Below are 119,374 nucleotides of genomic sequence, written 5' to 3'. Positions count from 1 at the left end.
TCTTGCTCCCTCCCTCTATATTACTTTTCTCTTTCTTGGTCCCTCCCTTAATGCTTCACGGGAGGAATGGCCCCATGTGGCAGCTGGCAGAGAGAGAGAGAGCGAGAGGTGTGTGTGTAGGTGTGTGAGTATGTATACCAGTGTGTTGCTCTGTATATCATTTTTGGCAATGATTTTATATTTCTTCAAAGTTCAAGTGTTGAAGAGTTGCTGTGCACCGCATAAACAGAACAAATATTGTTAGACTATGCAGTGGTTGCACACCTTGCAGTATTTTTTCATAACTGGCAGTTGAGTGACCTACATGAGTAAAACTCAAATACTCTCACATATCAATTCCAGCAACTTAATTATATACATAGATTATAACACTTGAACCCTTTGTCATAAATGGTGTTATTCCAATCTATATATGTACAGTAGATATCTTAACACCAATAAAATAACTAAAAGGATAACTGACTTCTTGTTTTTAAGAATTTCATTTTTTTCTGCCAAACGAAATGCCTCAGTAACATATACACTATATATACAAAAGTGTGTGGACACCCCTTCAAATTAGTGGATTCGGCTATTTCAGCCACACCCGTTGCTGACAGTTGTATAAAATCGAGCACACAGCCATGCAATCTCCATAGACAAATATTGGCAGTAGAATGGCCTTACTGAAGAGCTCAGTGACATTCAACGTGGCACCGTCATAGAATGCCACCTTTCCAACAAGTCAGTTCGTCAAATTTCTGCCCTGCTAGAGCTGCCCCAGTCAACTGTAAGTGCTGTTATTGTGAAGTGGAAAGGTCTAGGAGCAACAACGGCCGCGAAGTGGTAGGCCACACAAGCTCACAGAACGGGACCGCCGAGTGCTGAAGCGTGTAGCGCTTAAAAATCGTCTGTCCTCAGTTGCAACACTCACTATCGAGTTCCAAGCTGTCTCTGGAAGCAACGTCAGCACAAGAACTGTTCGACGGGAGCTTCATGAAATGGGTTTCCATGGCCGAGCAGCCGCACACAAGCCTAAGATCACCATGCGCAATGCCAAGCGTTGGCTGGAGTGGTGTAAAGCTTGTCGCCATTGGCCTCTGGAGCAGTGGAAACGCGTTCTCTGGAGTGATGAATCACGCTTCACCATATGGCAGTCCGACGGACAAATCTGGGTTTGGCGGATACAAGGAGAATGCTACCTGCCCCTATGCATAATGCCAACTGTAAAGTTTGGTGGAGGAGGAGTAATGGTCTGTGGCTGTTTTTCATGGTTCGGGCTAGGCCCCTTAGTTCCAGTGAAGGGAAATCTTAACGCTACAGCATACAATGACATTCTAGACAATTATGTACTTCGAACTTTGTGGCAACAGTTTGGGGAAGGACCTTTTCCGTTTCAGCATGACAATGCCCCCGTGCACAAAGCGAGGTCCATACAGAAAAGGTTTGTCGAGATCAGTGTGGAAGAACTTGATTGGCCTGCACAGATACCTGACCTCAACCTCATCGAACACCTTTGGGATGAATTGGAACGCCGACTGCGAGCCAGGCCTAATCGCCCAACATCAGTGCCCAACCTCACTAATGCTCTTGTGGCTGAATGGAAGCCAGTCCCTGCAGCAGTGTTCCAACATCTAATGGAAAGCCTTCCAAGAAGAGTGAAGGCTGTTATAGCAGCAATGGGGGGACCAACTCCATATTAATGCCCATGATTTTGTAATGATATGTTCGACAATCAGGTGTCCACATAGAGTGCATTCGGAAAGTATTCAGACCCCTTGACTTTTTCCACATTTTGTAACGTTATTTGAAAATTGATTAAATTAATTTGTTACCTCATCAATCTACACACAATACCCCATAATGACAAAGCGAAAACAGGTTTTCAGACATTTTCGTACATTCATTAAAATAAAAAATAGAAATACCTTATTTACATAAGTATTCAGACCCTTTGCTATAAGACCTGAAATTGAGCTCAGGTGCATCCTGTTTCCTGGCTATAAGGTCCCACAGTTGACAGTGCATGTCAGAGCAAAAACCAGGCTATGAGGTCGAAGTAATTGTTCGTAGAGCTCAGAGACAGGATTGTGTCGAGGCACAGATCTGGGGAAGGGTACCAAAAAATGTCTGCAGCATTGAAAGTCCCCAAGAATACAGTGGCCTCCATCATTCTTAAATGGAAGAAGTTTGGAACCACCAAGACCCTACCTAGAACTGGCCGCCCGGCCAAACTGAGCAATCGGGGGAGAAGGGCCTTGGTCAGGGAGGTGACCAAGAATCCAGACGGAAGCCACTTCTCAGGAAAAGGCACATGACAGCCCGCTTGGAGTTTGCTAAAATGGACCTAAAGGACTCTTAGACCATGAGAAACAAGATTATCCGGTCTGATGAAACCAAGATTGAACAGAATGCAAAGCGTCACGTCTGGAGGAAACCTGGCACCATCCCTGCGGTGAAGCATGGTGGTGGCAGCATTATGCTGTGGGGGTGTTTTTCAGCGGCAGGGTCTGGGAGACTAGTCAGGATCGAGGGAAAGATGAACGGAGCAAAGTACAGAGAAATCCATGATGAAAACCTGCTCCAGAGCGCTCAGGACCTCAGACTGGGGAGAAGGTTCACCTTCCAACAGGAAAATGAAGCACACAGCCAAGACAAAGCAGGAGTAGCTTCGGGACAAGTCTCTGAATGTCCTTGAGTGGCCCAGCCAGAGCCCAGACTTGAATCTGATCTAACAGCTCTGGAGAGACCTGAAAATAGCTGTGCAGCGACGCTCCCCATCCAACCTGACAGAGATTGAGAGGATCTGCAGGGAAGAATGGGAGAAACTCCCCAAATACAGGTGTGCCAAGCTTGTAGCGTCATACCCAAGAAGACAGAAAACTCTGCTACTCCTACTGCTCATTCCTCGTCTAACCATGTGTTCTCGCATACCCCAAGAGCATCTGGTCAGCGCGGCGGTGGCACAGGAATCCTCATCTCTCCCAAGTGGACATTCTCTATTTTTCCCCTGACCCATCTGTCTATCTCCTCATTTGAATTCCATGCTGTCACAGTCACTAGCCCATTCAAGCTTAACATCCTTGTCATTTATCGCCCTCCAGGTTCCCTTGGAGAGTTCATCAATGAGCTTGACGCCTTGATAAGTTCCTTTCCTGAGGATGGCTCACCCCTTACAGTTCTGGGTGACTTTAACCTCCCTACGTCTGCCTTTGACTCATTTATCTCTGCCTCCGACTCATTTCTCTCTGCCTCCTTCTTTCCACTCCTTTCCTCTTTTGACCTCACCCTCTCACCGTCCCCCCCTACTCACAAGGCAGGCAATATGCTTGACCTCATCTTTACTAGATGCTGTTCTTCTACTAATCTCACTGCAACTCCCCTCCAAGTCTCCGACTACTACTTTGTATCCTTTTCTCTCTCGCTCTCCAACACTACTCACTCTGCCCCTACTCAGATGGTAATGTGCCGTCGCAACCTTCGCTCTCTCTCTCCCGCTACTCTCTCCTCTTCCATCCTATCATCTCTTCCCTCTGCTAAATCCTTCTCCCTCCGATCTCCTGATTCTTCCTCCTCAACCCTCCTCTCCTCCCTTTCTGCATCTTTTGACTCTCTATGTACCCTATCCTCCCGGCCGGCTCGGTCCTCCCCTCCTGCTCCGTGGCTTGACGACTCATTGCAAGCTCACAGAAGAGGGCTCCGGGCAGCCGAGCGGAAATGGAGGAAAACTAGACTCCCTGCGGACCTGTCATCTTTTCACTCCCTCCTCTCTACATTCTATTCCTCTGTTTCCGCTGCCAAAGCCACTTTCTACCACTCTAAATTTCAAGCCTCTGCCTCTAACCCTAGGAAGCTCTTTGCCACCTTCTCCTCCCTGCTGAATCCTCCTCCTCCTCCCTCTCTGTGGATGACTTCATCAACCATTTTGAAAAGAAGGTTGACGACATCCAATCCTCATTTATTAAGTCAAATGACACCGCTGGTCCTGCTCACACTGCCCTACCCTATGCTTTGACTTATTTCTCCCCTCTCTCTCCAGATGAAATTTTGCGACTTGTGATGGCCGGCCGCCCAACAACCTGCCCGCTTGACCCTATCCCCTCCTCTCTTCTCCAGACCATTTCCGGAGACCTTCTCCCTTACCTCACCTCGCTCATCAACTCATCCTTGACCGCTGGCCATGTACCTTCCGTCTTCAAGAGAGCGAGAATTGCACCCCTCCTCAAAAAACCTACACTCTATCCCTCCGATGTCAACAACTACAGACCAGTATCCCTTCTTTATTTTCTCTCCAAAACTCTTGAGCGTGCCGTCTCTAGCCAACTCTCCTGCTATCTCTCTCAGAATTACCTTCTTGATCCAAACCAGTCAGGTTTCAAGACTGGTCATTCAACTGAGACTGCTCTTCTCTGTGTCACGGAGGGTCTCCACACTGCTAAAGCTAACTCTCTCTCCTCTGCTCTCGTCCTTCTAGACCTATCCGCTGCCTTTGATACTGTGAACCATCAGATCCTCCTCTCCACCCTCTCCGAGTTGGGCATCTCCAGCGCTGCTCACTCTTGGATTGCGTCCTACCTGACAGGTCGCTCCTACCAGGTGGCGTGGTGAGAATCTGTCTCCGCACCACGTGCTCTCACCACTGGTGTCCCCCAGGGCTCAGTTCTAGGCCCTCTCCTATTCTCTCTATACACCAAGTCACTTGGCTCTGTCATATCCTCACATGGTCTCTCCTATCATTGCTACGCAGATGACACACAATTAATTTTCTCTTTTCCCCCTTCTGATAACCAGGTGGCGAATCGCATCTCTGCATGTCTGGCAGAGATATCAGTGTGGATGTCGGATCACCACCTCAAGCTGAATCTCGGCAAGACAGAGCTGCTCTTCCTCCCGGGGAAGGACTGCCCGCTCCATGATCGCGCCATCACGGTTGACAACTCCATTGTGTCCTCCTCCCAGAGTGCAAAGAACCTTGGCGTGACCCTGGACAACACCCTGTCGTTCTCCGCTAACATCAAAGCGGTGACCCGATCCTGCAGGTTCATGCTCTACAACATTCGCAGAGTACGACCCTACCTTACACAGAAAGTGGCACAGGTCCTAATCCAGGCACTTGTCATCTCCCGTCTGGATTACTGCAACTTGCTGTTGGCTGGGCTCCCTACCTGTGCCATTAAACCCCTACAACTTATCCAGAACGCTGCAGCCCGTCTGGTGTTCGATCTTCCCAAGTTCTCTCATGTCACCCCGCTCTTCCGCACACTCCACTGGCTTCCAGTTGAGGCTCGCATCTACTACAAGACCATTGTGCTTGCCTACAGAGCTGTGAGGGGAACGGCACCTCCTTACCTTCAGGCTCTGATCCTACACCCAAACGAGGGCACAGCGTTCATCCACCTTTGGCCTGCTAGCTCCCTTACAGTGAGGGAAAAAAAGTATTTGATCCCCTGCTGATTTTGTACGTTTGCCCACTGACAAAGAAATGACCAGGACCTTAATGTGCTTCTTCTTGAGCCACTCCTTTGTTGCCTTGGCCGTGTGTTTTGGGTTATTGTCATGCCAGAATACCCATCCACGACCCATTTTCAATGCCCTGACTGAGGGAAAGAGGTTCTCACCCAAGATTTAACGGTACATGGCCCCGTCCATCGTCCCTTTGATGCGGTGAAGTTGTCCTGTCCCCTTAGCAGAAAAACACCCCCAAAGCATAATGTTTCAACCTCCATGTTTGACTGTGGGGATGGTGTTCTTGGGGTCATAGGCAGCATTCCTCCTCCTCCAAACACGGCGAGTTGAGTTGATGCCAAAGAACTCAATTTTGGTCTCATCTGACCACAACACTTTCACCCAGTTCTCCTTTGAATCATTCAGATGTTCATTGGCAAACTTCAGACGGGCCTGTATATGTGCTTTCTTGAGCAGGGGGAGCTTGCGGGCACTGCAGGATTTCAGTCCTTCACGGCGTAGTGTGTTACCAATTGTTTTCTTGGTGACTATGGTCCCAGCTGCCTTGAGATCATTGACAAGATCCTCCCATGTAGTTCTGGGCTGATTCCTCACCGTTCTCATGATCATTGCAACTCCACGAGGTGAGATCTTGCATGGAGCCCCAGGCCGAGGGAGATTGACAGTTATTTTGTGTTTCTTCCATTTGCGAATAATCGCACCAACTGTTGTCACCTTCTCACCAAGCTGCTTGGCGATGGTCTTGTAGCCCATTCCAGCCTTGTGTAGGTCTACAATCTTGTCCCTGACATCCTTGGAGAGCTCTTTGGTCTTGGCCATGGTGGAGAGTTTGGAATCTGATTGATTGATTGCTTCTGTGGACAGGTGTCTTTTATACAGGTAACAAACTGAGATTAGGAGCACTCCCTTTAAGAGTGTGCTCCTAATCTCAGCTCGTTAACTGTATAAAAGACACCTGGGAGCCAGAAATCTTTCTGATTGAGAGGGGGTCAAATACTTATTTCCCTCATTAAAATGCAAATCAATTTATAACATTTTTGACATGCGTTTTTCTGGATTTTTTTGTTGTTATTCTGTCTTTCACTGTTCAAATAAACCTACCATTAAAATTATAGACTGATCATTTCTTTGTCAGTGGGCAAACGTACAAAATCAGCAGGGGATCAAATACTTTTTTCCCTCACTGTACCTCTACGGAAGCACAGTTCCCGCTCAGCCCAGTCAAAGCTATTTGCTGCTCTGGCACCCCAATGGTGGAACAAGCTCCCCCATGACGCCAGGACAGCGGAGTCACTGACCACCTTCCGGAGACACTTGAAACCCTACCTCTTTAAGAAATACCTGGAATAGTATAAAGTAATCCTTCTACCCCCCCCCCCCCTCCTCCCCCCCACCCATAAAAAAAATAGCCAGTGGTTGTCCCACTGGCTATCATAAGTTGAATGCACCAATTTGTAAGTTGCTCTGGATAAGAGCGTCTGCTAAATGATGTCAATGTAAATGTCAATGTAAGACTCAAGGCTGTAATCGCTGCCAAAGGTGCTTCAACAAAGTACTAAGTAAAGTGCCTGAATACTTCTGTAAATGTGATATTTCCGTTTTTATTTTTAATACATATGCAAAGAAATCGAAATACCTGTTTTTCTCCAGTGAGACTAGCAGTGGGCCAGGACAAGCTAAGGTCCATGGGATATCCCCCCTGCTAGGATTCAGAGATCCTCTGTTAGGCCACCAGGGGAGATGGAGTATTGATGGAAGGTCTTTGGTCTGTGAACACTTATCTTTGTTTACCATTGACAGATTTCCATTGATCAAGCATGAGATAGCAGTATATCACAACACAGCAAACAATGATTCCAAAAAGCTTTCAAATGCAAATGCTGTGGTTTCAAAGTGCTTACTATCTGATCTGTGTTTAATAATATTTAATAAACGAAGCCCCTGGGCTTACATAATTTTGTCCGTAGAGCTCAGAGACAGGATTGTGTCGAGGCACAGGGTACCGAAACATTTCTGCAGCATTGAAGGTCGCCAAGAACACAGTGGCCTCCATCATTCTTAAATGGAAGAAGTTTGGAACCACCAAGACTCTTCCTAGAGCTGGCCACCCGGCCAAACTGAGCAATCGGGGGAGAAGGGCCTTGGTCAAAGAGGTGACCAAGAACCCGATGGTCACTCTGACAGAGCTCCACAGTTCCTCTCTGGAGATGGGAGAACCTTCCAGAAGGACAACTATCTCTGCAGCACTCTACCAATCAGGCCTTTATGGTAGAGTGGCCAGACGGAAGCCACTCCTCAGTAAAAGTCACATGACAGCCGCTTGGAGTTTGCCGAAAGGCATCTAAAGACTCTCAGACCATGAGAAACAAGATTGTCTGGTCTGATGAAACCAAGATTGAACTCTTTGGCCTGAATGCCAAGTGTCACGTCTGGAGGAAACCAGGCACCGTTCATCACCTGGACAATACCATGCCTACGGTGAAGCATGGTGGTGGCAGCATCATGCTGTGGGGCTGTTTTTCAGCGGCAGGGGCTGGGAGACTAGTCAGGATCGAGGGAAAGATGAATGGTGCAAAGTACAGAGAGATCCTTGATGAAAACCTGCTCCAGAGTGCTCAGGACCTCAGACTGGGGCATAGGTTCAACTTCCAACAGGAAAACGACCCAAAGCACACAGCCAAGACAACGCAGGAGTGGCTTCAGGACAAGTCTCTGAATGTCCTTGAGTGGCCCAGCCAGAGCCCGGACTTGAACCCGATCGAACATCTCTAAAGAGACCTGAAAATAGCTGTGCAGTCACACTCCTCATCCAACCTGATAGAGTTTGAGAGAATCTGCAGAGAAGAATGGGAGAAACTTCTCAAATACAGGTGTACCAAGCTTGTAGCGTCATACCCAAGAAGACTCAAGGCTGTAATCGCTGCCAAAGGTGCTTCAACAAAGCACTGAGTAAAGGGTCTGAATACTTATGTAAATGTGATTTTAAATTTTTTATGAATTTGCAAACATTTCTAAAAACCTGTTTTTACTTTGTCATTATGGGGTATTGTGTGTACATTGATGAGGGGGAAAAACTATTCTAATGCATTTTAAAATAACACTGTAACGTAACAAAATGTGGAAAAAGTGTAGGTGTCTGAATACCTTCCTAATATTGAGTTGCACCCCTTTTGCCCTCAGTACAACCTCAATGCATTGTGGCATGGACTCTACAAGGTGTCGAAAGTGTTCCACGGGGATCCTGGCCCATGTTGACTCCAATGCTTCCCACAGTTGTGTCAAGTTGGCTGGATGTCCTTTGAGTAGTGGACCATTCTTGATACACACGGGAAACTATTGAGCGTGAAAAACCCAGCAGCGCTGCAGTTCTTGACACACTCAAAGAGGTGCGCCTGGCACCTACTACCATACCCCATTCAAAAGTACTTAAATATTTTGTCTTGCACATTCAGAGAGAGAGAGAGAGAGAGAGAGAGAGAGAGATCACTAGAAATAGACAGTGATTTTGGACATTTGAAAAGGTCCTGAGAACGTCGCTATATGCCTTCCTCAATGCTCACAGAAAAACAATTGCCCAACGCTGTGCGCAAACTCATGATGCTCGGAGTTGGAGCGCACTGCTTAGATCATTGCGCTACGGCAATTCACAATGCTCTAGCAAACCACGCGAATACTGATGATACCTGATGGTAATAGAGCGTTGTTTAAAAATATTTTGTGTGTGCGTGCGAATTAAATGCACTAATATTGTTTGACAACTTCACACGTGGAACCAAAAGCAGTGAATGTAACCTTTGCGGTAGTTTAGAATTGGCATATCAGTAGTTAACCTTTCAGTCAATCAAAACATCTAATCAATGTGGTAGACAGATGGAGTCATGCCATGTCAGTGTGATGTACAGTGCCTTCAGAAATTATTCACACCATTTTACTTTTTCCACATTTTGTTGTGTTACAAAGTGGGATTAAAATATATTTAATTGTAATTTTTTTGTCAACGATCTACACAAAATACTCAGTAATGTCAAAGTGGAAGAAAAATTCTAACATTTGTAAAAAATAAAAATACAACTTTTTAAAAAACATGACAAATAAACACTCATATATCTTCATTAGATAAGTATTCAACCCCCTGAGTCAATACATGTTAGGATGCCGTTACACAATGTAACTTGCACACAATTTTATTTGCTAGAAACTGAGTTGCTTCAATATTGCTTTGTGAAACCCCCCCATTGCAAATATTAAGCAACTCATCTGCAACCTTTTTTAAGGGTAGATCAGCTTTAATATTGCAGATAGATTGTAACTTCCATCAACGTAATTGTCTGCATCACTTCCAATCCCCCATATGTTTTTTTTCTTCTCGCAAATATATATATATATATATACACATATACAGTGGGGAGAACAAGTATTTGATACACTGCCGATTTTGTAGGTTTTCCTACTTACAAAGCATGTAGAGGTCTGTAATTTTTATAATAGGTACACTTCAACTGTGAGAGACGGAATCTAAAACAAAAATCCAGAAAATCACGTTGAATGATTTTTAAGTAATTAATTTGCATTTTATTGCATGACATAAGTATTTGATCACCTACCAACCAGTAAGAATTCCGGCTCTCACAGACCTGTTAGTTTTTCTTTAAGAAGCCCTCCTGTTCTCCACTCATTACCTGTATTAACTGCACCTGTTTGAACTCGTTACCTGTATAAAAGACACCTGTCCACACACTCAATCAAACAGACTCCAACCTCTCCACAATGGCCAAGACCAGAGAGCTGTGTAAGGACATCAGGGATAAAATTGTAGACCTGCACAAGGCTGGGATGGGCTACAGGACAATAGGCAAGCAGCTTGGTGAGAAGGCAACAACTGTTGGCGCAATTATTAGAAAATGGAAGAAGTTCAAGATGACGGTCAATCACCCTCGGTCTGGGGCTCCATGCAAGATCTCACCTCGTGGGGCATCAATGATCATGAGGAAGGTGAGGGATCAGCCCAGAACTACACAGCAGGACCTGGTCAATGACCTGAAGAGAGCTGGGACCACAGTCTCATAGAAAACCATTAATAACACACTACGCCGTCATGGATTAAAATCCTGCAGCGCACGCAAGGTCCCCCTGCTCAAGCCAGCACATGTCCGGGCCCGTCTGAAGTTTGCCAATGACCATCTGGATGATCCAGAGGAGGAATGGGAGAAGGTCATGTGGTCTGATGAGACAAAAATAGTGCTTTTTGGTCTAAACTCCACTCGCCGTGTTTGGAGGAAGAAGAAGGATGAGTACAACCCCAAGAACACCATCCCAACCGTGAAGCATGGAGGTGGAAACATCATTCTTTGGGGATGCTTTTCTGCAAAGGGGACAGGACGACTGCACCTTATTGAGGGGAGGATGGATGGGGCCATGTATCGCGAGATCTTGGCCAACAACCTCCTTCCCTCAGTAAGAGCATTGAAGATGGGTCGTGGCTGGGTCTTCCAGCATGACAACGACCCGAAACACACAGCCAGGGCAACTAAGGAGTGGCTCCGTAAATAGCATCTCAAGGTCCTGGAGTGGCCTAGCCAGTCTCCAGACCCGAACCCAATAGAACATCTTTGGAGGGAGCTGAAAGTCCGTATTGCCCAGCGACAGCCCCGAAACCTGAAGGATCTGGAGAAGGTCTGTATGGAGGAGTGGGCCAAAATCCCTGCTGCAGTGTGTGCAAACCTGGTCAAGACCTACAGGAAACGTATGATCTCTGTAATTGCAAACAAAGGTTTCTGTACCAAATATTAAGTTCTGCTTTTCTGATGTATCAAATACTTATGTCATGCAATAAAATGCAAATTAATTACTTAAAAATCATACAATGTGATTTTCTGGATTTTTGTTTTAGATTCCGTCTCACACAGTTGAAGTGTACCTATGATAAAAAATTACATACAGTGGGGAAAAAGTGTTTAGTCAGCCACCAATTGTGCAAGTTCTCCCACTTAAAAAGATGTGAGAGGCCTGTAATTTGCATCATAGGTACACATCAACTATGACAGACAAAATGAGGGAAAAAGACTGGCTAGGCCACTCCAGGACCTTGAAATGCTTCTTACGAAGCCACTCCTTCGTTGTCCGGGCGGTGTGTTTGTGATCATTGTCATGCTGAAAGACCCAGCCACGTTTCATCTTCAATGCCCTTGCTGATGGAAGGAGGTTTCACTCAAAATCTCACGATACATGGCCCCATTCATTCTTTCAGATTCAGTCTTCCCAGCCTGGTGCAGGTCTACAATTTTGTTTCTGGTGTCCTTTGACAGCTCTTTGGTCTTGGCCATAGTGGAGTTTGGAGTGTGACTGTTTGAGGTTGTGGACAGGTGTCTTTTATACTGATAACAAGTTCAAACAGGTGCCATTAATACAGGTAACGAGTGGAGGACAGAGGAGCCTCTTAAATAAGAAGTTACAGGTCTGTGAAAGCCAGAAATCTTGCTTGTTTGTAGGTGACCAAATACTTATTTTCCACCATAATTTGCAAATAAATTCATAAAAAATCCTACAATGTGATTTTCTGGAGAAAAAAAATCTAAATTTGTCTGTCATAGTTGACGTGTACCTATGATGCAAATTACAGGCCTCTCTCATCTTTTTAAGTGGGAGAACTTGCACAATTGGTGGCTGACTAAATACTTTTTTTCCCCACTGTATATACACATACACTACCATTCAAAAGAAATTGCTTTTCTTTCGAAAAAAATGACATTTCTAAGTGACCCCAAACTTTTGAACGGTAGTGTACATACATACATATAAATACATATATATATACATATCCTTTAAAAATATATATTTCCCTTTATTACTTTCCAACCCCACCACCCCTTCCCTAATTGGGGTAAACTAGTGAAGAACAATGCTTAGGCCTCTACTTCCAGCTTATACATACTATATACATTTTATGGACACAGTCAATTTTACAATAATTCTATTTTGTTTGTTTTTACTCCTGAACTTCCTATACCCTCAACCTCTCCAATCATTTTCATGATGTCCATCCGGTTTGCTTCTATATGCCATATCTTTCTAACTATGCTCTTTCACAAAAGCACTCAACCTATATCCTATGTACTTATTATGGACACAGTATGCTTTACATTAGTTATCTTGTTGTTATCAGTTGTTGTTAGTTGTTATTAGTCCCATCCTTCAGCTCCATTCAACACCTCCCATCTATCTCTTAACACCATCCATATTGGATTTCTATTTGGCATATGTTTTTCAACTGTACTGTGATGTTTCACAAAAGTTCTGAACCCTTCTATTCTCATTGTTTCTACAGATTGTAAATTGAAAAATATTTTTTTTTGCTAAAAGTATTATTATATTATTGATCGATTGACTATGACTTTTCAGTGCTATCTGCAGGGTTAGCTCCAGGTAAATATTGCAATCCTTCAGCCATTCCTGGACCTGTGACCAGAAACAAGCTACAAATGGACAGTACCAAAACAAATGATCTAATGATTCTGTCGCAGAAAAATCTGCAGAGCTGCGACGATTGTATCCCCCATATAAATAACATTCTATTGGTAGCAAGAATTTTGTATAATAATTAAAATTTAAAAATTCTAAGTTTTGAATCCGGCGTCGTTTTGCGTATCAGTTCATAAACACTGAGCCATTGAATCGGTACGTCAAAAAACTATTTTGCAATCTATATGGGAAGGCTGTCAATCCTATGGTCCTTAAATGAAACTGGTATACTTTTTTATTTATCATAATTTTCTTTAACCAATTATGTTCTTTAATGCAGGGCCGACAGACAAGTTCCTTACTTTTTCCCCCTTCCACTTTCCTCTTCCATTTTTGCGGTAATGCTGCAATTATTTGGTTGTAATTTTGGGTAGAGGAGACATTTCCTTATGTTTTTGTTAGCTGCATGTGCGACATAACTCCACCAGTCCTACCTATGATATCATTTACGAAGATTATACCTTTTTAAAACATTTTTTCAAAACATAATGTTTTTTATTTAATCAATTAGTATATTTGAGTTTAACCAAAATATTTGTTGCATTATTTATTCTGTTGTTTCTGGAGCATTAAATTGAAATTGCAACCAACATTCTATGGCTTGTTTTGAAATAGTGATATTTGGGAGATTATTTCCTTTTCAAATAACTGAAAGTGTGAGGTTGTAATCTGAATAAAGGGGAAAAGGCCATTCTTGAACATGGGGTGAGACAATCTGACTAATTTGCTAGAGAACCAGTTCGGATTTAAGTATAACTTTTGTATGACTGAAGCTTTTAGTGATAGGTCTAATGCTTTAATATTTAATAATTTCTGTCCTCCGAATTCATATTCATTATATAAATGGGCCCATTAAATTTTGTCTGGCTTGCCGTTCCAAATGAAATTGAATATTTATTTCTCATATAATTTAAAAACTGTTCGCAAGGCGTAGGCAAGACCATAAGCAAATAGGTAAACTGGGATAATACTAAAGAGTTAATCAGGGTGATTTTTCCCCAAATAGACAGGTATTTACCTTTCCATGGTAGCAAGATCTTATCTATTTTTGCTAACTTTCTATTAAAATGTATTGGAGTGAGATCATTTATTTCATTTGGGATATGTATTCCGAGTATATCCACATCACCATCAGACCATTGTATTGGTAAACTAAATGGTAATGTAAAAATTGTATTTTTTAGTGATCCAATACGGAATATAGCACATTTATCATAATTTGGTTGTAATCCAGAGAGGTTAGAAAATGTATCTAGATCCTCTATGAAGCTGTGGAGGGATTGAAGTTGTGGATTTAAAAGAAACATATCTTAATACATATCTTAATTTCCATCATTATCAATTAATATGTGTAATAATGTCGGCAGTTCATGCGAAGGATTGTTACCTATAACCCGGATTGCCATTGTATTACATTACATTTTTGTCAAGCAATTATTATTTTAGCAAACAATTATTGTGGTTCATCCTATATTCTCCCTAACATCCTTACCCCCTTGCAACAGATGTGGGATACACACACACACACACACACACACACACACACACACGCACATACTCTAACACACTCAACCCCTTTCCTCCACAATCAACCATAAGCTCAGATGCTCAACGGTTGTTACATCCCAGAGCCCAACTCAAGAAAGGACCTAATTTACGAATGCATATACAGTTACAGCTGTTTGAGAAAGCATGCAAGATTGAGCAAAAATTGACAAAAAATGTAGATTTGATTAACCCATGTCAAGTCCCTCTTCCCCTGAGACACAAACACTCTGTGGAGTAACTACAATATTGTTGATCCATCCTCAGTTTTGTCCTATCACAGCCATTAAACTCTGTAACTGTTTTAAAGTCACCATTGGCCTCAAGCTGAAATCCCTGAGCGGCTTCCTTCCTCTCAGGCAACTGAGATAGGAATGACGCCTGTATCTTTGTAGTGTCTGGATGTATTGATACACCATGCAAAGTGTAATTAAATGATTATCACCCAGTAGCACTCACATCTGTAGCCATGAAATGCTTTGAAAGGCTGTTCATGGCTCACATCAACACCATCATCCCAGACACCCTGGACCCACTCCAATTCGCATACTGCCCCAACAGATCCACAGATGATGCGATCTCTATTGCACTCCACACTGCCCTTTCCCACCTGGACAAAAGAACACCTACGTGAGAATGTGGTTCATTGACTACAGCTCAGCGTTCAACACCATAGTGCCCTCCAAGCTCATCACTAAAAGAAGGACTGTGGGATTAAACACCTCCCTCTGCAATTGGATACTGGACTTTCTGACGGGCCGCCCCCAGGTGGTGACGATAGATAACAACACATCCTCCACGCTGACCCTCAATACGGGGGCCCCTCAGGGTTGCGTGCTTAACCCACCCCCTACCTACATGTACATAGTACTTCAATCAATCATCTAACCAAAGTTACATGTACAGTGCATCCGGAAAGTATTCAGACCCCTTTACTTTTTCCACATTTTGTTACATCACAGACTTAGTTCTAAAATTGATTAAATTGTTTTTTCCCCTAATCAATCTACACACAATACCCCATAATGACAAAGCAAAAACAGGTTTTAAGACATTTTTGCAAATGTATTACAAATAAAAAACTTTTACATAAGTATTCAGACACTTTACTCAGTACTTTGTTGAAGCACCTTTGGCAGCGATTACAGGTTCCAGTCTTCTTGGGTATGACGCTACAAGCTTGGCACACCTGTATTTGGGGAGTTTCTCCCATTTGTCTCTGCAGATCCTCTCAAGCTCTGTCAGGTTGGATGGGGATCGTCGCTGCACAGCTATTTTTAGGACTTTCCAGAGATGTTCGATTGGGTTCAAGTCTGGGCTCTGGCTGGGCCACTCAAGGACATTCAGAGACTAGTCCTGAAGCTACTCCTGCGTTGTCTTGGCTGTGTGCTTAGGGTTGTTGTCCAGTTGGAAGGTGAACGTTCACCTCAGTCTGAGGTCCTGAGCGCTCTGGAGCAGGTTTTCATCAAGGATCTCTCTGTACTTTGCTCCTTTAATCTTTCCCTCGATCATGACTAGTCTCCCAGTCCCTGCCACTGAAAAACATCCCCACAGCATGATGCTGCCACCACCATGTTTCACCATAGGGATGGTGCCAGGTTTCCTCCAAATGTGACGCTTAGCATTCAGGCCAAAGAGTTCAATCTTGGTTTCATCAGACCAGAGAATCTGGTTTCTGATGGTCAGTGTCCTTTAGGTACCTTTTGGCAAACTCCATGCGAGCTGTCGTGCCTTTTAATGAGTAGTAGATCCGTCTGGCCTGATTGGTGGAGTGCTGCAGAGATGGTTGTCCTTCTGGAAGGGTCTCCCATCTCCACAGAGGAACTGTGGAGCTCTTGGTCACCTCTTGGTGGTTCCAAACTTCTTCCATTTAAGAATGATGGAGGCCACTGTGTTCTTGGGGAACTTCATTGCTGCAGACATTTTTTGGTACCCTTCCCCAGATCTGTGCCTCAACACAATCCTGTCTCGGAGCTCTTCTGACAATTCCTTCGACCTCTTTGCTTGGTTTTTGCTCTGACATGCACTGTCAACTGTGGGGCCTTATATAGACAGGTGTGTGCCTTTCCAAATCATGTACAATCAATTGAATTTACCACAGGTGGACTCCAATTAAGTGGTAGAAACATCTCAAGGATGATCAATGGAAACAGGATGCACCTGAGCTCAATTTCGAGTCTCATAGCAAAGGGTATGAATACTTATGTAAATAAGTTATTTCTGTATTTTTTATTTTATAAATTAGCTAAATGTTCTACAAATCTGTTTTCACTTTGTCATTATGGGGTATTGTGTGTAGATTGATGAGAATTTTTATTTAATTAATCATTTTTAGAATAAGGCTGTAACGTAACAAAATGTGGAAAAAGTCAAGGGGTCTGAATACTTTCCGAATGCACTATCACCTCAATCAATCACCCCAATTACCTCGTACCCCTGTATACTTACTTGGTACCGGTCCTCCTTCTATATAGCCTGTATGTAGCCTCTTTATTGTTATTTTATTGTGTTATTTTATTGTGTTATTTTATTGTGTTATTTTATTGTGTTACTATTTTCTTTTTATCTATTTGTTAATTTTCTTACTTTTTAACTGCATTGTTGGGAAAGGGCTCGTAACTAAGTAATTTCATGGTACAGTCTACACTTGTTGTATTCGGCGCATGTGACAAAGAAAATGTGATTTGATTTGAATTAATAACTTCACCATGCTCAAAGGGATTTTTTTTTTTACTAATCTAGCAATAGGTGTCCTTCTTTGCGAGGCATTGGACAACCTCCCTGGTCTTTGTGGTTGAATCTGTGTTTGAAATTCACTGCTCGACTGAGGGACCTTACAGATAATTGTATGTGTGGGGTACAGAAATGAGGTAGTCACTCAAAACTCATGTTAGGCATTATTATTGCACACAGAGTGAGTCCATGCACCTTATTGTGTGGCTTGTTAAGCACATTTTTACTCCTGACTTATTTAGGCTTGCAATAACAAAGGGGTTCAATACTTATTGACCCAAGATATTTCAGCTTTAAATGTTTTATGAATTTGTAAAAATTTCGAAAAACATAATTCCACTTTGACATTATGAGGTATTGTGTTTAGGCCAGTGACACAACATCTCAATGTAGTCAATTTTTTATTCAGGCTGTACACAACAAAATGTGGAAAAAGTCAAGGGGCAAAATTTGGAAAAAGTCAAGGGGTGTGAATACTTTCTGAAGGCACAGTACAGCCATTTTTGTTTACGGAAATGGGAACAGGGGTTAGCAAAGTATGTTGTGACAGGGAATGTGTAGAGGCATTTATTAGTGAGCTTAAATCAGAGTCAGACAGACACCAACAGACGCACTGAGGAGGAGGCGGTAGTATATGGAGCTTGCATGACAGAAAATCAGAGAGAACAGTTATATAAACATCAATGTCATGATTTAGTGATTAGAAGTTGGGTATTTGAGACTATAGTGATTGTTATTTTTGGCCTATAAGACAAAATGTATCGTTTTATTCACATATCAATTCAGTGGCGCTTAGATGTCGTTGTGTCCTTGGTAAATACACTGAACAGAAATATAAATGCAACATGTAAAGTGGTGGTCCCATGTTTCATGAGCTGAAATAAAAGATCCCAGAAATGTTCCATATGCACAAAAAGCTTACTTCTCAGATTTTGTGCACAAATGTGTTAGTGAGCATTTCTCCATTGCCAAGATAATCCATCCACCTGACAAGTGTGGCATATCAAGAAGCTGATTAAACAGCATGATCATTACATAGGTGCACCTTGTGCTGGGGACAATAAAAGGCCACTCTAAAATGTGCAGTTTTGCCACACAACACAATGCCACAGATGTCTTAAGTTTTAAGGGAGTGTGCAATTGGCATGCTGACTGCAGGAATGTCTACCAGAGCTGTTGCCAGACAATTGAATGTTCATTTCTAATGGTAATAAGCCACCTCCAACTTAGTTTTAGAGAATTTGGCAGTACAGTAATCCCTCGTTTATCGCGGGGGTTACGTTCCGAAAATGACCCGCGATAAGTGAAATCCGCGAAATAGAAAACTTTTTTTTTTTTACAATTAGCAACTATTACATGTATACAAATACAGTGACTCACGTGTAGGCCGTTTCGTCGACATTATGGGTTTAGAAGATGTTCGAAATTACAAGATAATTTGGCCAACTTAATGTAAATTTGCCAAGCTGTTTTATGTACGTACACATAACTGCACGAGACGACAAAATGATAGCACAATTCGTAGCATGTTTTGATACAAGAAGCGGGAGTGAGTTTTTAGCGAATCAGAATGCAGAGCACAATGCACCAAAAAAAAAAAAAAAATGCATTATGAAAATCCGCGAAATAGCGAATCCGCGATAAGTGAACCGCGAAGTGGCGAGGGATCACTGTACTTCCAACCGGCCTCACAACCGCATACCACGTGTATGGCGTCAGGTGGGCGATCGACGTATACAACAGCGTGTTCCAGTTCCCGCCAATATCCAGGAACTTCGCACAGCCATTGAAGAGGAATGGGACAACATTCCACAGGCCACAATCAACAGCCTGATCAACTCTGTGCAAAGGAGATATGTCACGCGTCATGAGGCAAATGGTGGTCCCACCAGATACTGACTGGTTTTCTTTTCCACGCCCCTACCTTTTTTGGGGGTATCTCTGACCAACAGATGCATATCTGTATTCCCAGTCATGTGAAATCCATAGATTAGGGCCTAATGAATGTATTTCAATTGACTGATTTCCTTATATGAACTGTAATTCAATAAAATATTTGAAATTGTTGCACGTTGCGTTTATATTTATGTTCACTATATATTTCATTAGCCTCGCAACCCGCCTGATCTTGCGAGCTTATATGAATGTTAATCAGTCTGGTAATTACGAGGCTAATATTTTATGTACCTCAGATAAAAAACGAAATTCCATTCTTTCCCCTGCAGGTCCAGAAGACAAGCCAATGCATAACATTTTTAAGTTGCATTGAGGATTAAAATGACCCATTAGGCTATCTGTGCGTAAAAGGTATGTGCACCGGTATAATAATTACAGGCATCCCCCTGTACAAAAATCAAAGAAATAGAAACAACACATTACGCTCAAGTGTGAGCACTGTATTTCATAATGACTTTCCTCAGCGGAATGGGAATGGGGTGGTTAAGCTCCACATTAGTATGCCTATGTCTCCAGATTTGGATACTCATAAGGCCCATTTCAATGTTTCACATTCAAACGCTTTATTCGTTGCTAATTGAATAAATACAATTACAATTCTCCTCGAAAAACTAAATTCAGAGGACAAACGTCCTCCATTCTTGTTGTTTTGCTGTAGACTGACTAGACCCACATATACATGGTAAAATCGCAAGAGTTAATTCAACTCCTATGGAGTGAAATGTAACACTATTTTGGGGTTTATATGGTCCCACCCCCATTTTGTGATAAAACTACTCTGGTCATGGTGTTGATATTTGGGGATTTAAAACAGCACTAAATGGAGTAAATGTCCAACTCTCAGAGAGTTGCTTAAATGTAACACCAATTGCCCTTTTACTATTTTCAGTGTCGTTTTGAATTAACAATCAACTCCAGCAGAGTACATTTCTCTTTCGGTTTACTTCCTTTGCATTATAAGGGTGTAAAAACGTATTTGAATATTTCTTAGTGTTTCACATTATGGTGGTTTGTAATGTGATATGCATTCTCAATTGGAATCCAACTTGCATGAAGATATCCAGCACTTTTACATCACCCACAATTTGCTTGTAGAATACCTGTCATAGTAGGGAAGAAAATACAATACATGGAGACTACCTACTACACCGTGTAAACTGGAATAACTATCTCACTAACGGTTACTATAAATCCAACCACTTACCAGTTGGATTAGTTCAGATACATGTATGTTTCTTATCTTTGTGTAGCATAAGATCAAAAACAACCAATGTGCATGCAAAAACACAGATATTGAAACAAACTATTTTAAAAATCAACCTTTAACAGAGCAAGCTGGGAAATATGCCAATGAGGCCCCTCTCACATCCGTAGATAACTCCATATATTTAACTCCCTGTCTCTGGTTACTCTTAAGGGAGTTAAAAGTACTCTGTCCCAATCAACTCCAGTTATCAACACTAACTCCAGGGAGCATATCACTCTCTTGAGGATTAAGATAACTCCCAGTAGAGTCAATTTAATCCGAATTCTTTTTACACTGTGATTTCAACTATCCTTGATTTACTGTGTAGAGGCGAAGAAACTACAGGAGGAAATTGAATTGAAACACATCACTATACAATAGGCCTATGTCTATGCCAAGTTAAAATGATTCTGTTTCCGAGCAATACTTTTTCGATTTCAAAGTCCTGGTCGATTCCTCAATAAGTGGTATACAATTATCACTACGCGAGGTGCGCATAGAGCTCTCCAACGCACCCAATGCGCCAGACTTGCGAGTGGCCTTCACCAGTGAGTCCTCGCTAGACTGCAACTCCATGAGCTCCATCTCGTGCTTGGCCGCGGTCTCGAGCAATCTCTGCTTGTTGTAAAAAATAACGAAGTTGTTGATAATAGGGTGAATGGGCAACGCGATGGCTATCACCCCACACAGGAAGCTGATGGCTGCGTTGCACTTGCCGAGCGTGGTTTTGGGGTAAATGTCTCCATAGCCTACGGTCGTCATGGTGATAATAGCCCACCAGAAGGACTGTGGGATGCTACTGAAGAGGGTCTCCGGGTGGCTTTGCTCCAGGGTGTAGCCCAGTGCTGAGAACACGAATATCCCTATGCCCATGTACATAAGGAGCAGCCCCAGCTCTTTGAAACTCCTCTTCAGCGCATAGGTGAGAGTCTGTAGCCCGGAGGAGTGGCGCGCCAGTTTGAAGATGCGGGCGATACGCATGATGCGAAGCGCCTGGACCGCTTGCTGGACCTTGGCCAGATCCATCATGGCCGTACCTAGGTAAGTAAGGGTCAGCACCACGTAAAAGGGAATGATAGCCATGAAGTCTATTATGTTCATAAAGGATAGGGAAAAGTGCAGTTTATTTGGGGAGGACATAAAACGCAGCAGATATTCTACGGTGAACCAGCCTATGCAGGCTGTCTCGATGGCCTCCAGCGTTGGGTGTTCCACAAGGTCCCCCTCTTCGTCCTCCATTTGGACTTCTGGAATGGTCCCCACGCACATCACCAAGGATGACACAAGGACGAAGAGGAAAGATGCGATGGCGATAACGCGCGCAGGCAATGAGGACTCCGGTTTCTCCATGAGTTTCCAAAGGAACTTTTGGCACCGCGCTGAGCGGTTAACAGAAGGGACCCCATCTAGATCATCCAAGATAAGCTTCACTTTGTTGGCAATCTCAGCCAGCTCTTCCTCTTTTTCAGTCAGGTCACTTTTACAGCACTCGTCCAAATAGCTTTGGTCAATTTTCCAGAATTCCATCTCTTTAATGAAACAAATGGGACAGATACCTCGTTTGATGTGAATCTCACCGAAGTAATACACGTCAATTATACATCTGAAAGCGTCAGGATCCCGGTCAAAATAAAACTCCCTTTTACCCGGGTCGTAGTCATCACAAAGTGAGTAGATAATGTCGTAATTCAGAGTTGAGCAGTTGATAAGTTCTGCAAGTCGACTCTCCGGGTAGCGGTTAAGCACATCCCCGTATAAAACTAGCCTCACCCCGCCAATGTTCACGGCTATCTCGGCTTCATCCCTCGTGTCCAAGCTGTTGCAGTTCTTATATCGGGGTTTGGGTATAGTCCACATCTTTCCTGCTGTCGTATGCTATTTTCGGCGTCGAAAATGTCGAAATGCAATAAACAGACTTATGTTTCATGTGCATGAACAGTTTAAAGTGCAGGTAGCCAATAAAGTAGACTAATTTTAAAAAGGAGGAAAGCCATTGCGCAAAACCCCGCTCTGCGCTCTCCCAAGTCCAAAGCGGCAATTAAGTAATCTCTCTCTCTCTCTCTCTCTCTCTCTCTCTCTCTCTCTCTCTCTCACACACACACACACTCACACTCACACTCACACTCACACTCACACACACACTGCTGCTGCGGCTCTGAGCTCTGTGGGCGGATATTCTCTGTGGGCGGATATCACTCTGCTTGAAGTTTTGAATTTACCAAACCGGCTTGGGCAATTAACACAATTATTGCATATGGTTGAAGTGAGGTGATATGATGTGAGTGCAGTGGCGACCCGTCATTCAAACCTGTTAAGGTTTTTTTGTGTGCCTGTTTTGCATGCTATTTTGGCATTAATAGGTGTCACATTTCAGTTTACAAACAATGTAAAAAATAAATAATAATTGAGTTACTAAAGCCGCATAGAAACATGGTCTCTTTTTTGCTTTCTTGAGTAAGGCAGCTCCAAAATGCAGGTGTTTCAGCCTAGCTCAGTGCTTTCTGTGGTGGTGTGGCAGCCAGTGTAAAATACGGAGTGTAGGGGTTGATCGTTTTCTCTAGTTGCGCTGTGATTGGCTCAGTGTTCTGTCACTCATGGGGACACTATGTCACCGCAAAATCTACAGGGAGAGCTCGAAAATTCAAGCCATAGAGTTACATTAGAAGTGTCCATCCAAGAAGGCTCAAGGTCATTGGCCACAGATAAAATCATTTCAAATCACGTTATATCTACCATAGCTTTGTTTGGACTGATCATGTCAATATCATACTTTCAACATCTTAGCTAGCAAGCTAGAAGTCATCATCATGATTCAAGTCGACAATCTACTGGCAAATCATTTTCAATCCTTGTCATATGAAGAGAAATTATGAAGAGAAATTATAGATAAAACGTATCGGTGCTCATCGGCCATTGGACATAAACATTACACAACAAGTTGGAAAACGCAAATTCAACAATGAGTGGTTTGGAAGGAATAGGTGGCTAACTGCAAGCATTGCAAAGCAATCACTGGCCTGCTATTCAGTGGGGTGGGGGTGTGGTCCAAGTCTGGGTTTAAGGGTCTATTTTCCAAGCTTAAAATGATAAACATTCAACTTTGGCCATGCTGTCAATCCAGCATGACTTCTGCCGCGTTCAAAATAACTGGAAACTCGGAACTGGGAAATCTCAGACTTCAGTGAGTTCAAGACAACTGGGAACTCAGAAAAAAATTAGCTCCGACTGGGAAAATAGGTTTTCAACAGCAATCCAACTCAGAATTCCAAGTCAGGAACTTGGGCCTCTTTTTAGAGCTCCGACATGAAGATCACTGACGTCATGATTCAACCTTGTTTTTTTCAGAGTTCCCAGTTGTCTTGAAAGCACCATAAATCCAGATAATGCCAGACTTTGATGACAAAGTTTGATGACAAAATGTCCCCACAAAGGACCGCCGCGCCACCTTCCTGTTCAAGTGAGCACAGCACAACAAGGTGAGTCAAAAAAATTATTGTATGCTGCTGCATAAATTATGTAATATGCCAGGGAGATATGTATACTGTAGCTAAGAAAGTAATACTAAGTGTATGTTGTGTAGTAAGCTGTTAGTAGCCAATGTGACTCACCCTAATAATTTGGTCCCTTTTCCCCTCATAACTTAGCCTACTGTTCTGACTTGGTGGTGCACATATAGCACATAGCCTGTTTTAGAGAAATGTCATTATTGTATATTTTAAGAGCATTCATTGTCTGCTTATATGCCCCCTTTATTTATCTTACAGTTCTGACTTGGTGTACAGAGAATACTGTAAGAACGGCCCATGTTCTGAATTCTGTCATTTCAAAAGTGCTGAACAAATAGTTATATTGACTACGTCCATCCTAGCTTGCTCATTTATGTCTTAATTGAAATTACGGATTGCCTCTTATCTGCTGGTCGTCCCCTTATGCCATCTCAATTGTCAATAGAAACCAAATTTGTTAAAGCAAGTCAGCCATATCAGCTATGTTTTTATAAAAGTCAGTAAATGAGGCTGAATGAACTGTTTTGCTGCCAGACAAGGCTCCGCTGATAGCCAGGTGTAGCAGTGGTAAGGTGTTGGGACTGCTGTTGGGACTCTGCTGTTGAGACAGCTTTATGTAGGCCCTAACAGTTTGTGGGCACTGTTTGTCACCGTTATAGTGCAATTAATGTATTGTTTTGTGTTGTGTTGTGTAGTGGCTTTGCTGGCATGCATAAAAATGTTTTGGGGGGTTTGCCCTACCAATATTTACATGCTAAAATCGCTACTGTGTGAGTGGGAATTGATGCAGAACTTGTTGGTGAGCGTATGGCACACTACAATACATATCTGTCTTGACAACACATAGAAGAAAAAAGACATCTGGGAAATTAATACGAAGTTATTGTCAGGGGTAATGTCAAAGCGTTACCATTAAATGACATCAATATCTGCTGTTGCCCTTTTGATAACTTTGGACAGCCGCGCAATTACGCACGTCTCCAGAAAATGGAGATATGACACTCTCTGCTGACAACAAATACAATTGCACAATTCGAGATGCTCGGACATACTGTAAGATTCCAGTCCAGAGGGTCAGATTAAATGTATGGTGATAGGTTCAGGACCTGAGCACGAGATATCTCCTCTTTCCACAACTGACAAAGGGCATTTTCCTATATAGCTACAATGATCACGTGTTCACTGGTGTCCAAATACACCCCCCCCCCCCCACACACACACACACACACACACACACACGCACACACGCACGCACATACACACACACACACACACACACACACACACACACACACACACACACACACACACACACACACACACACACACACACACACACACACACACACACACACACGTGTGCTACACTTCAGGTAACTGCCCAAATAAAGGAAACACCAACATAAAGTGTCTAAATAGGGCATTGGGCCACCATGAGCCAGAACAGTTTCAATGCACCTTGGCATAGATTCTACAAGTGTCTGGCACTCTATTGGAGGGATGTGACAACATTCTTCCACGAATGGTGTGTTGGTGATGGCAATGCTCCAGAATCTCCCATAAGTTTTCAATTGGGTCGAGATCTGGTGACTGAGACGGCCATGGCATCATGCTCATCAAACCATTCAGTGACCATTTGTGCCCTGTGGATGGGGGCATTGTTATCCTATGGGGGCATAGCCATGGTAGCCAAAATAATGGCAAAGAATTATGGCCTGCCCAGCATTTTTATTTATGACCCTAAGCATGATGGGATTTTAGCTGCTTAATTAACTGGAACCACAGCTGTGTGCAAGCACCAGCTTTCAATATACTCTGTGTCCCTCATTTAAGCCTACTCATGTTTCCATTATTTTGTTAGTTACCTGTACATGTTCAGCATGAACAATTATAGATGACACAAGGACATCACAGCTACCATACAAAAACTTTTATTGCAGTCACAAAGGGTAGAAATGTGACATTACTGTGATAGTTTCTGTGAGGGAAAAAGATCAGTATCACAACATCACTGATCCACAGTCATGTATCAGCAATAAGTAATAATCACATCCTTAATTGATATACACACAAGATAATTGGTGTCATGAGGATTTAGCTTCATACCAATCCTCTCAGATCGAGTCCAGAAGTTGGTGGATTTCGGATTGGACGCAAGAAATAGAACTGTTGCTGTTGACTTGGTAGCTTAGTCCACACTTTTAGGGTGAACATGGATGTATTTTCTGTTGTATATCATTGGTCCCGACCTTCAATATATTGTGTATACATTCATATGGTCACATAATACCATGTAGGCCAAGTGGGGCCAAATCAAGGATCAGCAATACATAGATTTTCTTTGGTCTGTAGATCATGTCTAGAAATGCATTCTCAACATCTGAAAAAGGTTGCTTGCTTGTAGTCATTGAAGATCATCAAAGCTGAAGAAGTGTATCTGAAATTTTAATTCCTGGCTACCTTGATATTATTCATATCTATGTCTTTAAAAAATCTTTGCTAGAATCAACCACTTATTTAATGGGTTTTGGTATTTTTACAGGCTTTATTCTAGTCCACGGGGAGTTCAGGATGCGTTGACAACCCAAACCCAAACCAATCCCTCCTTCCTAACCCTAGAGCCTTTTGACTTCCCTTCATCCAACTGAAAGGACTAGATATGTATTAGCAATATGATAATCTCTCAATCCTAACCCTCTGGTGGCAGGGTAGAGGCTCACCATATTGTTAATACTTATTTAGGCTTTGAAGTCAACAGGGACCTAGGGAAATTGTTAATTTGGGATTGGGGCCCACTCCTCATTGGCTACTAGCTAGGATCCAGAAGCGTGACACTGATCTGGACACAGATGTAGGAGTAGTAGTCCTGCGGAGACACAGCGCTCAATCCTGGCACGTCAAGGGCCACCTGGCAGACAGAGGGAGACAGAGAGCAGAATATCTCAACAGTTACCCGCAGTGATTGGAGGGACAATCCACTTCATTGATAAAAATTATAAACGCAACATGTAAAGTGTTGGTCCCATGTTTCATGAGCTGAAATAAAAGACCCCCGAAATTTTCCACATGCACCTTGTGCTGGGGATAATAAAAGGTTGAGTTTTCTCACACAACACAATGCCACAGATGTCTCAAGTTTTGAGGAAGCGTGCAATTAGCATGCTGACTGCAGGAATGTCCACCAGAGCTTTTGCCAGAGAATTGAATGTTAATTTCTCTACCAAAAGCCGCCTCCAACGTTGTTTTAGAGAATTTGGCAGTACGTCCAACCGGCCTCACAACCGCAGACCACGTGTAACCACGCCAGCCCAGAGTGCCCCATGGTGGCAGTGGGGTTATGGTATGGGCAGGCATAAGTTACGGACAACAAACACAATTGCATTTTATCGATGGCAATTTGAATGCACAGAGATACCGTGACGAGATCCTGAGGCCCATTGTCGTGCCATTCATCCGCCGCCATCACCTCATGTTTCTGCATGATAATGCACGGCCCCATGTCGCAAGGATCTGTACACAATTCCTGGAAGCTGAAAATGTCCCAGTTCTTCCATGGCCTTCATACCTACTAGACATGTCACCCATTGAGCATGTTTGGGATGCTCTGGATAGACGTGTACGACACCGTGTTCCAGTTCCTGCCAATATCCAGCAACTTCACACAGCCATTGAAGAGGAGTGGGAGAACATTCCACAGGCCACAATCAACAGCCCGATCAACTCTATGCAAAGGAGGAGATGTCACACCAGATACTGACTGGTTTTCTCATCCACACCCCTACCTTTTTTGTTAAGGTATCTGTGACCAACAGATGCATATCTTTATTCCCAGTCGTGTGAAATCCATAAATTAGGGCCTAATTAATGTATTTCAATTGACTGATTTCCTTATATGAACTGTAACTCAGTAAAATCATTGAAATTGTTGCTTGTTGCGTTTATATTTTTGTTCAGTGTATATATCTATGGGAGAGACAATCCCATAAAACACCTAAAGTTGAACAAAGGAAATTACTCTCACTTCAGGCTTGCTGGAGATCATGGCAGAAGCTGTAGGGTCCAAGTGTCCAAACAGAGAACTCAGCTGCTCCCTCAATTTCTTTGTACGCTTCTTATCTGGCTGCAGCAGCAATGCCTGAAAACTCACCGGCAGCCCATACCTGACCAAGTACAGACTAACTAGTAACTGTATGGTTATCATATGACATCAATTGAATTTGACAATAAATGTATTTGACTGACCTGAGAACAGATTCCACAAACACCTCCAGGACTTTCAGGTGGATCCAGGCCACAAACACTTCACTGAAGTTCACCTTGAGCCAACGCACAAAGGTTCCCTTCGGAGAAGACACACACATACGTATACACACAAACTCATACTCTACATATGCATCCACAAGTTACTTATAATCCACCTACATACACTCAAAATGCTTCACTTACATACTGCTCCTTCTTGTCCACAAGAAGACGGCTCATCTCCCGCTTCTGAAGCTCCACCTGATCGAAGCAAAATTCTCGTATCGTGAACCTGTTGCCATGACCACATTAGATCAAATTAGTTATTTACTTCTTGTTGTTCAGAAAAGTATCAAGTGATGTCCTAAGTTGCTGCTGAATTACCTGTCCTTCTTGAAAAGGGTAACAGTGAAAATGGCTTCCTCGCCCTCCTCATAGACCTTCCTGTAGACACACATCGCTAAGTTATGTCAACATCACAACAACATTGCATCAGGTAAGAGATTTGGGCACATATTGAGTTTTACTTTGATAAAACCCACTTTATATAGTCATCACACTACATACCAAATTTATTGTAACAACATCTTATTTTGTTTATTATTAAACCAGATGGTATGATGTGATCATACAATTAGAAATTATAGGATCTCTATGGATTTGATTGCCTTTTTAATAAAAAGGCCATTGTACACCACTGCATGATCCTTACATTAAGACTTGAGGTCAGTGTCTGTCTGGCTCACAAATGAAAGGGATTAACAGACACAATTAGAGCCAATGAGAGCAGTACTGGCAATAGAGTTGAGCTGTGGTCAGACTCACTCTTCTTTTCTGCTGGTAACATTATACCTGCGGTTAGTCTGACCTTCAGACACAGAGAGAGAGAGAGACTCTGTGCTACTTGTTTGCCCAGCTCTGCCTGAACTCAAACACATGTACCAGATGGGGTATCTTGCCTTACATTGCTTCTAACCTGAATGTACTAGAAAAAATAGATCTATTATCAGGAATATATTTTGAGTACATTTACATTTTTACATTTTAGTCATTTAGCAGACGCTCTTATCCAGAGCGACTTACAGTTAGTGAATACATTTTTTATTTTATTTTTTTATACTGGCCCCCTGTGGGAAACGAACCCACAACCCTGGCGTTGCAAACGCCATGCTCTATCAACTGAGCTACATGGCTGTAGTACTAGTACCACAGCCAGTTCACGCACGAATGCACGCTCACACACACACACACACACACACACACACACACACACACACACACACACACACACACACACACACACACACACACACACACACAGTCATTTGAATGTAAGAATGAATTAATACATAATGTATACAGTATGTATAAAACAAGTAGAGGGATACCTTGGCTATGATGTCTGCCAGGCTCTTAAAAGGCAGTGCAGTGGAGTACTTGGCTCTGTCCCACTGGAACTTTGTCACATAACTGACCAGATCCACTGTTGAGATGCACAGACAACATGTCACAGGCAATCAATTTCACAGTGACACAAAACAAAAGGGCTCCATACAAAACAGAGCTCAGCAAACAGGGACATGCTGAGACACACACACACAGAATCACAGATGGACGTATACACACACACAAAGACAAACACAGATGTATACACAACACAACTACACTGAACAAAAATATAAACACAACAAGTAAAATGTTGGCCCCATGTTTCATGAGCTGAAATAAAAGATCCCCATAAGTTTCCATATGCACAAAAAGCTTATTTCTCTAAAATGTTGGGCACAAATTTGTTTACATCCCTGTTAGTGAGCATTTCTCCTTTGCCAAGATAATCCATCCATCTGACAGGTGTGGCATATCAAGAAGCTGATTAAACAGCATGATCATTACACAGGTGCACCTTGTGCTGGGGACAATAAAAGGCCACTCTAAAATGTGTAGTTTTGTCACACAACACAATGCCACAGATGTCTCCAGTTTTGAGGGATCGTGCAATTGGCATGCTGACTCCAGGAATGTCCACCAGAGCTGTTGCCAGAGAATTTAATGTTCATTTCTCGACCAAAAGCCGCCTCCAACGTCATTTTAGAAGATCTGGCAGTACGTCCAACTGACCTCACAACCGCAGACCACGTGTATGGCGCTCTATGGGCGAACGGTTTTCTGATGTCAACGTTGTGAATTGAGAGCCCCATGGTGGTGGTGGGGTTATGGTATGGGCAGGCATAAGCTATGGACAACGAACACAATTGCATTTTATTGATGGCAATTTGAATGCACAGAAATACCGTTACGAGATCCTGAGGCCCATTGTGAGGCTCATTTCTTTTAAGGTATCTGTGACCAAAAGATGCATATCTGTATTCCCTGTCATGTGGAATCCATACATTAGGGCCGAATGAATTTATTTCAATTGACTGATTTCTTCATAAGAACTGTAACTCTTTGAAATTGTTGCATGTTGCGTTTATATTTTTGTTCAGTATACATGTGCATGAGAGTAAAGACTAAATTAAGAAAACTATCCAAAACACACCAATCAAACCAACCAAACTCTGCATCAGCATTACAATCCTACAATCCTGCAAGCAAAGCAGATAAAATCCCAAACACAAGCCAAAATACCCAGCAAGGTCTTGAAGTAGGCTTTCGAGGGTGACTGGGAGACTTTATGATGAGTCTTGGGGTCTGATGAGGGGAGACGTGGTGGGGAGATGAGGGCAGAACGATGAGCATACTACTACTAGTCTCTTAGCTGTAGAACGTCAGCTGTCAGAACTTTCTTAGATCAGAAACCTTTAGGTAATGGTCATGGTAATAACTAATGGTAATAACTGCATAATAACTAGTAGCACCAACATAGAAGCAAACAAAGGGAACAAAAAAAAACATAACAACTAATTCTACAGAGTACAAAAAAGTACCAAGAGACAATGTTGTATTAACAATGACCTAGTGAGGTGGAAACATAGTTTGCTACTGTAACAAACATGGGTGTGTTCATTTGCAAATTGCTCCTTATTGCAAACACAACATAAATGTACCCAGATCTGAAGTGAACAAGCAGGTTGGAGCAGGGTGGTGTGTGTGTGTACATTTTTTAAATGTTAGTCATTTAGCAGACGCTCTTATCCAGAGCGACTTATTTATTAGGGTTAAGTGCCTTGCTCAAGGGCACATCGACAGATTTTTCACCTAGTCGGCTCGGTGGATTGACCCAGCAACCTTTTGGTTACTGGCCTAATGCTCTTAACCACTAGGCTACCTGCCGGCTACATGTGTGTGTGCATGTGTGTGTGTATGTGCGTGTGCGTGTGTGTGTGTAAAAGTGTATGTGTGTGTGCGTGCGTGCACGAGCACGTGTGTATGTGTAGTGTGTATGCGCATGTACGTGCACACGCACTTCTGTGCTGTTTGATCAGCGTCTTGCTACAGGTGCTTACTATACTATACTGTTTGACTCCGGTCCCCCAGGCCCTCATGCCCTATACCCAGGGTAGGGTAACTGTCACTGGGACTCACCGCCGTTAGCCAGGGCATTCTCCACCACTTTATCACTGGCCTGCTCCATCACCTCCGCCATGCACTGAGCTGTCCTCTGCATTACTCTGGAGAACATGGAGGTGACAAGCCACTTATCATGACAGGAAATAAACATCACCAGAGCCTTATGACTTAACAAATTGTTATATTTGTATATCACAAGGAAGATGAAGAGCTCTACAAACAAAACTTTATACAAGTACCAATTTCCCAAGAGCACTTTATAGGTAGGGGATGTGCTTAGCACTTGTAATAAGAGACTACAGTTTCCTAAAAGTAAACTCAGACTTCCGGGGCTCATAAGAGCAAAGCCCTTCCCAATATCCTTATAATCAGTACCAATGCATGACTTGGACTGAAATAGGTTCCGGTTCTCATTTTGGGTGCCGGTACTGTTTGTATTTAGGTGCAGGAGCTCTACAATACTTTTGAGCAAATATTCTATAAGAGGAACAGGAGCTCAAGCAGCAGAAAAGTTGAGGTGCCGGTACACAGCTTCGGTGAGCTCCTGCCGAAGTCAAGCACTGATCAGTACACTAAACTATTAAGGAACTTCTAACTAACAACTTCAGCCTGCCCAGCTCATATTCAAGCCAATGGAAAAGCAGGAAACAAAATGTCAGCATCATCCAAGCATAAATTAATAATGAAAGAAGAACTTAAAGAGGTATACAGTTAGTAGAGTAAATTACTACTAGCCTATAACATAGTGAGGAAGCACACAGGCACAAAACACACCAACATGACCCTGAAAGTGTCTTGTACCTCTCAGCTTGAGTGTCCAGTTTGGAGAGGTCATCTGACACACCCAGGAGGATGTCCAATGTTCCAACCTAGGAGATTAGAAGTGGAAATGTTACAATCATAATACTTGAAGTGTAAACGTATAACAGGTGACTGGCAGGCTGCAATTACATTGTAACATCTCACTTAGCCTCAAAACAAGGAGCAGGTTTCAGTTAGCTTTTTTCCCCAATTGAAACTTAGGACAGGCTAGTAGACCTTATCGATCAAGTTGAGTGAAAGAGGTCAAATGGAAAACATTCTGAAAGACTCCAAACCATCACTTGAAGAGTGAAATATGAGCCCACCACTTCACCAGGGAAGGCAACTGAACACCTTTGTCCTGTAAATATACAATACTCTGAATCTGACCAGTGCTGACCTGAACAGTTATCACAGATGTATTGCGTAGTATAGTGACTGTGAGGTGGAAATACTTGTCCAACTTGTCCAACTGTGGTCTCATTCAACTTTAATTTCTAGTGGATGGCAGTGTTGTCATTCATTACCATAGAGCTGCTGTGTTGTCAGATGTGAATTGCTACTGTACAAAGAAATGCGGAAGTTATGTCATGCTTGGAAGGTCGATGAAGGCGGTACGCTCCAAGTCAAGTGGCCTTGTTCATCTATTTGAGCCTCTTGGTAGCTATGCGGCACAAATCCTAACCTTCAATTCTGGGATGGAAAACTTGAAGCTGGAGGCAAGTTTGGTTTTGGCTACAGAATGCTTGAGTTTCTCCAGAGACTGTGAGCTGGTCCTGTCCAGAGGAACAGATATCAACCAGAAGTCTGTCATGACTTGTGCACCCTGGTGCCACCTCTCTCTGCCTTACATGTGGGGTCCCCTAATCTCCAAAAACCTAGAAAATAAAACAGTAATTTATTATGTGGACCCCACTCCATATAATATAGGCTATATAGGACAATGCAGCTTTATAACACACCATAGAATAGTGCAATTTATTAAATAATTTTGAACATGTAGCTACTGCACATGGTTTTGTCATCATGGCCATTAATAAAATAATGAGGAACCATACATTTTAGCCTAACAGGCCAGCTCAAGTGGATTTTCCGTGGAACATTCTTTAATTCTGCCACTTAGCCCCTACTTCAGTCTCTGTTTTCTTCCCTATATTGTTATCATTGAGTCCATCGCCATAATGATAGTTTGACAAAAGCTAATAATTGACATGTCAATAGGTGTTCTACATCAAAAAATAAACACATTTGACAGCTAAGGCTACTGTAAAAATACAAATCCGTTTACCGTTAGTTTTGAGCGCCCATCCCCTATTCCAAGCTACGCTCACAGCGTTCAGACGTTGGTGGCTTGGGGAGAGGGAATTTTACAGCTTCCCGCGCCGAACCTCTGGGCGAAGACAGGACAGCCATTCGCTAAGATGAGCATTGTTACATCACTGAGAACGAATAGGTAAATGCGCAAACATTTACATAAGGCCAGTGACTCATTGCTCATTCAGAGGCATCCTCTCAAGTTTCCCATATCCATGCAATGACTTCATTTAACAACCTGGTCTCAGAGCATTTCGTATTGTTCTGTATGCATGGGTGTGTATTCATGTCTGCCAAGGGAATCCAGGCTTCCCCCCAAAAATGACACAAAAAAAAGAAAAAAGCATACAAAATTATTTATCTTTCATCTCTCTGTGTTTCATAAATGTCCTTCAATTCGCAAGAGGCTGAATGTATCTCACAGCGCCCCTCTGTCTTAGTATGTGTAGCATATCTATCTGATGCTATCTGGTCAGAAAGAGTATGACATTGTTGCCTCCCTTAATAAAACATTTATAAAATAATAGACAATCAGCGTTGAGCTAAACTGAGTGAGCTCAGCTGTGAATGGTCCTGGCGCACCAAAACAAAGTGTAAAGGGAAGCCAGTTTGGATTTGGCTTCAGACCAATCACATCACAAGCTAAACGTCATTATTGACAGAAAAAAACTTGAATTGTTGCATCTCGTGTTGTTGTCCTCCGGTGGCTAGCTAGCTAAAATCGTCCCTATCCTAAATTAGCCATCGATGGAGATAGGGATTTGGACTTGTGGTTTACTTAATTCTCTGTACATTATACCCCTGGCCTGAGAGGATGGAAGTTCAACATGTAGCTAGATGTAGCTAAAATGCTAATGTTATCTAGCTGGCATATGAAAGGAAGTTAGGCTAGCGAGCAAGTATTTTAACCAGGTAATCTAAGACAACAAAAGCTAAAAGCGTGTACTGTATGACAGAGTCATAGACTGTTTAGGCAACATGAAGAGGAGGATGGCGTTTCTAAGTAGGGTGAGTCAACATGTTTTTTCTACTTGCACACACACACCACACACACACAGTCTTGTACAACTAACAATTCAGTCCCATTCGAAATCCTATTTTCCCTAACCCTAAATCTAACCCGTACCCGTACCCTTACCCTAACCCTAACCCTAACCGTAACCCCAAAAACCTAACCCTAGCTCCTAACCCTAAAACTAACCCTAGCTCCTAACCCTAACCCTAAACCTAATTCTAACCCTAACACTAATTCTAACCTTAACCCTAAACCCCCTAGAAATAGCATTTGACCTTGTAGGGACCAACAAAATGTCCCCATTTGGTCAAGTTTTTGTTTGTTTACTATTCTCGTGGGGACTTCTGGTCCCCACAAGTATAGTTAAACATGTCCACACACACACACACACACACAGAGAGAAATCAGTGCCATGGACAGCCACATCATATTTAGCTTACGTTGATTGGACTAAATCGTTTTTGGTATCTTTTAGTTGTCACTGTATTAGACTAAGCATAGGTGATTAGATGATGTTGAAATGTTGAAGTTGAAATGGTGCTGAAATAGTGGGTCAGCTCCTGTTTTCTTTGCGACTTGCGGTAACTCTCCGTTGTTCTAAATCAGTAGTAGTCTGAAAATGTCGGAAACGTTACCTAGCTTGACCATGCTTTAGGTCATGTAACTGTTTGTTACATGCAATATGTGTCACGCCTGCTCCCGCTCCCCCTCCCTGGCACTCAAGGGCACCAGGCTACCCATCATTACGCACACGTCACCATCATTACGCGCATCAGCGTTTCATTGGACTCACCAGGAATTCATCACTGTTTAATTACCTCCTCTATATCTGTCTGTTCCTTAGTTTGATCCCCGTGTTGCATTGATGTTGTTTTGTTTCTCTCGTCCAGACGCTGTTCTTGCTTTGTTTCATGTCTATTTATTATTAAATCATCACCCTGTACTTGCTTCCTGTCTCCCAGTGTCTGTCGTTACAATATGTTTTGTGGACTTCACCGGACAGATGTTGCTCTCCGGTTTTATAATGAAACAAATGTGTGGTTGAATTTATTCTGCTACTGTGTCTTTTTATTGTCTCGGCCTTAGGCCTATATACAGTATGTTACGAATTACAATCAGTATTACAGTGGCTTGCGAAAGTATTCACCCCCCTTGGCATTCTTCCTATTTTGTTGCCTTACAACCTGGAATTAAAATTGATTATTATTTTTTTTTTGGGGGGGGGGGGGAATACATGCCTAACACTTTGAAGATGCAAAATATGTTTTCTTGTGAAATAAACAAGAAATAAGAAGAAAAAAAACAGAAAACTTGAGCGTGCATTACTATGAGGTTTCCCTCAAGAATTTCCCTGTATTTAGCGCCATCCATCATTCCTTCAATTCTGAAAATCCACCTTTCCAGAAATAAGTCTCTCACTGTTGCTGCTTGCTACAGACCCCCCTCAGCCCCGAGCTGTGCCCTGGACACCATATGTGAACTGATTGCCCCCCATCTATCCTCAGAGTTCGTACTGCTTGGTGACCTAAACTGGGATATGCTTAACACCCCGGCCAACCTACAATCTAAACTAGATGCCCTCAATCTCACACAAATGATCAACGAACCTACCAGGTACAACCCTAAATCTGTAAACATGGGCACCCTCATAGATATCATCCTGACAAATTTACCCTCTAAATACACCTCCGCTGTCTTCAACCAGGATCTCAGCGATCACTGCCTTATTGCCTGCGTCCGTAATGGGTCCGCGATCAAACGACCACCCCTCATCACTGTCAAACGCTCCCTAAAACACTTTAGCGAGCAGGCCTTTCTAATTGACCTGGCCCGGGTATCCTGGATGGATATTGACCTCATTCCGTCAGTAGAGGATGCCTGGTTGTTCTTTAAAAGTGCTTTCCTCTCAATCTTAAATAAGCATGCCCCATTCAAAAAATTCAGAACTAAGAACAGATATAGCCCCTGGTTCTCCTCAGACTTGACTGCCCTTGACCAGCACAAAAACATCCTGTGGCGTACTGCATTAGCATCGAACAGCCCCCGCGATATGCAACTTTTTAGGGAAGTCAGGAACCAATATACACAATCAGTTAGGAAAGCAAAGGCTAGCTTTTTCAAACAGAAATGTGCATCCTGTAGCACTAACTCCAAAAAGTTTTGGGACACTGTAAAGTCCATGGAAAATAAGAGCACCTCCTCCCAACTGCCCACTGCACTGAGGCTAGGAAACACTGTCACCACCGATAAATCTACAATAATCGAGAATTTCAACAAGCATTTTGCTACGGCTGGCCATGCTTTCCACCTGGCTACCACTACCCCGGCCACCAGCTCTGCACCCTCCGCTGCAACTTGCTCATGCCCCCCCCCCCCTGCTTCTCCTTCATACAAATTCAGACAGCTGATGTTCTGAAAGAGCTAAAAAATCTGGACCCCTACAAATCAGCTGGGCTAGATAATCTGGACCCTTCTTTCTAAAATTAGCCGCCGAAATTGTCGCAACCCCTATTACTAGCCTGTTCAACCTCTCTTTCGTAATGTCTGAGATCCCCAGAGATTGGAAAGCTGCCGCGGTCATCCCCCTCTTCAAAGGGGGTGACACTCTAGATCCTAACTGTTATAGACCTATATTCATCCTGCCCTGCCTTTCTAAAGTTTTTGAAAGCCAAGTTAACAAACAGATCACCGACCATTTCGAATCCCACCGTACCTTCTCCGCTATGCAATCCGGTTTCCGAACTGGTCATGGGTGCACCTCAGCCACGCTCAAGGTCCTAAACGATATTATAAACGCGATCGATAAAAGACAGTACTGCGCAGCCGTCTTCATCGACCTGGCCATGGCTTTCGACTCTGTCAACCACCGCATTCTTATTGGCAGACTAAATAGCCTTGGTTTCTCTAATGACTGCCTCGCCTGGTTCACCAACTACTTCTCAGATAGAGTTCAATGTCTCAAATCGGAGGGCCTGTTGTCTGGACCTCTGGCCGTCTCTATGGGCGTGCCACAGGGTTCAATTCTCGGGCCGACTCTATTCTCTGTGTATATCAATGATGTCGCTCTTGCTGCTGGTGATGCTCGGATCCACCTCTATGCGGACGACACCATTTTGTATACATCTGGCCCTTCATTGGTCACTATGTTAACAAACCTCCAAACGAGCTTCAATGCCATACAACACTCCTTCCGTAGCCTCCAACTGCTCTTAAACAATAGTACAACTAAATGCATGCTCTTCAACCGAATGCTGCTTGCACCTGCCCACCCGACTAGAATCACTACTCTCGGCGGGTCTGACCTAGAGTATGTGGGCAACTACAAATACCTAGGTGTCTGGTTAGACTGTAAACTCTCCTTCCAGACTCACATTAAGCATCTCCAATCAAAAGTTAGATCTAGAATCGTCTTACTATTTCTCAACAAAGCCTCCTTCACTCATGCTGCCAAACATGCCCTCGTAAAACTGACTATCCTACCGATCCTTGACTTCGGCGATGTCATTTACAAAATAGCCTCCAACACCCTACTCAGCAAATTGGATGTAGTCTATCACAGTGCCATCCGTTTTGTCACCAAAGCCCCATATACTACCCACCATTGTGACCTGTACGCTCTTGTTGGCTGGCCCTCACTACATATTCGTCGCTAAACCCACTGGCTCCAGGTCATCTATAAATCACTGCTAGGCAAATCCCCGTCTTATCTTAGCTCACTGGTCACCATAGCAACACCCACCCTTAGTCTGCGCTCCAGCAGGTATATCTCACTGGTCATCCCCAATGCCAACACCTCCTTTGGCCGCCATTCCTTCCAGTTCTCTGCTGCCAATGACTGGAACGAACTGCAAAAATCTCGGAAGCTGGAGACTCTTATCTCCCTCACTAACTTTAAGCGTCAGTTGTCAGAGCAGCTTACCGATCACTGCACCTGTACACAGCCTTTCTGAAATTAGCCCACCCAACTACCTCATCCCCATATTGTTATTTATTTTGCTAATTTGCACCCCAGTATCTCTATTTGCACATCATCTTTTGCACATCTATCTTTCCAGTATTATACGAAATTGTAACTATTTTGCAATATGGCCTATTTATTGCCTTACCTCCATAACTTACTACATTCGCACACACTGTATATATATTTTCTGTTGTATTTTTGACTTTATGTTTTGTTTACCCCATATGTAACTCTGTGTTGTTGTTTTTATCGCACTGCTTTGCTTTATCTTGGCCAGGTCGCAGTTGTAAATGAGAACATACCTGGTTAAATAAAGGTTAAAAAAATAAAAATAAAATAAAAAATATTTCTTCATGTTTCTTTGATATCAGTATCGGTGTTCAACTTTCGTTATATTTCCCTCCAGCTGTTGTCTTTTGTGTGCTTGTCCGAATACAACCGCATCAAAGGGTTGTTCTCGTATGTCTCACCAGTTTGCATAGAGGCTCCTCAAAACTGGACAGAGACATAGACATCATTGCGCGCAGCAAATAAAAAATAAAAAAAGCGCAATAAAGGAAGCTTGCAAGTAGTAGAAGCGAAGTAGCAGAAAGTCCATCTCTTCCGTGTTTATACCATTTACATTTTACATTTACATTTTAGTAATTTAGCAGGCGCTCTTATCCAGAGCGAACTACAGTAGTGAGTGCCTACATTACTACCACAATGGATACTGGAAAATATGTGATTTAGATACAGGGGTGGGACTTCCCTTGCAATACTCACTCAATACTGCCCCTCAGTCTTCGCAAGGAATGATACGTCGGGTCTCAATTTCCAGGTAGAAAAAAACTGTGTTGAATGACGGACTGTCTTACAAGGAGCCGCCCCTTTTGTGATGAAAAACGACATTGCAGCACTGCGCTACGCTCCGTTGGCCCTATTTGCGTATTCTGTGTAGACCACTTTAGGGTTAAGGGTTAAGTTTAGGAGTTAGGTTAAAGGGTTAAGGTTAGGGTTAGGGTTAGCAAAAAGGGCTAAGGTTAGGGTTAGGGTTAGCTAACATGCTAAGTAGTTGCAAAGTAGCTAAAAAGTAGTTGAAAAGTTGCTAATTAGCTAAAATGATAAATTAGCAATCTTTGGGTTGCTAGACATTCATGTTATACACCCACCTATCCACCATACTTTCGTTTTTGCCTTAAGTAACCATCTGTCTTATGTAACCATACCAAACATAACATATCATACAAATTTAAGTGTCTCGGATTTACATTTACTATGTTATGTCTAGTCTATGAGACCAGGATGCTTTTAGTGAATGCGTGAGTGACCATTACAGTACAGTATGGTACAGTGGAGTTTAATTATTTCGCCGGTTCGAATCCCCGAGCCGACTAGATGAAAAATCTGTCGATGTGCCCTTGAGCAAGGAACTTTACCCTAATTGTTCCTGTAAGTCCGTCTGCTAAATGACTAGAATGTTAAAATGTGATCAGGAGGATTGTAATTATTACCATGCTTTAGTGTGTCCGTTTGCGCTATTTTATAGTATTATAATTAGTACATCAATATTCTTAAATTGATATAACATCCAAAAACAAAACCTACAGACTTTCTACACAGAAATCAATGGGAACCCCATCTACTGTTTTGTGGCGTCCACGTTTCCACACGGACCTAAAAGTACAGACCAACGTTGTTTGTAGCAACGTGGGGCATGAATATTTACTAATACTCAGAACTTACAATTATTGTACATTAGTGTTATGAGTGGAAAGTATCTTTGACATCCTCGACAATGCAGATATCCAGTGTGAATGATGTGAAGATTTATAACTTAAGCCACGGAAAGTCTCTTCCAGAGGTAAGTTTGCATTAGCTAACGTTGGCTAGCTAGCTTTCTTAATAGTTTAGCAAGCTAATTTACAATAAAAAATAAGCCAGTTAACTTAGCTACTGCTAATAGTATTTGATCACAGATTGATAACCTATTAAATTGCGTAGTTAAGTCCTTAGCTATTGTTCTATTGAAACAAAGGCATGCTAGGCAACTAGCCAGTCAGCTGGCTAACGCTGCAGCCATGGCATCAAGCATGGAGGTTTATATATTGCTGTGATATTGTGTATGAGGTCACAAATTAAGCAGTAGCTTCACATAACAATCAGAGTATGTGATAACACACGTCTCAATATTTGTTTCCCAGTGGCTCTCAGATCGGAAGAAAAGGGCATTGCAAAAGAAAGATGTTGGTGAGTATTCCTTTACTAACTAATGGCTTACAGGTGTTTGTGTGCTGGCCAAGTGGTCAGACTATTATTTAATGCCTCACCTATCTAACTGCTTTTTCTCAGACATCCAACGCAGGATCGAGCTCATCCAAGACTTTGAGATGCCCACAGTGTGCACCTCCATCAAAGTGTCAAGGGATGGGCAGTTCATTCTAGCAGCAGGTGAGCATTTGGCTTGCTGTCACTTTCAGATTAAATTTGGCACATATCACTAGAGTAGACAGTATTCTAAGTAATTACTGTTATGTATGGATTTGTCAGCTTCTTTTAACATCCTTTCAGGCACATACAAACCCAGGATCCGATGCTATGACACGTATCAGTTGTCCTTGAAGTTTGAGCGGTGTCTGGATTCAGACGGTAAGTGATAGACCCACTAGTTGTATATGTAAAAATATTTTGCGTCTATGGTCCTCTAGAACTCCGGTGTGCTATGGGAATCCCTGCAAGTATCCGTCCCTCCTTTTGTTGTGAAGTGAGTGGCTGGTCCATAGGAAGAGGATCCAGCTGTCTCAGTGATGGTCTCAGTCAGTCCTGACTCCACTAATGAACACTCACACTTAATACTTAACTAGGGTGCAGTCAGGCACACGTTCTCAGTAAACACACACCCAACATACACAATTGCCATGCTGTGATGGTCACCAATAAATACAGCTTTTGCATTCTGCGAAAGTCTTTGCCGGTAGATATTATTTTTTCTTGTAGCTAGTTCTGAAAGTGTTTTTTTCCTTCACAGTTGTGGCCTTTGACATTCTGTCCGATGACTATTCGAAGGTAAGACAGACTTCCTTGGTTGTTTCCTGCAGTGGGGGTTACCTAAACTTTTATTTTTTCAAGAAATAAATGTAACCTGATATTGTTGTGTGTGTGTGTATAGCTGGTGTTTCTGCATTGTAACCGGTACGTGGAGTTCCACTCGCAGCATGGACACTACTACAAGACGCGTATTCCCAAGTTTGGTAGGGACTTTGCCTACCACTACCCCTCCTGCGACCTCTACTTTGTTGGGGCAAGGTAAGGGTTAAAAGCCAAAAGAAGGTGGAGCATTCACTGTCTTGATTTCCTATGTATCATTAGACTTGGCTTCAACTTGACAAGTTGGAGTTTTGTTACTGTTGACTCTACAGTAAGACAGACCTTTTTCCTCTCTCTTAGCTCAGAGATATTCAGGCTCAATCTGGAGCAAGGCAGGTTCCTCAACTCCCTTCAGACAGATGCTGTGTAAGTATACATGTACAATACTTTACTTTATTTGTGAAGGCAGCTGTACATTAAAATACAATACAGTAAACACAGTCATTACAAGACTCGGCATTATGCATGGGATGCTAGACTGTGATCATGTCTCTTTTTGCCCTTTCTATGACTGACAGGGAGCACAATGTGTGTGACATCAACCCTGTCCATCAACTGTTGGCCTCAGGAACAGCGGAGGTGGGTGGAGCCTATGTGCCGCAAAGAGGATTGGACATTTTGTGTGTGTGCCTGTGTGTGTCTAACCGTGTTCCCTGTGTTGTTGGTGGCTAGGGAAAAGTGGAGTGCTGGGACCCTCGTGTACGAAGTCGGGTGGGGATGCTAGACTGTGCCCTGAGCAGCGTCACAGAAGGAGCAGAGTAAGTACACCACTAGAACATGAACAGTTAGATGTATCTAGAAAAACACCATTGTTCTAATCCATGATCTGAATGTGTTTGTCTTTAGAGTGGAGGGCTTACCGTCGGTCAGCGCACTCAAGTTTAACGGCTCTCTCACCATGGCTGTGGGAACCAGCACTGGGCAGGTATGAACTTTTACAATGAAGGTGTCTTTTGTGTCCTAATAGCTGGGATATTGCACAAAACTCTGGAATAGATGTTGAATTTGACTTATTGCCTAAATGTAGCCCTCCCCACAACTTTCCCTATTGACAATCGGTTTGCATGGTACTGTAGGTCCTCCTCTACGACCTGCGCTCCAGTCACCCCCTGCTGGTAAAAGACCATTACTACGGCCTTCCTATCAAGTCTGTCAACTTCCAGGACCACCTAGACCTGGTTCTGACTGCAGACTCCAAGATCATCAAGATCTGGAACAAAGACACAGTAAATGTTTATGAATGTTGAAAAAATTTGATTTAATGTTTTTTAAAACCAGACATTTGGTACCATTTTGACAGATTGGACATTTGAAAACCTTAATGTTTTTTGCTTGGATGTTGCAAAAACAGCGAAGATGATTTATGCTGGTTTAGAATATTGCCAACTGCACTATTCCAAACTCACTTTGAATATGCAAAAATTGCTCCGGCGTTTCCTGGTTGCTAAAATTCTAATAGTTTGCCTAATTTCAGTTTCTGTGACAAAACAAGCAATGTAGGGAATCATTGTACCATCTAAACCGCTGTGAAATATGTTTTCCATAACCAAAAATATTGTATTTTCAGATGTTTGAAACTGGTGTACAAAACCGAAAATAAAAGACACAAAAAAACGAAACTTAAGAATGGGAAGTGTAGAAACAGTGCACATAGAACGGATCTACCGCTTCTTAGACTTGCTTTTCATGAATGACATATCTATAACTCATATTTCTATGTGAACTTGGTAAGGTTGCCCAAAAAGGAATATATTCCAGCTTTAAGTATTTACAATTTAAATGTTGTGGTAATTTTGGGGAAATGCCTTTGCATTTTTTATAGTAAAAATGTCTTTGTCATTGGACAGTTGGTTGATGAAGGACAGACCACGAATTAACTATCACAGTGCTAGAACTGATATTCTAACCATACCTCTGGTCTGTTTCACCCTAGGGGAAAGTGTTCTCCTCCATTGAGCCCCAGACTAACATCAACGACGTGTGCATCTACCCTGGTTCTGGTGAGATCACCTCAGACACACTGTTATATTCTATTAACAATGAGCCAGATACACTAAACATTTCTTCTGTACCACGTTTATCTCTGAGGGTTGGCCAACAGGCACTCTGTTATTTTCTTTGTAGTCATTTACCAGAATGCTCAACTACCACTAGATGGTGCCCAGTGACCTCAACAAGTCCTTACCTCTTCTGCTCCAGAGATATGCTACAGCAGGGGTCGGCAACAGAACCGGCCCGCAAGTGATTTAGTTTTAGGTTACAAAAAACAGTAAAATCACCAGGAATTCATCAAAAAACTATAATAATTTAGGAAATCTGTTCCCAGGTATTCCTACAAAAAAAAGAAAAAAAAGATGTGATTGTGTCTCAATGTGATTAAGGTTAGAAATTATTGTATTTGAAAATAACAACCTATTTCTGGGCTTAGTTGTGGTCAATTTGCAGTGTACTAATTATTATTATTATTTTCCGGATCCCCGACCATTCGCTCCAACAAAAATCGGCCCGCGTCTGAATCTAGTTGCTTACCCCCGTGCTACTGTATGAGGGCATGGACTGTGCTTTCTATCCACTGACAGCTTCTCTACCAGCAATGATGTCTTATTACAGCAATCTTTAGTGAGCACTTGAGTTAAGGTGTTTAAGATTCTCGTTCAAGTTTTTATCACATGCACAAGTACACTGAAATGATTAACTTGCATGCTCTACCAAACAGTGCCGTAATCAATATCAAGATAGTTTAACTAATAAAAGATAAATATATAATAAAGAAAACACGAGAAATACAGTGCTTTGCAAAGGTATCCATCCCCCTTGGCGTTTTTCCTATTTTGTTGCATTACAAATTGTAACTTAAATGGATATATATTTGGATTTCATGTAATGGACATACACAAAATAGTCAAAATTGGTGAAGTGGAATGAAAAAAATAAATAACGGAAAAGTGGTGCGTGCATATGTATTCACCCCCTTTGCTATGAAGCCCCTAAATAAGATCTGGTGCAACCAATTACCTTCAGAAGTCACATAATTAGTTAAATAAAGTCCACCTGTGTGCAATCTAAGTGTCACATGATCTCAGTATATATACACCTGTTCTGAAAGGCCCCAGAGTCTGCAACACCACTAAGCAAGGGGCACCACCAAGCAAGCGGCACCATGAAGACCAAGTAGCTCTCCAAACAGGTCAGGGACAAAGTTGTGGAGAAGTACAGATCAGGGTTGGTTTATAAAAAAATATCTGAAACTTTGAACATCCCACGGAGCACCATTAAATCCATTATTAAAAAATTGAAAGAATATGGCACCACAACAAACCTGCCAATAGAGGGCCACCCACCAAAACTCACAGACCAGGCAAGGAAGGCATTAATCAAAGAGGCAACAAAGAAACCAATGATAACCCTGAAGGAGCTGCAAAGCTCCACAGCGGAGATTGGAGTATCTGTCCATAGGACCACTTTAAGCCGTACACTCCACAGAGCTGGGCTTTACGGAAGAGGGGCCAGAAAAAAGCCATTGCTTAAAGAAAAAAATAAGCAAACTTGTTTGGTGTTCGCCAAAAGGCATGTGGGAGACTCCCCAAACATATGGAAGAAGGTACTGATGAGACTAAAATTGAGCTTTTTGGCCATCAAGGAAAACTCTATGTCTGGCGCAAACCCAACACCTCTCATCACCCCGAGAACACCATCCCCACAGTGAAGCGTGGTGGCAGCATCATGCTGTGGGGATGTTTTTCATCGACTGGGAAACTGGTCAGAATTGAAGGAATGATGGATGGTGCTAAATACAGGGAAATTCTTGAGGGAAACTCAACTCAAGTCAAACTCAAGACTGTTTCAGTCTTCCAGTGATTTGAGGCTGGGACGGAGGTTCACCTTCCAGCAGGACAATGACCCTAAGCATACTGCTAAAGCAACACTCAAGTGGTTTAAGGGGAAACATTTAAATGTCTTGGAATGGCCTAGTCAAAGCCCAGACCTCTTGAGAATCTGTGGTATGACTTAAAGATTGCTGTACACCAGCAGAACCCATCCAACTTGAAGAAGCTGGAGCAGTTTTGCCTTGAAGAATGGGCAGAAATTCCAGTGGCTAGATGTGGCAAGCTTATAGAGACATACCCCAACAGACTTGCAGCTGTAATTGCTGCAAAAGGTGGCTCTACAAAGTATTGACTTTGGTGGGGGTGAATAGTTATGCATGCTCAAGTTTTCAGTTTTTTTGTCTTATTTCTTGTTTGTTTCACAAGAAAAAATATTTTGCATCTTCAATGTGGTAGGCATGTTGTGTAAATCAAATGATACAAACCCCCATAAAATCCATTTTAATTCCAGGTTGTAAAGCAACAAAATAGGAAAAATGCCAAGGGGGGGTGTATACTTTCGCAAGCCACTGTAAGATGGGAAGCTATTTACAGGGTCAGTGCCAATAACAAATTTACAATGTGCAAGGATACTGGAGTATTTGAGGTAGATATGTACATATAGCCGGGTATTAGGAGAAAGTGACTGGTAGCAGGATAAATAGTCAACAGTATGGCAGCAGCATAAGTGGTGGGTGTGTGTGTGTGTGTGCAAGAGTGTCAGTGTAGGCGTGATAGGCGGATATACATGTAAACAGGACTGGAAAGTGAATCGTAGCAGTAATATATCAATATTTATGGTAATATACTAGTGGTAATATACACTGAGTGTACGAAACATTAGGAACATCTGCTCTTTCCATGACATAGACTGACAAGGTGAATCCAGGCGAATTTATTACGATCCTGCTTCAGTTCTTTTTTGGCATGTACATTCTCTCCTTGCGTGACTTCATCCCAGAGATCCCACAATCACCTCATTTCTTTGGTATTTCCTTCGCAGACACACATGCCATTAAGTTTTGTCTACGCCTGGGCCCCTATTTCCAATCCCTCCCATGATGAGCATGCATTGTCTCCGATTCAGGTGCTGCTGGCATGAGATGTCAGCATGGAATTACCAAATATTAATTTTGTTAACCCCACCCTCTTGCTCTAAGAAATCTCTGTGAAGTTCCAGTGTGTAGGGGGGTGTGGAAGTGTATCAGTGGGAGCGGCAGGTAGCTTAGTGGTTAAGAGCGTTGTGCCAGTAACCGAAAGGTCGCTGGTTCTAATCCCCGAGCCGACTAGGTGAAAAATCTGTCTGTGCCCTTGAGCAAGGCACTTAACCCTAATTGCTCCTGTAAGTCGCTCTGGATAAGAGCGTCTGCTAAATGACTAAAAGAAAGTGACTGAAAGTGACTGACTTGGAAAAGGGAACGAATAGGAATGGAGGATGTTCCACTAATTAGCCTCCCAGTCACACAAAATGTGAGATGTTGTTGTGGGGTGGCGTGGCTGCCAAAAGTAAACTTGAGGCATTCGTAGTGCTCCGTCAGCTACTACTCAACTGACCTACACTGAGTGTACAAAACATTAAGAACACCTGCTCTTTCCGTGACAGACTAACCAGGTGAAAGCTATGATCCCTTATTGATGTCACTTGTTATATCTACTTCAATCAGTGTAGATGAAGGGGAGGAGACCGGTTAAAGTATGTGTGCCATTGAGGGTGAATGAACAAGACAAAAGATTGAAGTGCCTTTGAACAGGGTGTGGTAGTAGGTGTCAGGCGCACCAGTTTGTCAAGAACTGCAACGCTGCTGGGTTTTTCAAGAATGGTCCACCACCCAAAGGACATCCAGCCAACTTGACACAACTGTGGGAAGCATTGGAGTCAACATGGGCCAGCATCCCTGTGGAACACTTTCGACACCTGGTAGAGTCCATGCCCCGAAAAACTGAGGCTGTTTTGATGGCAAAGGGTGTGCAACTCAATATTAGTACGGTGTTCCTAATGTTTTGTACACTCAGTGTACATGTTAACAGGAGTAATAGTGACCAGTAGCAGGATAAATAGATAGATACTAATGGTAATAAAATCAATGAACAGCAGGTAGTAATAAATATGATCAGTAATCATTTTAGCAGCAGCGTTGGTGTGAGGGGGAGCAATAGTTGTTAGCCATTTAACAGTCTAATGGCCAGGGGATAGAAGCTGTTTAGGAGTCTGTTGGTCTGAGCCTTGATGCACCGATACTGTCTGCCGGACTGGAGCATGGAGAACCGTCCATGTCTCAGGTGGCTGGAGTCTTTGGTAATTTTAAAGGCCTTTCTCAGACATCGCCTGGCATGTATGTCCTGGATGGCTGGCCTTCTGGTCGGGGGCGATGCAGTTGCCATACCAGACGGTGATTCAACCAATCAGGATGCTCTCGATGGAGCAGCTGTAAAAGTTCCTAAGGATCTGAGGGGCCATGCCAAATCGTTTCAGCCTCCTGAAGGAGAAGAGGCACTGCCGTGCCTTCTACACGACTGTGCTGGTGTGAGGGTCAGCGTGGCGGAGGTGTTGTCGCCTACCCTTACCACCTGGAATCGGCTCGTCAGGAAGTCCAGGATCCAGTTGCAGAGTGGGGTGTTCAGTCCCAGGGTCCCGAGCTTGGTGACGAGCTTTAAGGGCACTATGGTATTGAACACTGAGCTGTAGTCGATGAACAGAATCCTCACATAGGTATTCCTCATTTCTAGGTGGGAGAGGGCAGAGTGAAATGCAATTGAGATTGCGTCGTCTGTGGATCTGTTGGGGCGGTATGCAAATTGGAGTGGGTCCGGGGTGTCTGGGATTGATGGAGTTGATGTGTGCCATGACCAGCCTTTCAAAGCACTTCATGATTACAGATGTGAGTGCTACAGGGTGGTAGGCATTGTGGCAGAATGCCTTAGAGTTATTAGGGACAAGAATGATGGTAGTCAGCTTGAAACATGTTGGGATTACAGACTGGGACAAGGAGAGGTTGAAAATGTCTGTGAAGACACCTGCCAGATGGTCTGCACATGCCCTGAGTACACGCCCTGGAATACCGTCTGGCCCTGCGGCCTTACAAGTGTTGACCCGTTTAAAAACTTTACTCATGTCAGCCTCGGAGAGATCACCCAGTCCTCCGGATTGACGGAGGCCCTCATGCAGGGCTCTGTTTTTGTCAAACCGTACATACATTCTTTTTCACATACTTAAGTTAGCAAAGTAATAAACTAAGTGGAACTGTACAAAAAGGCCCATTGTCTGTTGGATTCAGCTGGATTCATTCAGGATGTAATCGCTGTAATTTCACATATTTCGCAAATCCACAGAACCATTTATATTAATGATTTGTTGTCAGATGAAGATGTGAGCAAGCCACACTTTTGTCAATAATGGTAGCACACATTTTAAAACCCAGCAAGACTTTTTGGTTATTTTGCTGCTTTCTACTTTTCTACTGCATGCACATGAAGTTAGGCTTTTTAACTAGAGTCAAACAAAACCAGCAGACAATGAGCCTTTTTGTACAGTTCCACTTTTTTAGTTTATTACTTTGCTAACTTTAGTATCTGAAAAAGATCTGTCTGTTTCGTTAGCTCATCTCACTCATTCCCACTTTTTTTATTCTCTCCTAACTTCACAGGTATGCTCTTCACTGCCAATGAAGACCCCAAGATGAATACGTTCTACATCCCTGTGAGTTCTACAATCCTCACGCTCCCTCAGGCTAGTTTTGCATACCTCAGTGTACCGCAGGTTTGGTTTGAAAGGTAAATCTTCCCATGAGATAGATTTACTCCAGGGTGTGAATTGAAACCAAACAGACCAAGGCAGTATAGAGAAGGCACGAAAGGACGATCTCTGTTTGAGGGCTTTAGTGTTTGAGACTTTCATTTGTCCAGTTTGGTTTGGCTGGTGTTCTATGGTCTGCAAAAAAACACCAAGGGCACTATTCATAGAAAACCGCCCACCTGCTTTCACCTAGAAAGTGCCCTTGTTGGGTTGTGAATGTTCTTCAGCAACAGGTTGTCTTGTGTCTACCCCTATACCAGCTTTTCAGTTATTCTAGGAAAAGCATGTGTACACTGTAAAGTAGTCTCTGTTTAGGAAGATGATGTGTGTGTACTGTAAAGTAGTCTCTGTTTAGAAAGATGATGTGGTGACCCTGACACACGATTTGTTTCTAAGTACTGTCCCATTCATCAACCACTGATTAGATCACTGTGGTGTTGAGCTACGGAACAACAAGCTCTTAACTAGCGTGTGTTTGGGCCTACAGAGAGCTAATACTGAACTTAGGAAATATTGTTTTTATCTGTTAACAGCAAACACATTATATTTTTGGTTATTCGAGTTTTTGAATACTTCAGCGGCCCATATCAAACATTCACATAGCAGTGCTCAAACTGCCCTGAATAAATAGCTACATTTTTCACTCCGGTATGCTATGGAATCAACGGTAACCTCAAATATAACACAAAGTTGTGTGCAATGAACATCAATGGTAACCTCAGCTATAACACAAAGTTGTCAACTAGTTTGGTTTACTAATCTAATCTATCATTCATGGATAGATTAGATGAGCATGATTCCAGTTCCTGAGAGCTCGTTTCTCCCTAGGTTTTTAACTCGGGTGGTGTGCAAAGGCCTCCAATGCATGCCTCCTTCGCTGCCTATAGAACATTAGGGAAAGGTTTGGAAGTTAACATTAGCCATTGGCTCGTCAATGATTACACTGAGGAAGGGGGCATTCCGTAGACTTTGAACTCTGATTTGATAGACAAACAGAAGTCAGTTTGGATTGAACCCAGTGTCATTAAATTATCTTAAGGAAAGGGGTGATTCCAATCTGATAACGCAGGCAATCCTTGTCGATTCATCCTCAGAGCCCTTAAAGGATTGGATAGGTACAATAAACTACACCTAGGAACTGGAATGTTGCCAACACCTACTTCCCTTACCAGCCCTCAAGAGCAGTAGAAAGGGAGAAATGTATTGAATTAGAATTCTTCAAATGTTCCTTCCTTGTCCCTCCTTCACTTCATCCCTTGTTCTTGTCTCTCCTTCCTCCCCTACATGTTGTCCCTGTGTAGGCACTGGGGCCTGCTCCTCGCTGGTGCTCCTTCCTGGACAACCTGACAGAGGAGCTGGAGGAGAGCCCTGAGAGTACAGTCTACGATGATTACAAGTTTGTCACCCGCAAGGACCTAGAGAATCTGGGTGAGAGGGGGGTGGAAGTACGCTATTGGCATATTACCTATCAGATATTACATATTTGTTCCTATCAAATGTACAGAAATACAAGTGCCTATTACGTAGAGGGTAGGGCCTTGAATTGGAATGGGCCATTCAAGTTATTTTTGGCCTAAAGTTCTTGAGGAACCTTCCAGGGCTGTGTACACTACACTTTTCATTCAGTGGAGGCCATTTTGTATTTAGGCAGGTTGGGGCAACACCGCTAGGCCAGGGGTGTACTCATTTTTGCAACTAAAACAAGAGTTTCTATTGGAAAAATTTAGGTAGGTCTCTCCCCCCGTTTCCTTTCGTTTAAGAAACGTTTTGCAACAGAATCGGCGTAATGAATACACCCCAGACTTACCCATCCCGCCTAAAAGGGAAACACTGGCAGAATGGAGAGAGAAATTAAGAGATGGAAGGAGGGATAGGGAAAGATGAAGGGGTGGTGAACAGAGGGGGTTGAAAGAACAGAGGAATGCTTGGGTCAGCACTAAAGAGATCAAATGACATGGAGGAGAAATGCAGTTATTGGGGAGGGATAAAAGGAGGGAGGGAAGGAGAGAGAGGGTTGGAGTAGATGAGGGGGGGAAGAGGGACTAGGGCGGAGGGGAGTTCAGTTCACTGCAGCTGTGAAATGTGTCCTTGTTATGTAACAGACCGGCAGCGGGGCGGATAGAGTAAGATTTCTGACGAAGGCGGGTTTCTATCTGGTTACCACACACAAACACACACAGTCCTTGTGTGCCACAACTCCCACACATTCCTGAACTAAAGTGATCTTACAGTGAACTAAGCAGAGACCAAAAAGCCTCATGGTAGTCACTAACTCAAGTTCATTCAGTGCTGAAAGAATGGTGTCTGGCGGCTGATGTTACACTACTTTATCTAAACTCTCTCAAAAGTCTTCTTACCAAATAGCTGAAATGGCTATGTTAGCAGAAAGGCCTATTTTGGCAGAAAAATGTAACAAGCTATCGCTACAATCCTGTTGAAAGACATGAGCTTTGACAAAACAGTTGTTGCATAATTGATAAATGAAAATCTGTTATATGAAGTAAAAGCTTAAGATTTTAATCGCCACTTATAGGCCTACCCTCTATTTCCTACTGTCCTGATTGTGTCAGTTTAAATGGGAGCAAACAGCCTTGATTTGCCTCAGGGCAAATAACTGTAGAAACCAGTTGTCTACAGTCATGTCATTTTCTTCCAGCACATTCCAACAGGCTGCTTCTCAAAGTTAATTACTAAGCCTAACTGTCCTTGTCATGTCAGCCAATTTAAAAGAGTACAAATATTTTAATGAGTTTCACTTGAAATGTAGCCTGCCCAAGGGAGGTTGAATATAGAGATATACAGTGCATTCAGAAAGTATTCAGACCCCCATTTCCACATTTTGTTACGTTACAGCCTTATTCTAAAATTGATTAAATAATTGTTTTTCCTCATCAATCTACACACAATACCCCTTAATGACAGTGAAAACAGGTTTTTAGAAATGTTTGCTAATTTATATATATATATATATATATATATATATATATATTAAAAAAACGTATTTACATAAGTATTTAGACCCTTTGCTATAAGACTCGAAATTGAACTCAGGTGCATCCTGTTTCCATTGATCATCCTTGAGATATTTCTACAACTTGATTGGAGTCCACCTGTGCTAAATTCAATTGATTGGACATGATTTGGAAAGGCACACACCTGTTTATATAAGGTCCCACAGTTGACAGTGTATGTCAGAGCAAAAACCAAGCCATGAGGTCAAAGGAATTATCCGTAGAGCTCCGAGACAGGATATTGTCTCGGCACAGATCTGGGGAAGGGTACCAAAAAATGTCTGCAGCAATGAAGTTCCCCAAGAACACAGTGACCTCCATCATTCTTAAATGGAAGAAGTTTGGAACCACCAAGATTCTTCCTAGAGCTGGCCGCCCGGCCAAACTGAGCAATCGGTGGAGAAGGGCCTTGTTCAGGGAGGTGATCAAGAACCTGATGGTCACTCTGACAGAGCTCCAGAGTTCCTCTGTGGAGATGGGAGAACGTTCCAGAAGGACAACCATCTCTGCAGCACTCCACCAATCAGGCCTTTATGGTAGAGTGGCCAGACGGAAGCCACTCCTCAGTAAAAGGCACATGACAGCCAACTTGGAGTTTGCCAAAAGGTACCTAAAGGACTCTCAGACCATGAGAAACAAGATTCTCTGGCCTGATGAAACCAAGATTGAACTCTTTGGCCTGAATGCCAAGCGTCACATCTGGAGGAAACCTGGCACCATCCTTATGGTGAAGCATGGTGGTGGCAGCATCATGCTGTGGGGATGTTTTTCAGCAGCAGGGACTGGGAGACTAGTCAGGATCGAGGGAAAGATGAACAGAGAAAAGTACAGAGAGATCCTTGATGAAAACCTGCTCCAGAGCCCTCAGGACCTCAGACTGGGGCGAAGGTTCACCTTCCAAAAGTACAACGATCCTAAGCACACAGCCAAGACAACGCAGGAGTGGCTTCGGGACAAGTCTCTGAATGTCCTTGAGTGGCCCGGCCAGGGCCCGGACTTGAACCTGAGCGAACATCTCTGGAGAGACTTTAAAATAGCTGTGCAACGACGCTCCCCATCCAACCTGACAGATCTTGAGAGGATCTGCAGAGAGAAATGGGAGAAACTCCCCAAAGACGGGTATTGCAAAGCTTGTAGCGTCATACCCAAGAAGACTCGAGGCTGTAATCACTGCCAAAGGTGCTTCAACAAATTACTGAGTAAAGGGCCTGAATACTTATGTAATTGTGATATTTCTTCTTTTTTTATATACATTTGCAAAAATAATAAAAAATGTGTTTTTGCTTTGTCATTATGGGGTATTGTGTGTAGATTGAGGCACATAAAAAAAATGCACTGTATAAAATGAATAAATCATCAATCATTGTACAAATGTATAATGTAGCTGTTCACTCATGTTCAGGAAATATGTTTAATGTACATGCAATCTATAATGTTACCTGGCCTGTGTTCAACTATAGGTCTGTCTCACCTGGTGGGATCTTCTTTACTGCGGGCCTACATGCATGGCTTCTTCATGGACATCAGACTGTACCATAAGGTAGGTTGTGTGTGTGTGTATAACTGCATATTCTTAGTTGATTGTCGATGTTATTGAGTTGTGTGTCTAAATACATTTTGTGTGACTTGTCCAGGTGAAGACCATGGCCAATCCATTTGCCTACGATGAGTACCGCAAGGACAAGATTCGCCAAAAGATAGAAGAGTCCAGGGCCCAGAGAGTACAAATCAAGGTGGGATATTATACTCTGTGTGATTGTTAAAAACATAATACATTCAGACAGACAAGGATGTAAAAATAACTTTATAAAATAGCAACTGCTAATGTAAAAAGGGCTTTATAAAATACACTACATCACCAAAAGTATGCGGACACCCCTTCAAATTAGTTTGGCTATTTCAGCCACATCCGTTTCTGACAGTTTTATAAAATCGAGCACACAGCCATGTAATCTCCATAGACAAACATTGGCAATAGAATGGCCCTTACTGAAGAGCGCAGTGACTTTCAACGTGGCACCGTCATAGGATGCCACTGTTCCAACAAGTCAGTTCGTCACATGCCCTGCTAGAGCTGCCCCGGTTAACTGTAAGTGCTGTTATTGTGATTGGCCCAGCGTCGTCCGGGTTTGGCCAGTGTAGGCCGTCATTATAAATAAGAATTTGTTCTTAACTGTCTTGCCTAGTTAAATAAAGGTTAAATAATAAATATTGTGAAGTGGAAACGTCTAGGAACAACAACGGCTCAGCCGCGAAGTCGTAGGCCGCACAAGCTCACAGAACGGGACCGCCAAGTGCTGAAGCGCGTAAAAATCATCTGTCCTCTGTTGCAACACCCACTACCGAGTTCCAAACTGCCTCTTGAAGCAACGTCAGCACAAGAACTGTTCGTTGGGAGCTTCATGAAATGGGTTTCCATGGCCAAGCAGCCGCACACAAGCCTAAAATCACCATGCACAATGCCAAGCGTCGGCTGGAGTGGTGTAAAGCTTGCCGCCATTGGACTCTGGAGCAGTGGAAACGCGTTCTCTGGAGTGATGAATCACGCTTCACCATCAGGCAGTCCGACAGAATCGGGGTTTGGAGGATGCCAGGAGAACGCTACTTGCCTCAATGCACAGTGCCAACTGTGAAGTTTGGTGGAGGAGGAATAATGGTCTGGGGCTGTTTTTCATGTGAAGGGAAATCTTAACGCTGCAGCATACAATGACATTCTAGACGATTCTGTGCTTCTAATTTTGTGGCAACAGTTTGGGGAAGGCCCTTTCCTGTTTCAGCATGACAATGCCCCCGTGCACAAAGCGAGGTCAATAAAGAAATGATTTGTCGATTGGTGTGGAAGAACTTGACTGGCCTGCACAGAGCCCTGACCTCAACCCCATCAAACACATTTGAGATTAATTGGAACGCCGACTGCGAGCCAGGCCTAATCGCCCAACATCAGTGCCCGACCTCACTAATGCTCTTGTGGCTGAATGGAAGCAAGTCCCCGCAGCAATGTTCCAACATCTAGTGGAAAGCCTTTCCAGAAGAGTGGAGGCTGTTACAGTGCATTCGGAAAGTATTCAGACGCTAGAAGCTTGGCACACCTGTATTTGGGGCGTTTCTCCCATTCTTCTCTGCAGATCTTCTCAAGCTCTGTCAGGTTGGATGGGGAGCGTTGCTGCACAGCTATTTTCAGGTCTCTCCAGAGATGTTCGATCGGGTTCAAGTCCGGGCTCTAGCTGGGACACTCAAGGACATTCAGAGACTTGTCCCGAAGCCACTGCTGCGTTTTCTTGGCTGTGTGTTTAGGGTCGTTGTCCTGTTGGAAGTTTAACCTTCGCCCCGTCTGAGGTCCTGAACACTCTGGTGCAGGTTTTCATCAAGGATCTCTCTGTACTTTACTCCGTTCATCTTTCTCTCGATCTCCCAGTCCCTGCCGCTGAAAACATCCCCACAGCATGATGCTGCCACCACCACGCATCACCGTAGGGATGGTGCCATGTTTCCTCCAGATGTGACGCTTGGCATTCAGGCCAAAGAGTTCGATCTTGGTTTCATCAGGCCAGAGAATCTTGTTTCTCATGGTCTGAGAGTCCTTTAGGTGCCTTTTGGCAAACTCCAAGCGGGCTGTCATGTGCCTTTTACTGAGGAGTGACTTCCGTCTGGCCACTCTACCATAAAGGCCTGATTGGTGGAGTGCTGCAGAGATGGTTGTCCTTCTGGAAGGTTCTCCCATCTCCACAGAGGAACTCTGGAGCTCTGTCAGAGTGACCAATGGGTTCTTGGTCACCTCCCTGACCAAGGCCCTTCTCCCCCGATTGCTCAGTTTGGCCGGGCGGCCAGCTCTAGGAAGAGTCTTGGTGGTTCCAAACTTCTTCCATTTAATAATGATGGAGGCCACTGTGTTCTTGGGTAACTTCAATGCTGCAGACATTTTTTGGTACCCTTCCCCAGATCTGTGCCTAGACAATATCCTGTCTCGGAGCTCTACGGATAATTCCTTTGACCTCATGGCTTGGTTTTTGCTCTGACATGCACTGTCAACTGTGGGACCTTATATAAACAGGTGTGTGCCTTTCCAAATCATGTCCAATCAATTGAATTTAGCACAGGTGGACTCCAAGTCATAGAAACATCTCAAGGATGATCAATGGAAACAGGATGCACCTGAGCTCAATTTCAAGTCTCATAGCAAAGTGTCTGAATACTTATGTAAATAAGGTATTTCTGTTTTTATTTTGAATACATTTGCAAAAAATTATAAAAACCTGTTTTCGCTTTGTTATTATGGGGTATTGTGTGTAGATTGAGGGGGAAAAACAATTTAATCCATTTTTGAATAAGGCTGTAATGTAACAAAATGTGGGAAAAGTCAAGGCGTCTGAATAATTTTCGAATGCACTGTATAGCAGCAAAGGGGGGACCAACTCCATATTAATATCCATGATTTTGGAATGAGATGTTCGATGAGCAGGTGTCCACATACTTTTGGTAATGTAGTGTACATTTGATTGATTAATTGAAGGACATGGTGATACAGACGTTGTTATCTAAGAAATGTATATAGCTAATATATTGTGTGTTGTGTTGTATAAATGTTCTGTGTTGCTGAGACAGAAGCTGCCCAAGGTGAACAAGGGGCTGGCTCTCAAACTGATGGAGGAGGGAGACGACGAGGGGGAACTGTCTGCCAGGAAGAAGAAGGGCAAGGTAGGAGCAAATACACCTGCGCACATACTCAGATTTCACATACTAGTCTAGGGCTGACCCCATTTTGTCGACTGGTCGATTGTTTGGTCGATAGGCTGTTGGTCGAGAAAGATTTCTGGCTCCCAGGTGTCCTTTATACAGGTAACGAGCTGAGATTAGGAGCACACTCTTAAAGGGAGTGCTCCTAATCTCAGCTTGTTACCTGTATAAAAGACACCTGTCCACCGAAGCAAGCAATCAATCAATCAGATTCCAAACTCTCCACCATGGCCAAGACCAAAGAGCTCTCCAAGGATGTCAGGGACAAGATTGTAGACCTACACAAGGCTGGAATGGGCTACAAGACCATCGCCATGCAGCTTGGTGAGAAGGTGACAACAGTTGGTGCGATTATTCTCAAATGGAAGAAACACAAAATAACTGTCAATCTCCCTCGGCCTGGGGCTCCATGCAAGATCTCACCTCGTGGAGTTGCAATGATCATGAGAACGGTGAGGAATCAGCCCAGAACTACACGGTAGGATCTTGTCAATGATCTCAAGGCAGCTGGGACCATAGTCACCAAGAAAACAATTGGTAACACACTACGCTGTGAAGGACTGAAATCCTGCAGCACCCGCAAGGTCCCCCTGCTCAAGAAAGCACATATACAGGGGCGTCTGAAGTTTGCCAATGAACATCTGAATGATTCAGAGGAGAACTGGGTGAAAGTGTTGTGGTCAGATGAGACCAAAATCGAGCTCTTTGGCATCAACTCAACTCGCCGTGTTTGGAGGAGGAGGAATGCTGACTATGACCCCAAGAACACCATCCCCACCGTCAAACATGGAGGTGGAAACATTATGCTTTGGGGGTGTTTTTCTGCTAAGGGGACAGGACAACTTCACCACATCAAAGGGACGATGGACGGGGCCATGTACCGTCAAATCTTGGGTGAGAATCTCCTTCCCTCTGCCAGGGCATTGAAAATGGGTTGTGGATGTGTATTCCAGCATGACAATGACCCAAAACACACGGCCAAGGCAACAAAGGAGTGGCTCAAGAAGAAGCACATTAAGGTCCTGGAGTGGCCTAGCCAGTCTCCAGAACTTAATCCCATAGAAAATATGTGGAGGGAGCTGAAGGTTCGAGTTGCCAAACGTCAGCCTCGAAACCTTAATGACTTGGAGAAGATCTGCAAAGAGGAGTGGAACAAAATCCCTCCTGAGATCTGTGCAAACCTGGTGGCCAACTACAAGAAACGTCTGACCTCTGTGATTGCCAACAAGGGTTTTGCCACCAAGTACTAAATCATGTTTTGCAGAGGGGTCAAATACTTATTTCCCTCATGAAAATGCAAATCAATTTATAACATTTTTGACATGCGTTTTTCTGGATTTTTTTGTTGTTATTCTGTCTCTCGCTGTTCAAATAAACCTACCATTAAAATTATAGACTGATCATGTCTTTGTCAGTGGGCAAACGTACAAAATCAGCAGGGGATCAAATACTTTTTTCCCTCACTGTATTTCTATCTATTTTTTTTATGGCACACAAGACACCTGTCTGATTCACGCATGTCTCAGTGGACTAATTAATTGCGGAGGCTGCAGGGATGGCTCACCAGTAGTGTCACCATTTACTGTTAATTCCCATCATTTCTCATCTAAAATGTTTGCTTGGTTATGGTCATTTCTGTTAATGCATTCAATATATTATTATTACAGTCTTTTACCGTTCTTATTGTCGGAGTGGACACGTTGTTTGCGGACTGCACAACCTAGGCTACACTTGTGAGGAACAAGTTTTGTTTTATTTAATTCCATTTAGTTGTCCATTTATTCATTATCTTTTTTTTTTATAGATCTCCTGTCAATGTTGAGTAAGGACACGCACCTGATTATGCATAGAAGTAGGCCTAGGCTACCTGGCCTGCGTGCAAATGTAGGCTTTTAAATATGCCCATTTGGGGATTTCATAACTCACCACCACTGTTGCGCTTCTCAAAGTAATTTTTTCTTCATCTCAAACAGCAAGTAAACGAAGTCCATTGAGAATGACAATAGTTCTTCAACGTAGCCTATTTGAAAAATCTTTCCAGCTCTCTTTCATAAACCTCTTGGCGTGAAAGGGGAAAAAAATGTCATGCTCTGATCCGGTGGAAACATCATAAAATAGGCTTACCTGATTACTTCTTATCCCTTGCGGAATAGCCTAAAGCTGTGTCTGTCCGGAGCTCACTGGTGCAGAAAACTGAGGACCCAGAATATTTTATACAATGTTGCAAGTTTGCTAGCAAGAGCTTCAGGCCGAACCAAGTTGATAGTTGATACAATGTTTCAAGTTCCTTGCAGACAGGCCATGCGTAGCCAATGTGATTTACAGGATATTTACAGCCTGCAATGTTTTTATTTATTGGCTTTATGTAGGCTATTTTTACATAGTCGGCAATGGCAATAGCAAAGCAACCGACGTGTTCGTGAGAGTCTCACCTTTCCATGGAGGGGTCATATTAGTGTGTAGCCCAAACTGTTTGGACGCTACAGGCGATTTTCGGGATGTCTCATACTCCGCCAAACACAGCTCTAGCTCTGTCACATTTCACCGCAGATTTGGAAGTGTTACATAGGCGGATGCGGTGGATTGAGACACAGCCAATGCAAAAGAACAGATATCTCTAGCTTAAATTGACAGATTTGTATGGGGATTTTTTTATTATGGGCGGACATACACTCTAGGGGGTTTAAAACACATGGGGTGTGTCTATATAGGGAAAACACTCATCGAAACATTTGGACCAATCGATTGGTCGAAAGAACAGACGACTCTCGGTCGACCATAACATTATTAATTTTTTGTCGGGGACAGCCCTATACTGGTATTTTCAGAGCTGTAGGCTGGGTTTATATATTTTTGGTTCTAAGGTAATCTAGAGGAAACTGGCATGTACAGGTAACTGCCAAAATAAAGGAAACACCAACATAAAGTATCTTAAAAGGGCGTTGGGCCACCACGAGCCGCCAGAACAGCTTCAATGCACCTTAGCATAGATTCTACAAGTGTCTGGAACTCTATTGGAGGGATGCGACACCATTCTTTCATAAGAAATTCCATCATTTGGTGTTTTGTTAATGGTGGTGGAAAATGCTGTCTCAAGCGCCACTTCAGAATCTCCCATAAGTGTTCAATTGTGTTGAGATCTGGTGACTGACAGCCATGGCAGATGGTTTACATCATTTTCATGCTCATCAAACCATTCAGTGACCACTCGTGCCCTGTGGATGGGAGCATTGCCATCTTATGGGGGCATAGCCATGGTAGCCAACATAATGGCCTGCCCAGCATTTATATACGTGACCCTAAACATGATGGAATGTTAATTGCTTAATAATCTCAGGAACCACACCTGTGGCAGGTAGTTTAGTGGTTAAGAGCGTTGTGCCAGTAACCGAAAGGTCGCTGGTTCTAATCCCTAAGCCGACTAGGTGAAAAATCTGTCGATGTGCCCTTGAGCAAGGCACTTAACCTTAATTGCTCCTGTAAGTCACTCTGGATAAGAGTGTCTGCTAAATGACTAAAATCTAATCTAAATCTGTGTGGAAGCACCTGCTTTCAATATACTTTGTATCCCTCATTTACTTGTTTCCATTATTTTGTCAGTTACATATTATCTCAAATATGCTCATCTAGCGAATGTGTCAGCTGCCTAAACTGTTAATCAAATCCTCTCTCACTCTTTCTGCCCCCTCTGCCAGGCTCTACCCAGCATCCTTAGCGACGAGCGTTTCCAGGTGATGTTTGAGAACCCAGACTACCAGGTGGAGGAGCAGAGTGAGGAGTTCCGCCTGCTCAACCCCATCGTGTCCAAAGTGGGCCAGAAGAGGAGGAAGAAGCTGCGGCTGCTAGCCAAACAAGCCATTGACTCTGAAAAGGTAACAAGGCTAGCTAGCTAGCTTTCTACCCATACCGAAGTTTGATAGATAAGCTTCTGAATCGTAGCCTACACCGAAAATGGATTGTGGCTTTCAAGGTGAACAAACTTTCTACCCATTCTAATTCTACAATGTCACCACCTCCCTCTTCTTCCTCTCTGAAGACTGAACCAGACCAGGAAGAGGAGGAGCCAGAGGGGCGTGGCAGCTCAGACGAGAGTTCTGATGACGATAAGAGCTGGGTGGACGAGGTCAGGGAGCAGCGGCGCCTCATATATGAGGAGGGACGGGACCGCAGGCGGCAGGAGAGGAAGCAGCAGGACCGCAACACCACCCTGCTGGACCAGGACTCCACCCAGAACCAGGCTCAGGGCAGGAAACCGGGTCAGCAGCCCCGCTTCTTCCAGATCAAGGCTGGTGAGGAGTTCCGCAGCTTCGGGGACGTGGCACGCAAGCAGAAGTTGCAGAAGTGAGTAAGATTTCTTTTTTTTGTGAGCTTCTTGTGACGCTCTCTAGTCTCTAGGAACAACCTCTGAACCATAACATTTTGAATAGATGCCACAGAACGTCACAGCACACAATCCAAAGCAAGCATGGAGTAGTACTACAGTGATTGCATCAAATGTTACTCATTTTCACATTGTTACTGTCAGTCAGCACAAATAATAAACCCTCACATGGACATGGTAAATAGAGTAGTCAGTTATTTTTTGCCAGTACAATGATTAGCAGGGAAACGTGACTGTGTTAAGGTGCCTGACTGTGCTGTGTTCTCTGCAGCAGACAGAAATGTGTGGCCTGCCTTGGTCACGGCCTGAGAGCGGCTGTCACATCCATCACTGTATTGACAGGTGGACACATGCAGCAAGCAGCAGGAAAAATTAGGACAAGGGTCAAATATAGGAAGGGAAGGGTATCCCAAGGGTTACCTCCCATTATGTAAAACACCCTCTACATGGATCTCGTGCTTCAAACTCATTAAAAAGCAAATATTTTAGTAAATATTTTAGTTTAGCGTGAAATAAGACTAAATGGTAAATAGTAGTAAATGTCGTCCTATAATAATAGTAATGTCGTCCTCTGTAGCTCAATTGGTAGAACATGGCGCTTGTAACGCCAGGGTAGTGGGTTCGATCCCCGGGACCACCCATACGTAAAAATTTATGCACACATGACTGTAAGTCGCTTTGGATAAAAGCGTCTGCTAAATGGCATTTTAAAAAAATGTAAATGGAACAATTTCAACGATTTTACTGAGTTGTAGTTCATATAAGGAAATCAGTCAATTGAAAGAAATTCATTAGGCCCTAATCTATGGATTTCACATGACTGGGCATGGGCGCAGCCATGGGTGGGCCTGGGAGGGCATAGACCCACCCACTGGGGAGCCAGGCCCACCCACTGGGGAGCCAGGACCAGCCAATCAGAATTAGTTTTACCCCACAAAAGGGCTTTATTACAGACAGAAATACTCCTCCGTTTGATCAGCTGTCCAGGTGGCTGGTCTCAGACGATCCCGCAGGTGAAGAAGCCGGATGTGGAGGTCCTGGGGTGGCGTGGTTACACGTGGTCTGCGGTTGTGAGGCCAGTTGGACGTACTGCCAAATTCTCAAAAACTAAGTTGGAGGCGGCTTATGGTCGAGAAATTAACATTACATTCTCTGCCAACAGCTCTGGTGGACATTCCTGCTGTCAGCATACCAATTGCATGCTCCCTCTAAACTTGAGACATCTGTGGCATTGTGTTGTGTGACAAAACTGCACATTTTAGAGTGGCCTTTTATTGTCCCCAGTACAAGGTGCACCTGTGTAATGATCATGCTGTTTTATTAACTTCTTTATGCCACACCTGTCAGGTGGATGGATTATCTTGGCAAAGGAGAAATGCTCACTAACAGGGATGTAAACAAATTTCTGCACAATATTTGAGCTAAATAATATTTTTGTGCATATGGAAAAAATATATTTTATTTCAGCTCATGAAACATGAGACCAACACATTACATGTTGCGTTTATATTTTTGTTCAGTATAGATTTAGTGACTGCCAAAAGATGACCGCTGTCTAGTAAAAGTGCCTCAGAGGGCATTTACTTTCTAGTATACCTTTAATTTCATTAAATTTTTTCGTCAACTTGTATTAATTGTTACTATAAAATATAGGCCCTATGTGTGTTGACTGTGATTAGGGCAGGGGAATGTAGGCTAAGTGTGTCTGGTCTGTTTAATGAACAAAATAAGAACTATTGATTTCATTTGCATGGTGCAGCCCATGGCTACAGACCAGTAACATAATTAATTAAACTCAAAATATGCTATTATATTATTTAAAAAATATGTTTCTTAGGACCTGCATTAACTAATTAATAATGGATTTCTTTGTCTGGCCACCTCATATAATTAGCCTACCAGAACATATCTGACAACGTTTTGAGTATCCAACTTTTTTATTCACCATAACAAGAAAATACAACGTAATTATTGAACAATTATTTCCAAGTAGGCAACTGCTAATTTATGGCCTAAATTCACCAAAGGCGAGGCGTGTGTGTGATTTATTTTAGAATGCATTGTTTTGAATTATAATGACCCAACCGAAGCCGGGCGGGCGTTTGTCCTCTTTGACGCTTTTTGGCTCTTTTGAATTGGAAGAGGTAGCTAAGGGTTGAGGCTTTACCATACATGCTAAATTAGACCAATTCATCCACTTATGGAAACACATCGCTATCAGCAAAGATGATTGGAGATATGGACTGTCATGCTAGCATACAGTCACTGCTCTGCCTGTCCCGTCCTTTCCACCCACCTTTCTCTGCTTGCTCTGGCCGTCTGCTTCTGGTGAGTTTTTCGCTTTACTGTTGTGAGTGTGAAGAAATTAAAGCAGTGGAGGGTCTGAATTTAAACGGACTAATTTAGAACGTGCAGCTGTCAGGTTACCATGACAACGGTCGCAACAACCGGGTCAAAATGGAACGTCTCTTGCTCCTTCCCGGCAAAAGCAATGGCTATATAAAAGGTGAATGCCGACAAGAAAGACTTAAAAATAGGGCTGTTTGAAAGAAATATTGCACAATTGTTTTTACAGGCAAAATACCAGGAATCCTATGAGAAAGCAGTATAGGAAACAGGCTTTCTAGGTACTGCATTTAATCACCATTATATTGTGTGTGCATGTATCTGTTCATGCTCGTGATAGACCTGCCTATGTGTCCCATGTTGACATATGTGTCTACTGTCTTAACAGAGCGTCACTGGAGGAACGTCTGAAGCTGGAGGAACGTTCTGGAACAGTAAACGTGGCTGACACTGCTGTCGGCAGCAAACAGCTCACCTTCACCCTCAAGAAGGTAAGTCATGACAGTGACACCATTACATAATAAGCCACCGAAAGGGACAGTGTGATTTGCGTGTAACATATGCTACCTCCACAGTCCTGTCTTTTCAAATAGAGCAGTCTCTTTTATCCAGAGTCCTTTTCATATTTGTTCTCACTTGTAGTCCATTCAGTCAGAATGATTAATGAGGAATGTGATCTTGAAGTGTGTGGGTGACTGTGGGTTGGTGAGGTCAACTTTCCATTTGACTACTGACTACTAATCAGGATTTCTGCTGATCCTGGGTTCAGTAACAGTAACAAAGAGAGCTTGTCATTGACATTTTACCTCCATCAGTCTGTTTTCCCCAAACATACATATTTACACAAAATATGAAAGTACAGGTTAAGGTTGACACTGCAGAGTAGCCACTGTGTATAATCTGTAATGGTGCACGCAGAAGAGGACCAATGGCACAGAAAATTCTTTGATCATTATCATTTTTGACTGCTGTTTTGACTTTGTGTTGTTATAACCCCAGATAAAGGTCGATCCCCCAAATCAGGTCAGGCGACTGACTCTTGTGTCTTGTATTTGTATCTTGTGTCAGCACCCTTCGAAAAATGCTTCAATTATCAATGAGTTGCGTGGACATTGCAGTTAAAAAAAATAATAACATTGGTTTTGCACGGGACACAGATGGTGCAAGGCCAAGCTAGGTTTGGCTAAGGCTCCTTCACGTGCAGAGAGACTTGAGTCTGTCTGCTGGGTAAATGCCCTGTACTACAGTGTGAGCTGGAGGAAGCAGAGTGCCAAGGTCAATGTTGATTACAGGTCTGATAATAGAAAAGCGATTTATTTTTTTGCATAAGGTCACTTAAGCATACTCCAATTAAAAGTATCTCTCTCTGCCTCCCTCTCCTCCTTTCTCTTCCTCTCCATTCTCAATGATCTCCTTCAGTCGGAGCAGCAACAGCGGCAGCAGCAGGCGGAGCGTGATCACCACGAGGAGAGGAAGAAGCTGAGGAGGTCCGCGGGACACCTATCGAGTGAGAGAGGCAGGGGTAGAGGTAGAGGGGGATTTAGAGGCAGAGGTGGGAGTAGAGGCGGATTTAGAGGTAGGGGTGTGAGTAGAGGGAGTAGAGGCAGGGGGCACTACTGAGGTAGAGGCAGAGGTAGCAGAACTACTCTGTGACACTACTGAGATTTAGAATCCCAAAGTCAAATGATTCAAAGTCTATTTGAATCATGGTAGAATGACACTTTGTTACCGTCTGGGAGTCGAGAGGTTGTGATGCAAAAGTGAGCTGACCAATTGTGACCTGCCCTGTAACACAGTTATGAAGATATGTTGGTGGAGCTGCTATGAAAGGATACAATGTGTATTATCTATTGATTGCAAAATTGCTAGACAACCGTTTTCAGGTCTTGCCAGATTTTCAAGTAGATTTAAGTCAAAACTGTAATTCGGCAACTCAGGAACATTCACTGTGTTCTTGGTAAGCAACTCCAGTGTAGATTTGGCCTTATGTTTTAGGTTATTGTCCTGCTGAAATGTGAATTAATCTCCCAGTGTCTGGTGGAAAGAAGATTGAACCAGGTTTTCCTCTATGATTTTGCCTGTGCATAGTTCCATTCCATTTATTTGTTATCCTGAAAAACTCCCCAGTCCTTAATGATTACAAGCATACACATAACATGATGCAGCCACCACTATGCTTGAAAATATGGAGAGTGGTACTCAGTAATGTCTTGTATTGGATTTGCCCCAAACATAAGTTTGTATTCAGAACAAAAAGTTAATTGCTTTGCCAAATTTTTTTGCATTATTACTTTAGTGCCTTGTTGAAAGCAGGATGCATGTTTTGGAATATTTGTATTCTGTATAGGCTTCCTTCTTTTCACTCTGTCAATTAGGTTAGTATTGTGCAGTAACTACAATGTGGTTGATCCATCCTTAGTTTTCTCCTATCACAGCCATTAAACTCTGTGACTGTTTTAGTCACCATTGGCCTCATGGTGAAATCCCTAAACGGTTTCCTTCCTCTCCAACAACTGAGTTAGGAAGGACACCTGTATCTTTGTAGTGACAGGGTGTATTGATACACCATCCAAAGTATAATTAATAACTCCTGAACTTATTTAGGCTTGCCATAACAAAGGTGTTGAGTACTTATTGACTCAAGACATTTCAGCTTTTTGTTTTAAAAATGTCTAAAAACATAATTCCACTTTGACATTATGGGATATTGTGTGTAGGCCTGTAACAAACAAATCTCAATTTAATCCATTCTACATTCAGGCTGTAACACAACAACATTTGGGAAAAAGTCAAGGGGTATGAATACTTTCTGACGGCACTGTACGTATGTGTCCATGTGTGTCTGTGAGAAGCTCCTGACCTTCACCGTGTTCTTTTTCACTTCACAATCCTACATTTCCTGTAGTGCAAACTGAACATGTCTGTATTATGCTCCGTGCCTGACCCATAAACGATTTTTACTAAACTTATACCTCCCTGGTCTGTGTTATGTTCTTATAGTGGCCTTATGGTCTCTGGGGATAATTGCACTGACATGCAGTTCTATGTTGGAAAAAGCTATCCAAAAATAAGTCCAACAGTTGGACACAAGGCCTCAGTTGAATGGGGAGAGTTTTATTTTATTAACTGACATACCATTTATAACGATTAGCACCCAATAATACATGTCCATCCACTGGCATGTCCAACAACTCTAAAGGGCTTCACAAATATATTTGACTTCCTTGGTATGACATAACACTTTCTGTGGATATTAAACGGCCACTATTTCACTCCAGTCCAGACAGATGGAAAAAGAAAGGAGGGAAGCGAAAAAAGGAGGTGAAGAAAAGTCCTGGGAACATGGAGCCCCAATTCTTGGAAGCAGCTTTCTCCATTTGACCTCTCATCCCCCCAGTTCACACATGGCTGGCCCTCCTGTCTCCTGCCCTGGCCCTTTTGAAATGGGAGGAGGTGCTGTGCAATTCACCCCAACCCCCTCCCTAAAACACTGCTGCCTGGGGCCTCAAACCATGAGGCTTTAGGCACTGTCTGCCTCCCTTGCTCTTCCTTCCCGACTGTTTGGTGCTTGACCCTCTACCCTGGCTAGTCCCACTTAGAATTGTTATACTCATTTTACTTTGCCCAGCTCATCGCGAGTGGAGTATGACATACAAATGTAATCCAAAGATTAGATGTCTAAAGAAAGTTTAAGCTGTGCATTCTAGTTTCCATTGTTGGTTGCTGCAGAGTGAGATGTATAACAGGCGAAACAAAGAAAGGAAAACCGTTCCACTCATGTAATGCAAAATACAATGAATTATCTACTATGACATATCAACTTCCTAACTCTTAAATGTCTGCAAATCTCCTATTAACGTCAATGCATTTACTCAAACGTCCAAGTTATGCAAGCATATCTCAAGATTCAATGGTATCATTCAAAAGGAAGGCCTTGACCATATAGTAATGTGTGTAGTAAAGCTGAGAGAAATAGAGGGCAGTCAGAGACTATACGGAACTAGTGAGGGATCTTCACTGTCTTTGAGGAGTTAAGGCTTGTGGTCTTCATACAATAATGACATGCATTTCAGTTGGTCAGGAACAGGGGACTCTTTCTTCATGGCACAGTTGTGTGTGGGGTGATGGGTAGTGGTGCATGGGCAGTGGGTAGATGATTTAGATCTGAACAATGGAGATGCAGTAGCTTCCCTAGCCTTTTGTATCTCAACCACTGCTGTGTGCTGTCAGCGGGTCACATAGCTGATCGCCCCGGCCTACTTTTTCTCATTGTTTGGGAAGAAAAGAGGGAAAGAAAGTGAGAGGGTGACTGCGTGTCACCACAATCATACTTACGTAAGAGGCTCATTCAAGCCGTCAACTGAGATGTTAAAAAGTGAACTTTGGAGAAATTGATTTCTTTCAGGCCTGAGGTTGTGTTTGTCATTTGATAGCTTATCCTCAGACAGCAAACCAACCGACTGATGTAGGAATGGTTAGTCTATCTTTCTCAGGTCTGGACAGCTGGTCACGCTTGTTGATTTTTTTGGCAGGGTCCTCTTTTTTTGCTCAACAAAACCATCAACATGGATACGCCAGATCTAGGCCACAGGAAGTGGGTCAGGCTAAGTTGGCATTTCCTGTAGCACATCACTCTTTTTCCAAGAAATTACAAAGAAAGGAGAACACTGAAATAACCAATAGGATGCATTTCTGTTTAGGCTGTCTAAAATCAGCTCAGATCAGTGTATTGATATGTTACCTCTGACCTTTTTTGGCGGTTGTAGGCCTACTGCTTATTTGAATTTGATTTGGTGTTATCTTGAATACCCCATGTGCCAATTAACTGACCTGCTTACTAACTCAAATGCTTTATTATTTAACCTAAGATGACAGTTTGAAAACTTGGGATGTAACTCCTTTGAATAAACATTCAAAAGAGCTTCCAAAAAACGTGTGAAAGATTGTTTCACTACAATCCCGTCATTCATTTATTGGAAAAGTATTTGATCGAGTCACCAAATCATTATATTTATTTATCTTGAACTACTGACTCATTCACAGCACAGCAAGACGAACAGTAACTTCCTTAGACCAGTCATTAAGAGCTCTCCCATTTTGCATTGAGGCAACCAAAATGGGCATTTTTACCAGCGTGCACTGCTTCAGCCAAAGCAGCCCAGAGAAGAAAACAAACGAGGAGGGGCTGCTTTCACAGAGTAATCCCCTCTACTGTGTGCTTGAATGGGCCTCCCTGAGAAGCGACCACACACACGTCACCGTCTGAGCTCTGACGTTGGGTTAGGGAGCTCTTACATAGTGTGTAAAGCGAAGAGCAGGGGCCAGGGGAGAGAGGGGGATTTTTAGGAAAGATATAACATTTTTACTTCTGACTGCTTTTTGACCCTGGGAAGTTTTTGCATCATCACTTGGAACATTCTTTGTCAGCGCTTTCAAAGGTTTTCTGGGGCATATGGAGACTATTGGTTTAATGAGCAAACCAGGGTTCAAATGACAGGGGTGCTCTGGTGTTCCTTTCTTGTCACTACGTAAACTTCAGCCTTTGCCCTAGTAATTAGCAGTGACATTGTGTGGGAATGTTGTGATGCTGAAGATTTTAACTGTGTAGCCTACTAATGCTCATAGGTGTGTGGACAAATCCCCATGGGGCCGATTCTGACATAGGACATTTCACGCCTTTCCTAGGGCATGGTTCCCTTGCGCGCACTGAATACATTTGAAATAACCCCAGAAAACACACCAACTGGGTGGCCTACCAATTTGATCAGGAAGTTTTTATTAAATTCGTTTTTTTCTGTTCTTTTCTCTAAAGCAATCCCTTTAAATATGATGTACCTTTCATTTGAATTTGACACAAGACTTGAATGTAGACTAGAGAATGCGTTCAGAATATAGAAAGATAGCCGTGACAAACATATTCATATTTGTCTCCATTTCAGAACTCATGGGTAGATTTAAAAACAGTCAGATTTTACACATCATTTATGTTTAGGGAATAATCATGAGTCCTACTTAATGGAAAAATAGAGCCTTTACGCACAAACGAAAGAAAGGTGGTTTGATTCATTTTGAAAATTGCCACATTCATTTTGTTGGAAGTACTGTAGCCTACAATATCATTTTAATATGGAGAAGAGTATACAATAGTATGACATAAATATACCTTAATTACCCGCACTGATGTGCCAAGTCTTGCACTGTGGGCCAAGTTTAAAGTAATGGTTTGAGCTCCATAATGATTTAATAAGCCTGCATTTTTACTTCAATTTGCATTAAACAGTATCCACTATTACTTGACCCTGAGCCACAACCACAAGGACATGACAGCGTTTACAGAGAAAATCTAAGTTAGGCTAAATAAAACATTGGAATGGAATTATACGAATGTAGGGAAGGGAACAAAAACTAAATTGGCAGTTAAATATTTGTGGTTATTACTTACGGTCGCTACCGATAGTGGCAAATTATATTTAACATAGGCTATAACCTAGACATTTAAGGAAACAGGAAAAGTCGGGGCATATGATTAAAACATTCTAGAGAGCACAAAGGTTACATTTGGCACGACTCTTTGCCTTGTCATCCAATTTGGCTAGTGATCTAAAATGTATCGCTGCAAGTTATAAAGCCATACAATTAAAATGCTCCATAATGGCACAGCATTTCATTCTTCACTGTGGGAAAGGGGCATAAATAGACCTACTTGTCATGTTGATTAGCTTTTCAGTTTTCTGCCATATGACTGGTTTCTCATTCATCTCCAGCAATCATAAGGTGAAGTAGATCTAAAACAATTGTCATTTAGCCTATATTTACAATCCCCTTGTCCAAACCGGTTTCTCATTTACCTAGCTCTTATCATATCAATTTATACATTACAGTGCATGGAGAATGCTGTTATTGCTATCGGAAAAAATAAAGTAGATGCTTTTTCCACTTGGAAACGGCAGGTTCGCTCAACCTTATTCATGGTTTCCTCACGCATAAAGGTGGTGGAATTATTAGGGAATTTCCCCCATGCTTAAGTTTAAGGTCAGAATACACATAGAGAGAGAAGTGTATGAAAAGTAATGTAGTAATTCATAAAGAGAGGGAGAAGACTTTTTTGGAGGGAAACACTTTCCTCTCTTCATCTCTCTCACCTCTTTCTCTCTCTCTCTCTCTTATCCCTCTTTTGTCTCAACTCCTCCTCTTCCAGAAGGATGGGTGGAGCGAAATGTGCTGATGTGGGGCATTTTTCCCTACTTTCCCACATGGCGTTTGGCTAGAGAGAATGATCTCACCGCCGTCTGGGCATCTCTCCTACCTCCGCTGCTGCCCTCCTCCATCGCAGCTAGAGAACCCAAACAGCTCGACCCCTATGCACCGTTAAATAGTCATAAAATATATCCCATGAAAAAAGTAGCTTTTCCGCTCTGTCTCTGCCCTACCACAAATCTAACTCTGGATGACCCAGACTTGAAAGGCCCAGGGAGGGACGGCTCAGAGATGAAAGCATTGTGACCGTCAACCAGGGCAGGGAGACATGCTGAGTTGGCAGAAAAGGCCTGGACAAGGCTTCCTTATGCAACTAATGGCCCACTACAGTGGACTGAGTGGCATGGACTGGTAGTAAAGGTTGAATATGTCCAGTCAAGTGTCACAAAATCCAACCTGACTGTTTCGCTATGACCTGGTTTTATCTGTGTGCTACCATTGACTGAATAGCCTCCTTGCAGCGAAAACAAATTCATGAATTACCGTCAAAATATAACTTACTTTAAACAAGGAAGAACCACAAATGTGTCAAGAAGTGAAATTAGATTTCACAAGTGTGTGAGCTCCCCTCCACTCTTTTAAACAGTAAAATGTTATATATGCAAGTGTGCATTGCAGATGCTATGAAGGTGTGTGTGTTCTACCAACGACTGAGTTACTGGTGCAGCGCTGTACATTTGAGTATGCATGCATGCTATTGAGCATTGAGCTAATGTGCATTACTGCACTTTCAAAATAAATGTATGGTGTGTGAGGCTGATTTCTAGGAATACATTTTTACAGAGAGTTGTTGGTTGGTGAGTAAAGTCTTTATCGATCCCCGAAGGTGAAATCTATCACTTGGTATTTGTGACAGTCTGTCTAGATACATATACTTTAGCTGGCATCCTTGGTAGGGCAGATGGCATTCTGAACTATACTCAGTGCACTGTCGTGAGCTGCTTTGACAGTCACCCCATTGGTTCTCATGTCCTGGCATGACCCCAATGGGACTTGGCACAAGAGTTCAGGCAATGATCATAGAGATAAACATTCCGCTTTACACACACAGATGGACCTGAGAAACATTAAGGTTTCTCAGCCCAACACACCCTTAGTTAGTGTGTATAGACACTGAGTGTACAAAACATTAGGAACACCTTCCTAATATTGAGTTGCACCCCCCTTTGCCCTCAGAACATTCTCAATTCGTCGTGGCATGGACTCTATAAGGTGTCGAAAGCGCTGCAGTTCTTGATACACTCAAACCGGTGTACCTGGCACCTACTACCATACTCAGTTTAAAGTCACTTCAAACTTTTGTCTTGCCCATTCACCCTCTGAATGGCACATATACACTGAGTATACCAAACATTAGGAACACCTTCCTAATATTGAGTTGCACCATGCCTTTTTGCCCTTAGAACTCCCTCAATTTGTTGGGGCATGGACTCCACAAGGTGTCGAAAGTGTTCCACAGGGATGCTGGCCCATGTTGACTCCAATGCTTCCCACAGTTATGTCAAGTTGGGTGGATGTCCTTTGGGTGGTGGACCGTTCTTGATACACACGGGAAACAGTTGAGCGTGAAAAGCCCAGCAGCGTTGCAGTTCTTGACACAAACCGGTGTGGCTGGTACCTTCTACCATACCCTGTTCAGTTAAATATTTTGTGTTGCCTATTAACCCTCTGAATGTCACACATACACAATCCGTGTCTCAATTGTCTCAAGGCTTAAAACTCCTTCTTCAACCTATCTCCTCCCCTTCATCGACACTGATTGAAGTGGATTTAACAAGTGACATCAATAAGGGATCATAGCTTTCACCTGGATTCACCTGGTCAGTCTATGTCATGAAAAGAGCAGGCGTTCCTAATGTTTTGTACACTCAGTGTAGGTCACACATGGAATAGTGAATCAAACAGATGTCTACATCTGAGCACTATGCGTCTGTACATGTGCATAGCCTTGGGGAGGGAAGGTTACAGGAAGAGAAGGAGGGAGGTAGTACGGTATAGTGGGAGGAGATGGCCTAGATGCCAATAGCCTAAAATTGCCTCCTTTCCTCTCCTTCATGGCCAGTTATGAGTGAGAGAACACATGGGACGCGCTAGGTGCTTCAAGTTGAGTAGTAGCTGGTGGAGCACTCAGGACGCCTCAAGTTTACTTTTGGCAGCCACGCCACCCCCCAACAACACGTCTCACGTTTTGTGTGACTGGGGGGCTAATTAGTGGAACATCCTCCATTCCTATTCATTCCCTTTCCCAATTAATGAATAGTTGTAACATCCCACTGACACACTCCTCCCCAAATGAATAACACTGTAACTTCACAGAGATTGTTTAGCGCAAGAGGGTGGGGTTAACAAAATAAATGTTTTGTAATTTCACACTGACATCTCATGCCAGGAGCAACTGAATCGGAGACGAAGCATGCTCATCATGGGAGGGATTGGAAATAGGAGCCCAGGCGTAGACAAAACTTAATGGCATGTGTGTCTGCGAAGGAAATACCAAAGAGATGAGGTGATTGTGGGATCTCTGGGATGAAGTCACGCAAGGAGAGAATGTACATGCCAAAAAAGAACTGAAGCAGGATTGTAATAAATTGAATTGGGGATGAATTCCTACAGCAGATGTGTTTGTCCAGAGGCATACTCATTGTTGAGTGGAAATAAAGGGTTGTGTTGTCTTTATGGGGGATCACATTCTAAACCCTACAGTACTAATAAAATGTTTATTAGGTTTATTAAGTACACCACCCCGTTCACGAAAATGTTTCACTCCTTCAGACAGTGAGTCACGTGGCCATGGCTTGCTGTATAAAGCAAGCAGACAGGCATTAAGGAATTCAATTACTGTTTGATTGAACATTAGAATGGGCAAAACAATTGACCTAAGTGACTTTGAGCGTGGTATGATCGTCGGTGCCAGGCTCTAGTATCTCAAAAGAGTCTGGCCTTCTGGTCTTTTTTCCTGGTGTCAAGGGTTTACCGAGAATGTTGCGACAAACAAAAAACATCCAGTCAGTGGCAGTCCTGTGGGTGAAAACAGCTCGTTGATGAGAGGTCAAAGGAGAATGGCAAGAATCGTGCAAGCTAAGAGGCGGGCCACAAACAGGCAAATAACGGCACAGTACAACAGTGGTGTGCAGAACGGCATCTCAGAACGCACAACTCGTCGGTCCTTGTTACGGATGGGCTATTGCAGCAGACGACAGCACTGGGTTCCACTCTTATCAGCTAAAGTCAAGATATAAGCAGCATGAGTCCATGGCCCCACCCTGCCTGGTGTCAACGTTACAGGCTAGTGGCGGTGGTGTAATGGTGTGGGGAATGTTTTCCTGGCACACGTTAGGTCCCTTGATACCAATTGAGCCACGTGTCCATTCCCCAAAGAATTCAGGCTAAGGGGGCTCCGACCTGGTACTATACTGAACAAAAATATAAACGCAACATGCAACAATTTCAAAGATTTTACTGAGTTACAGTTCATAAAAGGAAATCAGTCAATTGAAATAAATAAATTAGGGCCTAATCTATGGATTTCACATGACTAGGCAGGGGCGCAGCCATGGATGGGGAGGGCATGGGCCCACCCACTTGGGAGCCAGGCCCACCCACCGGGGAGTCAGGACCAGCCAATCAGAATTAGTCTTTCCACACAAAAGGGCTTTATTACAGACAGAAATACTCCTCAGTTTCATCAGCTGTCCAGGTGGCTGGTCTCAGACAATCCCGCAGGTGAAGAAGCCGGATGTGGAGGTCCTGGGCTGGCGTGGTTACATGCTGCTGTTGTGAGGCTGGTTGGACGTACTGCCAAATTCTCTTAAACGACGTTGGAGGCAGCTTATGGTAGAGAAATGAACATTCAATTCTCTGGCAACAGCTCTGGTGGACATTCCTGCAGTCAGCATGCCTCAAAACTTGAGACATCTGTGGCATTGTGTTGTGTGACAAATTGTTCATTTTAGAGTGGCCTTTTATTGTCCCCGAACCCCAACACAAGGTACACTTGTGTAATGATCATGCTGTTTAATCAGTTTCTTGATATGCCGCACCTGTCAGGTGGATGGATTATCTTGGCAAAGGAGAAATGTTCACTAACAGGGATGTAAACAAATTTGTCCACAACATTTGAGAGAGATAAGCTTTTTGTGCGTATGCAAACTTTCTGGGATCTTTTATTTCAGCTCATGAAACATGAGACCAACACGTTTATATTTTTGTTCGGTATAGATGGGTGTACCTAATAAACTGGCCACTGAGTGTAGGTTTATACATTCTTTGTACAAATGCTGTAATGTGTGTGAGGTCTGGGTCAGTGTACCCTTGTGGATGTTTATGAGTGCGTCTGTGGGTGTGCCTGTGTTTATGCGTAGATGTGTTTGAGTGTGTGTTTTGTGCAATCATTTCATGTTTGGGTAAGTTGAATGAGAGTTCCAAAACAGTACAGTGCTGAAGAAGAACAGGAAAGAAGGAAGCTTGATTCAATTTTAATTCAACTTTATTCTTCACCAATAAACATTGCAGACAACAACAAACAACATGATAAATGCACTTTCACCGGGTGAAATCCTGGTGACAAGGCAGAAAAAGTGACTCACCACCACTATTGGATAAGTATCACCGCACTGCGTCACCCATTGACTCATGCGGTGTGTGTGATTGTGTGTAAACACAATGATTCCTGCTTGGGTTTCGTAAGCAATCGCAACTTGGAGCAGAGGAAAATTGCCGGGTGGAAAATGTGGGTAGACAAAGCCATACCTAACAGTTTTAGGTCAAAGCTTCTGTGTTGCGTGAAATCAGTGGAGACCCATAAACCAAACCCACAACTGTCTCTCTCTGTTTAAATGTGTTGTGTATCTTTTCATGCCTTATTTTATTTTATAGTCACCAGAGCCATGGAAACGACCTACATCAGCAACCCACCCACCCACCCACACACACACAGAGAGAGAGAGAGAGAGAGAGAGAGAGAGAGAGAGAGAGAGAGAGAGAGAGAGAGAGAGAGAGAGAGAGAGAGAGAGAGAGAAGCAAGTAGCAAAGGGGAAAGGTTAAGTGATTGTCCAACACATTGTACAACTAATGGAGGGCTGATAATAGTTGGTCATTCAAACAACTAATTCTACTTTGGCACAAGATAATCACGTTGGGTAGCGGTTTCTGCCAAATTATCATATTCTAAGATGTTTATTACAAGGGGCTTTTAACTAGTGATGCAGTGGCATAGCTAATATGTTACTAGAGCATGATGTGCACACATGAGGCTGAGAGTTATTGAGTGCAAAGATAGGAACACTGGTGTATCAGTGCACACTCAGTAATAGTCAAACACATCACTGCCAAATAGGTCAGACTGCATTAATTGGCTCACCTCATAAGATCTCATCTTACCTGCCTGAGTTAACACTTAATTATTTGATCAAACCAGGCAAATGCTTCGTAAATGTATAGTCATTTCATAATGTAGCCTAACAATTGCTATATCCATGTTGCCTTGATCTGGCTCTAATGTTAAGACCTCTTTTCCAGTGCAGTCAATGTGTGGATGCTATTATTGTTGTTGTGACAGCAGTCCCAGCTCAGACTAATCTTGTTTGGTTCAATAGAGCTCTACTACTTAGTGGGAAGAGAGAGGGATAGATAAAGAGAGAAGAAATAAGGAAATGTGGATTAACTTTAGAGCTTTGTGACCTCATGTCAGTACGTGTGACACGTAGGCAAACTGTTTACACCACAGACTCACAGGAGATATACACTTTATTAGGTACACCCATCTAGTACCGGGTTGGACTCCCTTTGCCTCCAGAACAGCCTGAAGTCTTCAGGGCATGGAAATGTTGCTCAATTTCTTTGTGCACGGGGGCAATGTCATGCTGATACAGGAAAGGGCCTTCCCCAAACTGTTGCCACAAAGTTGGAAGCACAGAATCGTCTAGATTTAAAAAATTGTCAAAGACTCCAGCCACCCTAGTCATAGACTGTTCTCTCTGCTACCGCACGGCAAGCGGTACTGGAGCACCAAGTCTAGTTCCAAAAGGCTCCTTAACAGCTTCTACCCCCAAGCCATTAGACTTCTAAACAGTTAATGAAATGGTTACCGGGACTATTTGCATTGACCTCCTTTTTTACACTGCTGCTACTCGCTGTTTATTATCTATGCATAGTCACTTTACCCCTACCTGTACATATTACCTCAATTTACATCAACTAACCTGTACCCTCACACATTGACTCAGTACCGGTATCCCCTGTATATAGCCTCGTTATTGTTATTTTATAATGTTACTTTTTTTCTTACTGTTGTTTATTATTATTATTATTACTATATTGTGCAAATATTTTCTTACTTAAAAAAAAATTCTGCATCGTTGGTTAAAGGCTTGTAAGTAAGCATTTCACGGTAAGGTCTACACCTGTTGTATTCAGCGCATGTGACAAATAACATTTGATTTGATTTGATGACAAGGGGCTGGAGTCATGATATGATGGGACAAGCCTTAATATGTCACCGTAAACCCATCATCATTGTGTAATAAGCATGACATATTAAGGCTCGTCCCATCTTACCATGGCAATTCATGAAAATGAAATTCCATCATGAGTCAATAATCGGAAAATACTTGGTGTAACAGTGTGTGTCTGTGTCCTGGGTACAGCTGTAAACAAAGTTACTATTTGGTGTCCTGGTCAAGGCGTACAGAATCGTACACACACCAATACATAACACACACACACAGCCCTTGTGCTAAAACAATCATCACCTTTGTGTGAGGCCTCGCTATAGGGTTGGGCCATGGCAAACCACTGAAGTGATAACAGAGACTCCATACACACCAGGAAGACAGATAGATGGAAAATAGGCTACATGAGGTAGGGGAGGAGAGAATGAGAGAGAACCAGAAAACAGAGAAAAATAAATAGAGTGAGAGATGGGGTGAGGTAGAGGAGAAGAGGGGGGCATTATTTTTGCCTCAACTCAGGGTCACTACAGCTACACACTCCATATCCCATGACCCTGCCATTCTAAACAAGCAGATAAATGTCTGTGGTAAATAAATTAGCCTCCAATCTGAGGCCTACTTCCTTCTCAGGAATGTGTGCTTCTCAGGGTAGGTGGGTGTCCATCTGCCAGAACAAGATAAGAAGCAAGGGTAGGGGCGGCGGCGGAGCTTCCCGCCAAGGAAGGATTTTTTTAAAAGCAACAACTGGAGCATAGCAGATTGTGTTGTCTGGCTTGCCCTCCATTACCCCATCCCTTCTTCGTCTTTTCAACTTGTGTATTTCATTAACAAAAACAGTGTGGTTCTTGGGGTTTTGAGGCATAGTTTAAAGAATGACTTCATATGCTAGCAGGCGGTAAATGTGGAAGTCTGAATGGAAACTAACTTATGGTCATGAAAGAGACGATGCCAATTGTGGTCCTCTGTAGCTCAATTGGTAGAGCATGGCGCTTGTAACGCCAGGGTAGTGGGTTCGATCCCCGGGACCACCCATACGTAAAAATGTATGCGCACATGACTGTAAGTCGCTTTGGATAAAAGTGTCTGCTAAATGGCATATTATTATATTATTACTTTGATTGTGACCCATTTTTATCTGGAGAATACATTTCACAAAACCGCAGATACTCTATGTAGTCTTCATGATGCATTACATTTCCTATGAGAGGCTTTGAACTGAAACCCATATGACCAGCCTCTTAAAAGTGTAATGCCAATGTATCCATATGTGCTATTGGATAACTAATGACCAAATTCTTAGTTTTCCCAAGAGTGTTAACATCTAGCCTACTCCCAACCCCAAAGTCTCAGAAAGCAAGCATTGGACCGATGGCGGCATGGAAAAGTGGTCCATCTGTTATTTCCAGGAATCTCTAGGAAGAAACTTTGAAGACGGATCGGGGTCAAACAATCAGTCTTTCACTAAAGTGAACAGTGTTACTCATGTCCCCCTGTCCTGATAGTAGACCTGGTCAGGAATATGAGGTGAGTGGGGTTTACTAGGGTTTGTCACGGATCCCCCCGGTACTGCTGCTCATTCCGTTCACCATCTCCGGAGGTCTACGCCACCGGCTTTCTAGGCGTCACTGACCTGGTTCATTACCACCAACCCCGGACTGTCTTGTCTCATTACGCACACCTGGTTCCCATTCCCCCTGATGGGTCTCGTCCCATGTATTGTGTAGAGGCTACACCTCACTCTTTTGTTTGGGTTACATCCATTTGTTATATATATACATGTTTGTTTTGGGCTTCGACCCCGTCGTTTTCCTGCAGGAGGAGATACAGATGGAGTTAGCCTGCCGTGATGACAACCTGTCACTCGACCAGCTCATCAGCATGGTGATCCTGTTGGACAACCTCCTGCGGTCCCGACAAAGACCTGCACGGAATCCGGAGCCCATGTGTCACGATCGTCTGGGTAAGGAGTAGACCAATACGCAGCGTGTTGAGCGAACATGATTGACTTTATTATAATAACGCACAAAAACCAAAACAATAGACGACTCGTGAAGTCCACAGTAACAATGACCGTAAAGGAACAAAAACCCACAAACCCAAAGTGAAACACAGACAGTTAAATATGGCTCCCAATCAGAGACAACCAGCAAACAGCTGACACTCGTTGCCTCTGATTGGGAGTCACTCAGTCACACATAGAAATGACCACCCTAGAACACCCAAACAAAGAAACAGAACACAATGAATGAACACACCCTGGCTCAACATATAGAGTCCCAGAGCCAGGGTGTGACAGTACCCCCCCCTAAAGGCGCGGACTGCGACCGCGCCTAAATACGAGCAAAACAGGGGAGGGCTGGGTGGGCATACCTCCTCGGCGGCGGTTCTGGCTCCGGCCTTGCCCACCACCCTCCAATCAACCCCCCATAGCGCCCCTGGTCCGGTCTGACCCCGCTGGCTGGATCTGGACTGGACATTGACGGAGCGGATTGCTTACGCTCCGTTGTGGAGCAGCTGACCGGTCTTACCAGGCTGACGACTCGTACCCCGGGCTTGGTGCGAGTAGCAGGAACGGGCTGAACCAGGCTGACGACTCGCACCCCTGGCTTGGTGCGAGTGGCAGGAACGGGCCGGGCTGGGCTGTCGACGCACACCGTAGGCTTGGTGCGTGGAGCAGGAACAGGCCGGGCTGGGCTGTCGACGCACACCGTAGGCTTGGTGCGTGGAGCCGGGACAGGCCGGACAGGGCTGGCGACGCACACCGTAGGCTTGGTGCGTGGAGCCGGGACAGGCCGGACAGGGCTGGCGACGCACACCGTAGGCTTGGTGCGTGGAGCAGGGACAGGCCGGGCAGGGCTGGCGACGCACACCGTAGGCTTGGTGCGTGGAGCAGGAACAGGCCGGGCTGGGCTGGCGACGCACACCGTAGGTTTGGTGCGTGGAGCAGGAACAGGCCGGGCAGGGCTGGCGACGCACACCGTAGGCTTGGTGCGTGGAGCCGGGACAGGCCGGACAGGGCTGGCAACGCACACCGTAGGCTTGGTGCGTGGAGCCGGGACAGGCCGGACAGGGCTGGTGACGCACACCGTAGGCTTGGTGCGTGGAGCAGGGACAGGCCGGGCAGGGCTGGCGACGCACACCGTAGGCTTGGTGCGTGGAGCAGGAACAGGCCGGGCTGGGCTGGCGACGCACACCGTAGGTTTGGTGCGTGGAGCAGGAACAGGCCGGGCTGGGCTGGCGACGCACACCGTAGGTTTGGTGCGTGGAGCAGGAACAGGCCGGGCAGGGCTGGCGACGCACACCGTAGGCTTGGTGCGTGGAGCAGGGACAGGCCGGACTGGGCTATGGAGACGGATAGGAGACCTGGAGTGAAGAGCTGCCACAACCCGTCCTGGCTGAATGCCTACCTTCACACACTCTGTGTGAGGCATCAGCACAGGACGTACAGGGCTGTGTACCCGTACTGGCATAACAGCACGTGATACTGGCGCAGGATATCCGGGACCGAGGAGAGGCACTGGAGGCCCCGAGCGCTGAGCCGGCACACTCCGTCCTGGCTGCATGCCCACCTTCGCACAACACGTGCGGGGTGCTCGCACAGGACGTACCGGACTATGCCGGACCACTCGTGGCACAGTGCGCAGCTCCGCATACCGCGGAACCTGCCCAGTCTCATGCTGCCATGCCTGAGTACGGGGAGTTGGCTCTGCTCTCCATCCAGGCTCCGCCAACCTGCCTTCTGGCCCCCAAAACCCGGTGGCCTTCTCTCTTCGTCTCCTATTTCGCCCTGTGGCAGCCTCCTGCTGCCCAGTCGCCCATGCCGTGTGCCCCCCCCTAAAAAATTATTGGGGGTGCCTCTCGTCCGTCCGACGATGGCACTGCTGACGCCGCTGCTCCTCTCCTGCCTGGGTCTCCCCCTTCATAGCCCTCCGGTACCGGACGGCCTCCTCCTCGGTAATCTGCCCCCAACCGAGGAGGACATCCACCAGAGTCACCTCCTGCGTGTGTTCCTGGACACGCTGCTTGGTCGTTGTATGGTGGGTTTTTCTGTCACGATCGTCTGGGTAAGGAGTAGACCAATACGCAGCGTGTTGAGCGAACATTATTGACTTTATTATAATAACGCACAAAAACCAAAACAATAGACGACTCGTGAAGTCCACAGTAACAATGACCGTAAAGGAACAAAAACCCACAAACCCAAAGTGAAACACAGACAGTTAAATATGGCTCCCAATCAGAGACAACCAGCAAACAGCTGACACTCGTTGCCTCTGATTGGGAGTCACTCAGTCACACATAGAAATGACCACCCTAGAACACCCAAACAAAGAAACAGAACACAATGAATGAACACACCCTGGCTCAACATATAGAGTCCCAGAGCCAGGGTGTGACACCATGGCTACACCTGCTCCGTGGCCAGAGCCGATGGAGGTGGGCTCTGCACGTTTTCCCGAGGCAGAGCGTAGGAGAAGGAGGAATCTGGGCCTCTGCTCCTATGGTGGAGAAAGGGGTCATTTCTCCCCGACCTGCCCTCTATCCACTAATAGGCCAGGCTCGTGGAACGTGAAGGTGGACGCCCTGTCTCGCCTTTATGGTGCAGAGGAGAGGCAAGGAGAGTAGATCCTCATCATCCCTCCGTTCCGTATCTTCGCGCCAGTGGTGTGGGACGTGGACGCCGACATACGGCAGGCCCTGCGTACAGAACTCGCACCTGCACAATGCCCAGAGAACCGCGCCTACATGCCCACGGGTGTGCGGGACTGCCTCCTTTCCTGGACGCACACAGCGCCTGTGTCGGGTCATCCTGGGATAGGCTGTATCATCGCCTGCCTGACTGAGAAGTACTGGTGGCCCACCTTGGCTAGGGACGTATGGGTTTACATCTCTTCCTGCTCCATCTGTGCCCAGTCTAAGACACCCAGACACCTCCCTTATGAAAAGCTCCTTCCCCTGCCGGTTCCACAACAACCCTGGTCTCACCTCTCAGTGGACTTTGTCACTGACCTTCCCCCCTCCCAGGGGAACACCACCGTTCTCGTCATTGTGGACCGGTTTTCCAAAGCTTGTCACCTCCTTCCTCTGCCTGGGCTCCCGTCGGCCATGCAAACCGCGGAGGCTCTTTTTACGCATGTCTTCCGTCACTACGGGATCCCGGAGGACATTGTGTCAGACCGTGGTCCTCAGTTCACCTCACGCGTATGGAAAGCTTTCATGGAACGCCTGGGGGTCACGGTCAGTCTCACCTCAGGGTACCGTCCTCAAGCTAATGGGCAGGTGGAGAGGGTCAATCAGGAGGTGGGCAGGTCCCTGAGGTGTTACTGTCAGGACTGATTGGGGGAGTGGGTGGATTTTCTACCTTGTGCTGAGTTCGCGCAGAATTCCCTCCTCCACTCCTCCACTAACCTTTGTGGGGCCGTTTGAAAGTCCCGAGGAGGGTTAATGAGGTAACGTACCGTTTGCAACTCCTTGCTGATTACCTCATTAACCCGACTTTTCATGTGTCTCTTCTCAGGCCAGTGGTGCCTGGTCCCCTTGCTGAGGCTGGACCCAGTGACGCCCCGCCTCCTCCTCTGGACATCGAGGGAGGTCTGGCGTACTCAGTCTGTGAAGTCCTGGATTCGAGGCGTCGGGCGGGGCGTCTCCAGTACCTCATCGACTGGGAGGGGTACGGCCCAGAGGAGTGGTGCTGGGTTCCTGCGGTGGACATCCTGGACGCTTCACTGACCAGGGATTTTCACCGTCGCCGCCCTGATCGACCCGCACCGCGTTCCTGTGGTTGTCCCCGAGGCCGGTGTCGTCCCGCCGCTGGTGCAGGGGGGGGTACTGTCACGGATCCCCCCGGTACTGCTGCTCATTCCGTTCACCAGCTCTGGAGGTCTACGTCACCGGCTTTCTAGGCGTCACTGATCTGGTTCATTACCACCAATCCCGGACTGTCTTGTCTCATTATGCACACCTGGTTCCCATTCCCCCTGATTAGTATGTGTATAGATATGCCCTCTGTTCCCCATTGTCCTTGTAAATTATTGTCTCGTGAGTACCGTGTATTGTGCTCTTGTTATGACGGATCTCGTCCCGTGTATTGTGTAGAGGTTACACCTCGCTCTTTTGTTTGGGTTACATCCCTTTGTTATATATATACGTGTTTGTTTTGGGCTTCATCCCCGTCGTTTTCCATGACGTACCTTGCGGTTGGGTGGAGTAAATAAAACCCCTAATACGTATTCCTGCGCCTGTCTTCTAATCATTATACAACGTGACATGGTTTAACCGCGGTTTGATTAGCTTAATATCCTGCTGCTCCTACCCTTATGGAAAAAACACATGAATTTCATATGTGAACACTCAAAGTGTTCCAAAAACACATGTTTTCATGTGATCACATGTGATCTTATGTGAAGGAAATTTGATAACGTGTGATTACATGTAAAGCAACGTGATAACATTAAACTACACGTGAAAACATTCCAAAAACAAGTTTCCACATGAAATCCTGTGTTCTTTTCTGTAAGGATAGTTTTCAGTGGGACCTTTTGTCACTGCAGGCATCAGACGGTCACAGATCACCAACGGGGCCAGACAACTAAGCATCAAGGGCACTGTCTACACGTGACCCCACCAACATGTGTAGCCTACTGTATCAGCATGTCTGTGGGATTTATTGGGAGAGGCTATCTGTACTCTACAATTACAGTACCTCCTAACAAAATAGATTTGTAGAGTAATGGACCTATTTTGGGTGTCCATTTCGCCTCTCCTTATTGCTCAATAACAGTGCCTGGGTTAGCCTATGCTGGTCTCAGTGACCTCTAGAGATAAATCCAGAGAGGCCTATCAGACACAGATAAGGTTCTACAGCAGACAGCTGATGCATTTATCTGTAGCCTGGGCTGCTATTACATGTCATGTACATCTGTGATAACAGTACCAAGTCAGTCACTGAATTATTGGATTGTTCAAGACCGGGGCATTCAGGACTGAGCCGGTATAAGATGCTGGTACTCTGGGCACCCTCACCATCTTCTATATACAGTAGGCTATGCTTCAGTGAATTCACTTTGGAAATATTATTTTCTTTGAAAAAATCATGAATTGTTCTTATAGTAAGTCAACCAGTATCAGTAACCAGCCCATGTCTTGACAAACTTTGTCATGTCACTTTGACACGGAATGCTGTCCAGATATGCCAAATGTGACCCACTTTCAAATGAAAGAGCAAAATGACCATCAGAGGTGTGACGACAAATAAAGGTGGTCAGAAAAATAAAACTTCATGAGAAAATACACTGAGTGTACAAAACATTAAGAACACTTGCTCTTTCCATGACACAGACTGACCAGGTGAATCCAGGTGAAAGCTATGATCCCTTATTGATGTCACTTGTTAAATCCACTTCAATCAGTGTAGCTGAAGGGGAGGAGACAGGTTAAAGACAATTGAGACATGGATTGTGTATGTGTGCCATTCAGAGGGTGAATGGGCAAGACAAAATATTTATGTGCCTTTGAACAGGGCATGGTAGTAGATGACAAGCACACCGGTTTATGTCAAGAACTGCAACGCTGCTGGGGTTTTCACGCTGTGTATAAAGGCCAGCATCCCTTTTGACACCTCTTAGAGTCCATGGGGGGGGGGGCAACTCAATATTAGGAAGGTGTTCTTAATGTTCTTTAAACTCAGTGGATGTCATCCTTGAAGAAAGGAGGTTGGCCAATTTGGCCAATGCACTGCCCTAAAGGCAAGTTTCTAAACAAAAAACATTATTTTTTACACAACATCTTCAGAACCAACACAGGTAAGTTAAGTTGTGGAACTGATCATGGCAAGCATTCTTGTCTGTTGTGGCTCTCTAGCTCAAGGCACAATAGCAAGACAATTATTATTTTATATTCAGAATTATTTTAAAGTTGTAAAACTGAAATGTTAAACATTTCACATTTTGTGTTTTAATTATGTTGGTCTGCACTGCAAAGTAGCCTATCATTTGGTTTGCATTATGAAAGACATTTACAAGGCATGAGCCGGGTAATGAAGAGATGGGGTGACGAAGATGGATGACGAGGAAGAGATCTGGCTGACGACTGTGGCACATTTTGGGACCATGGAGAGGCCAGAGATAGCTAGACTACTAAATTGGGCTAAGGAACAGAAGGTGGGTATTGGAGAAAGGTTATCAGTGCGTGTTCTGCAAGCAGTACAGTGGATGAAGGCGCGGCATGAGTGTGGTGAATGGATAGATGGACAGTAGGAAGAAGGAGAAGAGCCGAATGCAGTGGGAAGATGTGTGTTGAGGAAGAATAGCGCCAAGTACAAACCGTATTCTGCTGACTCTGATAGCTCAGAAATTGAATCTGACGAGAGTGAGGATGAATTACTTGTGGTGGCAGGTGTGGTGAAGACCTCTGAGTCCGAGCCTCACCCTGATGGTCATGCAAAGGATGATTTAGGCCCAGTGGGAGTGACATTTTTGGAGAAAGTGGATCCCTGCCTTTTGGCTGATCCATATGTATTCTCAGCCTGGGTTGAAAATAAGTAGGGTATTGTGAAATCGGTGAAGGTAGCTCGAAGTGTACTTGTGATGATTTTCTGTGTTTCTTCTGTCCAGAGGGAGCGGGCGCTTCATGTCACGTGACTAGGGACAAGGCTGTGACTTGCTTTGCTCTCCGGAGCAGGGCACCTTTGAAAATAGTGATTACTGTTGTGGCGTTAAGTGTTGAGGTGGAGCAACTGAAATTGAAGATTCCCTGTGTCTGTGATGCCCGCCGTTCGGTACAATGTACACTACCGGTCAAAAGTTTTAGAACACCTACTCAAAACAATGAAATAACACATACGGAATCATGTAGTAACCAAAAAAGTGTTTAACAAATCAAAAGATATGTTATATTTGAGATTCTTCCAAGTAGCCACCCTTTGCCTTGATGACAGCTTTGCACACTCTTGGCATTCTCTCAACCAGCTTCATGAGGTAGTCACCTGGAATGAATTTCAATTAACAGGTGTGCCTTCTTAAAAGTTAATTTCTGGAATTTCTTTCCTTCTTATTGCATTTGAGCCAATCAGTTGTGTTGTGACAAGGTAGGGGGGTATACAGAAGATAGCCCTATTTGGTAAAAGACCAAGTCCATATTATGGCAAGAACAGCTCAAATAAGCAAAGAGAAACGACAGTCCATCATTACTTTAAGACATGAAGGTCAGTCAATACGGAACATTTGAAGAACTTTTAAAGTTTTTTCAAGTGTAGTCGCAAAAACCATCAAGCGCTATGATGAATCTGGCTATCATGAGGACCACCACAGGAGTGGAAGACCCAGAGTTACCTCTGCTGCAGAGGATAAGTGTAACCAGCCTCAGAAATTGCAGCCCAAATAAATGCTTCACAGAGTTCAAGTCACAGACACATCTCAACATCAACTGTTCAGAGGGGACTGTGTGAATCAGGCCTTCATGGTCGAATTGCTGCTAAGAAACCACTACTAAAGGACACCAATAATAAGAAGAGACCTGCTTGGGCCAAGAAACACGAGCAATGGACATTAGACCGGTGGAAATGTGTCCTTTGGTCTGGAGTCCAAATTGGAGATTTTGGGTTCCAACTGCCGTGTCTTTGTGAGACGCGGTGTGGGTGAACAGATGATCTATGCATGTGTAGTTCCCACCGTAAAGCATGAAGGAGGAGGTGTGGAGGTGCTTTGCTGGTGACACTGTCTATGATTTATTTAGAATTCAAGCATGACTACCACAGCATTCTGCAGCGATATGCCATCCCATCTGGTTTGGGCTTAATGGGACTATAATTTGTTTTTCAACAGGACAACGACCCAACACACCTCCAGGCTGTGTAAGAGCTATTTTACCAAGAAGGAGAGTGATGGAGTGCTGCATCAGATGACCTGGCCTCCACAATCCCCCGACCTCAACCCAATTGAGATGGTTTGGGATGAGTCGGACGGCAGAGTGAAGGAAAAGCAGCCAACAAGTGCTTAGCACATGAGGGAACTCCTTCAAGACTGTTGGAAAAGCATTCCAGGTGAAGCTGATTGAGAGAATGCCAAGAGTGTGCAAAGCTGTCATCAAGGCAAAGGGTGGCTATTTGAAGAATCTCAAATATAAAATATATTTTGATTTGTTTAACACTTTTTTGGTTACTACATGATTCCATATGTGTTATTTCATAGTTTTGATGTCTTCACTATAATTCTACAATGTAGAAAATAGTAAAAATAAAGAAAAACCCTTGAATGAGTAGGTGTTCTAAAACTTTTGACCGGTAGTGTAGACCCGGTGGCGAGCGTGGTGAAACTGAGAAGACACTTTCTGTCCTTTTGAGTTTTAAAGCAGAGTCTTTACCTGATAAAGTCATGTTATGATATGTTAGTTTCCAGTGAGAGTTTTTGTGCCAAACCCACTAAGGTGTTTCAGATGCCAAGCTTATGGTCATGTTGCAGCAGTGTGTAGCAGGGAGGTTCCAAGATGTGAGAAGTGTGCAGGAGGGCATGAGACAAAGAAATGTGTAGTATCGGTGGAAGAAAATGTGTGTGTCAATTGTGGGGGTGGCCATGTTGCTGGTGATCAGAAGTGCCTGGTGCAAGAGAGACAGGTTGAGGTTGCCAGGGTCAGAGTAGAACAGAAGATATAATATGCTGAGGCAGTGAAGAGAGAAGAGGATGATGGGACAAGAGTGATATGAATTTGTGCTTCAGTAAGGTTGACTTCTTAGCATTCATTGCCATGGTTATCAACTGTACTGCAGAAATTGAACATAAATCACAGAAAATAGATGTTGTGGCGGCAGCTGCAGAGAAGTACTTGTGTGTACAAGGTTTTCCCTTAAGAAAAAAGATTGCAGTCAAAGTGCAGTACACTTAGAGTGCAGTATAACTGCAGTTTGCTGCAAATACTGCCTCCAAAATAACACTGTTTTTTTTTACTGCAGTAATGTTGCAGTGTAACTGCAGACTCTGCAGTACAGTGCATTTATTCTGCAATTACTGCATCCAAAATATCACAGTCGACTGCAGTTACTGCACTTTTACTGCAGTTTCAAAACTGCAATGTTTTTTTGTAAGGGTTACTGCAGAAGAGATACAAGGTGTGTTGAATGAAAGAGTCCTGTCCTCCAAGGCTGTCGGCCTGGTGTAGGTTCAGTTAGGGTCAAAGTAGTGGAATGGGGTGGTGGTTTTTATTTTTGTGAAATAGTGGTATATAGGTGTAGGGTTAGTTGGTTGTGCAATTTTGTTCCTTTTCCCCCTTACAAAAATAAAAAATAAAGTATCACAAATGTAACGTGATTGACCACACACTACCACACAGTAGGTGGCGGCATGTACAAACAAAATGTGCGAATGCCATGATACCAAAGAAGAAGAAGGAGAACTAAGAGACGGATTTCTAGCTACCCCAACCTACTTCCTCCAAGAGCACATGGAGCCGGTGACAAGACTAAACCGGTTCCTACGTAGACTGAAGGCCGGTTTCATCTGGCGTGTTGCCTTGGAGACAGCACCTCTATAAATACGGTAGTATCGAAACGCTTGGCTCAACTTTCCAGTTCTAGTTCAGCTAGAGAACGTTACACAGTTTCGTGACAGACTCGGCTGACAAGGGAAAAACGAGTCATATTTTCCAGGATTCTGGTCTAATGGACACACTCTTTGTAAATGCTTTTTAAGGTAAGCCTTCTTCAATAATTTATTCTACATATTCACAGTAACTTAATGTATTTTAAACAGGCTAGCTAGGTAGGCTATCGCATTCATTTAATCATTGCGATATCCACGTTGGCTTAGTCAAATGGTGTCAAATTGTGTTTAGCTAAAGTAATATTAAGGTAATGACATATTTAGCCTATTCGCTCATGGAGACCTGTAACATTACATTGATCTGTGTAACAGTACAGGTCTCCCGGGGCGAAGGGGCAATGTCACATCGTAAAACGAGTGGCTAGTTTTACTTAACTATCTTCTAATAATAGGTTTTTCGGTTTGATTGAAGTGATGGGTTTGGAGCAGCCCCAAGGGACGACGTGTATACTTTGGCGAACCTGGGGTTGGGTTTGGAGTATGGTTTGGACCTCGGAAATGAGATTGGCCAAAACTCGGTGAACGTTTTTGTTACATAAGTGAACAACTCCCAATCCCCAAACAATGTCTTTAGCTAGCTTGCTAAAATGTTTTTCATGATGAAATGCATACCGGTAACATTAGTAGGCTAATTTGACGAAGCTCGTGTGGCCATGCTGGCATGGTGTGAATGAATTAAGAATTTTGGGCGGTGTTCGAGAGCATCAAAACCGTGAGGTATCATGGGTAAATTGTGACAGACTAACGAATCTATAAGTAATATTGAGTAGTTATTATTTATGAGGCAGGGTGATTTGGAGGTCAGTCTCGACTCTCCTTTAAAGTCGGCTGCAATTTCGAATGCGCCCAATACAATGGCGCGCCAAGCAGATAAAATACTAATTGGTTCAGTCAGAAGCGGAATTTCTGCGTCAGTCTTTACTGATAGTTTTTTTTTTTTTCATGCCGCTTAACGATTTAGCCACGGTCTCCCTGCTCATTGGATAATTTAGCCGCGTCCTTGTCATAGAGGCGGTTCTTCACTTGCGGGTTAGTAGAGACCTGAAGAAAAGATCGCGCTGTAGTAGGCCTACTCGAGGGTGTGGTTGTTCAACAAACAAATCCTTCAGATTGTCCGATAATGTATAAAAGCAAGTATATTGGCCATTAATACTCTCTGATAACACTGTTGCTGATGATGCTAACAGTACGTTAACTGCTCCTCAGTCATACTAGGCTATATGATTATCTAACCCGCTGTAGCTCAATTGGTAGAGCATGGCGCTTGTAACGCCAGGGTAGTGAGTTCGATCCCCGGGACCACCCATACGTAAAAATGTATGCGCACATGACTGTAAATCGCTTTGGATAAAAGCGTCTGCTAAATGGCATATTATTAACGGGCCTGGTTGAATGAATAATGGAAATGGCCATTAAACGCTAACACAGCATATGACACTGTCCTGTTTTACTGTATTTTCATATATTTGATCTTTCTGTTTGCAGAATAATCGCTTTAGGAAAGCGCACACTGGCTACTCTGCAGGCCCCGGCCTAGAGTCATATCTGAAAGGTTTCAACTTCACTGGTGAACCTCCTTGGCTGCTCTGCACCTGATTAAACTACTTTGCCAAATTCCATCTCTTTCTTGTCCAAGTAAGTGTTGCTTTCCAATCCACTGTCATTTCCAACATGCATGTCACAATATATTCTAGAATAGATATTACAGTACAGGCCTATGAGATTGGTTGTAATTGGTGTACTGTAGCTCTGGGAGTAATTATGCTAGTAATTTAGGCACGTTCCAGATGACAATGTGCAGTCTTGTACAAGCATTTTACTATCAGGGAATTGCCCTTGAAAAGTGTGCAAGTCACTGAGCCAACATTGATATTCCTTGAACAACTAGCCCACTGATAAACTGGCTAACAACGAGACAGTTTTTTCGGGTCTGTGCTACGATTTAAACTCGGATTTCCTTTCTCCACAGTTTTAATTTTCTTCCACCATGAACACTTTTGCTCCTGATGATTTTGCCTTCCTGGAGGAGGGTTTCTGTGCCCGTGACATTGTTGAGCAAAAGATCAACGAGACGTCCATGTCGGTAAGAACAACTTCCTGTTGTCCGTGATTTTGCTGCATTTGGTGTGAGATGTGTGATTTGATGCCGAGGCATTTGTCAGTGTAAGATGTATGTATTTCTTAATCCCTTGCATCCATGTCTTTGCCCCTCAAGGATGATAAAGATGCCTTCTACGTGTGCGACTTGGGTGACGTGCTGAAGAAGCACATGCGATGGGCGCGTGCCATGCCTCGCGTCACGCCCTTCTATGCTGTCAAATGCAACGACAGCCGGGCTGTTGTCACGACCCTGGCCTCCTTGGGCGCCGGCTTTGACTGTGCAAGCAAGGTTTGTCTCTTTCTAAACAGCTCCTGACTTGAAATGGTCTTGACCCCCTTCAAACCCTACTGCCCCGTGAATGTGTTTCTTGTACTGACCCAGTCTTTGTCCCATCAGACTGAGATCCAGATTGTTCAGTCTCTGGGTGTGGATGCTAGCAGGATCATCTACGCCAACCCCTGCAAGCAGGTGTCCCAGATCAAGTATGCCTCTGCTCACGGAGTGCAGATGATGACCTTCGACAGTGATGTGGAGCTCATGAAGGTGGCTCGGTGCCACGACGATGCCAAGTAAGAGATACCTCCACCACCATTCTTTAGCCACACTGAAAACACTTGGATTTGTAAGTAACTTATTTGGCTACTCTAGGAAAGTACACCTCTTACTTCTCTCTCCTTGTCTAGACTGGTACTGCGCATTGCAACAGATGATTCCAAGGCAGTGTGCCGGCTGAGTGTGAAGTTTGGTGCCACCCTGAAGGCCTGCCGGGGTCTCCTGGAGCGGGCTAAGGAGCTGGGCCTGGACGTTATCGGGGTCAGTTTCCACGTGGGCAGTGGCTGCACCGACCCAGACACCTACAGCCAGGCCATCTCTGACGCCCGCTGTGTCTTCGACTTGGGGGTGAGTTTCCTTCTCTGCTGTAACTTATCACCAGAATTGATCAATTTTATAAATGGACCCTTAACCTGGTAAGTTGGGTTCGCTTCCAGAGAAGGGACGCAGTTGGCCCTCAGCGGTAGGCCTAACTCATCTTTTGTTTGTTCTGTTTTCTTCAGGCTGAGGTGGGTTTCAACATGACCCTCCTGGACATTGGTGGCGGTTTCCCTGGGTCTGAGGAGACCAAGCTCAAGTTTGAGGAGATCACAGCAGTTATCAACCCAGCGCTGGACAAGTATTTTCCTGCCGACTCTGGGATTCGAATTATTGCAGAGCCAGGCCGCTACTACGTGGCCTCTGCCTACACCCTAGCTGTTAACATCATCGCCAAGAAGGTTATCATGAACGAGCAGTCTGCCTCTGACGGTAACAGCAAACTCGACTCAATCTGCAAACTTGTGGCTACTGCCTGATGTGCCAAATAAAATTGCATCACGCAACCCAAAGTAATAGCTAGCAAAGTTTCATTCAACTCTCTGCCCCTACAGAGGATGACGATTGGACCAGTGACCGGACTCTGATGTACTATGTGAACGATGGGGTCTACGGCTCCTTCAACTGTATTCTGTATGACCATGCTCACCCCCTGCCTACCCTGCACAAGGTAAGATGATTTAACACTCATAAACGCTTCATTTCAACCAAACTCACACAAAAAGCAAATGTATAAAACCAATTAAATAAGTTTGATTGTTTGTTAATCCCTGCTCCCTTCATCCTCCTACAGAAGCCAAAGCCAGATGAGCGTATGTACCCCTGCAGTATCTGGGGACCAACCTGTGATGGCCTGGACCGCATCGCTGAGGTGTGCAGTCTGCCTGACATGCAGGTGGGAGAGTGGTTGCTGTTTGAGAACATGGGGGCCTACACAGTGGCTGCCTCCTCTACCTTCAACGGCTTCCAGAAGCCAGACATTTACTACATCATGTCCCGCACAGCTTGGTAAGTTATTGGAAATGTAGTAGAATTATACGTAGAGACAAATGGAATGGGATTGTGGCAGCATGTCTCCATACAGTGATGTATCATCAATCCTCAACCTTCCTTCTGCTTCTAAATCGATTTTCTCTTGTCCTGTGTAGGCAGTGCATGCAGCAGATCTGTGCCCAGGGGATGCCCATTCCTGTGGAGGAGGTGTCCTGTGTGACTTCCAGCTGTGGCCATGAGAGCAGCCTGGAGCTGCCCACCAAGCCTTGCCAGACCTGTGTGCTCTAAACACAACACCAACATAATTCCATACATACCCATCGCCACTCTACGGGCCCAGTATCCTGTGTTTTTATTCATTTCCTATTCTGTTTTACTCATACTGTTGAAAGGCCAGTTACTTGACTGGAGGATGAGAGGGGCATGTTGGTGCACATTTCTCACTTTTATGTATGAAAGACAGATCTAATCCTGAGCTGAGGCTGAATCTCTCTTACGTTTTAGTCATTTAGCAGACGCTCTTATCCAAAGCGACTTATAGTTAGTGAGTGCATAAATTTTTTTCATACTGGCCCCCTGTGGGAATTGAACGCCGACTCCTAGAAGGCTCCCAGTTTCAGTTGACTCCACTACTACATCTCATGACTCTAAAAGGGCTGATTGAGGGTGGATTACTTCGCCAGGTACAAAATTTTCTCTGAATCCTCTTTCACACCGAACCCTTTATTCAATGTAGGGACTCAACATGCAGACTGTCCCTCTCCTCTTCTACTTTTCTGTATTTAATGTTTTTTTTTTGGTTTGTTGCTAGGTAGTACATCAGTTAATGATAATTATTAGTATTGAAGATGCATTTGAAAATGGATACGAAAGAGATGGGATTGCACATTTGTATTGCTTTCCTATGGAAACTTTTGTAAATTTTTTATTTTTTTTATGAATAAAATGTAGGTGCAGCGCTGAATAACGTTGTGGTCCTTTCTGGAGAAAAGGCAGTGTCCTTTGGGTAGAGGTGATTGGACACTGGATAACACACACCTTGAGGATATTACCACAGTAGTGATTCACTAACTATACTGAACAACAATATAAATGCAACGATTTTCCTGAGTGTCAGTTCCTATAAGGAAATCAGCCAATTGAAATACATTCATTAAACCCTAATCTATAGATTTCACATGACTGGGAATACAGATATGCATCCATTGGTCACATACCTTAATAAATAAAAGTAGGGATGTGGATTAGAAAACCAGTCAGTATCTGGTGTTACCACCATTTGCCTCCTGCAGCACGACCAATCTCCTTCGCATGGAGTTGATCAGGCTGTTGATTGTGGAACGTAAACTTTAAATAATCCCTTCAGGGAAACTGTAATGAAAACTACAGAGTGGAAACAAACTTGTTTGCAAAGAAATCAAGTAAAAACAGGTGAAGTACCATTTAAAATTAAATAAGAAATATAAGTATTGTACAATCTAAATGTCAACTGTTAGTGCACATGCTGACAGTACGAAGGCGTTTTGTGACACAAAAGGTGAACCATTACCTTTCACAACCTCGAGACAGAGTGGTGGAGCGGAAGTGACAGAGATGAAGGGAGAGCTGAAAGAAGGCAAAACACTAGATGTCCTCCATCGCGATTGATCCACAGTAAATGGAGAGCAAGAAGTTGCTGGATATTGGCGGGAACTGCAACACGCCGTCGATCCAGAGCATCACAAACCTGCTCAATGGGTGATATGTCTGAGTATGCAGGCCATGGAAGAACAGACCTTTTCAGCTTCCAAGAATTGTGTACAGATCCTTGCGACATGGGGCCGTGTATTATCATGAGGTAATGGCGGCGGATTAATGACAACGATGGGCCTCAGGGTCATGGTATCTGTGTGCATTCAAATTGTCATCGATAAAATGCAATTGTGCTCGTTGTCCGTAGCTTATGCCTGCCCATACCATAACCCCACTGCCACCATGGGGCACTAATCACAATGTTGACTTCAGCAAACTGCTTCCCCACACGACGTCATACATGGGGTCTGCCGTTGTGAGGCCGGTTGGATGTACTGCCAAATTCTCTAACGACAAAGGTGGCTTATGATAGAGACATTAACAATAAATTCTCTAGCGATAACTGGTGGACATTCCTGCAGTCAGCATGCCAATTGCACGCTCCCTCAAAACTTGAGACATCTGTAGCATTGTGTTGTGGGGCAAAACTGCACATTTTAGAGTGGCCTTTTATTGTCCCCAGCACCAGGTGCACCTGTGTAATGGTCATGCTGTTGAATCAGCTTCTTGATATGCCACACCTGTCAAGTGGGTGGATTATCTTGGCAAAGGAGAAATGCTCACTAACGGGGATGTAAACAAATGTGTGCACAAACTGAGACAAATACGCTTTTTGTGCGTATGGAACATTTCTGGGATCTTTTATTTTAGCACATGGGACCAACACTTTACACGTTACATTTTTGTTCAGTGTATATTTAACATTCTGAACTCATGAGGGACCGCAGTGGCTCGCAGGTGTAGGTCCCACACATGCAGTCAGTCAACTGATTTGTGCAATCAATCCATTTGTGGAGTTAAACTACTTAACTCTTAATGCACTGTGCAGAAATCGCTCCACGGTTGCAAAAATTCTAATAGTTGCCTAATTTCAGTTTGTGACAAAACAAGCAGTCATTGTGTAGATAATCATTGTACCGCTGTGAAATATATTTTCCATATTGTATTTTCAGCTGGTGTACAAAACCGAAAGTAGAAGGTGCAAAAATGTTATTTAAGAATGGGAAGCATAGAAATAGCACGCACATAGAATAGATGTAATATGTCTTAGACTTGCTTTCGATGAGAATGAAATATCTATAACTCATTTATATGTGAATTTGGTTGGGTGACACAAAAAGTTACATTTTAAATGCATTATTACTAGTAGGCCGGCCCTTGCCTTTTAGGGGCCCTAAGGGAGATTTGGTTGGGGGGGGGGGGGCACCTCGCCGGCAAAACATTTGACTGGTCCCCATCTTGACAGCAGAGAGATGTTTTTAAGTACATTTCCTGCAATTCTACACATTTTGCCACGGGGCGGAGAGAACATTTCACAATTCTATAACACATTTCATGCAATTCTACTCATTTTGCCATGGGGCAGAGAAAGTTTTGGCTGTTTTAAAGCTACATTCCTGCAATTCTATCCATTTTGCTATGGGGTGGACTAATTTTAGCAGTTTTAAAGCAGATTTCCTGCAATTCTACACATTTTGCAGTGACTTATGCCATGTTAATATGATATCTGAGTGAGCGTGACTAACAAAATCAATGAAGGCCCCCTGGAGGTCAGGGCCCCTGGGCACATGCCCTGCGTGCCCGGTCGGTATTTAGATAGCTGGCTAGACTAACTACCAATCTAAAACTTGTTAGCTGACATGGCTAATTGAGTGACTGTCAGTGACTGACATAAGAGAAAAACTGTTGATGCACAACCAAATTTCGAAATTGCATCTTGTGTATTTGACTATTCTTATTTTCAACACTAAGTTGAGAACCCGACTGAGTTCATAAAAAAATTAAGAAAGCTAAATTATTATTATTTTTGGACATTGGTCTGTGGGCCTACAAAAGGGGGGCCAGTTGCCCATCCCTGCAGTAGCTCCATGTGTAACAAAAGGACAAAGCCGAGGTGCACATCCGTATCGCTTAAAGTAATTAAAAACAATATGCTAACATGACAAACAACAAAACATTTGAATGCTGGTAATACTCATTATTTCACAGACTAGTTTTTTGGTGTTAAAAATAATGTTAAAAGACACTTAAAGTCTCAGGTAACATCGCTTTAATACCAGTGGCACTTGAAACACTACTAGCGGACAGAAACTTTGGGTGTATTCCTCTAAAAATCACTGTTCAATTACATATTATTCAAAGAGACAAAGTTGGTATCATTAGAAAGCAGAGATACTCTTTACAACAAAATGTCTCAATATGTTTGACTATAGTCAAGACATTTTCATGATCGTCATCATTGATGACCTGTGTAGTAAAAACACAGTGGCTGTTGAAAGAGAAGTTCCCTCTTCCTACCTACAGATATCAGTCACTTTCCATCTATGCATTAGGGGCCCAGAGGGCCCTTCTCTTCTCCAGTGATGAACAGGTGTACAGGCTTCTGGGACTGCAGCATCTGAGCGGCCCTCTGGGCCCCGGTGATGGCAGCGAGGCGCTGGGCGTCGTAGCGGGAGTAGAGGGCTGTGCAAGTCCAGCTAGCCTCCTCTCCTTGGCCCCCTGCCTGCAGCATGTTGCACACCTCACTGTAGAAGTGAGGGTAGGAAGGCAGCCCATAGAAGATCAGGTTCTGGATGCCCTTGATGGTGTATCTGATAGGGGGGTTGACATAATTATTCAATGGGAAAGTTTAATGCAACATTATTATACACAGCTGGACAACTTCCTGTTTACAGACAACAAAAATGTGCCTGACATATTTCAAACGGAGCACCACTTTTACCTCTTGTAGAAGTGGAAGCGTTCGGTGAAGAGAATAAACTGTTTATCTCCCTTCTGGAAAAAGTGCCTGGCGCGGGACAGCTCTGACTTGGTCGAGTACTCGCATATGCTGGCAAAGTTCATCTCCTCCTTCTTCATGTAGTTGCGCAGCCGGACGTAGTCGAAGTATGAGGGAACATAGATGAGCGTGTGGGACATGACCGAGTCCCTGTACTGGGGCAGGACCTTGTCCACAAAGAATTGGAACCTGCCAGGGAAAACGGGGTTAAATTAAGAAAAGGTTTTATTCATTGATTGATTTTAAGATGTCATTATAACATTTAAGCACAATAGGAGGTAGTCAATGACTTCCAATTGTTTACAATGAAACCTCACTATAATAAATAAACCATGAATTTCCTCTGTAGTCCGTTCTGATCTTGTGGTATTAAAAGTTGCCATTTGCAGAGTAGGGTTGATCTTGTCTTGACATGGAACGTATCAGTGCAGTGCGCCCTCTAGTATTCCTTATGTGTCTTACACCAGGCTGTCCGTTGCAAATCTGAGACTTAATTTGGCGATATTTGGGTAGACCTCTAAGACACTGTATGCTACTCCAAATATCGCGAAATCTGATATTATCGTTTTGCGCCGTTAATGACTAGATATTTCCAGACGGTGCATTTTTTTCATTCTTGTTTATGATATTAGTCACATTCTCATTAAATAATCTTAGTATGGCAAAAAATAAAGCTTAGTTAATTAATTTAGACTTCATTTTCAACATATTGATAAAGCCTAACTGAAGTTCAAACAGAGTATAGTCTTGTATCACAATATATCGTCTTGCACTTCACAATATATTGTCAATGTCAAAAATCACAATATTCAATTTATTCATATATCAGCCCAACCCTAATTTCCTGCCCAGATTTTATACCATCGTAGGATACTGCTGAAGAGTACAGAGTGGGTCTTTACCTTGCATCCTGGTCCATGAAGCTGTAAGACTTGATCATCTGGAAGACATGAGGGAGCTGAACCAGAACCTGGCAGATGGAGCCTGTTATAGGCATATTCTTTGTGGCAACCTGGAATAAGAATGTGAAAAACATAACTTTCATTATACCCAATTAACAATGTTTCTAATGGCATGGCGTATAACTCATTAGTTGAAATCGTACAGACGGTGGATTGAAGAGGCCACACAGGCTAAGTGCACACTGACCTGGCCACGGTAGTTAAAGCAGTGCTTAGAGATTATGTTGTTGATCTGTGGGTCCTGGATAGAGCTGAACACCAGTGTCTGGCGATAGTACTTGGCCCAGTTGTTCAGGTTCCACATGCGCACCCTGGAGAAGTCCACCCCATGGGGGTCCAAGGGCTGCAGGTTCAGATGCTTCATCACATGCTGGAAGAAAGCACAGCAGGGATTGTGGTTAAAGCAACACTGAGAAAAGTTCAGTGGTGTAGAAGGTCCCTTTACACAGGAAGGTAATCCACTAAAATACAAAAAAAGGCAGCCTGTATGATGCCATAGTGATACTTCCCTGAATTATACACATTATTTACAATAGCAGAAGCAGATATTTTTGGCTTGGTTTAACATTGTCCTTATAACAGAACTTGATAAAATATGGAGGCAACTTAATCTAGGCTACTGTTTATCAATCCAGCCTAACCCTGCCGGTAGCACTCCCTAACCGCACTAGCAGGTAACCCTGACACTATAGGTAACCCTACCTAACCGCACTAGCAGGTAACCCTAACACTATAGCTAGGTAACCCTACCAGTAGGTGCTCCCAGTTCTGCATGAGGAAGACGTCAGCCTGGTCCACCACCAGTATCTCGATGGAGGACAGAAAGTCAAAGTCCCGCTTGGACTCGCCCTCCACCCCCAGCACCGTACGCAGGCCCAGCGGAGACGCTATGATGATGTCAGAAGAGTAGAAGGGTGCATAGAGCCGAATGCTTCTCCTCAAGATGGACACGCCTGGTTTGAAGAGGGTGGGGGTCAAAGGTCGATAATGGTCAGATATAGCGGCAATGAGACGAATGTGGAGGCAAAAATGGAATGGAATCTATTGTGAATGAATGTCTATGTTTTGTGTAAATGTACTGAAATATAAAGGTATTTTAGGGAAATATAAACACACGACAACATAACAAACATTCTCATTGAGTTTGCCTGCAGTGTAATACACATCCTATTTGCTTGCTGACCTATCCTGAAGTGGTCGTCGATGTTGCCAGAGAAAATGGCGGTGTAGTCATCTGGTCTGAAGAGGTTGGGCGGCGTGTCCACTGGCTCCTCTCCAAACTCGTCCTTGAACCTCTTCTTGTTGCTGACATCCATCTTCCTGCCCTTGGTCTCCAGGAGGCTGATGAGGGTCTGGACCACACGCAGAGCTCCATCTCGGAACGGCACCAGGATCAGAACCTGTACACAGACGCATGAGGGAACTGATTACAATATCTTGATGGTGAAAAGGGGTAGACTAACCAGATGTGTAAACAACATTCAGTCCCTCCAACAGAGCTGGATTACTAATCAGCACACCTTGGTGCTACTCTGGATTGGGACAAAGTACACAAGTAAACAGGTGCCTTACCTTGGGTCGGGTCAGGCCTTGGTCCCGGGGCTCATCCTGTGGCTCAACCCTGGCCTTGTTCCCCACGGCCTTGTCCGCGGCTTGGTTCTCCCTCATCTGGGCATTATGACCCAGAACGCCGGAGTTGGCCTTCAGCACGTGGTTGAGTGCGTGGAGGCAATAGGCACTGCGGACCTGCCGGCCCTTGGTGAGTGGTGAGCTCTCTGGGAAGTACACGTCCCTGTAGGAACCCATGAGAGACAGCAGCTCCAGCTGCAGTGGACTGACCTCCTCCACGGCCCCCTTTGGGTTGGAGGTCTGGTTCAGAGACGTCCAGTTAGTTTCCAGGACTTTGTGGAGTGCAAGAGGCCTTTTGTCTTTCTCCTGGCCGGCAGGACCAAATTTCTCCAGAGGGGAAGTGCAGAGGAGGGTGCCCAGTTTTGGCCACTGTGGTGTGATGTGTGTGCGGAAGGGGATGGTGAAGGTGGACATGACGAGAGGTTACACAATGTTGGCCGTAAAACTTTAAACAAGAACACATACAAATATAATTAAGCTCAGACGAATGTGGGCTTACCTTGACCTGAGTCTTGGCCTTAGTGCCAGCAGTGATCCTTGTTACGTCCTCCTCGCTAATCTCTGTGTCAAGGTGCAGCTTAAAGGGGTCTAAAAAAGACAGGAAGATCTTTTAAAAATGGGAAACACATTGAAGCATTGCCTTTTCACTCCAAAGACACCTTCAAGAGTTGTTTGCTGCACTGAACTATGAAGACTTCCAGAGCTGGATAGTGGATAGTCCCCTGTAGCTCAGTTGGTAGAGCATGGCGCTTGCAACGCCAGGGTTGTGGGTTCGTTTCCCATGGGGGGCCAGTATGAAAATGTATGCACTCACTAACTGTAAGTCGCTCTGGATAAAAGTGTCTGCTAAATTACTAAAATGTAAATGGATAGAAAAGCAGAATGAAGGAGGACTAAATCGTTCTCAATGTTCGCTTACCTTCCTTGTCCTCTTGTTTAGCAGTACTCTCTGCGCCCTCCTGTTCTCCTTCTCCACAGAAGTTGTTCTCCAGACAGAACTGAGACTCATGTTCCTTGTCCTCAAACTCCACTCCTCCTGCTGTTTCGTCCTCCATAGCATCCTCACCCCCTTCATTTGGTCCTGCTTCCTCCTCATCTGCCTCTTTTGGTGTCACAGTCAAATAATATCCTGCTTCTTGATATTCCTCATCTTCCTCACCATCTCCATCACTGCCTTCTACAATCAAGCAGCATAGACAATTCTAAATTCTGATCTGCAATGTCACTCCATGACTGTTCTAAAGACAAACGACAATCATGACGTAAACAATATTCAATATATCTGCAAGCAAAACTATGCTTCAATCAGTGTGCACTTTGACTTGCCTTCACTGAGATGCTCTTCTTCATCATCTACACTCTCATCTTCGCTTTCGTGGTCTGCATGGCTGCTTAGAGTTGACAACAACTTCTGGTATGCTGACTTTTGCTCAGTTTCGTCATCCTCGTCACTTTCAGCACTGGACTGCACCGGGCTGTCTGGCTGTAGCAAAGAGAAAACACATTTCAAAAACGCTAACTAGCTAGCTAACTAATTTTAAGTCAAATAAGTAGCTAGTTAGCCGATGAGACAGTACTTACCAGATCCAATATTTGTGTTTTCTCTGCCTTTTCTGTGACTCTAGAATTAATAATTTCAAACATTTGATTTATAAACATGGACTTTATTATATGCAGTGTCAAGTGATGTGTAGCCAGTAAGCTAGCTATTTGCTAGCTAGTTACGTTAGCTATAGCTAATTGAGGAATACAAGTCACAGTGAATTTGAATTGCTGCGTACATATCATGGAATGGATGCTCCTCCCCAAATTCTTTCAGATGTTTCTTCTGCTTTTTTGATAAATTGTTGAAGATCTGATTCTTCTGTTTTCTCTTCCCCATCGTTGACGGTTCAGTCACTAGCTAGCTAGATAGATAGCTAACGTTAGGTTGGTGGGGAAACACGTGTGTTTGGTTTTTTTCGCAGAACAAAATTGTCACTTCCGGTATTCCATTTAAAGGGACAATCCACTGTAGTCATTGTATGTTGATGGCAGCAAAGTTTTATATGGGACATATTTGATCAAAGCTTTGAGAAAAGACTCCACTTTATCATTTTCTCCTGGAACCTACTCTTGCTACCATAGAGGGATGCCGCTATAAAACAGATGCATCCTTGACAACATTATAATAGGTCATCAAAGTTTTCATCTGCTGAAGCTTTCATTTGCTGATAGGTTGCGGCGGTATGGCGTTGGAAAGTGGGGGCACAAGAACTGTTAGGTTGTTGATCTGCAGTGACCTCTCAACTAGCTGTTGCCTATTTGGCGATATTTGACCAATTCATTAATTATGGGGATATCAGTTTACTGTTTGCCTGTTTTAGCTGTTACCATGGCAGAACTAGTTTTTTTAACTCAGAACATTTTTTACTTTTACGTGTCAATGAGGAAAATGAACAATAGCGCATGTTGATGTTGTACATCCACACCAGACGCGATCAGGACACGCAGGTTGAAATATCAAAACGAACTCTCAACTAACTATATTAATTTGGGGACAGGTCGAAAAGCATTAAACTTTCATGGCTATTTTGCTAGCTTGTTGTTGCTAGCTAATTTGTCCAGGGATATAAACATTGGGTTGTTATTTTACCTGAAATGCACAAGGTCCTCTACTCAGACAATTAATCCACATATAAAATGGTAAACTGAGTTAGTTTCTAGTAATCTCACAACCTTCAGTCTTCTTCTTCTTTGGGTTTTATATAGCGGTTGGCAACCAATTTTAAACTGGATTAGCACCACCGACTGGAGTGTGGACCTCAGTTCATTTTTCAATCACCCTGCGTATATGCACCTAAAAACCAATGAGGAGATGGGAGAGGCGGGACTTGCAGCGCGTCAGGCGTCACAAATAGAACAAGTTCTATTTTAGAGGTTGTCTAGACAGACGCGCGCGAGCAGTTTGGATGCAATGATTAAATAACATTTATGTGTACATTTATTTTGCAACGGTGTGGTCAGAAAGGTTGTCTAATCCCGAGCCGACAATCGGGGACCCTTGCACCAGGGACGCCTTTGCTAATTTGGCAGACCCTGGCTGTGACTCCACTCTCTGAAGGTGTCTCAGGGAGAGCAGGATATGCTACAACAACAAAAACATTTCCAATTCACACATGCATATTAATACACACTTGTACATGTGTGAAATAGGACAAATAAGCACCCACTAAATTATATTATTATTAGCCTTACAAGAATGCACCATGTAAAACACCTTCTTGCATTCCAATGGAGGGCACAATCTCAACACAAGACAAAGAAATAGAGGTCGCATCTTAACAGAGATGTGACCAAGCTAACATATGGAATTGTTTTTAAATGGTCATACCAAGGATCCTTTAGCTATTTGATTTGGACATTTAGGACCCCTTTAGGTATACAAAATATATATAAAAAATGTATTTGATTAAACATTGAATTTGGCCTTACTGCTATTAGCCCATAGAAACGCATTGAATAACAGATTCATTCAATAAATCAAAATGAAGTAAGTTTTGAAGTGTCTGTCATATATCAAATAAAATTGTATTTGTCACATGCGCCGAATACAACCTTACAGTGAAATGCTTACTTACAAGCCCTTAACCAACAATGCAGTTTAAAGAAAAATAAGTGTTTAATAAAAAATAGATAAGTTAAAATAAAAGAGATATATCTGAGAGATATAAGAAAGATCAGGAAATTATTATTTATTATTTTACCAATATTTAACCCCTTTTTTTTGGCACTAAATTACTTCCATATATACTTCCATGTATTTTTTAAGACTGGTACCGGGTTACCTTCAGACAAGTCTTGAGGCTTGTGAGCGTCCTAGAGCAAAACATGTAGGTGTTCGTCTTACCTTTCCATGGAGAGGTCATATTAGTGTGATGCCCAAACTGTTCGGATACTACAGTCATGGTCAAATGTTTTGAGAATGATACAAATACACATTTTCACAAAGTCTGCTGCCTCAGTTTTGATGATGGCAATTTGCATATACTCCAGAATGTCATGAAGAGTGATCAGATGAATTGCAAAGTCCCTCTTTGCCATGAAAATGAACTTAATCCCCCAAAAACATTTCCACTGCATTTCAGCCCTGCCACAAAAGGACCAGCTGCCATCATGTCAGTGATTATCTCCTTAACACAGGTGAGAGTGTTGACGAGGACAAGGCTGGAGATCACTCTGTCATGCTGATTGAGTTAGAATAACAGACTGGAAGCTTTAAAAGGAGGGTGGTGCTTGAAATCATTGTTCTTCCTCTGTTAACCATGGTTACCTGCAAGGAAACACGTGACGTCATCATTGCTTTGCACAAAAAGGGCTTCACAGGCAAAGATATTGCTGCTAGTAAGATTGCACCTAAATCAACAATTTTTCGGATCATCAAGAACTTCAAGGAGAGAGGTTCAATTGTTGTGAAGAAGGCGTCAGGGCGCCCAAGAAAGTCCAGCAAGCGGCAGGACCGTCTCCTAAAGTTGATTCAGCTGCGGGATCGGGGCACCACCAGTGCAGAGCTTGCTCAGGAATGGCAGCAGGCAGGTGTGAGTGCATCTGCACGCACAGTGAGGCAAAGACTTTTGGAGGATGGCCTGGTGTCAAGAAGGGCAGCAAAGAAGCCACTTCTCTCCAGGAAAAACATCAGGGACAGACTGATATTCTGCAAAAGGGACAGGGATTGGACTGCTGAGGACTGGGGTAAAGTCATTTTTTCTGATGAATCCCCTTTCCGATTGTTTGGGGCATCCAGAAAACACCTTGTCCGGAGAAGACAAGGTGAGTGCTACCATCAGTCCTGTGTCATGCCAACAGTAAAGCATCCTGAGACCATTCATGTGTGGGGTTGCTTCTCAGCCAAGGGAGTGGGCTCACTCACAATTTTGCCTAAGAACACAGCCATGAATAAAGAATGGTACCAACACACATCCTCAGAGAGAAACTTCTCCCAACCATCTAAGAACAGTTTGGTGACGACCAATGCCTTTTCCAGTATGATGGCGCACCTTGCCATAAGGCAAAAGTGATAACTAAGTGGCTCGGGGAACAAAACATCGAAATTTTGGGTCCATGGCCAGGAAACTCACCAGACCTTAATCCCATTGAGAACTTGTGGTCAATCCTCAAGAGGCGGGTGGACAAACAAAAACCCACAAATTCGGACAAACTCCAAGCATTGATTATGCAAGAATGGGCTGCCATCAGTCAGGATGTGGCCCAGAAGTTAATTGACAGCATGCCAGGGTGGATTGCAGAGGTCTTGAAAAAGAAGGGTCAACACTGCAAATATTGACTCTTTGCATAAACTTAATGTAATTGTCAATAAAAGCCTTTGACACTTATGGAATGCTTGTAATTATACTTCAGTATACCATAGTAACATCTGACAAAAATATCTCATTACACTGAAGCAGCGAACTTTGTGAAGACCAATACGCCTGTAGGGGTCGTAGAGCAAAACAGAGAGAGTCTCATCTTTCCATAGAGGGGTCATACCATTCGGATGCTTCAGACGTTTTTGTGAGAAGACCGATTTTCGGGATGTCTCCTGGTCTGACAAACACAGCTTAACAATATTATTCCTCATAGGTATCCTAGCGGGCCTGTGTTTACTTCCTGGAGACTGAAAGCAGTATGAAACTTCAATGTTGACATGTGGACTGTATCAAAAGGGGACTAATGAAGAATATATTTAAAAAATAGTTTAAGTAATATCCCCCTTTAATAACAATTTAACTTTCTAGTCACACTTTTTAAATTAAGTGTTCCTATTTAATACCTATGTAATTACAGGGTAATTACAGTGAAGGTACACATTGTTACAGTACTTAAAACAGCCTTTATCTGTTTCTTTCTCGTCCTGCTGTCTTGAAGGGTAACCTGCGTGGCAGCTGACCTCTTCTGAAAAACCCATGGGGAAAATATGTTGGGAACTGAGACTGGGTGTACTGACTATGCTGGAAATAGAACACAACCTTTGGTCTTCAATATTTGTTGTGTATGTATTTACATCAGGGGTTGTCATATTAGGCCCAGTGTCTCAATTACTCCCACTTGTCCCTTATGCTTGATGGCCTAAATGGTTAAAATAATAGTAAATAACCAATGCAATACTAAAACCAATACAGTAGAGATCTAAACCCTACAGTAAAACAGACTAATCCACTAAATACAGCATTATTCCTGAGGCTGTGTGAATCAGCTATGCCAACCCGTTTTGGAAATGGGTTATTGAATGGATACAAATCTTTAAAGTCCTACAAATCTGTTTTTGATCAGTAAAAAGAAAAAGACACTTTAACTATTTTGCATATTAGACTTTACCAAGGAAAAGTGTTTATCAGAATCGATGCGTCATATTTCTTTGCTGATTTTTAAAATACTTTAAAAGTTTAAATGTTTTTGTAAGTGGGCTGCTTTGTGAGTATAAATTGGACGTAATAATTTAAGACTGTGTTCTTGAAAGAACAATTCATTCTTTATGTAGAAAAACCATACTTAAAGCTGGAATCCGTAGCAGTGAAACTGCCACGTTCGTTTGCGATTTTACAACAAAGATGTTAATTCAAACAACAAACACTTTTTCCCTCGGACATCATTGCACTTGTGATAGAACAGCAGAGTATGTATTATGATTTTTTTTACCAAGATGCTGGATGCTTCTCTCCTCGATTCATAAACAAAACAAAAACCATAACAAATGTGCCTGGTGCGACCAGTGGCGCTGTTTCACCTAATGCGGATTCCAGCTTTAAGGGTTTCTTGCGCTATTGTATTTAGAAGAATCATGTAGGTTTGTAAGGTTATCTATACATTAATAATTATAGCTATTTTTCAATACACTACATATAACCTCCCGAGTGGCGCAGTGGTTTAAGGCACTGCATCGCAGTGCTAGCTGTGCCACTAGAGATCCTGGTTCGATTCCAGGCTCTGTCATAGCCGGCCGCGACCGGGAGACCCATGGGGCGGCGCACAATTGGCCCAGCGTCGTCCAGAGTAGGGATGTAGCTCAGTTGGTAGAGCATGGCGTTCGCAACGCCAGGGTTGTGGGTTCGATTCCCACGGGGGGCCAGTATGAAAAAAATTAAAATAAATAATGTATGCACTAACTGTAAGTCTCTCTGGATAAGAGCGTCTGCTAAATTACTAAAATGTATATACAAAGGTATGTGGACACTCCTTCAAATTAGTGGATTTGGCTATTTCAGCCACACCCTTTGCTGACAGTTGTATAAAATTGAGCACACAGCCATGCAATCTCCATAGACAAACATTGGCAATAGAATGGCCCGTACTGAAGAGCTCAGTGACTTTCAACGTGGCACCGTCATAGGATGCCACCTTTCCAACAAGTCAGTTCGTCAAATTTCTGTCCTGCTAGAGCTGCCCCGGTCAACTGTAAGTGCTGTTATTGTGAAGTGGAAAAGTCTAGGAGCAACAATGGCTCAGCCACGAAGTCGTAGGCCACACAAGCTCACAGAACGGGACCGCCGAGTGCAGAAGCGGTAAAATCGCCTGTCCTCGGTTGCAACACTCACTACCGAGTTCCAAACTGCCTCTGGAAGCAATGTCAGCACAATAACTGTTTGTCGGGAGCTTCATAAAATGGGTTTCCATGGCCGAGCAGCCGCACACTAGCCTAAGATCACCATGCGTAATGCCAAGCGTCGGCTGGAGTGGTGTAAAGCTTGCGCGCCATTGGACTCTGGAGCAGTTCTCTGGAGTGGGTTTGGCGGATGCCAGGAGAACGCTACCTGCCCCAATGCATAGTGCCAACTGTAAAGTTTGTTGGAGGAGGAATAATGGTCTGGGGCTGATATTCATGGTTCGGGCTAGGCCCCTTAGTTCCAGTTAAGGGAAATCTTAATGCTACAGAATACAATTACATTCTAGACGAATCTGTGCTTCCAACTTTGTGGCAACAGTTTGGGTAAGGCCTTTTCCTGTTTCAGCATGACAATGTCCCTGTGCACAAAGCGAGGTCCGTACAGAAATGGTTTGTCGAGATCGGTGTGGAAGAACTTGACTAGCCTGCACAGAGCCCTGACCTCAACCCCATCAAACACCTCTGTGATGAATTGGAACGCCGACTGCGAGCCAGGCCTAATGGCCCAACATCAGTGCCCGACCTCACTAATGCTCTTGTGGCTGAATGGAAGCAAGTCCCTGCAGCAATGTTCCAACATCTAGTAGAAAGCCTTCCCAGAAGAGTGGAGGCTGTTATAGCAGCAAAGGGGGACCAACTCCATATTAATGCCCATGATTTTGGAATGAGATGTTTGACTAGCAGGTGTCCACATACTTTTGGTCATGTAGTGTATGTTTTACTCAATGTATGTTTTCATATCCTGAATATATGCTTTTTTTAAACACAAGATACAGTGGATTACTGTAAAAAAAAAAAAAAAAAAAAAAGTTTGATAGCTTTTAAACATGGTCTTCGTTAGTTCCATAATTCAAATTTAAGTCAGTGTTGCCTTTTGACACAATGTAACATTTCAAATTTATTGGCACATTCCAATGGACAAATGTCAACCAATCACACACCCAGATTACATTTTTCACAATGTAAAGTAACCCCAATGAAGAAAACAAGTCCCCATTTCATAAAAAGAAAGGAATACAACAAATAAAACGTTGTATAACTATAACCCATATACCACACTGACACCCATACGGGACACGTAGTGCCTAACGTAGTGCCTCAGAAATGGGATCTCTGTTGACAGTCAGTGACAGTAGTGGGCTTTAGAACACTGTTAGCAAGGCAAAGACTCCATAAAGCAGAGCACAGGGGTACGCTACCAACAGCTGCTGGCCCTCCATAGCCAGGGTGGAAATGAAGATCTTGGAAGCTGAGAAACTGCACCAGCCAATCACCAGCAAGGCCAGGATAGTTCCAACGATCCCTCTGTATAGAAATCAAAAGTCAGATTTGAAAAAATTTACAACAAAGGACATGACAGAAAATAAATCAAGATGAGACAATATCAGTTGTTTTACGCAATATTATTTAGGTAACCTTTTTATTGTTTCTGGACTGGATAGGCCTACTCACTGTAGGGAAAATATGACTGCAAAAGCAGATAGTGCAACCATGGGGAGGAGGCAGTATCCCAGAACACTGGCTACACAGCCATAGGACACAGTCAGGGAACTCAGCAGGGTCAACAGGGTGTACATCGCCATGCAGCCGATGGCACTGATCCCATAGACATAGCCAAAGTGGGATTTGCCTGCCTACATAAAATGGTAAATGCATTTAGTTACAGTACATGCTTTCAGTACAGTACATGCACATTTACATAGCTACAAATGCTTTTTATTTGAATAGTGTCTTATGATGACTTGGCTGTGAAAATATGAAGCACACACACACACGGACATGAGCTGATCCGGAGGTTCCTCACCATAAGTAAAGTGGCACCCAGAGCAATACAGAACAGAATAGGGCCCGTCAGGTCGGTCTCATTCATGATGCTGCCATCAGCTGGCATCATAGGGTTCAGCACTGTCAACGTCTTCTGCCATATGTGCTCAAAATTAATGCCAAGCTCTGCACAAATAAACAACAGATTAATAAAAACAGATGTGAATATGAGAAGACCCATATACACTTTCACATTGAAATATGTTATTTCTTTAATTTGAGTTCTGTTAAAGATTCATCCCCAGATAAAACAATGTGTTGAATAAACCCCCAGTTTAGAGCAGTACTAGTGACTCAGGTCTTACCCTCCAGCAATGGAGACTCTTCTTTATATGATCCGTCTGTTCCAGCTGTGTATTGATATGTCCCAGCAGGCATTGGTGGCTGGAAGGCCTGTCCTGTATAAGGCTGGCCCGTAGAGGGGGCAAACACACCAGGCATGGACACATCTATGCCACTAATAACAAAACACAAATCTTACTGGCTAAATGTATCTACTTTCTTTCCAAAAACGTAGGGGAAGATGAGCGGGATGTGCCCCCTTTGTAACCCTCCCTTTCTATGATGACATAATGTAATTTACCTTCTTATTGACACATTCAAATCTTCCCAGTCCAAAAGTTGAATGAATAGTTTTACACCACCACTCAGGAATGCAGAGTTTACCCCATATACTTACTCATCCTCATACTCTGGGTTATGGTCATAGCCATCGCCGTAGTCGTAGGCCACCTGTCCCTGGTCATCGATGTAATACCCTGACTGGTAGAAGTCCTGTTCAAATTGCTGAAAGTCCCCCATTGCTATAGAGTAGGCAGAAATGATTAAGATAAAGATCATGACTGTAACAGTAGAGTGAAGTGAGGGGTATACCACAAATCACCATTATATAAACTACAAATGATAATACAAATAGCTATTGTGCTTTATCCTTTGGTCAACAGCATATTCACACTACAGCAAGCCAGATATCCTTAAGATTTCACTCAAACTGCTAAGGCAAGATCATATTTAGTAACTGGGATTGCTTATCTCAATAGTATGAGGTCGCATCAGCACATACTTGATTGGATCTGGAGGCCTGTACCAGCCTATTGAAAGTATATTTACAGTCACAGCACCAGTGGCCTAGTAGCAACACTAAATAAACATGCATAAGAAACAGCCAATGTAAATATGTATGCCTGTGATATCAATCAGAGTCTATTCACTTCATTAAAGTACAATCACACCCCACACAGAGCCTTATTGCTAAATTCAGATTTCAAACCTTGAGGTAAATTCTCAGCAAGACCTCTTATTATGTTGTCAAGTAAGAGTTTGGGAAGAAAAGTTGACGCCTGTGTACTATAAATAGTTTTCTATTTTTGAACTGGGGGAATGACAAACCCAGAGAAGCAGACTAAGTAGCCCACTATCTATCTAATCTATTTCTTAATTGCTCTCTTTTTATTCTTTTTCATTCTGCTAGGTTTGGTAATAGGTATAATGCACATTACATCCATTTGCAGAAATGCAATGTTTTTGGATACTCGGTGGTACAGAACTGTTTACAGGGCTCTTATTTTGAAGCATTTTCGAACAGCGTAACCCGGATGTTGCTGGCTCAACATGGGTCAAGTCAAACATCTATTATATTGACAAGATAGTTGAGTGACTGCTCTAACAATGGCAATACATGTCCTCAAAGATGGAAGAGTCGGTGCTATCCGGAATCCTTGGGACGTCCCTACCCCATTGAAGTTTATTTTTGAAATGGTTAAAGTTAGGGTTAGGTAAGGGTTATGGGTAGCGACGTTCCAAGGATTGCAGATAGCTCTGACTTGACCAAGATGGAAGGCAGGCGGCGAGATCAGGTGGGACCATTCTAGCCAATTAGAGTGCAGATACTAAGTCGTTTTTATCAAATTTGCCGGAATTTCATTTGCATCCACTTATATTAGTACATTTGTAAGAGCCTAAACATTACGAAACTTCTATTCGATCAAATAAGCCTTACGTAATTCGACACTCTCTCATAGACCTCCAAACAAATAAGGGCTTATCGCACGCGGTAAGATTTTGGGCTGAGTAAATCCTCTTGCTTCGCCCCTTCCGCTCTGATCAAGTCAGTCATGTGATTTCTTTGTACTGAAGCTGAGTCAGAAAAGCATCGACGATTTTGTTCCAATTAAAGCAAGAAAATAAGGTAACCATGCATTAGCATTCACCAATACTGTGCATTTTAAAAGTATCCGATAAAGGTAGTCATACCTTGTAGCTAGTGTAAATGGCATTTGGTAAGTAGGTGCGTATTAAAAACAACCAAGTTCAGCTAACTAGCTAACATTACGTAACCTTCCTAAACCCAGTATCAGCTGGAGATGGCTAGCTGTCAACGGAAGCTTGGGAGAGCACAAAAAATGCCTGCTGATATTATTTAGTTTTACAGACACCCTTGCCATAATTCAGTTCTCTCTTTTAGTAATTGACGGGGGAATAAAATACATTTCCACCATGGCGGATGTAAGTATTAATTATTTGAACACAATCACTAATTATAACGATCTAACGTTAGCCAGATGAAGTCATAGCCAGTTGCTTCACGAGTGTAGTTAGCTATCTGGTCTGTGTTATTCTAACACATTGACACATTTGTTGCAGGACTTGAAGAGATACTTGTACAAACAACTACCAAGGTATGTTTGTTGTATGATTATGGTGTGTTCATTGTGATTCTTCTGTTGCTGAAACCTAATATTAATTTGACTAACGAATTATGTAATGTGTAGCTGACTACACTCCACTCCATGGTGAAGGAAGTTTCTGACGAACTCGACCAACTAAGTGGAGCAGAGACCAGGCTTTGTGGAATTCAGCTCCAACTACATCGATTTGCCCAAGGTCAATACTTAAAAATAAATAATGAAACGCTTACCTTGTATTTATGTTTGTCCTCTGTAGTTACGGGCGTGCCTTTGTTTGCTGAAATCCTTACTTTAACATTAAACGTTAATCACATACATCCACAGACTTTGCTCATTACTGTTACTCTAAAATGGCAAATGTGCATGTGCCAATTTGAATCTCAACAAGGAAACAGTCGGTGGTTGCATTTGATTAAAGTTTATTGAGAAAGTATGGAGGACAAACATAGGTACAAGGTAAGCGTTTCATAATTTAAATTTTTTGAAGTATTGACCTTGGGCGCGTCAATGTAGTAGGTACTGAATTCCACAAAGCCTGGTCTCTGCTCCACTCCGTTGGCGTTGATCAGAAACTTCCTTCACCATGGACTGGAGTTTAGTCAGCTATGTCTTGTGCTGCTCTCTTTCTCCTTATCCACCAGTGTTGAAGGTCTTCATGCAATCGTAGTGACAGACAGGGATGGTGTCCCAGTTATCAAAGGTAGGTCTCCTCACAACTGGGTTCTGTTCTAAAAGCTAGGTCATTTAGTTGACCTTCTCTTATCCATGTCCAATGTGTTGTGCTCAGTGTACCTGATATTTTCTCCTTCAGTGGCGAATGATAACGCACCAGAATATGCACTACGGCCAGGCTTCCTCTCCACCTTTGCATTGGCCACCGACCAGGGCAGTAAGCTAGGGCTCTCCAAAAACAAGAGCATCATCTGCTACTATAACACATACCAGGTAAGTTAAATCTAGACCTAACACTACATTGTTGCCTTGGCCTGGGGTGACTTGATAAGTTGAGTCAGGTGTGTTAGTGCTGGGCTAGAACAAGTGTGCATTCCCTGGGGCTCCCCAGGAATGGATTGAGAAACACTGACCTACAGGAAAGTATTCAGACCCCTTGACTTTTTCCACATTTTGTTACGTTACAGCCTTATTCTAAAATGGATTAAATCGTTTCCCCCCTCAATCTACACATAATACCCCATAATGACAAAGTAAAAACAGTTTTTTTGAAATGTTGGCAAATGTATAAAAAAAAAAAAAACTGAAATATTACATTTACATAAGTATTCAGACCCTTTACTCAGTACTTTGTTGAAGCACCTTTGGCAGTGATTAAATAGTATTCTTGGGTATGACTACAAGCTTGGTACACCTGTATTTGGGGAGTTTCTCCCATTCTTCTCTGCAGATCTTCTCAAGCTCTGTCAGGTTGGATGGGGAGCGTCGCTGCACAGCTATTTTCAGGTCTCTCCAGAGATGTTAGATCGGGATCCAGTCCGGGCTCTGGCTGGGCCACTCAAGGATATTCAGAGACTTGTCCAAAAGCCACTCCTGCGTTGTCTTGGCTGTGTCCTTAGGGTCGTTGTCCTGATGGAAGGTGAACCATCGCTCAGTCTGAGGTCCTGAGCGCTCTGGAGCAGGTTTTCATCAAGGATCTCTCTGTACTTTGCTCCGTTCATCTTTCCCTCGATCCTGACTAGTCTCCCAGTCCCTGCCGCTGAAAAACATCCCCACAGCATGATGCTGCCGCCATGCTTCACGGTAGGGATGGTGCCAGGTTTCCTCCAGACGTGACGCTCTGCATTCAGGCCAAAGAGTTCAATCTTGGTTTCATCAGATCAGCTTTTTACTGAGGAGTGGCTTCTGTCTGGCCACTCTACCATAAATGCCTGATTGGTGGAGTGCTGCAGAGATGGTTGTCCTTCTGGAAGGTTCTCCCATCGCCACAGAGGAGCTCTGTCAGAGTGACCATTGGGTTCTTTGCCACCTCCCTGACCAAGGTCCTTCTCCCCCGATTGCTCAGTTTGGCCGGGCTGCCAGCTCTAGGAAGAGTTGGTGGTTCCAAACTTCTTCCATTTAAGAATGATGGAGGCCACTGTGTTCTTGGGGACCTTCAAAGCTGCAAATTTTTTTGGTACCCTTCCCCAGATCTGTGCCTCGACACAATCCTGTCTCGGAGCTCTACAGACAATTCCTTCGACCTCATGGCTTGGTTCTTTGCTCTGACGTCAACTGTGGGACCTTATATAGACAGGTGTGTGCCTTTCCAAATCATATCCAATCAATTTAATTTACCACAGGTGGATTCCAATGAAGTTGTAGAAACATCAAGGATGAGCAATGGAAACAGGATGCACCTGAGCTCAATTTCGAGTCTTATAGCAAAGGGTCTGAATACTTATGTAAATAAGGTATTTCTGTTCTTTATATTTAATACATTTTAGAGTAAGGCTGTAACTTAACAAAATGTGGAAAAAGTAAAGGGGTCTGAATATTTTCCGAATGCACTGTATGTGCCTTGTTATACTGACAATCTTGTTTGATCGCCTCTCCTTTTGCCAGATTGTGCAGTTTAACCGATTACCATTGGTGATCAGTTTCATTGCAAGCAGTACTGCCAACACAGGTAAGATAAAGATCTCTACTTATCATATCTCCTCTGCATGAATGAGGATGAAAAGTACAGCATTCTGAAGGGTTATCCAAACTTAACTGATGTTGTTTGTAGGTTTGATCATCAGTCTGGAGAAAGAGCTCGTACCACTAATCGAAGAGCTACGGCAGGTAGTGGAGGTTGCATAGGAGTATCACCTTGACAACAAAAGGACTGTTCTGTGGCAGAATCACAAGATTGTGATCAGATCATGAAAAAGGAAACTGACATCTTTTTAATATCTCTATCACACACACAGATGTCAGTCTTGCCGCAACAGAGCCATGTTGTTTGATAGTGTCTTGATGCTGTACTGTTTGTCCTTCATGTTCTAATACTTGAATGTAACCCCTTCCTTACTTGTGTTTTTTGTAATTAAACTGTGTGACTCTTATGTAGCCATTTTCTTAAAATAAATATTCACAGAAAACATAGTATGAGGGTGACATCTTGTTGAGTAAAATGTAAGATCAAGCAAATGTCAACCAGTGAAAGATATCGGTCAATTTAGAAAAAGGAATTCCTGGAGGAACTGAAGTATCACAAAAATATATATGTATATATATATATATATCTACAACATTGGCATTGTGCATGTACCAGAAATTGCATGGTAAACATGGATATTGTTTAGATGTTCAGAGCCCACTTGTCTTTTGTCTTAGGTTACCAGGCAGTCATCTAATCTATGTGGAGCAGAGAGGATCTCTGGCTAACAGGAGTGACAAGCTACCAGTCTTGAGGTTAAGAACTTTTAGTTCATTGTGGGAATATGCCTATTTTGGCTGTCAACATCTGTCAGCTCCTCCTCTTCTCTCCACTTCTCCGCTTCATGTTGCCATCTTCCTTTTATCTGTGACTGAAAACGATAAACATTCATTTGTTAGGCTATTTTGCTCTGACTCTACCCCCATTAGTTAAGCATTTGGACTAAGAGGTAGCCAGTTCAAGCTTTGTTTCTCTCACCTTTTAGGTTTGTGATACTTGACCTAAGTCACTGTTGTTATTTTTACATTTACGTCATTTAGCAGACGCTCTTATCCAGAGCGACTTACAGTTAGAGTGCATACATTTTTTCATACTTATGATTAACTCGTGTGTGCTTCACTCATAAATTAGCTTGTTATCATACCGATGGAGCGTTAGCCACCAGGTCGCGCTCTGTTCATCCTGTCTGCATGGCGGTGTGAACCTGCACAGACTCGTAGATGGATGGCTCTTCTACACACCATCGATATGGGCATTTAAGGACGATGAGGGTACCTGGGTGAATGGAAGGTCAAGGTTTAGGTGAGGGGTCTCAAGGGTATACCAAAGGGTATATTTCAGTTGAAAATATTAATATACAGCAGGGAAATGGTTAGGTTTAGAGTTTGAATTCAGTAAGGTCTGTAGAACTGGTCTCAAGTTAACCTGTCTCTGTGCCCAGCAGAGGCTGGTTGGCAAAATGGCTGACAAAGTTCTGGAGTGATGCAAAATCATTGAAGCCGAAAGCGTAACCACTGCTTTTCCGTGTCACTGAAATGTTTCACTGAGTCTTTGGCTCTGTATATGAGGACATAAACAATAATGTGGTGAATGGGAATCCATCTGAAATGGGGCATAGAAGAGGGAGGAAGCTTTTTTACTTTTTAAGAGGGAGGGGAGGAGAGAGGGGATGGGTAGGCCCACCTGACAGATGTCGAAGCTGCCAGGACCCTCATGACTGTTTCGGAGGAGATAGCTGCCATCTTTCCATACGCACAAAAAGCTTATTTCGCTCAAATCTTGTGTAGAAATGTGCTTATATCCCTGTTAGTAAGCATTTCTCCTTTGCCAGGATAATCCATCTACCTGACAGGTGTGGCATATCAAGAAGCTGATTAAACAGTATGATCATTACACAGGTGTACCTTGTGCTGGGGACAACAAAAGGCCACTAAAATGGCGTTGTGTGGGCGAGCGGTTTACTGATGTCAATGTTGTGAACAGAGTGCCCCATGGAGGCGGTGGGGTTATGGTATGGGCAGGCATAAACTACGGACAACGAACACAATTGCATTTTATCGATGGTAATTTGAATGCACAGAGATACCGTGATGAGATCCTGAGGCCCATTGTCGTGCCATTGGCAGAGTGCCCCATGGAGGCGGTGGGGTTATGGTATGGGCAGGCATAAGCTACGAACACAATTGCATTTTATCGATGGTAATTTGAATGCACAGAGATACCGTGATGAGATCCTGAGGCCCATTGTCGTGCCATTCATCTGCCGCCATCACATATTTCAGCATGATAATGCACGGCCCCATGTCGCAAGGATCTGTACACAATTCCTGAAGCTTAAAATGTCCCAGTTCTTCCATGGCCTGCATACTCAACAGACATGTCACCACCCATTGAGCATGTTTGGGATACTCTGGATCGACGCGTACGACAGCGTGTTCCAGTTCCCGCCAATATCCAGCAACTTCGCACAGCCATTGAAGAGGAGTGGGACAACATTCCACAGGCCACAATCAACAGGCCCGATCAACTCTATGCGACAGAGATGTCTTGCGCTGCATGAGGCAAATGGTGGTCACACTAGATACTGGCTGGTTTTCTGATCCACACTCCTATCTTTTTTGCAAAGGTATCTGTGACCAACAGATGCATATCTGTATTCCCAGTCATGTGAAATACGTAGATTAGGGCCTAATTTATTTATTTCAATTGATTGATTTCCTTATATGAACTGTAACTCAGTAAAATCTTTGAATGCATGTTGTTTATACAAACACAACAGGTAAAGTTTTGGTCCCATGTTTCATGAGTTGAAATAAAAGATCTTAGAAATTGTCCATACAAAGAAAAGCTTATTTCTCTCAAATATATGGCACAAATTTGTTTACATCCCTGTTAGTGAGCATTTCTCCTTTGCCAAGATAATCCATCCACCTCCCACGTGTGGCATATCAAGAAGCTGATAAAACAGCATGATCATTACTCAGGTGCACCTTGTGCTGGGGACAATAAAAGGCCACTCTAAAATGGGCAGTTTTGTCACAACACAATGCCACAGATGTCTCAAGTTCTGAGGGAGCATGCAATTGGCATTCTGACTGCAGGAATGTCCATCAGAGCTGTCGCCGGAGAATTGAATGTTAATTTCTCTATCATAAGCTGCCTCTAACTTCGTTTTAGAGAATTTGGCAGTACATTCAATCGCCCTCACAACCGCAGACCACGTCCGGCTTCTTCACCTGCAGGATCGTCTGAGACCAGCCACCCAGACAGCTGATGAAACTGAGGAGTATTTATGTCTGTAATAAAACCCCTTTGTGGGGAAAACTCATTCTGATTGGCTGGGCCTGGTTCCCAAGTGGGTGGGCCTATGTCCTCCCAGGTCCAAAAATGGATGTACCAATCCGAGATTGCCCCTTTTAAATTCAATATTTACAAAAGATTGGGGTAAACACTTATTATAAATAGGCTAATAACAATACTATGATGCCTAGTGAAGGGATTTCCGACACGCTGACCAAACGGAAATTACCATATGAAGAAGTTCTAAGCAGACACGCCACAACAAAAATGTAATACTGTAGGCCTACTGTAGTAATGTCTGTGCCATAGTTATGTGCCCACTGTGATCTCAACGCGTCCACAGTTTGTAGGATTAAACTGTTCTTTATCCACATTTGAAAAGGGAGGTAGAGGAGGGGAGGGAGCTAGCAGGGTTGACTGAGGCCCATTTACCCTTGTTTAGAATGCTAGGCAAATGAAGTAGTTTCTGTCTTATAATAACCCTAATTATTGTACACAAATTAACATCAGACTTTTAACACTTAACTCAAATAATTAACATGACACAGAAAACGTGAGTTGCTAATGTATTTATACCAATATCTGATACAGTACACACATTTGAAATTAAGTTGATACAAAATGATTTCTAGTTATTGCTCTTAAACTTTTCCAATTTGACTATATTCAAATCAGCTGCCTTTGCCATGTTGTACAGGATTTGATATGCAGGATTTTACTGTAAAAATCTATTTAAAAAAATACCTCAGTCTAATGTTACCACATAAAATACTGAGGATTGATCTGTGTGAATTGCATGTGGTAGAGGCTGTTGCATA

The 119,374-nt window shown here is 43.5% G+C and overlaps 7 protein-coding genes across 9 annotated transcripts; 3 read left to right on the top strand and 4 right to left on the bottom strand.

The window, feature by feature from the left end:
• Positions 1-20,842: 20,842 nt before the first annotated feature.
• On the bottom strand, positions 20,843-22,300 carry LOC311102800 (voltage-gated potassium channel regulatory subunit KCNF1-like; the record flags this gene model as incomplete). The annotated part of the gene is made up of 1 exon (XM_084144216.1): positions 20,843-22,300. One exon carries the CDS (start codon positions 22,298-22,300, stop codon positions 20,843-20,845), a length of 1,458 nt encoding a protein of 485 aa, XP_084000342.1.
• Positions 22,301-26,758: 4,458 nt separating this feature from the next.
• LOC311102651 (V-type proton ATPase subunit C 1-A-like) lies at positions 26,759-39,517 on the bottom strand (the record flags this gene model as incomplete). Its single annotated transcript, XM_084144014.1, has 10 exons — positions 39,095-39,517; positions 32,503-32,570; positions 31,717-31,802; positions 29,580-29,674; positions 28,912-28,928; positions 28,576-28,635; positions 28,396-28,483; positions 28,192-28,289; positions 27,971-28,109; positions 26,759-26,857 (listed from the first exon to the last, which is right to left on the bottom strand). The coding sequence occupies exons 3-10, from the start codon at positions 31,796-31,798 to the stop codon at positions 26,759-26,761; spliced, it is 678 nt and encodes a 225-aa protein (XP_084000140.1). The 5' UTR covers positions 31,799-31,802; positions 32,503-32,570; positions 39,095-39,517.
• Positions 39,518-40,442: 925 nt separating this feature from the next.
• On the top strand, positions 40,443-67,018 carry LOC311102906 (nucleolar protein 10-like). Its single transcript, XM_084144384.1, has 21 exons — positions 40,443-40,635; positions 40,976-41,021; positions 41,124-41,222; positions 41,343-41,420; positions 41,800-41,837; positions 41,941-42,077; positions 42,219-42,284; positions 42,437-42,497; positions 42,591-42,676; positions 42,765-42,843; positions 42,995-43,144; positions 43,852-43,918; positions 49,429-49,481; positions 50,879-51,005; positions 54,049-54,128; positions 54,223-54,321; positions 57,191-57,283; positions 61,018-61,194; positions 61,359-61,663; positions 64,438-64,540; positions 65,469-67,018. The coding sequence occupies exons 1-21, from the start codon at positions 40,570-40,572 to the stop codon at positions 65,667-65,669; spliced, it is 2,211 nt and encodes a 736-aa protein (XP_084000510.1). The 5' UTR covers positions 40,443-40,569; the 3' UTR covers positions 65,670-67,018.
• Positions 67,019-89,224: 22,206 nt separating this feature from the next.
• On the top strand, positions 89,225-94,510 carry LOC311102874 (ornithine decarboxylase 1-like). Its single transcript, XM_084144327.1, has 10 exons — positions 89,225-89,436; positions 90,832-90,981; positions 91,316-91,429; positions 91,562-91,735; positions 91,844-92,016; positions 92,131-92,347; positions 92,503-92,749; positions 92,872-92,987; positions 93,111-93,325; positions 93,466-94,510. The coding sequence occupies exons 3-10, from the start codon at positions 91,334-91,336 to the stop codon at positions 93,596-93,598; spliced, it is 1,371 nt and encodes a 456-aa protein (XP_084000453.1). The 5' UTR covers positions 89,225-89,436; positions 90,832-90,981; positions 91,316-91,333; the 3' UTR covers positions 93,599-94,510.
• Positions 94,511-97,134: 2,624 nt separating this feature from the next.
• On the bottom strand, positions 97,135-102,453 carry utp25 (UTP25 small subunit processor component). Its single transcript, XM_084144727.1, has 12 exons — positions 102,253-102,453; positions 102,053-102,092; positions 101,798-101,954; positions 101,391-101,648; positions 100,971-101,059; positions 100,415-100,840; positions 100,026-100,242; positions 99,593-99,795; positions 99,030-99,212; positions 98,783-98,892; positions 97,824-98,069; positions 97,135-97,692 (listed from the first exon to the last, which is right to left on the bottom strand). Exons 1-12 carry the CDS (start codon positions 102,351-102,353, stop codon positions 97,431-97,433), a joined length of 2,292 nt encoding a protein of 763 aa, XP_084000853.1. The 5' UTR covers positions 102,354-102,453; the 3' UTR covers positions 97,135-97,430.
• Positions 102,454-108,979: 6,526 nt separating this feature from the next.
• LOC311102924 (protein YIPF5-like) lies at positions 108,980-112,293 on the bottom strand. 3 transcript variants are annotated; one of them, XM_084144412.1, is made up of 6 exons: positions 111,934-112,030; positions 110,614-110,737; positions 110,240-110,391; positions 109,915-110,060; positions 109,563-109,744; positions 108,980-109,415 (listed from the first exon to the last, which is right to left on the bottom strand). In XM_084144412.1, the coding sequence occupies exons 2-6, from the start codon at positions 110,733-110,735 to the stop codon at positions 109,253-109,255; spliced, it is 765 nt and encodes a 254-aa protein (XP_084000538.1). In that variant the 5' UTR covers positions 110,736-110,737; positions 111,934-112,030; the 3' UTR covers positions 108,980-109,252. The 3 variants fall into 3 exon arrangements, with proteins under 3 accessions (XP_084000538.1, XP_084000539.1, XP_084000540.1); XM_084144413.1 differs by lacking the exon at positions 111,934-112,030 and adding an exon at positions 112,188-112,293 and having other exon boundaries at positions 108,987-109,415; XM_084144414.1 differs by lacking the exon at positions 111,934-112,030 and adding an exon at positions 111,205-111,229 and having other exon boundaries at positions 109,163-109,415.
• Positions 111,518-115,703, top strand: lamtor3 (late endosomal/lysosomal adaptor, MAPK and MTOR activator 3). The gene is made up of 7 exons (XM_084144415.1): positions 111,518-112,122; positions 112,399-112,439; positions 112,578-112,612; positions 113,263-113,321; positions 113,433-113,566; positions 115,178-115,241; positions 115,344-115,703. The coding sequence occupies exons 2-7, from the start codon at positions 112,431-112,433 to the stop codon at positions 115,415-115,417; spliced, it is 375 nt and encodes a 124-aa protein (XP_084000541.1). The 5' UTR covers positions 111,518-112,122; positions 112,399-112,430; the 3' UTR covers positions 115,418-115,703.
• Positions 115,704-119,374: the final 3,671 nt, after the last annotated feature.

This window comes from Coregonus lavaretus (assembly GCF_964263955.1).
Source record: "Coregonus lavaretus genome assembly, chromosome: 27".
Classification (NCBI taxonomy): Eukaryota; Metazoa; Chordata; class Actinopteri; order Salmoniformes; family Salmonidae; genus Coregonus; species Coregonus lavaretus.
The sequence above is the reverse complement of the archived record's forward strand: the minus strand, read 5'-3'. Positions and strand labels throughout refer to the sequence as shown.

Excerpts from the sequence above, each read along its gene's own strand:
- LOC311102874 (XM_084144327.1), top strand. The coding sequence starts at position 91,334 with ATGAACACTTTTGCTCCTGATGATTTTGCCTTCCTGGAGGAGGGTTTC. Across the intron at positions 92,750-92,871 it reads CGAGCAGTCTGCCTCTGACG|AGGATGACGATTGGACCAGT; the intron begins GTAACAGCAAAC and ends CTGCCCCTACAG. Across the intron at positions 93,326-93,465 it reads ATCATGTCCCGCACAGCTTG|GCAGTGCATGCAGCAGATCT; the intron begins GTAAGTTATTGG and ends TGTCCTGTGTAG.
- LOC311102924 (XM_084144413.1), bottom strand. The coding sequence starts at position 110,735 with ATGGGGGACTTTCAGCAATTTGAACAGGACTTCTACCAGTCAGGGTAT. Across the intron at positions 110,392-110,613 it reads AACCCAGAGTATGAGGATGA|TGGCATAGATGTGTCCATGC; the intron begins GTAAGTATATGG and ends TTTTGTTATTAG. Across the intron at positions 109,416-109,562 it reads GCAGTCATATTTTCCCTACA|AGGGATCGTTGGAACTATCC; the intron begins GTGAGTAGGCCT and ends ATTTCTATACAG.
- LOC311102906 (XM_084144384.1), top strand. The coding sequence starts at position 40,570 with ATGCAGATATCCAGTGTGAATGATGTGAAGATTTATAACTTAAGCCAC. Across the intron at positions 42,844-42,994 it reads TGGGAACCAGCACTGGGCAG|GTCCTCCTCTACGACCTGCG; the intron begins GTATGAACTTTT and ends ATGGTACTGTAG. Across the intron at positions 54,322-57,190 it reads CCCAGAGAGTACAAATCAAG|AAGCTGCCCAAGGTGAACAA; the intron begins GTGGGATATTAT and ends TTGCTGAGACAG.
- utp25 (XM_084144727.1), bottom strand. The coding sequence starts at position 102,353 with ATGGGGAAGAGAAAACAGAAGAATCAGATCTTCAACAATTTATCAAAA. Across the intron at positions 102,093-102,252 it reads GAGCATCCATTCCATGATAT|AGTCACAGAAAAGGCAGAGA; the intron begins GTACGCAGCAAT and ends TATTAATTCTAG. Across the intron at positions 99,213-99,592 it reads AGAACTGGGAGCACCTACTG|CATGTGATGAAGCATCTGAA; the intron begins GTAGGGTTACCT and ends GCTTTCTTCCAG.
- lamtor3 (XM_084144415.1), top strand. Across the intron at positions 112,613-113,262 it reads TTGTACAAACAACTACCAAG|TGTTGAAGGTCTTCATGCAA; the intron begins GTATGTTTGTTG and ends CTTATCCACCAG. Across the intron at positions 113,322-113,432 it reads TGGTGTCCCAGTTATCAAAG|TGGCGAATGATAACGCACCA; the intron begins GTAGGTCTCCTC and ends TTTCTCCTTCAG.